Genomic DNA, 144,179 nt, shown 5'->3' with positions numbered 1-144,179 from the left:
GACCAAGTCCCACACACTGCTAGAAGCCCAAATATTTTTTCAGAGCTAGATGCAGAAAAAAATTATTTTTAATTTGCAACCTGATGGAGGTCAGTATAGATGGACTAATAGACCAAGTCCCACACACCGCTAGAAGCCCAACTATTTTTTCAGAGCTAGATGCAGAAAAAAATTATATTCAATTTGCAACCTCCTGGAGGTCAGTATAGAAGGACTAATAGAACAAGTCCCACACACTGCTAGAAGCCCAAATATTTTTTCAGAGCTAAATGAAGAAAAAATTTATTTTTAATTTGCAACCTGATGGAGGTCAGTATAGATGGACTAATAGACCAAGTCCCACACACTGCTAGAAGCCCAAATATTTTTTCAGAGCTAGATGCAGAAAAAAATTATATTCAGTTTGCAACCTGATGGAGGTCAGTATAGATGGACTAATAGAATGATGCTATGCCCAAAAGATTTTACTTCACTAGGTGCAGTAAAAAATTGGTATTCTATACACAGGTGTTATATCTTGCAACACAGATAGGCTACTCCACTGACTAACACACTCTGCAATAGGCCAAAAAGGATTAGCTTTGCTAGATTCAGCCAAATGCTGTGAAAAAAACTTGCACAGCACTGGCACAGACCTGCCTGGCAAAAACTGATAGGAACTCATGTAACCTAGTCCTGAAAAGGACTCCAATTACAATTAGTCTTTACTCCCACAACCTATCTATTTAAGAGCACAGACCTGCCTGATAAAAGTCGTAGGAAATGCTGTAACCTAGTCCTTAAAAGGACTGCAATCACAACTATTCCCTACTCCCAAGCTATCTGTATATTTGTGCGAAAATTGGCTTGAAATTAACAAGGTATAGCGCACACAGCAACAGCGGTGCCGTCTAACACGCAGCTGCAGCAGTGAGAAAATGGTGGCGACGGGGAAAATGGCTTGGTCTTATAGGGCAAGGACATGTGACATACACTGCCAATGACACATGCTCTTGCTTGTGTGAAAAAAAGCACTTCGCTCCGTGTGTGCGCTGCTGATAGGCTGACAGATTGCACCTCCCCACTGCAAATGCGGGAAAGAGAAAAAAAAATGGAGATCTTCATTGTTCCTGCAGAGATCCATCCCCTGCCCCTCCCCCCACCCCGCTGTACACTCAAACTGCGTATTAACATTAATTTTCATCATTACTGAGAAAAAATCCAGTTATGATTTTGGTGCACGAACAGTTATCGAACATAACCTCGAACAGCCGAATTTTTCTCAAATTGTTCGTGTTCGCTGAACGGCTCGAACACCGCCCAAAACAGCTCGAATTTGAGATTGGCGAACAGTTCGAGTAGAACAACGCTCATCTCTAATAGTAACGACAAATTCCCATTTGAAAGGAGAGAGTCTTCTATACAGTTGTAGGGTATGCAGTGAGTCCAACGGCTGACCAAATATAGGAAAAACTCTGCTTAGAATTTAAAGACACAAAGAACAGGGCCACAGTAATGACAAATTCCCATTAGAAAGGAGTGAGTCTCCTATAGTGATGGCCTATGCAGTGAATGCAAGGGCTGCCAAAAGTTTGGTGGCACTTCATTGCCCCTTGAAAGAGTTGTGGAGGAGGGCCTCATAAAAATTGTTCCCGTTAGAAAGGAGTGGGCCTCCTATACATGTAATTCCCATGCACTAAGTGTATGGGCTGACAAATATTTACCCCTGGGGGGTATACATGAACATACTGTATAAAAAAAAATTTCTTCGGGCATCATAAACACCCTTTAAAAAAGTTAAGTGGGTGTTGCATCAGGGACCATGGTCACCCTGGTGATATGGTGGTGGAAGAGAAGGAGAAGGACAAGAGCAAATAGCCAAAATCAGGAAGCGTATACCCATGTGTGGGTGTGAAAGGGTGCATGGGAATACACCTCCCAAGAAAAGACACTGGATTGGAGTTTGTTGCTATCATTCGGTGGTGTTGAGAATTCTGGCCCAATCTAGCCCTTGTTCATTTTTAGAAGAGTCAGCCTGTCAGCATTTTCAGTTGACAGGCAGATGCGCTGATAAGTTATAATTCCACAAGCGGCACTAAAAACCCGGCAGGGCAGGCCAGTACCTCCAAGGCATAGTGAGCCAGTTCATTCCATGTATCCAGGTTGGATACCCAATAATTATAAGACACAGCAGAATCACAGAGGATGTTGGTATGGTCGGCAAGGTACTCTCTCAGCATCTTCCAAAACTTTGCACTCCTTGTGAGAGTACCCCGCGCCTCAGGGCCTGTGCGATGGGAGGGTCTGAGAAAACTCTCCCAGAACTTTGAAAGTGTGCCCCTGCCTCTTCTGGATGGAAGTTATGTCTCTCTCACCTGTACTCCTTGATTGTCCATCAAAGTGTGCCCTCTGCCACCAGCGTTTTCAGATGGGAATTTTTTTAATAGTTCTGCAACAAGGGCCTTCTGGTACAGCCCCATTTTTGTAGACCTGTCCGCCTCAGGAATATGAGATCTAAAGTTCTCCTTGTAGCGTAGGTCTAGAAGTGTCACCAACCAGTAATGACTGTCACCCAAAATTTTGAGAACGCGAGGATCATGGGAAAGGCAGCGTAACATAAACTCAGCCATGCGTGCCAGACTACTAACAGGCAAGACTTCCGTGTCCTCCAAGAGGATGACTGATCATGCTCTCCTCCTCCTCCTCCTCTCTGTCCTCTGGCCATCCACGCTGGAAAGACAGTATCACAGCTTTGCAGGTAGTACCGTCTATAGTGCATGAAACTAGCTCCTTTCCTTCCTCCTCCACCTCTTCCTCATTGTCACCCAATCCACGTTAGGATGAGATGAGGCGGGGTTGTGTGTAATCACCCTGTATGGTTCCTTGCTCCATCTCATCGTGCTCCGCCTGCAATGCATCCTCTTTGATTGTGAGCAGAGAGTGTTTCAGAAGACAGGAAAGCAGGATGGTGATGCTAAATATGGCGTCATCGCCGCTCACCATCTTTGTGTAAACTTCAAAGTTTTGGAGGATCTTACATATGTCTGACATCCATGTCCACACCTGAGGTCTTACGTGTGGAGTCTGAACCGACGGCCTTGTTGATGCTGGTACTCAACAACTGCCCTCTTCTGCTCACAAATCCTTCCCAACATCTGCGGTGTAGAGTTCCAAGGCGTGGGGACTTCACACACCAGTCTGTGAGCCGTAAGCTTCAAATGCTTCTGAAACACCGCAAGGGCGGCGGAAGCTGTAGATGACTTTCTAAAATGGGCACGCAGGCAGCGTACTTTAACAACAGATCCAGCAGCTCCGGGTAGGATTTGAGAAACTGCTGAACCACGAGGTTAAGCACATGGGCCAGGCATGGTACGTGTGTGAGCTTGCCTCGCCTCAGAGTCGCCACCAGGTTCCGGCCATTGTCACACACGACCATGCCTTGCTGTAAGTTCAGCGGTGTGAGCCAAAGATCTGCCTGCTCTTTCATAGCTGTCCACAACTCTTCAGCATTGTGCGGTTTATCACCTAAGCATATTAGCTTCAGCAAAGCCTGTTACTGCTTGGCCGAGGCAGTGCTGCATTGCTTCCAGCTTGTGACTGATGTGGTCATTTCGGAGATAGAGGCCGAAGAGGAGTAGGAGGCTGAGGAGGATGAGGTGCAGGAGCTGTAGACTGTGGGGGCAACCCTGACTGACCTAGGGCCCCCAATTCTTGTCGTTGGGAGGACGTGTTCCGTCCCAAGGTCCAACTGGGTCCCGGCTTCCACTATTTTAACCCAGTGTGCCATCAGCGAGATGTACCGTCCCTGCCCACAAGCACTTGTCCACGTGTCCATGGCTAGGTGGACTTTCCCGGTAACTGCGTTGTTGAGGACATGGCTAATGTTTTGGGACACGTGCTTGTTTAATGCGGGGACCGCACATCGGGAGAAATACTGTCGGCTGGGGACCGAGTACCGAGGGACGACTGCCGCCATCAGGTTGCAGAATGCTTCCGTCTCAACAAGCCTAAAACGAAACATTTCGAGCACAAGCAGTCATGAAATTTGAGGATTTAGTAATGTGGCCTGTGGGGCGTTGGCTGCATATTTGCGCTTGCCTTCCAAGGACTGGGGTATGGACAACTGAAAGCTGTGCTGGGACAAGAAAATGGACGTTCTTCCTGATGCTGCAACTTGAGAGTGTGCAACGACAGGTGCAGGGAAGGAGGCATCTTCGCATGCACCATGGACAGGAGATTGGCTTGCATGCACAACAGCGGAAGAAGCAATAGTGTAACCTGCAGACACTGTTCTTGGACCCTGGGATTCGGTACACAAAGTCGGGTGCTTTGCTGCCATGTGCCTGATCATGCTGGTGGTGGTCAGGCTGCTCATTTTGCCTCCCCTGCTGATGCTGGCCTGGCAAGTGGTGCAAATGGCCTTTTTGGGGTTATAGGCAGAGTCTTTAAAAAACAACCAGACTCGGGAAGACCTAACAGTTGTACTGGCAACTTCCTTCGTGTTGATGTTACGGGGAATGGTTGCCTGCCTTCTGTCTGCAGCCACCACACTGCTTCTTCCTGCCTGTTGGGGTGCTCTGCCTCCCTCCCCTTGTGTGCTGCTGTCCTCACTCTGCATGTCCTCCTGCCAGGTTAGTTCAGTTACTATATCATCCACCACCTCGTCTTCCACTTCCGCACCCTAATCCTCCTTCTGACTTTCTGGCAATTGTGACTCATCATTGTCCACCTCTTGTGACACTTTCCCACTGTTGCCTTCGTGTGACCGTGGCTGCTCAAATATTTGGGCATCGCTATACGCGATCTCCTCTGGCCCCGCTTCAAGTGGACCGGGCGAGAGGCCCGAATCTATGAATGGAAAAGTGAGTAGCTCTTCAGAGTGTCCAAGTGTGGGATCAGTTGTCTCTGGGTACTCGGCATGGTGGGAGGAAGGAGGATCAGGGTGAGGAATATGCGGTCCAGACTCATGGCTACTGAGACTTGACCATGTGGAAGACAGGGTGGTGGTGGTGGCTAAGTGACTGGAAGCATTATCCGCTATCCAACCAACAACCTTTTAACACTACTCTGGGTTCAATAGTGGTGTGCTGTGGTCCCCTAGGAATTGGGACAGGAAGAACAGGCGAGAAGATGTGGGTGTTTGTTGTGGCACAATTTCAGCTTGCCCTCGTCCTTGTCCTTGGCCTCTGCATGCACCATCACCATCACGTCCAGTTCCACATGCCTTGCCCATTTTAAATGGAAGACAGTATCTTCCACACTCACTACAAATGACTGAGTTTGGAGCGAACTTATAAGTGATCCGTGTGATGGAGAAAACAGAGTTTTAAATACCTGGCCTGTAGGTAAGTAGTTTGAACAGCAAACTGCTGTGAATTGCTTCACTTATGCACTAAAGGAAATTTTTAATGGAGGCCAGAAATGGCAGTATTTTCTGACAACGTATATGTGATCCATTTGACGGAGAAAACACAGTTTTAAATACTTTAGCTGGATTTCTAGCGCTGTAAAATTGAAAGGACCTGGCTGTATTCTACAGTGCCATCAAGCATATTGCACAGAAAATACAGTGTTCTCTGTAGAGATGAGCGTTGTTCTACTCAAACTGTTCGCCAATCTCAAATTCGAGCTGTTTTGGGCGGTGTTCGAGCCGGTCGGCGAACACGAACAATTTGAGAAAAATTCGGCTGTTCGAGGTTATGTTCGATAACTGTTCGTGCACCAAAATCATAACTGGATTTTTTCTCAGTAATGATGAAAATTAATGTTAATACGCAGTTTGAGTGTACAGCGGGGCGGGGGGAGGGGCAGGGGATGGATCTCTGCAGGAACAATGAAGATCTCCATTTTTTTTTCTCTTTCCCGCATTTGCAGTGGGGAGGTGCAATCTGTCAGCCTATCAGCAGCGCACACACGGAGCGAAGTGCTTTTTTTCACACAAGCAAGGGCATGTGTGATTGGCAGTGTATGTCACATGTCCTTGCCCTATAAGACCAAGCCATTTTCCCCGTCGCCACCATTTTCTCACTGCTGCAGCTGCGTGTTAGACGGCACCGCTGTTGCTGTGTGCGCTATACCTTGTTAATTTCAAGCCAATTTTCGCACAAATATACAGATAGCTTGGGAGTAGGGAATAGTTGTGATTGCAGTCCTTTTAAGGACTAGGTTACAGCATTTCCTACGACTTTTATCAGGCAGGTCTGTGCTCTTAAATAGATAGATTGTGGGAGTAAAGACTAATTGTAATTGGAGTCCTTTTCAGGACTAGGTTACATCAGTTCCTATCAGTTTTTGCCAGGCAGGTCTGTGCCAGTGCTGTGCAAGTTTTTTTCACAGCATTTGGCTGAATCTAGCAAAGCTAATCCTTTTTGGCCTATTGCAGAGTGTGTTAGTCAGTGGAGTAGCCTATCTGTGTTGCAAGATATACCACCTGTGTATAGAATACCAATTTTTTTACTGCACCTAGTGAAGTAAAATCTTTTGGGCATAGCATCATTCTATTAGTCCATCTATACTGACCTCCATCAGGTTGCAAACTGAATATAATTTTTTTCTGCATCTAGCTCTGAAAAAATATTTGGGCTTCTAGCAGTGTGTGGGACTTGGTCTATTAGTCCATCTATACTGACCTCCATCAGGTTGCAAATTAAAAATAATTTTTTTCTTCATTTAGCTCTGAAAAAATATTTGGGCTTCTAGCAGTGTGTGGGACTTGTTCTATTAGTCCTTCTATACTGACCTCCAGCAGGTTGCAAATTGAATATAATTTTTTTCTGCATCTAGCTCTGAAAAAATATTTGGGCTTCTAGCGGTGTGTGGGACTTGGTCTATTAGTCCATCTATACTGACCTCCATCAGGTTGCAAATTAAAAATAATTTTTTTCTGCATCTAGCTCTGAAAAAATATTTGGGCTTCTAGCAGTGTGTGGGACTTGGTCTATTAGTCCATCTATACTGACCTCCATCAGGTTGCAAATTAAAAATAATTTTTTTCTTCATTTATCTCTGAAAAAATATTTGGGCTTCTAGCAGCGTGTGGGACTTGTTCTATTAGTCCATCTATACTGACCTCCATCAGGTTGCAAATTAAAAATAATTTTTTTCTGCATCTAGCTCTGAAAAAATATTTGGGCTTCTAGCAGTGTGTGGGACTTGGTCTATTAGTCCATCTATACTGACCTCCATCAGGTTGCAAATTAAAAATAATTTTTTTCTTCATTTATCTCTGAAAAAATATTTGGGCTTCTAGCAGCGTGTGGGACTTGTTCTATTAGTCCATCTATACTGACCTCCATCAGGTTGCAAATTAAAAATAATTTTTTTCTGCATCTAGCTCTGAAAAAATATTTGGGCTTCTAGCAGTGTGTGGGACTTGGTCTATTAGTCCATCTATACTGACCTCCATCAGGTTGCAAATTAAAAATAATTTTTTTCTGCATCTAGCTCTGAAAAAATATTTGGGCTTCTAGCGGTGTGTGGGACTTGGTCTATTAGTCCATCTATACTGACCTCCATCAGGTTGCAAATTAAAAATAATTTTTTTCTGCATCTAGCTCTGAAAAAATATTTGGGCTTCTAGCAGTGTGTGGGACTTGGTCTATTAGTCCATCTATACTGACCTCCATCAGGTTGCAAATTGAATAAAAAAATTTTCTGCATCTAGCTCTGAAAAAATATTTGGGCTTCTAGCGGTGTGTGGGACTTGGTCTATTAGTCCATCTATACTGACCTCCATCAGGTTGCAAATTAAAAATAATTTTTTTCTGCATCTAACCCAGCCAATAGTTTTGGCCTAATACCACAGTTTGGCCACTCAGCTCTGCTCGGTTACCATCCATTGTTTTTTTGTGCAAACAACTCCAGAGTTGTGAATTAGTTAACCACCAAAATGAGTGGAAAAAGGCCTGCTGCTGGTGGAAAGGGGAATAGGCGTGTTGGGAAGGGGAAAAAAGGTTGTGTCCGTGGGGTAGGTGCAGAAGAAAGACCATCTTCCAGCCAAACTAAAATGTCTACTTCTTTTAGCGGACAATGTGATAAGATCCCTTTCTTACGGCCACGCCAATCGCTACAAATTACAGATGAGGCACAAAAACAGCAGGTGCTTCAACGGATATCAAGTGCTCCTTTAAGTGGGCTCTCCTCCACATCAACTTCAACATCACAAATACCCCAGTCCTCAAAGGTGTCACCCAAATCGCACTTGCTTCCTCACAGCTCCCAAATCTCCAGCTGCCCGTCTGAGTATGAGGTAGAACAGATGGTTGAGTCTGCAGAGCTGTTTACTCATACTATAGCCTGGGAATCAGAGGTCGACTCCAGCGCTTCTGTGAATCCAGACGAGGAAATGATCTGCACTGATGCCCAGAATCTTTATGAGTCGGATCCAGGACCAGACGCAGAAGGTTCTGACCATAATGTAGACCCTCATTCCCAAACTGTAACTCCTGTTGGTGGAGACAATGAGGAAGACGATGATAAGACTCAAATACCTGATTGGAGCGACAACTTTAGTTTTTTGTCAGGGCAGGAACAGGTTGGCTCTGAGGACGACGGGTGTGATAACGCACAGGGTGATGATGATGAGGTCGGAGATCCCACTTACTGTCAACCCACAGTCAGCCAAGAGATGAGGTCAGCAGAGGAGGTGGAGGAAGATGCTAGTGACGACGAGGTCAGGTTGCGCCTTCCTGGACAGAGACGTAGTACTGGAAGCACGTCAACAACTGCATCCTCAAACACAACTCTGCCTCTCACCACAAGTCGTGGTGGCTCTTCAGGTCGCATGGGTGCTAAGCCTTGCATAGCCTGGGCATTTTTTCAGATCGATAAAGATGACCCAACTCATGTTATCTGTAACATTTGTCAGCAAAAGCTAAGTAGAGGCCAAAAAATACATAGTTTGAGTACTTCATGCATGAACCGGCACATGGACATGAAGCATAAGTTGCAGTGGGAAGCTCAGTGTGCTACAATGCGGTCTAGCCGGCCGGGCCAACCACCGTCTGCCATATCTTGTGCATCCGCGGCCTCTTCATCCTCTGTGACTGGGGGGACAGCAGTCACACCTGTTTTGGGGCGCAGACCTGCCACCTCTTTACCCGCAACAGCCAGCGTGATTGGCAGGTCATCATTTTCTTTGGAGGTGGTAACACCAGCTGGTCTTGAGCGCTGTCCGACATCGATAGCACCACCTTTGGATCAAGGCAACCTAACATGTCCGCCTGCATCTTCCTCACAGACCGGCAGTTTGCCGGGGACACCCTTATCAACCCCGTCTAAGCACAATAGCCAGCCCTCGGTCCCTCAGATGTGGACAAGTAAAAGACCATTTCCTCCTAGCCATGAGAAAGCTAAGAGGTTGAATTTCACCATCTGCAAGCTCTTGGCTACAGAAATGCTGCCTTTCCGCCTGGTGGACACAGAGGATTTTCGAGACCTTATGTCTGTCGCAGTGCCCCAGTACCAGATGCCCAGTCGGCACTACTTCTCAAAGAAAGGTGTGCCTGCGTTCCACCAGCATGTCGCACACAACATCACCGCTTCTTTGAGAAACTCTGTGTGTGACAAGGTGCATTTCACCACAGACACTTGGACGAGTAGGCATGGACAGGGGCGTTACATGTCGCTGACTGGGCACTGGGTAACTATGGTGACAGCAGGACAAGGGGCTGCTGTCCAAGTCTTGCCGTCCCCACGAGTTGTGCGTCAATCCTCTTTATGTCATTTTTCCTCCACTGCTTCTGCCTCCTCAACCTCCTCTCGGTCTTCCACCTGCACCCAAAGCCTGTCTGGTCATGCCACAAGCTTTCTAACTGCGCAGAAGGGATCCTGCACACCTCCTTACTATGCTGGCAGTAGGGCTCAACGTCATCAGGCGGTTTTTACATTGAAATGTCTGGGAAATGTGAGTCACACAGCTGAGGAGTTGTGGTCAGCTCTGGAGAACCAATTTCATGAATGGTTGTCTCCATTGGACCTGAAACCAGGGAAGGCCGTGTGCGACAATGCTTCAAACCTGGGTGCGGCCCTTCACCGGGGCAATGTCACACACGTGCCTTGTATGGCTCACGTGTTGAACCTGGTTGTCCAGCAATTTTTAGCCCACTATCCCAGACTAGATGGCCTTCTGCAGAGGGCACGGTCGCTGTGTGCTCACTTCCGCCGTTCGCATCCCGCAGCTCAGCGACTTACATCTCTACAGAAGTCGTTGGGCCTGCCACTTCACCGGCTAAAATGCGATGTGCCTACCCGGTGGAATTCAACTCTGCACATGTTGCAGCGACTGTGGCAGCACCGACAAGCCCTGGTGCAATACGTTCTGACGTATAGCCTGGGCCAACGAGATTCAGAGGTGGGGCAAATCACGCTGGAGGAGTGGTCTCAGATCAGGGACCTATGCACCCTTCTGCACAGTTTTGAAATGGCGACGAAGATGTTTAGTGCTGACGATGCCATTATCAGCATGACTATTCCGGTGATTTACATGCTGGAGCACATGTTAAACAGAATTCGGAGTCAGGTGGTGGCACAAGAGGAGGTGGAGGAAGTAGAGGAGGAGGAGTTGTATGTGGAAGGGCTAACATCTGCAAGGTCCAGACGGTCGGCAGCACCAAGGCGGCAGGCATGTGAGGGTGGGGGAGATGATTTTACCAGGGCGCATGGTAGCAGCCAAACTAGTGAGGAAGGTGCAGGAGCCCAGGAAGAAGTGGAGGACGAACTGATGGAAGACTCATCAGATGAGGGAGACCTTGATCACATTTCTGTTGTGCGAGGTTGGGGGGAGAGGACAGAGGAAGGAAGCATGATTGCTACCTCGCCACCAACACAACAGGGACTTGGTGCTCCTGGATGCGCAACACACATGAGTGCCTTCTTGCTGCACTACCTGCAACATGACCCTCGAATTGTGAGAATTAGAAATAATCCTGACTACTGGGTTGCCACACTGTTAGATCCCCGGTACAAAAGTAAATTTGCAGAAATTATTCCTGCCATAGAAAGGGATGCACGCATGCAGGAGTATCAGCAGAGACTGTTGCAGAATCTTACATGTGCTTTTCCACAAAATACCAGTGGTGCGCGTAGTGAATCTCACAGTTCCAACTTGCCAACCGTGGGACCGTCAAGTGTTCAGCACTCAAACCGTAACAGAACCACAGTATCTGCTGGTAACATCAATTTTGCGGAATCATTTCACCACTTTTTTAGCCCATCCTTTGCAAGGCCACAGGAGACAAGAAGTCTGACACATAGTCAACGCCTAGAGACGATGGTACAGGAGTATCTACAAGTAAACATTGAAGCCACGACTGTGTCACTGGACCCTTGCTCTTTTTGGGCTTCCAATCTGGATAAATGGCTGGAGCTAGCCACTTACGCCTTGGAGAGCTTGTCATGCCCCGCAGCCAGCGTTCTGTCTGAACGTGTGTTCAGCGCTGCTGGTGGTGTGCTGACAGATAAGCGCACGCGGCTCTCCACTGATAATGTAGACAGACTCACGTTCATAAAGATGAACAAATCATGGATCCGAAACGACTTTTCTACCCCTGTGTCATCCTGGGGAGAGTAAAAGCTTGATGATTGGTTAAAATCACCCTACCAACCGTTTTAAGCTTTCAAATTACTAATCATGTTTATCTGTATCTTGACTGGAAAATAATTTGGGCTTTGTAGCAGTGTGCAGCACTGATCCTATTAGGCCATCTATAATAAGCTTCACCAGATTTAAAATTAAAAATAATTTTTAGCTGCATCTAGCCCGGAAAATAATTTTGGGGCTCCGAGATGCGCAAGACACATAAGTGCCTTCTTGCTGCACTACCTGCAGCATGACCCTCATATTGTCAGAATTCGAAGTAATCATGACTACTGGGTTGCCACACTCTTACATCCCCCAAACTTTTCGATCAACCTTTTCATTTTAATAAAGACCAAAAAAATGGTCATTTTTGAAATTATAAGCATTAGCAGGTTGTTAGAAACTGAAATCAAACAGTTTTCAACTCAAAACTTTATTCTAGGTGATGTTACATTTTCACATAGGACCCCTTGTTCGAAAGGAGCTTCTGAACTCTCTCGTCCATTGAATTTGTCAGGTTTTGGATGGTTTCTGCTTCAATTGTTTTGCATGAGGACAGAATACCCTCCCAGAGCTGTTGCTTAGATGTGAACTGCCTCCCGCCATCATAGACACTCCTTTTAATGATGCTCCAAAGGTTCTGAATGGGGTAGAGGTCAGGGGAGCATGGGGGTCACACCATAAGTTTGTCCCCTTTTATGCCCATATCAGCCAGAGATGCAGATGTTTTATGTGCAGCATGAGATGGTGCATTATCATGCAGAAAAATGATCTTGCTGTGAAATACACGGTTCTTCTTCTTGAACCATGGCAGGAAGTGCTGTTTGAGAAAATCCACATACATTATGGAGTTCATCTTTAGCGCCTTCAGGGATCCTAAAGGGGCCGACAATCTCTCTCCCCATGATTCCAGCCCAAAACATTACTCCACCTCCTCCTTGTTGGCGCTGTAGCCGTGTTTGCGTGGGGAGTCCATCAACCAGCCATCCTCCACTCCATTCATCTGGACCATCGAGCGCTGCACGGCACTCATCCGTGAACAAAACAGTTTTGAAATCAGTCTTCATGTAATGTTTGGCCCACTGGAGCCATTTCTGCTTGTGTGAAGTGGATAGAGGAGGTCGACAGGATGGCATATGCACAGCTGCAAACCTCTGAAGGACCCTGCATCTTGTTGTTCGGGGGACGTTGGAGGCACAAGCAGCTTCAAAAACTTGTCTGCTGCTATGACAAGGCTTTTTTGCCGCTGCTGTTTCAACCTGACGTAATTGCCTGTAGGAAAGAGTCCTCAATTTGCCCTTATCAGCACGCACACGTGTGTACTGTGAATCAGCTACATACTTCTTGATTGCCAAGACACTTCATCCTGATCATCGCACAATGTTGATTGTAGTCATGCCTTGACCTAAACACTCCACAATTTGTTGCTTCTCAGCAGCCGACACATCCTTTTTCTTTCCCATTTTGGCAGAAAATGTAGGCTGCTTAATAATGTGAGAGAGCCTTCTTAAGTAGTCTTGCCTTTCATTGGACACACCTGCCAAACTAATTAGCACAGGTGTTTGCAATTGCTTACAGTGATATAAAGAGCCCTGACACACATCACCATCAATGAGTTTAACTGACAAACAAACAAATTCTTCCCTTATCACTCCTAAACACTTTTTGCATAATAATTTGGAACGCGGTGTACATGTGCTTTTCCACAAAACACCAGTGGTTCACGTAGTGAATCTTACAGTTCTAACTTGCCAACCGTGGTCTGTATGGAATTGTTCAATAAAGGGCCCAAAATTAAGATAACATAGATGGGAGAGGTCTCTATGAATAGGAATTCCTAAGTATTTGATACCCTGTGAGGGCCAGGCAAAGGGAAAGTTGGACTGGATGGAATCCTATATGGATTTTGGGAGGGAGACATCGAGGGCCTCAGACTTCGCTGCATTGATTTTAAAATTTTACCATGTAACAAAGTGATCTATTTCAGCCATAACAGCAGGGATGGATATATGTGATTGAGTGATATATACTAGGACATCATCAGCAAATAGAGAGCACTTGTACTCGGTGCCTCCCACCTCAATCCACCTAATATTGGGGTTATGGCGAATTGATGAGAGCAGGTGCTCCGTCACTAGGATGTATAAGAGAGGGGACAGAGGACATCCCTGCCTTGTCCCATTGGTGATTGTGAAAGGTGATGAAAATGTTCTGACGCACCCCCTGGGCCTTGGGACACCCGGAGCCGGACCCTTTTTGGTGGATGCTGGTGGTTGTAGTCTTCGTGGCGGCGATCCGGTTCCGTGGCTCAGGGCGGTCAAACCAGTGGCGGAACTATTTATGTGGTTTTGATGTTTAAATGTCCGACTACGCCACCCGTGGATTGCGGTCAGAGTGAACCGCCGCTACAGGGCAGACCGCTAAGGCTGGTGTTGTGGGTGCAGCAGAGCGTAGCATAACTCCCCACGGGAGGAGTATAGCCTCAGGGCAGTGTATGCGGAGGATGGGGGTGATGGTGCAGGGCAGCAGCAGTAACGACACGGAGTCAGTGATGCAGTTCAGGGCCTTTACTCACAGTTCTTATTATCCAGACCACGTCTGCAGGTAACGGCTGCCCACGTCGTACTGTGCTCACCAGGTGAGGGGCTCAGACAACTCCCAGATAACTTTGGAGCGCTTCACAGGACCCCCTTTGTGTGTCCTTTGTCTGGCCTTTCTTACCAACACTTCTGTCCGGCTGCCTCGGGCCTCCTCTTGGTAAACTTGGCGCCAGTTTCCCTGACCCTATGTGGTGCCTTCCTAGCGGGTGGAGCAAGGGGCTGCGCCACATAAAATGTCAGAGCCTCCGGTTTCTAGCTGAGGGTCGTTTCCTGCCTCCACTAGTTCGGGGACCGGTCTCCCCCTTTGCCTGACCCCTCCACGCAGGTGGATTCGGGCGTGCGGTGGCGACTCGCCCGTCCGCACCCCTGGGATCCCTTCATTCCTCGTTCCTGGAGCCTTCTCCGCTCCTCTTCCTTCCTTCTCCCTCTTGCAGGCCTGGGCCTCTGTTACTAGGCCCGCCTCCGGAGCAGAGCTCATGCAGAGCCCCTGCTCCCTGCCACTTCTGCTCAGACTTCTCTGCACTGAACTAAGATGGTGCCCACCTTTTATACTCCCTTCTCAATGCACCCAGGAACTGCTTCCTCCCTGCTCCTGCACTGCAGGGTTCCCCTTCCTCAGTGTTCCCTCCCCCCACTCCAGCCAGGGACAGGGACTGTCGTGCCCATCTCAGGGGCATATTGGTCGCCCTGCCCCACGGCAATGTGGTGTAATGCATGCAGGTGTCGGGTCCTGATCCACACTCCATCCTTATCTGAGAGTGAGATATCACACCTCTGGGTGAGGTGCAATACGTCCGTAGCAACCGAGCCCTCGGTGCTACAGTTCCATTTATCTTCAGCCTAGGTGACGTATTGTGATACAGGGCCGTGATTTTGGCTATAAAAGGGTCCCCTAGACCCCTACCCCAAGCTTTTTAAGAGAATCATATATGGCGTGCCAGGAGACTCTATGGAATGCTTTCTCAGCATCCAACGAGAGTATCTACTTACAAATTTTTAACTGCATCTAGCCCAGGAAATACTTTGTGCCTAGTAGCAGTGTCTGCTAGTCAGCGGATTATCCCAGCTGTTAAGCAAGCTACACCACCTGTAGTTTGGACACTTAATTTTTTCAAAGGAAATGCTTCGGGACCACGGGATACTTAGTGAAGAGCATCAGGAGGCACCCCAAGGCATAGGGGCTGGGACTGGCACTAGGATGCCTTGCGGTGGACAGCCGAGCTCGATCCTTATAAAAGCTTTTTAACTGCAGCAGCTTTAGTGGACGCTACTGGAGCTGGAATTACCGCGGCTGCTGGCATGAGACTTGCCCTCCAATAGATCCTTGTAAATGGATTTAAAGTGTATTCATTCAAATTAGAGGGACAATTTAAATTAAAAAGCTTAGAGCTGCCTCCACCACAGGGGGGCTCTCTCGACCCACCAGCGGACAGGCACCAGTATTGGGAGAGGGGGGCTGGCCGTCAGGGTTCACCGCGGCTCTGGCACAAACCCGGCGACACGGAGGTGGCACGGGCAGGAGCAGACTGGCCGTCTCGGCTTCTCACTTTTTGGATTTTAGAAGGGCATGACATGCCTATATCTGTGTCTCCCCCTCCTTTTACTCCTCCACCTCTTTTCTTTTCGCATGACTATATGTACTTGTCACTTTTCCATGTGTTAGTTGTGTCTTCTGAGCAGTTTGTCAGCTTTTGGACACCTTTGAAGGTGTTTTCTATGTGTTTCTATGTGTTTTTGTTTGCCTGCCATTGGTTTTAACGGTGTTCGAAGGTGTTCGACGAACAGTTCGACGAACAGTTCGGCGAACACACGGGTGTTCGACGAACCGAACCGAACTCGAACACTACGGGGGTGGCTCAACACTAGTTCTCTGGATTCCTTTTTAAGCAAATAATGAGGATTAAGATCCAAAAAAAAGTATTCCTGGCCCCTGAGACCTGGGCCTTTGTATAGAAATATCTAACAGCAGCAGATGGCAGAATTGGAATGGAGCCTGTTGTGATATATGCACTGCAGTCTGCTGTATACCCTGCCTGCCTGCCTGTATACACTGCCTGCCTGATATCTCTGCAGATGGATTAGTTAGTCCTCAAAATGACTGTTTGTTAAGATGAATATGTGTAATGTATGGTTTTTCTCCCTACACTACCTACTATACAATCAAATCTCTCCCTGACGCAGCAGCACCTCTCCCTACTCTGCCTGATTCCGGAGCGACTGTGACGAGCATGGCGGCACCAGGTCTGTTATAGACCTGATGACGCTGTGCAGCCAGCCAATCACTGTAATGCCACAACCACCATGGCTGCCGCATTACAGTGAGTGGCAGGTAATCCCTGCATGTTGATTGACGCTCTAAAGAGCGCCACGCATTCAAGGAGGGGACCCGAGCTCCCGCTGAGCAACCCCAGAAATACTCGGCAAGCGCCAAGCATCTCTAGCAGTGAGATGCTTGGGTGCGCACCGAGCAGTAGCGAGCATGCTCGCTCATCACTAATAAAAATGCCAGATTAATGTTTGCAAATGCACACAGGAGCAAAAACCTTAAGTTTTGGAGACCTGTCCTGTGGTCTGATGAAACTAAAATTTCTCTTTCTCTCTTTCTTTCTTTCTCTTTCTCTTTATTTCTCTCTCTTTCTCTCTCTCTCTCTTACTTTCTCTCTTTCTTTCTCTCTTTCTCTCTCTCTCTCTCTCTTTCTCTCTCTCGTTTTATTCTGATTTCATGTCAGATATTAAGAAAAACATGCATATGTGCCTTTTTATGTAGTGTATGTAAACTTCTGGCTTCAACTGTATCTCCAAAATGAATTAGTTGCAAAGCTAATACAAATGAATGTAGAGGGGTTTGATTCATTATTATGGGGTTCATAAGAATTCCAGTATGTGTAAGTTTTTAGAACACAAGAAAAAGCGCAATACTGCAAACTTTCTGTTTTTACATTCAAAACACTGACACATGACAGAACACAGATGAGCCACAAAATAATCATCGGAGCTATTTGCGTCTGTTTGCATTAGTTATACAACTGATCTGTTTTGAACATGAATTCATTTTCGTCGGGTACTATAAACAGAACGGACAAACCTAAAGCTTGAACACAGCCTATGTGCTTTTGAAGTCAGCATAGGTTCCTCTACATTGCAAAACACAGTAGAAATGAGAAGATATTATCTGCTTTTCGCACACACCCTCTAAGAATAATAGATTCCTTTGAAATTTCTTTTTTACATTTGGATGTGTAAAACTTTTCTTGCAGCTTTTCTTGACCATATTGAGTTTCTCTACTTGGCTTCTTTTGTAATAAAAATAGACATATTAAAAAAATGATTAAAATGTATTTTTTAACTCACCAAAACTCACTTTGCAATTCAAGGAGTCCAGGCTTGGGATGAAAGTCTGCAGGCCTTCTGTCACTACAAAATTCTAATATTCTGACAACATGCAGGATGAGCGGGCAGTCACATAATTGCATGTATGTGATTTTCATACTTCCGCTCACATTACGACTCGATGTGCTTTTCCTTTCTCAGTGCATTTATATTGAGAGAGGACGAGCATGACTAGGCGGCTCATGGCTGTGATTATGCAAATCTCATACTTATGGTCACATGACTGCCCAATGTCAGCAGAATCACACTGACAGAGTGACTGCAGACTTTCATACTAAGCCTGGATGACCCCTTTAAGGCAATGGCCCCAGTATCAGTATTTGGTCAGTATTCGGTCAGTATTTTTTCCCAGGAGTGGGAGCCAAAACCAGGAGTGGGTGATAAATGCAGAATTGGTGACTTCTTTCTATTATACCTTTTCTTTGATTGTTCCTCACCTCGTTTTAGCTCCCACTCTTGAGAAAAAGTACTGACCAAATACTGACCAGCTACTGATAGTTGGCCCATGGCCTAAAGCTGGTCTACACTGTGGGGTATGTTCACACAATGAAATTAATATATATTTTTTGGGGAAATTTTCTGAGCTAGCTTTATAAATGCATTGTTTTTGCAGTAATTTTTTAAAAAGCATGGCAATAAATTTGTCATTTTACTGTAGTTTCAGGAAATTGTGTCAAAAATTCACAGTGTGATTACATTTTGCGAGCATAGCCTAAATTCCCCTATAATAGGAAAAATTGGGCTGATGAAAATAAATTGGTCAATTAGTAGATATGAGTGAATCCATGCAATGATTATTTGAGTCAAATTAAAAAAAAAATTACAGGTCATGGTGGAATCGAACAATTTGATATTTTCACAAATTGCCCTACAAATATGCCCAGCATCATGTTACAGATTGCCAAAAATTGCATCAGCCAAAGAGATTTCATATGACATCAGATGAGGCTGCGCTGGCTTCCACATAATGAATTACAGTTATCACAACACATAGTCAATGATGGAGGACAGTTAGAGCCCATATAAAAGCTGAAGCTGGGAAAGCTACAGACATTTTAGGGTTTTATAGCCTAGATAGAAGACCTAAAATAGCACAGCTAAGTATTAGAGAAAGGCTTGAAATAGATTGTACCATTACTGCAACTCTGTGAAAATAGAAAATGGGACTTATAGTAGCAGTCTGTGAATAATATGTACACTCTATAAACAATTGTTAGAGAGTAGTTTGATCATATCATCATTTTTATTCATATTATCCAACTCCCAGCTATACAATCGTGAATGCATATTGGATGAAGCAGATCAGGTGATTTGTATTTGTGTAATGAGTGAGAATCTGGCCTTTAAGGATATAAAAGTGTGCAGAATTATTGTGCGACTTGTTTCCCTCATGCAAAATGGGCCAAAAAAAACAATTTAGCTGACATTGAAAACACAAGTTTTTTTAGAAGTCTTACAGCGGGATGCTGCATTCTTAAAAGTGCTAACATATTGGGTGTGTTGACAGAATTTATAAAAGTTTTGCTGCAAATAGTCAACAGAGTTGCAAAAACAAATTGAGCAAACAAAGCTGCACATTAACTGCCAAAGATTTGAGAAGAATCAAACATGAAGCAGCCGGGAACCCATTTTCCTCCAGTGCTGTCATATTCCAGAACTGCAACCTCCCTGTAGCGCCTAGAAGTACAAGGTGTTCAGTGATCCGAGCCACGGCCAATGTAAGGGAGGTTGAACCCGACCACCACTGAAATAGGCACATACAGTAAATTGAAACATCAAGACTGAGCCAAGAAATCTGCAGGTAGATTTTTCAAAAATTTTATTTACTGATGAGATAAGAGGGCTTCTAGACAGACCAGATGGATTGCCCAATGTAACAGTCATGTAACATGATCAGTAACAGGCACAGACCTCCACTTCTACTCAGATGCAAGTAAGATGGAGGTATGGCATTGCTATAGACTGTTAATATTAAGGGGGTGGTCGGAAATACAAATTAATTTTCATCCTAAATCCCTATTTAGTGCCATAAGCTAAACAATTTTCTAATATACATGAATTAAAAGTTCCATCTTCTTCCCTAACTACACTTTCTAACTGCTTTTCTTTTTTTTCCTATCTCCTATTAGGTGACTCTTGTTTGAGTATGCTGGGATACTCAAGCGAAGAATTATCAGAGGGCAAAGACTGCGGTCATTGCTACAACCACTGCCCTCTCTATGGAATGAAGCATCATCAGTGACCTTCATTGCAGGGGCTGAGCTAGTCCCTGCGTGTTGTGCACTGTGCGATGTGCACAATGACAGCGCACTCAGATCGCACTGTCAGTGTGCATTGTCAGAATACCTAGCGTGCAGAGACCAACACCACCCCTACAAGTGACTTTCATTAAGGATGAAAAATACTTTGTATTTCAGACCACCCGTTTAAAAATGAGCTGGTTCGACCTTGTGGGCAATTCTTAAATGGGAGATTTATGGTGATGAAAAACAGTACATGTCTTTGAACACTAAGATTAACAAGGGATATCAAAAGACAAGGTATACACACATATGTACCTAAATGCAGAAATTATTTTACAGTGAACCTGGATAATTACATATATATTATAGGAACATATGTACAAATATGTGTTGGTCCAAAAATATCAAAAAAGACCCTCGGTGAATATTTTCAATAGAAAACACAAAGAGAACAAACAGAGATATGGTCATATTAATACGAAAAAGTTGCATTTTATTGGACAATAAGTAATAACAACAATGGACATGCAAAGGAATTGCAAAAGGTGCATATCTTGAAAAGCAATATATAAAAACTCTTTGAACAGTGTCTTGGAGGCTGTGGTTGATGCTGCCCAAAAAGTTGATTGTCAACAAATTATGAAACTGCCATACTCGATGGATGGAAGGTTTATGAATGTTATTGTCACTGTTGTTTTTTCTAAATATGTTTTTGTAAATTTTGAGGTTTTGGTTATTATTCTCACTTTAACAGATGAAAATAAACAATTAAGATTGGATAATATACATCTTTGATTTAGTTATACAATAGTTCTGCACACATAGATATTATCCTAAGATGGAGAAATCCTCGCTTTTACTTCAATCAATATTTAGGTTTAAGGTTTATTGTCCTTTTATATTGACCAATAGCTTGGTAGCTCTGAACATCAAAATTAAAATATTTTTACAGTAAAAATTGTTCAACAGGATTATTCAAACCAATAAGGATGTTGAAAGAAGTATAGTAGAAAAAATGGAGGAAGGAGTGGAGAGGGAAAGATGAGGTAGGGATTAGAGATGAGCGTTGTTCTACTCGAACTGTTCGCCAATCTCAAATTCGAGCTGTTTTGGGCGGTGTTCGAGCCGTTCGGCGAACACGAACAATTTGAGAAAAATTCGGCTGTTCGAGGTTATGTTCGATAACTGTTCGTGCACCAAAATCATAACTGGATTTTTTCTCAGTAATGATGAAAATTAATGTTAATACGCAGTTTGAGTGTACAGCGGGGTGGGGGGAGGGGCAGGGGATGGATCTCTGCAGGAACAATGAAGATCTCCATTTTTTTTTCTCTTTCCCGCATTTGCAGTGGGGAGGTGCAATCTGTCAGCCTATCAGCAGCGCACACACGGAGCGAAGTGCTTTTTTTCACACAAGCAAGGGCATGTGTCATTGGCAGTGTATGTCACATGTCCTTGCCCTATAAGACCAAGCCATTTTCCCCGTCGCCACCATTTTCTCACTGCTGCAGCTGCGTGTTAGACGGCACCGCTGTTGCTGTGTGCGCTATACCTTGTTAATTTCAAGCCAATTTTCGCACAAATATACAGATAGCTTGGGAGTAGGGAATAGTTGTGATTGCAGTCCTTTTAAGGACTAGGTTATAGCATTTCCTACGACTTTTATCAGGGAGGTCTGTGCTCTTAAATAGATAGGTTGTGGGAGTAAAGACTAATTGTAATTGGAGTCCTTTTCAGGAGTAGGTTACATGAGTTCCTATCAGTTTTTGCCAGGCAGGTCTGTGCCAGTGCTGTGCAAGTTTTTTTCACAGCATTTGGCTGAATCTAGCAAAGCTAATCCTTTTTGGCCTATTGCAGAGTGTGTTAGTCAGTGGAGTAGCCTATCTGTGTTGCAAGATATAACACCTGTGTATAGAATACCAATTTTTTTACTGCACCTAGTGAAGTAAAATCTTTTGGGCATAGCATCATTCTATTAGTCCATCTATACTGACCTCCATCAGGTTGCAAACTGAATATAATTTTTTTCTGCATCTAGCTCTGAAAAAATATTTGGGCTTCTAGCAGTGTGTGGGACTTGGTCTATTAGTCCATCTATACTGACCTCCATCAGGTTGCAAATTAAAAATAATTTTTTTCTTCATTTAGCTCTGAAAAAATATTTGGGCTTCTAGCAGTGTGTGGGACTTGTTCTATTAGTCCTTCTATACTGACCTCCAGCAGGTTGCAAATTGAATATAATTTTTTTCTGCATCTAGCTCTGAAAAAATAGTTGGGCTTCTAGCGGTGTGTGGGACTTGGTCTATTAGTCCATCTATACTGACCTCCATCAGGTTGCAAATTAAAAATAATTTTTTTCTGCATCTAGCTCTGAAAAAATATTTGGGCTTCTAGCAGTGTGTGGGACTTGGTCTATTAGTTCATCTATACTGACCTCCATCAGGTTGCAAATTAAAAATATTTTTTTTCTGCATCTAGCTCTGAAAAAATATTTGGGCTTCTAGCAGTGTGTGGGACTTGGTCTATTAGTCCATCTATACTGACCTCCATCAGGTTGCAAATTAAAAATAATTTTTTTCTGCATCTAGCTCTGAAAAAATATTTGGGCTTCTAGCAGTGTGTGGGACTTGTTCTATTAGTCCTTCTATACTGACCTCCAGCAGGTTGCAAATTGAATATAATTTTTTTCTGCATCTAGCTCTGAAAAAATAGTTGGGCTTCTAGCGGTGTGTGGGACTTGGTCTATTAGTCCATCTATATTGACCTCCATCAGGTTGCAAATTAAAAATAATTTTTTTCTGCATCTAGCTCTGAAAAAATATTTGGGCTTCTAGCAGTGTGTGGGACTTGGTCTATTAGTCCATCTATACTGACCTCCATCAGGTTGCAAATTAAAAATAATTTTTATCTGCATCTACAGTACCTCTGAAAAAATATTTGGAATTCTAGCAGTGTGTGGGACTATTTGTATTAGTCCATCTATACTGACCTCCATCAGGTTGCAAATTCAAAATAATTTTTTTCTGCATCTAACCCAGCCAATAGTTTTGGCCTAATACCACAGTTTGGCCACTCAGCTCTGCTCGGTTACCATCCATTGTTTTTTTGTGCAAACAACTCCAGAGTTGTGAATTAGTTAACCACCAAAATGAGTGGAAAAAGGCCTGCTGCTGGTGGAAAGGGGAATAGGCGTGTTGGGAAGGGGAAAAAAGGTTGTGTCCGTGGGGTAGGTGTTAAAGCAACAGTAACATCTGCAGAAGAAAGACCATCTTCCAGCCAAACTAAAATGTCTACTTCTTTTAGCGGACATTGTGATAAGATCCCTTTCTTACGGCCACGCCAATCGCTACAAATTACAGATGAGGCACAAAAACAGCAGGTGCTTCAACGGATATCAAGTGCTCCTTTAAGTGGGCTCTCCTCCACATCAACTTCAACATCACAAATACTCCAGTCCTCAAAGGTGTCACCCAAATCGCACTTGCTTCCTCACAGCTCCCAAATCTCCAGCTGCCCGTCTGAGTATGAGGTAGAACAGATGGTTGAGTCTGCAGAGCTGTTTACTCATACTATAGCCTGGGAATCAGAGGTCGACTCCAGCGCTTCTGTGAATCCAGACGAGGAAATGATCTGCACTGATGCCCAGAATCTTTATGAGTCGGATCCAGGACCAGACGCAGAAGGTTCTGACCATAATGTAGACCCTCATTCCCAAACTGTAACTCCTGTTGGTGGAGACAATGAGGAAGACGATGATAAGACTCAAATACCTGATTGGAGCGACAACTTTAGTTTTTTGTCAGGGCAGGAACAGGTTGGCTCTGAGGACGACGGGTGTGATAACGCACAGGGTGATGATGATGAGGTCGGAGATCCCACTTACTGTCAACCCACAGTCAGCCAAGAGATGAGGTCAGCAGAGGAGGTGGAGGAAGATGCTAGTGACGACGAGGTCAGGTTGCGCCTTCCTGGACAGAGACGTAGTACTGGAAGCACGTCAACAACTGCATCCTCAAACACAACTCTGCCTCTCACCACAAGTCGTGGTGGCTCTTCAGGTCGCATGGGTGCTAAGCCTTGCATAGCCTGGGCATTTTTTCAGATCGATAAAGATGACCCAACTCGTGTTATCTGTAACATTTGTCAGCAAAAGCTAAGTAGAGGCCAAAAAATACATAGTTTGAGTACTTCATGCATGAACCGGCACATGGACATGAAGCATAAGTTGCAGTGGGAAGCTCAGTGTGCTACAATGCGGCCTAGCCGGCCGGGCCAATCACCTTCTGCCATATCTTGTGCATCCGCGGCCTCTTCATCCTCTGTGACTCGGGGGACAGCAGTCACACCTGTTTTGGGGCGCAGACCTGCCACCTCTTTACCCGCAACAGCCAGCGTGATTGGCAGGTCATCATTTTCTTTGGAGGTGTTAACACCAGCTGGTGTTGAGCGCTGTCCGACATCGATAGCACCACCTTTGGATCAAGGCAACCTAACATGTCCGCCTGCATCTTCCTCACAGACCGGCAGTTTGCCAGGGACACCCTTATCAACCCTGTCTAAGCACAATAGCCAGCCCTCGGTCCCTCAGATGTGGACAAGTAAAAGACCATTTCCTCCTAGCCATGAGAAAGCTAAGAGGTTGAATTTCACCATCTGCAAGCTCTTGGCTACAGAAATGCTGCTTTTCCGCCTGGTGGACACAGAGGATTTTCGAGACCTTATGTCCGTCGCAGTGCCCCAGTACCAGATGCCCAGTCGGCACTACTTCTCAAAGAAAGGTGTGCCTGCGCTCCACCAGCATGTCGCACACAACATCACCGCTTCTTTGAGAAACTCTGTGTGTGACAGGGTGCATTTCACCACAGACACTTGGACGAGTAGGCATGGACAGGGGCGTTACATGTCGCTGACTGGGCACTGGGTAACTATGGTGACAGCAGGACAAGGGGCTGCTGTCCAAGTCTTGCCGTCCCCACGAGTTGTGCGTCAATCCTCTTTATGTCAAAGTTCCTCCACTGCTTCTGCCTCCTCAACCTCCTCTCGGTCTTCCACCTGCACCCAAAGCCTGTCTGGTCATGCCACAAGCTTTCTAACTGCGCAGAAGGGATCCTGCACACCTCATCAGGCGGTTTTTACATTGAAATGTCTGGGAAATGTGAGTCACACAGCTGAGGAGTTGTGGTCAGCTCTGGAGAACCAATTTCATGAATGGTTGTCTCCACTGGACCTGAAACCAGGGAAGGCCGTGTGCGACAATGCTGCAAACCTGGGTGCGGCCCTTCGCCGGGGCAATGTCACACACGTGCCTTGTATGGCTCACGTGTTGAACCTGGTTGTCCAGCAATTTTTAGCCCACTATCCCAGACTAGATGGCCTTCTGCAGAGGGCACGGTCGCTGTGTGCTCACTTCCGCCGTTCGCATCCCGCAGCTCAGCGACTTACATCTCTACAGAAGTCGTTGGGCCTGCCACTTCACCGGCTAAAATGCGATGTGCCTACCCGGTGGAATTCAACTCTGCACATGTTGCAGCGACTGTGGCAGCACCGACAAGCCCTGGTGCAATACGTTCTGACGTATAGCCTGGGCCAACGAGATTCAGAGGTGGGGCAAATCACGCTGGAGGAGTGGTCTCAGATCAGGGACCTATGCACCCTTCTGCACAGTTTTGAAATGGCGACGAAGATGTTTAGTGCTGACGATGCCATTATCAGCATGACTATTCCGGTGATTTACATGCTGGAGCACATGTTAAACAGAATTCGGAGTCAGGTGGTGGCACAAGAGGAGGTGGAGGAAGTAGAGGAGGAGGAGTTGTATGCGGAAGGGCTAACATCTGCAAGGTCCAGACGGTCGGCAGCACCAAGGCGGCAGGCATGTGAGGGTGGGGGAGATGGTTTTACCAGGGCGCATGGTAGCAGCCAAACTAGTGAGGAAGGTGCAGGAGCCCAGGAAGAAGTGGAGGACGAACTGATGGAAGACTCATCAGATGAGGGAGACCTTGATCACATTTCTGTTGTGCGAGGTTGGGGGGAGAGGACAGAGGAAGGAAGCATGATTGTTACCTCGCCACCAACACAACAGGGACTTGGTGCTCCTGGATGCGCAACACACATGAGTGCCTTCTTGCTGCACTACCTGCAACATGACCCTCGAATTGTGAGAATTAGAAATAATCCTGACTACTGGGTTGCCACACTGTTAGATCCCCGGTACAAAAGTAAATTTGCAGAAGTTATTCCTGCCATAGAAAGGGATGCACGCATGCAGGAGTATCAGCAGAGACTGTTGCAGAATCTTACATGTGCTTTTCCACAAAATACCAGTGGTGCACGTAGCGAATCTCACAGTTCCAACTTGCCAACCGTGGGACCGTCAAGTGTTCAGCACTCAAACCGTAACAGAACCACAGTATCTGCTAGTAACATCAATTTTGCGGAATCATTTCACCACTTTTTTAGCCCATCCTTTGCAAGGCCACAGGAGACAAGAAGTCTGACACATAGTCAACGCCTAGAGACGATGGTACAGGAGTATCTCCAAGTAAACATTGAAGCCACGACTGTGTCACTGGACCCTTGCTCTTTTTGGGCTTCCAATCTGGATAAATGGCCGGAGCTAGCCACTTACGCCTTGGAGATCTTGTCATGCCCCGCAGCCAGCGTTCTGTCTGAACGTGTGTTCAGCGCTGCTGGTGGTGTGCTGACAGATAAGCGCACGCGGCTCTCCACTGATAATGTAGACAGACTCACGTTCATAAAGATGAACAAATCATGGATCCGAAACGACTTTTCTACCCCTGTGTCATCCTGGGGAGAGTAAAAGCTTGATGATTGGTTAAAATCACCCTACCAACCGTTTTAAGCTTTCAAATTACTAATCATGTTTATCTGTATCTTGACTGGAAAATAATTTGGGCTTTGTAGCAGTGTGCAGCACTGATCCTATTAGGCCATCTATACTAAAGCTTCACCAGATTTAAAATTAAAAATAATTTTTAGCTGCATCTAGCCCGGAAAATAATTTTGGGGCTCCGAGATGCGCAAGGCACATAAGTGCCTTCTTGCTGCACTACCTGCAGCATGACCCTCATATTGTCAGAATTCGAAGTAATCATGACTACTGGGTTGCCACACTCTTAGATCCCCCAAACTTTTCGATCAACCTTTTCATTTTAATAAAGACCAAAAAAATGGTCATTTTTGAAATTATAAGCATTAGCAGGTTGTTAGAAACTGAAATCAAACAGTTTTCAACTCAAAACTTTATTCTAGGTGATGTTACATTTTCACATAGGACCCCTTGTTCGAAAGGAGCTTCTGAACTCTCTCGTCCATTGAATTTGTCAGGTTTTGGATGGTTTCTGCTTCAATTGTTTTGCATGAGGACAGAATACCCTCCCAGAGCTGTTGCTTAGATGTGAACTGCCTCCCGCCATCATAGACACTCCTTTTAATGATGCTCCAAAGGTTCTGAATGGGGTAGAGGTCAGGGGAGCATGGGGGTCACACCATAAGTTTGTCCCCTTTTATGCCCATATCAGCCAGAGATGCAGATGTTTTATGTGCAGCATGAGATGGTGCATTATCATGCAGAAAAATGATCTTGCTGTGAAATACACGGTTCTTCTTCTTGAACCATGGCAGGAAGTGCTGTTTGAGAAAATCCACATACATTATGGAGTTCATCTTTAGCGCCTTCAGGGATCCTAAAGGGGCTGACAATCTCTCTCCCCATGATTCCAGCCCAAAACATTACTCCACCTCCTCCTTGTTGGCGCTGTAGCCGTGTTTGCGTGGGGTGTCCATCAACCAGCCATCCTCCACTCCATCCATCTGGACCATCGAGCGCTGCACGGCACTCATCCGTGAACAAAACAGTTTTGAAATCAGTCTTCATGTAATGTTTGGCCCACTGGAGCCGTTTCTGCTTGTGTGAAGTGGATAGAGGAGGTCGACAGGATGGCGCATGCACAGCTGCAAACCTCTGAAGGACCCTGCATCTTGTTGTTCGGGGGACGTTGGAGGCACAAGCAGCTTCAAAAACTTGTCTGCTGCTATGACAAGGCTTTTTTGCCGCTGCTCTTTCAACCTGACGTAATTGCCTGTAGGAAAGAGTCCTCAATTTGCCCTTATCAGCACGCACACGTGTGTACTGTGAATCAGCTACATACTTCTTGATTGCCAAGACACTTCATCCTGATCATCGCACAATGTTGATTGTAGTCATGCCTTGACCTAAACACTCCACAATTTGTTGCTTCTCAGCAGCCGACACATCCTTTTTCTTTCCCATTTTGGCAGAAAATGTAGGCTGCTTAATAATGTGAGAGAGCCTTCTTAAGTAGTCTTGCCTTTCATTGGACACACCTGCCAAACTAATTAGCACAGGTGTCTGCAATTGCTTACAGTGATATAAAGAGCCCTGACACACATCACCATCAATGAGTTTAACTGACAAACAAACAAATTCTTCCCTTATCACTCCTAAACACTTTTTGTATAATAATTTGGAACGCAGTGTACATGTGCTTTTCCACAAAACACCAGTGGTTCACGTAGTGAATCTTACAGTTCTAACTTGCCAACCGTGGTCTGTATGGAGTTGTTCAATAAAGGGCCCAAAATTAAGATAACATAGATGGGAGAGGTCTCTATGAATAGGAATTCCTAAGTATTTGATACCCTGTGAGGGCCAGGCAAAGGGAAAGTTGGACTGGATGGAATCCTATATGGATTTGGGGAGGGAGACATCGAGGGCCTCAGACTTCGCTGCATTGATTTTAAAATTTTACCATGTAACAAAGTGATCTATTTCAGCCATAACAGCATGGATGGATATATGTGATTGAGTGATATATACTAGGACATCATCAGCAAATAGAGAGCACTTGTACTCGGTGCCTCCCACCTCAATCCACCTAATATTGGGGTTATGGCGAATTCATGAGAGCAGGTGCTCCGTCACTAGGATGTATAAGAGAGGGGACAGAGGACATCACTGCCTTGTCCCATTGGTGATTGTGAAAGGTGATGAAAATGTTCTGACGCACCCCCTGGGCCTTGGGACACCCGGAGCCGGACCCTTTTTGGTGGATGCTGGTGGTTGTAATCTTCGTGGCGGCGACCCAGTTCCGTGGCTCAGGGCGGTCAAACCAGTGGCGGAACTATTTATGTGGTTTTCATGTTTAAATGTCCGACTACGCCACCCGTGGATTGCGGTCAGAGTGAACCGCCGCTACAGGGCAGACCACTGAGGCTGGTGTTGTGGGTGCAGCAGAGCGTAGCATAACTCCCCACGGGAGGAGTATAGCCTCAGGGCAGTGTATGCGGAGGATGGGGGTGATGGTGCAGGGCAGCAGCAGTAACGACACGGAGTCAGTGATGCAGTTCAGGGCCTTTACTCACAGTTCTTATTATCCAGACCACGTCTGCAGGTAACGGCTGCCCACGTCGTACTGTGCTCACCACGTGAGGGGCTCAGACAACTCCCAGATAACTTTGGAGCACTTCACAGGACCCCCTTTGTGTGTCCTTTGTCTGGCCTTTCTTACCAACACTTCTGTCCGGCTGCCTCGGGCCTCCTCTTGGTAAACTTGGCGCCAGTTTACCTGACCCTATGTGGTGCCTTCCTAGCGGGTGTAGCGAGGGGCTGCGCCACATAAAATGTCAGAGCCTCCGGTTTCTAGCTGAGGGTCGTTTCCTGCCTCCACTAGTTCGGGGACCGGTCTCCCCCTTTGGCCTGACCCCTCCACGCAAGTGGATTCGGGCGTGCGGTGGCGACTCGCCCGTCCGCACCCCTGGGATCCCTTCATTCCTCGTTCCTGGAGCCTTCTCCGCTCCTCTTCCTTCCTTCTCCCTCTTCCAGGCCTGGGCCTCTGTTACTAGGCCCGCCTCCGGAGCAGAGCTCATGCAGAGCCCCTGCTCCCTGCCACTTCTGCTCAGACTTCTCTGCACTGAACTAAGATGGTGCCCACCTTTTATACTCCCTTCTCAATGCACCCAGGAACTGCTTCCTCCCTGCTCCTGCACTACAGGGTTCCCCTTCCTCAGTGTTCCCTCCCCCCACTCCAGCCAGGGACAGGGACTGTCGTGCCCATCTCAGGGGCATATTGGTCACCCTGCCCCACGGCAATGTGGTGTAATGCATGCAGGTGTCGGGTCCTGATCCACACTCCATCCTTACCTGAGAGTGAGATATCACACCTCTGGGTGAGGTGCAATACGTCTGTAGCAACCGAGCCCTCAGGGTGCTACAGTTCCATTTATCTTCAGCCTAGGTGACGTATTGCGATACAGGGCCGTGATTTTGGCTATAAAAGGGTCCCCTAGACCCCTACCCCAAGCTTTTTAAGAGAATCATATATGGCGTGCCAGGAGACTCTATGGAATGCTTTCTCAGCATCCAACGAGAGTATCTAATTACAAATTTTTAACTGCATCTAGCCCAGGAAATACTTTGTGCCTAGTAGCAGTGTCTGCTAGTGAGCGGATTATCCCGGCTGTTAAGCAAGCTGCACCACCTGTAGTTTAGACACTTAATTTTTTCAAAGGAAATGCTTCGGGACCATGGGATACTTAGTGAAGAGCATCAGGAGGCACCCCAAGGCATAGGGGCTGGGACTGGCAGTAGGATGCCTTGCGGTGGACAGCCGAGCTCGATCCTTATAAAAGCTTTTTAACTGCAGCAGCTTTAGTGGACGCTACTGGAGCTGGAATTACCGCGGCTGCTGGCATGAGACTTGCCCTCCAATAGATCCTTGTAAATGGATTTAAAGTGTATTCATTCAAATTAGAGAGACAATTTAAATTAAAAAGCTTAGAGCTGCCTCCACCACAGGGGGGCTCGCTCGACCCACCAGCGGACAGGCACCAGTATTGGGAGAGGGGGGCTGGCCGTCAGGGTTCACCGCGGCTCTGGCACAAACCCGGCGACACGGAGGTGGCACGGGCAGGAGCGGACTGGCCGTGTCGGCTTCTCACTTTTTGGATTTTAGAAGGGCATGACATGCCTATATCTGTGTCTCCCCCTCCTTTTACTCCTCCACCTCTTTTATTTTCGCATGACTATATGTACTTGTCACTTTTCCATGTGTTAGTTATGTCTTCTGAGCAGTTTGTCAGCTTTTGGACACCTTTGAAGGTGTTTTCTATGTGTTTCTATGTGTTTTTGTTTGCCTGCCATTGGTTTTAACGGTGTTCGAAGGTGTTCGACGAACAGTTCGACGAACAGTTCGGCGAACACACGGGTGTTCAACGAACCGAACCGAACTCGAACACTACGGGGGTGGCTCAACACTAGTAGGGATCTGTGTGGGGTATATGAAATGCGTTAAGTGAGAGGGATAGTTTGGTAAAGTCTACAATGGGAAACGTTAGAGGATAGTGGCAAATATGATGTGGAAGTACGTGGCTGAATGTGTAAGTACAAGAAGAAGGACAAAACAAAAGGTGAAAAGGAAGGAGGGAGGGAGGGGTAAAAAGTGGGGTTAGTGTACTGAGTTAGATAGAGAGGATGAATGAATGAGTAGTAAAGAAAGTGTAGTTTGTCTGTAGATATGTGTGTTCAACTGACCGATTGTGAGTAGATAATGGAGCAGGTTAATGGGAACGTTATGTATTAAGTATACCAGCAGAATATGATCAAAAGTAGAATGAGAGAAAAGGAGGAAATGATAAGCGGGCACAAATAATATTGTCATACAAAATGGACTGAGAACAGTTTGGTAGGGATATAGGTCCAAATGGGTAGAGAGGGAAAGCAAGTTGCAAAGGGTATGTGACAGAGAGATAACTATCCACTGTGTTATCCAGGAGATGTAAGAAGGTTTAGGACAGTAACTGTCAGTGTGCTGGCCGGGTAGGTGCAAGTAAATGGCATCGGTATGCAGCCGGGTGTGAGTATCATCCTGTGTTGACTAGTTAAATGTGGTGAGGATACGCATCGCTGGTTGTGACCAAAGATATTATGGTGATGCACAGCGTGGATGTGTGCATTTCCATGGAGAGTGCTGAGGTGCATTATGGTGGAGGAAGTGATGTGCACTTAGCGTCAGCACAGCTTTGTCTTTTTTACCACACAATGACGGATGTAGAAAAACAAAACAAAAAAAAATGCTTTTTTTTCCCACAACTTCACCACCCACTGAATATTTTCCTTGTTGCTCAGTACATGGTAAATTGAGTGAGATTAATGAAAAACTACAATTCGTTCGGCATAAAAAAAGACCCTCGAATGACTGACAAAAAGAAAAAAGTTATGTCTCATGGAAGACAAGGAGGAAAAAAACAAAAGTGCAAAAATGAATACAGTCTGTGTCCTTTAGGGGTTGAATACACATTGGTATAAAAAAATAAAGCTAACAAAATATTATTTACTCTAAAAAGCTTCATACGTTTTTGCCTTTTGGAATTTTAAGACTCCCAGGCATAGAGAAAAAATAGTGAAATATTCTTCAAGGTACTACTGTATGATAAGCCAAAACACCTTTTCCTGGTTATTTTTAAGGTCTAGTACATACAATTCTATTAAACTGAATCCTGTAAATTTACTCAGTGTGTAGTAGTAACTTTCGTTTTAATAAAAATGTCTCGAAGGTTGTCTTGGAACTGAAAGGCCACCTTCTTGACATTTAGCAATAAGATAGACTGACAAGTACGGTTTCAGTATATCAGTGCGGTAGTGTGTATATTATGAAACTTTACAGAATAGACATTTTTAAAATGACTCGGAAGGAAGACAAGTTTCCATTGCTCACTTCTTTTCTATTATGCGTTCAACTGGACTTTTCCTTTTATGAGTCAATTGAATGAAAAATGAAACATTTTTGTTTTTTTGCTCTATATGTCTTGCAGAATGTCCTGTAACTTTTAAAAAGAACTATATGATATATTACTAAAGCCAAAAAAATACAGTATGTCCTTCCTTTTAATATCTGAAAAAAAATACACATACTCTAAAAAAATCAAAAGATATTAATAGCTGCACCATTAACCTGCTTAGACCTTATTTTCATTAGCCTGGAAAAGATGGCTAGAAGGAGCAAGACGTGATCTAGCTATGTATGATGCTTTTGCCTTAGCAAATGTCAAATGGAGAGTAAAAAAATATATATATTAATAATTATCTGCATTCATTGTGCTAAAGGCTGCTCTTTAGAAGAGAAAGTTGTGTAAAATTTATGCAGCACAGTGTAAAGTTTTACCTATTCCTCAAAATAATATATTAGAAAAATGGAGATACAAAAGGAAAAGCAATATAAAGTAAATAAAATAATAAACAACTCTAAGAAGTAAACTATTTCTGAACTTCTGGGATAAATAAAAACACAGGTATTCTCTGAAAACACAAGAGGCAGTTTGGCCGAGAAGTTATTTCATGTTAATCACTTTGTATTTACTGCATCTTGAGAAAAGCACATTTGTTATGCAGACTGTGTTCGTGCTTGTAGCTTGATCATTAATGCAGTGCTGCCAGGAGCCGAATGAATTAGCTTGCTGAATACTAAACTAGGAAGCCTATATGAAGCAGTGTGGCAGGATGATACCGGCTAGATTAAAAATTCTTGGAGGCTATACGATTATGTATTATGACCTGTAATAACAGTTGGCTATTTTTAGTAGTTTAGTTTCATTAAGAGTAGATGGCAGATGATGGAGTTTGAAAAGCTGTAATTACTTAATAGCACATCCTATCTTGAAAATCAATACCCTTCATCACATTGCCTATGATGTACCTGACATGTACAAAATAACAGCTATATATCTCTCTACATATGGTCCATCCATGTTATTTTGCTTTTTAATATACATATTTACACTCCAGAATAAATAAAATAACCTTTATATCCAGCATCATGTTGCTTAAGGCAAAGATTAAATACATACAGAAGAATTGATCAATGTGCAATACAGCTGTGCGGTACTGATATGTAACTTTCTATATTATAGAGTGGGGGCATTTTAGATTAAAGTTATTATGTCTCATCCAAAAACACTATTTACCAGCAGGTATATGGTTTATCGGGAGGTAACTAGTGTTAAAATGCATTCTGGATGTCTTACTGCAAGCACAGCTACTGGGGAAAACTAACTTATATCCTCCAGGTAGCCAACTGATGTCAGTCATAGAAGAGTACCCAGAGCAGTTACAGTCACTGCTTACTAAAAGAGTGGCAGCTGTAGACACCCCGGGACACAGTGATTGACAGCCTGTTGTTCAGTGCAACTGATCAGAGCAAGCTGTCAATCAAACTACCGAGGAGTGATTTCAGCCGCTGTCCACAGTATTGTGAGCTGTGACTGTAACCGCTCCATGAATGCCCCTATAGCTAAAAGCAAGCAGACCCCTGGAGAATATTACTTCATTTTCTACCAGTAGCCATGCTTTCAATAAGGAAATCTGGCAGCATTTCTTTATTTTTTTTTTTAGTTTTACTTCACTTGGATTTTTTTTTCCCCTTTTTCCAGCAAACCTTGTGATAAAATGGATGGTTTTATTAAAAAGTGCAACTAATCCTTCAATTAAAGCCCTCATTAGGCTTTGTCAGCCAAAAAATAAAAAAGTTACTGCTCTTTGAAGAAAGGAAGGGAAAATTAAAGCTCAAATGCAAAGGGATGGTCAGAAATGCAAATAAATTTTCATCCTAAATCCATATCTATTTAATGCCATTCTATTCTAAAACTTTTTCTAGTATTCTTGAATGAAAAAATCCCTATCCTTCCTTAACTACTCTATCTAACTATTTTTCTTTTTTTTCCTACTTCCAGTGCATGATGAGATACTGAAAAAAAGGCATCATCGATGACCTTCGTTGGTCTCTGCAGGCCAGTTATTCTGACAACATGCGCTGGCAGTGCGCTCTGTTGTTGGTTCATTATGCTGATCTTTGCTGGCGAGAGAGCGTGCTGTATTTGTAAGCATCGCACAGTGAACAGGGACTAGCCCAGTCCCTGAAATGAGCGTCACTGATGATACTTCATTTCAGTGAGTATCCCAGCATGCACTGAGACTCTCAAACAAAGTGTCATCAAAAAGGAAGTAGGGAAAAAAGCAGATAGATAATGTAGTTAGTTAAGTATAGGTAAATTTTAATTAGAATACAGTGGGTGCGGAAAGTATTCAGATCCCTTTAAATTTTCCACTCTTTGTTTCATTGCAGCCATTTGGTAAATTCTAAAAAGTTCTTTTTTTCTCATTAAAGTAAACTCTGCACCTCATCTTGCCTGAAAAAAACAAATGTAGAATTTTTTGCAAATTTATTGAAAATGAAAAACTGAAATATATTAACAGCTTAGATTATGGGATTAAATAGATAGGGATTTAGGATGAAAATTAATTTGTATGTAGGACCACCCCTTTAAAGGGTTAAAGACAGGATTATATTATTCTAACTGAAGCCAAATACAAATCTGCAAGGTAAATTGAACATAATTATTCACATAGATTTATTTTAGTTGTCATTTTGACTTTGAAAATGGATTCTCTTCATACAGCAATATGGTCTGAGACAGACGAGCTGGATCTACAGGATCGGCCATTTATATGGATACAACTAAATTTAATGGGAATAGTTGGTGATATCAACTTTCTGTTTGTGGCACATTAGTATATGGGAGGGGGGAAACTTTTCCAGATGGGTGGTGACCATGGCGGCCATTTTGAAGTTGGCCATTTTGGATCCAACTTTATTTTTTTCAATGGGAAGACGGTCATGTGACACATCAAACTTATTGAGAATTTCATAAGAAAAACAATGGTGTGCTTGGTTTTAAAGTAACTTTATTCTTTCATGAGATTTTTACATGTTTATGACCACTTATTAAATGTGTTCAAAATGCTGCCCATTGTGTTGGATTGTCAATGCAACCCTCTTCTCCCACTATTGACACACTGATAGCAACGCTGCAGAAGAAATGCTAGCACAGGATTCCAGTATCCATTGTTTCAGATGCTGCACATCTCGTAACTTGATGGTATGGTGAGGTATATGGAGTACAAAGATAGTGGGGCCATTCTTCATCAATGGAAACCTCAATGCCACTGGATACCTGAAATTGCTACATGATGATGTGTTGTCCTCTTTATGCACTGAAAATGGCACTTTCCATAAGTTTTTCCAACAGGATGGTGCACCACCACATTATGGGTGTCACGTCCGAGCATTCCTACATGAACAGTTTCCTGGAAAGTGGATTAGTCATCGTGGGCCAGTTGAATGGCCACAAAGGTTTCCTGATCTGACCCCCTTAGACTTTTATCTTTTGGGTCATCTGAAGGCAATTGTCTATGCTGTGAAGAAAAGAGATGTGCAGCATCTGAAACAACGGATACTGGAAGCCTGTGCTAGCATTTCTTCTGCAGTGTTGCAATCAGTGTATCAAGAGTGGGAGAAGAGGGTTGCATTGACAATCCAACACAAAGGGTAGCACTTTGAACACATTTTATAAGTGGTCATAAACTTGTAAAAACTCATGAAAGAATTAAGTTACGTTAAAACCAAGCACACCATTGTTTTTCATATGAAATTCTCAATAAGTTTGATGTGTCACATGATCCTCTTCCCATTGCAGGGGCATTGCTTGCAGCGTAGGCCAAGCTAGCAATGTACTTTGAGGTATAAAGTTGAGTGATTTTTATTTGGGTGTCATCACACAAATAATATGCTTTATTAATCAGATAGAGACTGTGGTAAGGTACTGCCTGAGATCACCTAACATTGACTAGTGATTGGTAGATACCAGTTCTACACACTCTGCAGAAAAAATGAGCGATTACAATACAGTTAAATGTACTGACTCCCAGACAACCACATTTGTCTGATGATTAAAAGTTCATTTTTCTTTTCATTTCCATCAGGTTTAGACTGACTGATATCACGACAGCACAGTTCCAGTTGAGACTTTTTTAGCTTCTCATTTCTGCAGCCTCTACAGCCACACAAATACATTTAGCATTCAGACCAAGCCAGACCCCTTAATTAATTCAGAACTTAGGCCAGACCACCTTAAATCATTTAATTAATAGCATACTCCAAACCAAGTTAATACAAGTAAATACTAGACTGAAGACCTAATTTATTTTAAATAACTTTATGACCAGTAAGAGATGCAGCATGGGTAGCTTGGAACAGAATGTAGATGCAGGACACAGAGAAGAGCATTCCAGAGTGAAGGTTTACAGGTGGGGGTCACAGGGGCTAATTGTGCACAGTTCAGTGGTCGCTAAGGTGTAGAAGGTGTAGCTCCTTCTTTATATTGCAATTGCCATTCCTGGATTAATAAAGTTACATATTTACTGTATTTAATCCGCGATTACATTGTACCATTGGTGTCATTGGGAGTGTAATTGGTGGCAGTCAGATCAGACATGGTGAATGAGAGGGTTCGACAAGATTGTTCCACTAATAATTCTAACTGACATGGAGCCATATACTGGACTTACATTAGCAGACCCAGCATTTGATATCTAGCACGTAATGCAAACGTCGCATATTCATACAGTATGTGGGCCACAATTTCTGGACCTGCTTTGGGTCCCCTGAACAGAATGAACCACCCTCAGAGGCATACATGAGGCTGTTTAGTTCGGAGCAGAAGACTTGATATGGAACTCATGGTCTGTGCATTGTCCGTCAGACCACACAATTTGGACGTGTATAGCAAGCCTAATAGTAAAAGGGTGGGGGAATTTGTAAGATTTTCAGTTGAGTTTTCCAATTAAAGAATGGCAACTGTGTGTTTCTTTCTTTGCCATAATCAATATCTAGTACATATTGAATCTTCACAGATCCATTGTACAGCATTGTCTTTGTCTTCCGGGCTGGAAATGTACCTCTAGATTTTAGCTGCTATGGCATATTGTGACCTGAATCATATGACGACAATGACAGTATCACCAATTATGTTTTCATGGAGATCTCCATGACAACTGGCCTGTTATTACATGGACAGTTATTTATCTGAATTTATGGCATGTAATACTTAGTTTGGTTTTGCCCTCAGAAATCAGCTGTGTAATTGCTGATGGCCTCTTTTGAATGGTTGTTTCTGATTAAACAACCTCTTTAAATCAAATTCCATAGAAAATATTTAACATGAGAGCATAGGAGTGACAGATGGCTGATGGATAACATACATCAGAAGCAATCCAGTAAATAAATATATATGCTAACATATATATTTTTCTTAACATGGAAGCCTATGGTGACAAATGGCAAAAGTGGGACATAGATTTTTATTTTTGACCATACATATTGGGAAACAATATGTCAGTTTAAGAGACATGCTAACAAAGGACATAACTGTATCTGTTAAACATATTTTATATGTATGTTTATCGGGGAGTTTTGTTTGCTGTAAACTGTGTGGTATAAGTGACAGATAGAGATGAAAGAATCTCTCCAAATGTGTTTCAAACAGACCCAATTGGTGAGCTTGCACATCATAAGGTGACAGGAAAGGTCCAAGGACAATTTAGTATAATGTGTTTTTTGTTTTTTTTTAACCCCTTCCAAATTTTGAAAAGGATCCGAGATAATGGCCACTGACTGTCCTTCATTTTGTTGAATATATACTGTCAAATTCTAAAAATTTCTTAACACATTTGACTTGTTTCAAATCAATTTGCTCATATTTAGTAACAATTAACTCTATATGTATGTATGCTACTTTGACTCTTAAAATTCATTTTTTCCATCCATTGATAGAGATGTATGAGGACTTGTTTTTGTGAGATGAATTGACATTTTCATTGAGTTCACTCGTATAACTGTATATATATAGTGGGGAAGATAAGTATTTGATACACTGCCAATTATGCAAGTTTTCCCACCTACAAAGAATTGAGAGTTCTGTAAGTTTTATCGTAGGTACACTTCGACTGTGAAAGACAGAATCTACCATAAAAATCCAGAAAATCACATTGTATGATTTTTACATAATTAATTTGCATTTTATTACATGAAATAAGTATTTGATACAATAGAAAAACAGAACTTAATATTTGGCACAGAAACCTTTGTTTGCAATTACAGAGGTCAGACATTTCCTGTAGTTTTTGACCAAGTTTGCACACATTGCAGCAGTGAATTTGCCCTACTCCTCTACTATTGGTTTCTGGTCTGGAGGCTGCCTAGGCCACTCCAGGACCTTGAAATTCTTCTTATGGAGCCACTCCTTAGTTGCATTGGCTCTGTGTTTCGGTCACTGTTATGTTGGAAGACCCAGCCACAACCCATTTTCAATGCTCTTACTGAGGGGAGGAGGTTGTTGGCCAAAATCTTGTGATACTTGACCCTTTCCATCCTCCCTTCAATACAATGCAGTCGTCCTGTCCCCTTTGCAGAAAATCACCCCAAAGTATGATCTTTCTCCCCCCATACTTCACGGTTGGGATAGTGTTCTTGGGTTTTTACTCATCCTTCTTCATCCTACAAACACAGTGAGTGGAGTTGATACCAAAAAGTTATATTTTGGTCTTATCTGGCTCCCATGCCTCATTTGGATCATCCAGATGGTCATTGGCGAACTTCAAATGGGCCTGGACATGTTCCGGGAGTGAGCAAGGGGACCTTGCGGGCCCTGCAGGATTTTAATTCATGACGGCGTAGTGTGTTACTGATGGTAATGTTTGACACTGTAGTACAAGCTTTCTTCAGGTCATTGACCAGGTCCTCCCATGTAGCTATGGGCTGATTCCTGACCTTTCTCAGAATCATCCTTACCCCACAAGGTGAGATATTGTATAGAGCCTCAGACAGAGGAAGATTGACAGTCATCTTGTGTTTCTTCCATTTTCTAATAATTGCACCAATAATTGTTGCCTTCTCAACAAGCTGCTTGCCTATTGACTTGTAGCTCATCCCAGCCTTTTGCGGGTCTAAAATTTTGTCCCTGGTGTCCTTAGATAGCTCTTTGGTCTTAGCCATAGTGGAGAGGTTGGAGTGTGATTGATTGTGTATACAGGTAACGAGTTCAAACAGGTGCAATTGATATACAGTACAGACTAAATGAGAAGGTGTGTCCAAACTTTTGAAGATTTTTCTGTATTTTCATAACTATGAAAATTGAGCATTCACACTGAAGGCATCAAAACTATGAATTAACACATGTTGAATTATATACTTAACAAAAAAGTGTGAAAAACTGAAAATATGTCTTATATTCTAGGTTCTTCAAAGTTGCCACCTTTTGCTTTTATGACTGCTTTGCACACTCTTGGCACTCTCTTGATGAGCTTCAAGAGGTAGTCACCGGAAATGGTCTTCCAACAATCTTGAAGGAGTTCCCAGAGATACTCAGCACTTGTTGGCCCTTTTGCCTTCCCTCTGCGGTCCAGCTCACCCCAAACCATCTCGATTGGGTTCAGGTCTGGTGACTGTGGAGGCTAGGTTTTCTGGAGTAGCACCCCATCAATCTGCTTCTTGGTCAAATTGCCCTTACACAGCCTGGAGGTGTGTTTGGGGTCAATGTCCTGTTGAAAAATAAATGATGGTCCAACTAAACGCAAACAGGATGGAATAGCATGCCGCTGCAAGATGCTGTGGTAGCCATGCTGGTTCAGTATGCCTTCAATTTGAATAAATCCCCAACAGTGTCACCAGCAAAGCACCCCCACACAATCACACCTCCTGCTCCATGCTTCACGGTGGGAACCAGGCATGCAGAGTCCATCCGTTCACCTTTTCTGCGTCGCACAAAGACACGATGGTTGGAACCAAAGATCTCAAATTTGAACTCATCAGACCAAAGCACAGATTTCCACTGGTCTAATTTCCATTACTTGTGTTCTTTAGCCCAAACTTGTCTCTTCTGCTTGTTGCCTGTCCTTAACAGTGGTTTCCTAGCAGCTATTTTACCATGAAGGCCTGCTGCACAAAGTCTCCTCTTAACAGTTGATGTAGAGATGTGTCTGCTGTTAGAACTCTGTGTGGCATTGACCTGGTCTCTAATCTGAGCTGCTGTTAACCTGCGATTTCTGAGGCTGGTGACTCGGATAAACTTATCCTCAGAAGCAGAGGTGACTCTTGGTCTTCCTTTCCTGGGGCGGTCCTCATGTGAGCCAGTTTCTTTGTAGCGCTTGATGGTTTTTGCAACTGCACTTGGGGACACTTTCAAAGTTTTCCCAATTTTTCACACTGACTGACCATCATTTCTTAAAGTAATGATGGTCACTCGTTTTTCTTTACTTAGCTGCTTTTTTCTTGCCATAATACAAATTCTAACAGTCTATTCAGTAGGACTATCAGCTGTGTATCCACCTGACTTTTGCACAACACAACTGATGGTCCCAACCCCATTTATACGGCAAGAAATCCCACTTATTAAACCTGACAGGGCAAACCTGTGAAGTGAAAATCATTTCCGGTGACTACCTCTGGAAGCTCATCAAGAGAATGCCAAGAGTGTGCAAAGCAGTCATCAAAGCAAAAGGTGGCTACTTTGAAGAACCTAGAATTTCAGACATATTTTCAGTTTTTTCACACTTTTTGCTAAGTATATAATTCCACATGTGCTAATTCATAGTTTTGATGCCTTCAGTGTGAACATACACTTTTCAAAGTCATGAAAATACAGAAAAATCTTTAAATGAGAAAGTATGTCCAAACTTTTGGTCTGTACTGTAGGTAATAAGTGCAGAGCAGGAGGTCTTTTTAAAGAAAAACTAAAAGGTCTGTGAGAGCCAGAATTCTTGCTGGTTGGTCGGTGATCAAATACTTATTTCATGTAATAAAATGCAAAATTCCATTATTTAAAAATCATAGAATGTGATTTTCTGGATTTTTTTAGATTCAGTCTCTCACAGTTGAAGTGTACATACATTAAAAATTACAGACCTCTCCATTCTTTATAGGTGGGGAAACTTGCAAAATCGTCAGTATATCAAATGCTTATTTTACCCACTGTGTATATATATACATATATAAAAATCTTTGTGTTGTCAATTTCTGAGACCCATAGTTTTATTTTTCTAGTTATAGGGCAGCATGAGAGATTTTTTTTAATTTTTATAGGGCATGATGTAGTGTTTATTGGCATCATTGTGTGATACATATAACTTTAGGATTTTTTTTATTTTTTTATTATATATTATTTATATGTTTTTTTTTTCTAGGGTGGACTAGATGACTAAAAAAACTCCAATCCTGGCATTTTGATTTTTTTCTGTAATGCTTACAATATCAGTTAAATTATTTTATTGCTTGATGAATCAGAATTTTACATAAACATCAATGTCAAATATGTGTATTTTTTCAGAATAAAAATTGGAGGACTTCTATTTAATTTTTTTACTTTTTTTTACAGAATTTTAAGTCTTCCCAGATGACTTGAACCTGTGAGTTCCAAATCACTGGCACATTGCACTGCAATTCCCTAATATTGCACTATATTGAACATTTACTGATCTTGCGCGAAATCCAGATACAGACTTAATGAGCAAAGGTAGTGGAAACAGGAGCCTTCAGCCGGAAACGAAAATTTAACTGTCCCCACAGATTTAACTATATGAATGTGGCTGTAAGAGATGAACTATGAAATCTACATAGATCTATATCAGTGATAGTATAGGAGTAAGCTCTGAATGGTGCTGTAAAAGGCAGGTCTAAGCCAGCATCCAAAATGGAATAAAATCAATGATGTTTATTTAAATCTTCTTATAACAGTAGTAAGACATATCGCTTAAGGACGGCAAAAAGATAATCTTCCGATTACACATTTAGAGACATTTTGTGGCCCTTAGTCGTTTCATGGGTGGTTGGGCATACCAAAGGCTCTTATGATCAGTGGGGTTCTCTCTCTCTTTTTCACTTCTGTAGAGTGTAAGATCTTATGGATAGCAGGGACCTCTTTCTCTCGCCTATAAATGTAAGCCCTTATGGTCAGCAAGGTTCCTTTCCTCTCCTCTCTACAAGTGTATTTTCTGAGAAATTACAAGGCTTTCAGTATTGAAATCCGAGCAATTTTTTTTACAGCAAATAGAATTTTGGGGGAAAATTTGCCGAAGTTGTCAAATTTGAATTTCTGTAGATCCGTCCATATGCAGTATTAAGGAGTATACAGGCTATCTTAAAGTGATCCATGAAATATAACACAAATTATGGCTTGCTACAGTTTATAATAATACTAAAATATATTAGCATCACACGTTAACTCTTGCAGTGTAGCATTTTTTGCACAAAATGCTCTGTATTTGAATCGCATTTGATTTAATAATATATTAAAAAAATTACTCCTAGAGCTAATGCAAATGTAAGAATTTCTTTAATAACATATGAAATTTTGTTTACTAAGCAGCAAAAGTCAGAGCCATCTTATGTTTTAATAATGTGCATGTGATTCTTTCCATAAATCTAAAGTTAACATGCCTAATGGGTATGTACAAGTGTATTCCTAAAACTTTTTTCTCTTCTGTTTAATTTTGCTCAGGAGAGATAGTTTCCGTTCATCATTTCTGCATCAGATACAGTTGAAAAGTGCATCTTAAATTTTTCAAGGTGGTACAACAAATGTACCAAAGGAAAATTAATGCACTAATGCTTAGTGCCTGTGATAAATGATGGTTTATAAAGGAAGTCTTTCACAAAATTGAAAAGAATTCACTGCTCAGTCAGGAAACTCTTTGAGCCAGATGCCATCTGGTGACAGAGTTTTCCCAGAAATCATGAAAAAAGAAACAGTTTTTCAGTTAAGGTTGAATGATGTTTCTAAATTAGGGACATAGCAAATTTATTTTTTTTCATTTGTTTTTCATTAGACTGAAAATATGCAAAAATTAGAATACTGTCCAAAAGTTTTAGGCAGTTGTAGAAAAAATGCTGCAAAGTAAGAATGATTATAAAATTAGTATTTCCTTTTGTTACTTGATACAAATAAATGATTGCTCAAATGAGAAATCTAAATCAAATCAATATTTGGAGTGACCAGGCTTCACCTTCAAAACATATCTTCCACCGCTTACTTATGATGAAGACTGATAATAATTTACATTGGCTGTATGTCTGGTGTCATTGCCCTGCTGCACAATAATTTTGGAGCCAATTACATGCCTCCCTCATGGTACTGAAAGATACATAAAAGTGTCTGCTTATATTTCTCAGTGTTGAAGACTCAAACAAAAAGGGTAATATTGAGGACTGTAGACAAAGTGGTTTGCCAAGGAAACCTAAGGCAGCAGATGAAAGACACATCATGCTTCCTTCATTTTTAAATAAAAAGATGTCCTGCAGTGCCATCAGCTCAGAACTTGCAGCAGAAAGTGAGATCCAGTTACACCCATCTACTGAAGTGGTCTTCATGGGGGAATTGTGGCTATATCCATACTTTCAACATGGAAATAAGGCCAAGTGACTCGACTATGCACAAAAACAAAAACATAGCAGATATGGCAGTTGTTGCTCTGAACTGAAGAGTAGGGGAAACAGACAGTGGTGTCAAGACAATGAGATCATAAGAAAAGGAAGTTTCTGGCATCAGTGATAAACAGCACAGACAACATGTAACAAACATCCTTTGTGGCCAAATTAACCTTTCCTATGGTCAGTTCTGAAGCAGGTAATTAGAGATGAGTGAACATGTTCAGAAAATATTTTTTTTTTCAAATTCGGCATGAACATTTCACATTCGGATTCGTGATCGGACACCGAAGCATTTTTATTTAAACTCGGCCCAATTTGGCAAAAATTTGGGAAATGTTAGCATTTCCACTACCATAATTATTAGGACTTTGGCTAGGGTAGTGGTTCTGTATGATGAGCGGGGGGGATGAGTTTTGATGAGGTGATAGGGTGGGAGAGTTCAGAGTAGCAGTAACCTTTTTTTTTCTTAATTTAGTGTGTGCAGATTCCGGCAAGCCAATAAGGGTGAAAGAATCATCCACAACGTCCAGACACAAGGGCTTCTGTCATTGGCTGCTGAAGTCACATGTCCCTCTAACATATAAAGAGCGGACATATTGTTTTAGTGCCACCATTTTGTCAGAGTAACAGTGCAGAGAGGCTACTCCTAACGCTGCTCCTGGATACTGAGATATTTGAGATAGTTAGCTACGTGGTTGCTTCTAAGTCAGATAGTTTAGATAGATACAATACTTTGTGGCTGGGAAATTGACCTTCCAGAAGATCAATTGTTTTTGATATTAGTGTGGTCCAGACCGAGACAGCAGGCCACATTTCAGCATAGAACTCTGTTGTGCACTGCTGATATTGTGCTGCATACAGGAGTACACCTTTAAACCTCTAAGTTTTCTTGTTACTACCATGCTACATACAGCAGGCCACATATCAGCTTTTAATTTTTTGTCGGTAAAATTTAGCTGCATCCAGAGCTCGTGCACAGTAAAAAAAAAATCTATTTTTTTCTTGCTAACGTACTACATACAGCAGGCCACATCTCAGGTTGTAATTTTTTGGCGCATATATAATGCTGTATGCAAAACTCGTCCACAGTACAAAAATCTAATTTTTTCTGTTACTAACAAATGAGAGGAGATAAGAAGCCGGGCTGATCCTCCGCGCTGGTCCAGAGACACACAAGGATTAATGTTGAACCAAAACTTTCTTTATTCCTTGGCCTACGCGTTTCGTGGCTACACTGCCACTTCCTCAGGGCTACCAAGTCAATCACAATCCACATATATCTATAATATAACCGGGGATGCGTGTTTCTGTCCGAAGCCTCGATAGACTGCGCATGCGTGACGCGCAGTCTGGCTCCAGAGAGAAGTACGCATCCAGCCGTTACAGGTAAGAGGAGATGTATGGCACCGGAGATCGCGCGGTATGCGTAGACACTGAATGCATACTGCAATCTCCGGCGCCATACTTACATACTTACCTGACAGGGAGGAGCGTTGCCGCGGCGCCTCTCTTCGCTGGAGACCGGGGGCGGAGTGAAGGAGTCGGATCGGCGCGTGCACATAGAGCTATCCGGCGCCATTTTACTGAAGACACATTTACAGTGTGACTTCAGCAAAATGGCGCCGGACAGCGCGGTGCTCCAGCGCCGCACTCCTCCCCCGGCCTCCGGCAGAAGAGGACACAGCAGCGCTGGAGCACAGAGAAGAAAGGTGAGTATAACTGTTTCTTTTTTTCGTATGTGTGTACAGTGTGAAAGGGTGAGTGGACCATGCATATATCAGGATTGGGGGGTGAGGGGTACCACACATACCAGGATTGGGGGGTGAGGGGTACCACACATACCAGGATTGGGGGTGAGGGGTACCACACACACCAGTATTGGGGTGAGGGGTACCATGCATACCAGGATTGGGGGGTGAGGGGTACCATGCATACCAGGATTTGTGGGTGAGGGGTGCCACGCATACCGGGATTGGGGGTGAGGGGTGCCAGGCATACTGGGATTGGGGATGAGGGGTGCCATGCATACCGGGATTGGGGATGAGGGGTGCCACGCATACCGGGATTGGGAATGAGGGATGAGGGGTGCCATGCATACCAGGATGAGGGATACCATACACACCAGGATAGGGATGGGGTACCATGCATACCAGGATGAGGGATACTATACACACCAGGAAAGGATGAGGGGTGCCATGCATACCGGGATTGGGGGTGAGGGGTGCCACGCATATCGGGAGTGGGGGTGAGGGGTGCCACGCATACCGGGATTGGGGGTGAGGGGAGCCACGCATACCGGGATAAGGGGTGCCACGCATACCGGGATTGGGGGTGAGGGGAGCCATGCATACCAGGATGAGGGGTGCCACGCATACCGGGATTAGGGGTGAGGGGTGCCACGCATACCGGGATTGGGAGTGAGGGAGAGGGTGCCATGCATACCAGGATGAGGGATACCATACACACCAGGATAGGAATGAGGGGTGCCAGGTATACCAGGATTGGGGGTGAGGGGTGCCACGCATACCAGGATTGGGGGGTGAGGGGTTCCACGCATACCAGGATTGGGGGGTGAGGGGTGCCACGCATACCAGGATTGGGGGGTGAGGGGTACCATGCATGCCAGGATTGGTGGGTGAGGGGTGCCATGCATACTGGGATTGGGGGTGAGGGGTGCCAGGCATACTGGGATTGGGGATGAGGGGTGCCATGAATACTGGGATTGAGAATGAGGGGTGCCACGTATACCAGGATTGGGAATGAGGGATGGGGTGCCATGCATACCAGGATGATGGATACCATACACACCAGGATAGGGATGGGGTACCATGCATACCAGGATGAGGGATACCATACACACCAGGATAAGGATGAGGGGTGCCATGCATACCAGGATTGGGGGTGAGGGTTGCCATGCCTACCGGGATTGGGGGTGAGGGGAGCCACGCATACCGGGATAAGGGGTGCCACGCATACCAGGATTGGGAGTGAGGGATAGGGTGCCATGCATACCAGGATGAGTGATACCATACAAACCAGGACAGGAATGAGGGGTGCCACGCATACCAGGATTGGGGGGTGAGGGGTGCCACGCATACCAGGATTGGGGGTGAGGGGTGCCACGCATACCAGGATTGGGGGGTGAGGGGTACCACGCATACCAGGATTGGGGGGTGAGGGGTGCCACGCATACCGGGATTGGGGGTGAGAGGTGCCAGGCATACTGGGATTGGGGATGATGGGTGCCATGAATACCGGGATTGGGGATGAGGGGTGCCACGCATACTAGGATTGGGAATGAGGGATGGGGTGCCATGCATACTAGGATGAGGGATACCATACACACCAGGATAAGGATGAGGGGTGCAACGCATACCGGGATTGGGGTTGAGGGGTGCCACGCATACCGGGATTGGGGTTGAGGGGAGCAACACATACTGAGATGAGGGGTGCCACACATACCGGGATTGGGGGTTAGGGGTGCCGCGCATACCGGGATTTGGAGAGAGGGATAGGGTACCACACACACCAGGATAGGGGTGAGGGGTGCCACGCATACCAGGATTGGGGGTGAGGGGTGCCACGCATACCAGGATTGGGGGTGAGGGGTGCCATGCATACCAGGATTGGGGGTGAGGGGTGCCACGCATACCAGGATTGGGGGTGAGGGGTGCCACGCATACCAGGATTGGGGGTGAGGGGTGCCACACATACCAGATTTGGGGGTGAGGGGTGCCACGCATACCAGGATTGGATGATGGGGACAGAATGGGGGCAGAACAAATACAAGGAGGGGGGCAGCACATACCAGCATGGAGGACCATATACCCATAAAAATGCTCGCCACCCGGGTTCAATAGCTAGTATAACATATAATTACACGTGTCACACATGATGTAATTTCCTGTGAAAACGCCCACATTGTACACAGCAAACTCTAAAAACTAAAAGCACTCATAAAAGCTCGCACATTGAACAATTAATAATAAAAGCATGACATTTTTCGCAATGAGATGAATCTCTAGTAAACCACAAGAAAATTTTATAGTATCTTTCAAAAATTAAAATTCTGACATTCACTGGGATCGATCCCATGAGGCAACATTACTCCAAAAATATGTAAGTCATATCATAGCATCAGACCACTAAGCCATATAGCTATCTGAAGTCATCAGATGTAGCCCCGTGTAAAACCACTATAGGGAGTACAAATAAATAAAGAAAAAAAAAAGGGGGGGAATATTAGCTAAAAAATTGTTGTTAGAATTTATATTAGCAGGAATAATACCAGAATCGTATTCTCTGCAACACACTTCATCTTCTGTGTTGCAGAGAATATGATTCTGCTTTTTTTTTTTATTTATTTGTCATGTGTGACACGTGTAATTATATGTTATATATATGTGGATTGTGATTGACTTGGTAGCCTTGAGGAAGTGGCAGTGTAGCCACGAAATGCATAGGCCAAGGAATAAAGAAAGTTTTGGTTCATCATTAATCCTTGTGAGTCTCTGGACCAGCGCGGAGGATCAGCCCGGCTTCTTATCTCCTCTCATTTGTTTACTGATCAGCGGGGTCTCCTGCAGCAGCCATCTGACAGGTGCTTCACAGTTGGTTGTGACTCACACAACCTCAGAAGGTGAGTCAGACTGATTGTGGGACCTGGTATTTACTTTTATACGGATAAAGCCCTATGTGCGCTGTCTTTCCTATCTTCTGTTACTAACATGATACAGCAGGCCATATCTCAGCTTGTAATGTTCTGGCAGTGAAATTCAGCTGTATCCAGAGCTCGTCCACAATAAAAAAAAAAACATTTTTTTTCTGTAATAAACGTGCTACATACAGCAGGCCACATCTCAGCTCGTAATTTTTTAGCACATATATTCTGCTATATACAGGCCTCATCCACAATACAAAAATCTAATTTTTTTCTAGTACTAATGTGATACATCAGGCGACATCTCAGCTTGCAATTTTCTGGCAGTGAAATTCAGCTGTATCCAGAGTTCGTCCACAGTAAAAATAAATCTAATTTTTCCTGTTACTAACGTGATGCAGCAGGCCACACCTCAGCTTGTAAATTTCTGTCGTTGAAATTCAGCTGTATGCAGCGCTTGTTCCTTGGCTCCTGTACCTTTACTAACAGTTTGTCTTGTACCATGAGCCCTCCATGATCAATGAATTCCACCCTGAATTCCTTCACTGTGCGATGTCAGTCAGGAACATAGAGATATTGTTATCCTTCCGCATCCTCCTATGCTTTCCCCTCTTCCTCCTCTTCCCCTGGGAACACCACCTAATCTCGCAGACTATTTAAAGTGTGCTCCAGAATGTAGATGACCGGAATAGTGATGCTGATGATGGCATCGTCAGCGCTAACCATCTTAGTAGCTATTTTGAAAATGTGCAGAAGGGTGCAGAGATCCTTCATCTGTGTCCACACCGCAAGTGTGATTTGCACCACGTCCAGACTACATTGGCCCTGGCTACGCAAAATTACATACTGCACCAGGGCTTGTCACTGCTGCCACAGTCACTGCAACATGTGCATAGTTGAATTACACCATGTCAGCACATCGCATATCAACAGGTCGGCTGGTAGGCCAAAAAATGTCTATAGCAATGCAAGTCATTGACCCGTGTGTTGCGAATGGCGGAAGTGAGCACACAGCGACTGTAGTTTTTGCAGCAGCACATCCAGGCCACGATAGGGCTGAGATATTGCTTTACCACAGAGTTAGTGATGTAAAGTATGCAAAGCACATGTGTGAGGTTGCCCTGGCGTAGAGCCATCACCAGGTTTGCACCGTAATTGCACATGGTCTTCCCTGGCTCCAGGTTCAGTGGAGACAGCCATTGCTCAAACTCGGCATGAATAGTTGTCGACACCTCTTAAGTTGTATAACTGCGATCTCCAAGGCATATTAATTTAAACACTGCCTGATTATGGTAAGCCCTGGTTGCGAAGTACAGAGGTAGGGGAGATTCTCTCTGCACTGTTGGAATGCGTGTCTCATTAAGGCAGAGGCTGAGGATGCAGGTAGAGGCCCTAGAGGAGGTGGAGGAGGCAGAAGCAGTAGAGGAAGTGTTAGATATACAGGTTTGTCTCGCAAGCCTTGGGGATTCCAAGACTTGGTGTCTAGTGGTTTAGTTCTCCATCCCCTGGTGTGTAGTGGTTTAGTTCTCCAACCCTAGGTGTTTAGTAGTTTAGTTCTCCAACCCCTGTTGTTTAGTAGTTTAGTTCTCAATCTTCTGGTGGGTAGTCTTTTAGTTCTCCATCCCTAAGTTCCCTGCAAGCATTAGGGATACCAAGACTTGTGGAGAAGCCCATTTCCCGCCTGCCCCCACAGCCACGAAAGTCACCCAGTGCCCAGTCAGCGAGATGTAATGCCCTTGGCCAGGCTTGCTTATTCAGGTGTAAGTGGTGAAATGCACCTTGTCAGACATAGGTTTTTTCAAGGCATAGGTGAAATTGTCTGTAACATGCTGGTGTAGCACAGGCACATCTTTCTTAGAGAAGTAATGGTGACTGGGCAACTGGTACTGGGGGACTGCAAAGGTCTTCAGCTTTTGGAAACCATCTGTATGCACCAGGCAGAAAGGCAGCATTTCCGTGGCCAACAGATTGGAGATGGTGAAGTTCAAGCTCTTTACTTTGGCATGTGTAGGAGGAAACAATCTTTTACGTGTCCACAACTGCAGGACCGAGGGCTGTATGCTGTGCTAAGAGAAGGTGTAGTAGGGTGAACATGACAAACTGCTGGATTGTGAGAGAGGTGCAGGCGGAGAAATTATGGTGGATTGAGAAAGATGTGCTATGCTCGGTATCTGAGATCGGGCACAAACAGCAGGCATGTCCACTTCCATAACAGATAACAGGCTCTCACTCACCCCCACTGTAGCAGATATACAAATGGAGGTTCTGCGGCTTGAGACCTGTGTGAGAACAGTTGCCACAGTGACGGAGGAGGAAGCAGCAATTGCAGTTAATGGGACGGCCGGTGGTTGTCGCAATCCGCTATTCTGCATTTTAGCAGTGAGATTCCCAGACTAACACATGTTGATTGCGCATGTGCCAGTTCATGCATGTAGTAGTCGAATTATTGCAATTATTGCCTCCACTCAGTCGTTTTTAACAAAGTTTGCAGATAATGTGAGTTGTGTCATTCTTTGCGGTCTCCAAAAAGACCCAGGCTAGGCAAACCTTGCCCCCCTGTGAACTCCAGACCCGTGACCACTGCTGGCCACAGCCAGAGTTGTGGCTGTGGATGCAGTGCTTGTCGTGATTGCATCATTCACTGTCTATGAGGGAAGCTGCAACGTAACCTCCTCGTCTTCTTCCTCCCCCACTTCCTCTGCTGAGCTACTGAACTGTGTGCCCCTGGGTTCACACCAAGTGGGATCTACAATCTCATCATCATCCTATCTGTTTTCCGAATCCTCGCCCTAATATCACCCTCCTCCTCTTCCTGCCCTGATGGCACAGTGCAGTCCACGTGCACCTCAGGTATCTGAGTCTCATCAGTATCACCGAATACATCATCTTTCCACCATCTCATTCAAGCCCCCAACTAACCTATCCATCAAAGTCAATGGCTGCCCGCTCTCCCAGTCCTGCAAGCTTGACTCAGATCTCTCCTTCAAACCTGAGATCTAAGCCCTTTCCTCTTCCTGTCAACTCAAAATCCAAAATATCTCCCAGATCCTCACATTCCTCAACCATGAATCGGCAAAAACACTAGTGCATGCCCCCATCATCTCCCGCCTCAACTATTGCAACCTTCTGCACTGTAGTCTCCCTTCTAACACTCTCGCACCCTCCAATCTATCCTAAACTCTGCTGGCTGACTAATCCACCTGTTACCCCACTATTCCCTGGCTTCTCCCCTTTGGGCAACAGGGAGCCAGTGCTGAATTTGACAGAGACTCCAGATCAAAACCTTAATTTTAGCATACAAAGCCATCCAAAACCTGTCTCCTCCATACATCTGTGACCTAGTTTTCTGGTATTTACCTGCACGCAACCTCCGATCCTCAAAAGATCTCCTTCTCTACTTCCCTCTTATCTCCTCTTCCCAAAATCGCATACAATATTTGTCCCATGCATCTTCCATACTCTGGAACGTTCTACCCCAACAACTCAGACTATCGCCTACCGTGGAAACCGTAAATGGGAACCTGAAGACCCACCTCTTCTGACAAGCATACAACCTGTAGTAACCCTCGCTACACCATACCGCTGTATGATCAGCTCTACCCTCACCTATGGTATCCTCACTCATCCCTTCTAGATTGTCTGTGAGCCCTTGCGGGAAAAGTCCTCTCTCCTCTTGTACCAGTCGGTGACCCCTTTTTGCATGTAAAGTGCCATTGAATAAATGCCACTATAATAATAAATACTAATAATACTATTTGTACTGTGGGTCAATTAATGCCACTTTTCCTGATGTTTGCTCTCAATTTTGCGCTGTTTTGGCCGCTTTTGGGCCCCTTTGAAGGTGTTGTTTGCGTTTGGTTCTGCCTTCCATTGAATGCCATAGGATTTGGATATGTTCGATGAACTGTTCGACGAATTGTTCGGAGAACATTGGGAAGTTCGTCGATCTGAAATGAATCGAAGATTTAAAGGTTCGCTCATCAGGCAATGCCTCAAGTGCTGTTTGTGGAGGAGGCTATGCAGCACCTGAAAGATCAGTTCATGGTGGTGGCGAGTCATACATGAGGACTTCTCATGTGGGAATTCTTTTCCATGTTTCCGGGACATCCTGGCACATGTTGAATCAGGACTGCATCCCTTTGTCAGGACATGAAACAGTATCAACTGCATAATTGAACAAAGCAAAGTAATCAGCAAGATGAGCAAGGGTCAAGCTGCCAATCTCTGCTGCTGTCAATCTCTGACTTTGGCATTTAACATGAGCACTTCGGAAGCACATCACAGACCACGCCCATATGCGCCCCTGTCACATGATTGAGGGGCACCAATTGTTGGCATGACAAGGGAGGTCTGCAGGAGATGCCATGATTGTCATTTCAGATCTGCGATGAGTGGCATCTTGTGTCTGGCGTTCATAGCAGATGATGATTTTTGCTACACATAACAGGGTTGAAGCCCTGCTATGTGTTGCACAAGCGATGAGAAGATCACAGCTTCAAGTTTCCTAAGTAGTAGTGTTGAGCGAGCACTAAAATACTCGGGTGCTCGAAGCTCGGGCCGAGCTCACCATGATACTCGGGTGCTCGACCCGAGCAACAAGCCAAATGTTAGTGTATGGGAGACCCGAGCATTTTTGCGGCGGCACCCCCATCATTCTGTAGAAAGCCTAAAAAGAGCCCAAAATGATAGTGACAGTGCTCAAATGACATGGGGACTGCATGGAGATCGCCCCAGGAAGCATTTCTGACCCCCAGGTCACTGCTGTCAACAATGTGGTCAGAGTTTTTAAGCCACTTTTATGGGCTCACAATAAAACGTTCAAAAACAAAACAGATACAGTTTTCCTGTGACGGGTATTTGTACAGTCTGACTGAGAAAAAAAAAGAGGATTTTGATGAAAAAAAAAAAAAAAGAGGATTTTGATGAAAAAAAAAAGGATTTTTCCTGGCCCCTGAGACCTGGGGCTAAGTCTAGCAATTTGAGCAGCAGCAGCACACAGTACTGTAATGCAGTGTTTGTTGGTATAACCACTGCATCTCCTATACAGCCTGCCTGATATCTGGGATGGATATTAGTCATCAGAAGGACTGTTTGTTTGATTTTTCAGGCTTTAGAGACCCTACACTACCTATTTTGCTGTATAAATCTCTCCCTAGCTCAGCACCACTCTCCCTACACTGTCTGATCCGGAGTGACTGTGTCCAAGATGGCGGTGCCCGGTTTGAAATACTCGAGGTGACGCTGTGCGGCCAGCCAATCACTGTAATGCCCACAACCAACATGGCTGCGGCATTACAGTGACTGGCTGGCAATCCCTGCATGCTCATTGGCTCTGTAATGAGCGCCAAACATGCAGGGCGGAGACCCGAAACCCCGAAAATGCTCGGTGCTCGCCGAACATCCCGAGTAGTGAGATGCTCAGGCGAGTACCGAGCAGTGTCGAGCATGCCCGCTCAACACTACTAAGTAGACTGTTGAAGCAAGTAAAAATGTAAAAAAAAGTTTTAAAAAACATAAAAAAACGTTCAATTAACCACTCCTTTGACCCATTCAAGATAAAAAAAAAAAATACACATTTTTCGTATTGCTGCATTTAGAAGCGCCAGATCTATCAAAATATAAAAATAATTAATCCAATTGGTAATCGGCATAGTGAGAAAAGAAATCAAAACGTCAGAACTAGGTTTCTTTTGGTCGTCGCCGCAAGGTTGCAATAAAATGCAGTAAGAGGCGATCAAAACATTGTATCTACCCCAAATAGGTATCAATACAATCTAGCCCCAGACACAGAAAAATGTAACTGGGAAACAACTTGATTCATTAGAATTTAGAGATACTTATCTTCTGTGACTGTTCCATCAAAAAATATTGGTCCTAAAACAGCAGAAACAATTATAATATGTAATATATGACATGAAGGATCAGATGGTTTACAGGTATCTGCGATGTGAAAACTGATGCACCTCAACAAAGTTGAACAGCCAAGGTTATACGTATATAAGTGTGGAAATCATAACATTTGTGAAAATGAAAAAGGCATGGATCAATGTAGACTTTGATGCACTGACAACTGAGGTCGATGATCAGGCCATATCAGCCATACCATTTGTCTGACCTGACTGTCTGTTGACTTTCATCTACACCATTCAGCTGCTGCCAATGCCCATTGACCACACTTTGTCAAGTATCTGCTAACTGTTCATCATGTCATCTATACTGTAGTACTGCTGATTTTAGGGCCACTGTTGTTGGCTGTAAACCCGTCCTAACTCTCTCCTGTGCTGCTCCTGCCACAGTCATTGGGCGGCCACATGAGTCAAACATCTCATGGTTGCCTATTATGTTTAATAGTGCTAGAAAGTACTACAACTTATGGGAAAACACACTGTCATGTTCATGTATCCTCAAGAAACATCTCTCCAAATTGGACTAATTTTGGAAAAGGCTTGGTGTTGTCTCTAGAAAAAATGATAATTTGTTGACAGTAAAAAGGCTTTACCATTGCCTAATCATTTTGTGATAATCAAAACAGTTTTGAACCCAAGAAAAGGAATATTTTTTTTTATTTCTAGTTGTGAGGCCATTAATTCTCCACATTTAAAACAGTATACTTGGTTTGACTCCTAATCAAAGAATTAATTTTGGATGACTTATGAAAAAGCTGTTGCTTCTTCATTTAGCCAAGTGCAAAACTCTTTTTATTCCACAAACAGGAAAACTGTGTAAAAATGTCTCTACTATGTCCGTTTCTACAGCCTGTCTGTGAATGATAGCAATGCATGCCTTTGCCTCCCCAAAAGTCATAGTTTTTAGACCTGTTATGCAATTTAGGTAGCCTAGAAAGTCTGATGCTACAGCGAATTTTTAAATATCTCTTTGTTTACATCTAGTTACTATCTGCATTTTGACATTAAAAAGGCTGTTTTTGTGTTACAGAGCTCAAAACCTTACAGTCTTATTGGCTCCAATGAGAACTTACAGTGCTCTACACATATTTTCAAGGCAATTAGGGGCTTTTTAAATATGCAATTTTCACAAATTTATTTAACATAAATTCAAATTTGGGGTAAAATTTGGTGAAGCAGGCAAAATTGAATTTCAATTGATCTGCTCATCTCTTGCTCTTACTAAATAAAGTGAATGACATTTTTCCATACAGTTTAGAATGTGTTAAACCAACATATTTACGCAGGCTAAATATACTATATATTTTTTTTTGCTGACTGAGATATGACCTATTTTGATTTCATTTGTGATTAGAATGACCAATTCAATTTAATGAGTCTGTGAAAATACAGTTTCAACATGCAGAGAGTGCAGCTGAGGAGGAAATGAACCAAGCTAATGGTGCTTCCACTTGATGAAGGTTATACAGCCGAAACACGTTGTGTTTCTCATAGTCTTTATAGAACTTTGATATGTTTTTTATGTGTCAGAGTGACATACTCTATGCCAGATTTCTTACAATAAAATAGTTTCATCAAGTGGAAGCGCCCCTTGACTTGGTTCTTCTCCTCCTCTGCTCCAAATTCACATCTATGAATATTCACATACAGTGCCTTATAATGTTGCAATGTATTCACGTAAAGTGTTAACATATGTTGCATATCAAATATTTTCACTCTGTCACTAAGAATGCAAATTAACTCCCACTTTATTGATGGGCATAAAGGGATAGTGCTTGTAAAATCAAGCAACCTTGCAATATATTGATTATTATATTTCTTTCACACTCCACTGATAGCTTCTAGTTTTATTTATTTTTGTTTATCTAGGTTACCAACCACCATTTTGTGTTAAGAGTGGTGGCCAAACATGTAGAGTGCTTATTGGCTGTTTCCAATAGAGCTTTATGTACTGCTTTTTAATATTAGACTTATATTTCTTGTTCTCTAAATATAATTTCTGAGTAGTCATCTCATCATTACAGCCAGGATAACAACAGATGATGTTTCTATATACAGTAGATAATAAAGCAGCACACTATTCACAATAGATGATCATGGCTCTTCTTTAACCCTTAAAATCACAGCTTGTCAGGAATACTCTTCTGTAGAAGTCAATGACTCATGTAAAACTGTAAAACAGATCTCTGCTTTACAGAAGTTCTGCAAAGATGGTGGCACACATGAACATGAGTCTACAGTAGAAAAAAAAACAATTAGAAGTAAATTATGTATCAGTATCTTATTTTAGGTATGAACAAAAATATTTTAGGTGTTACGCTCTATTTAAAACCTACAATACCACCAATTGTATATAAGCCATAAAAACATCTTTCTTTCAAAGAATTTCATTTTATAGTGGTGATCAGACCGTAGAATTAGGATGCGTTTATCTACCACTTGAATTCTTAACAGATATACATACTGAACAGCCTCTCATGTTTTCAGTAAGAAATTCTAAAATATCATGTAACCAATTTCCCATCAAATTGTTTGTTCATGAAATAATATACATGTGTCTATCAAGACAGTGAGGTGTTATACTGAACATTTATTAACAATAACTGCGAGTAGCAGGGGTCAAAAAGGAGTCATGGTACCTAGGGCACAATTCCATAGTAGCAAGTCTCATGAAATCACTATACATGTCTGTCATTTTAGATACTATAAGAGTAAAAGGGTTAATGTCACAAGGCCAAATAAAAAATCACAGTATTTTACTGACACACAGAACATATGCTACTATATAGAACACCTAAGATAAGACAACGACAAATAGACTATCGCATCGTCTTTGGCACAAAACATAATTTTTACACTAACCATTTGTTCTTTAAGCCTTTATAATAATGTCAAACATCATTCTGTACAACAGGCAACTGTATATAGGTTTACACAAGGCCAATAGGCCAACTAGAAAGAAAATATACGCAGAAGAATAAATTCTTGAGTGCATCCGGGATCATCAGTGGTTGGACATACATGAAATATGCCAGCAATTTCAAGACATAATGTCTATTGAAAAATATTCTTTGCATTAACCGCTATCTCATTAAAAAGTGACAAGAAGAAATGAAAATTGAATGCAATAATGATGTTTAGAAGGATGGATTATCATGCAAATTCCTGGTTTCTGGATTTACTTTTTGCGAATTCTCGTATATATCATATAATGAGCATGTATGGCATGACACTATATTATATGTAACTTTGTATTTTCTTTTTTACAGCTTATACTATATTTTTATATTTTTGACTCCATGGACTAAAGAGGTCCATTTAAAATGAAAATTTTTATTGAGAGAATAAATGCTTACAGAAACCACATTCGTTATAATTCTTAGAATCTTTGTTATTTTCCAAGTTCTTATGATATAATAAAATGTTATTGAGAGACCATAATTACTGTTTGAAAATGATTACTTCCAGACTTAACACGGCATAGAAATTTTATAAAATCAGAATGAGTGCTCCCACAACAGAGCAAACCACATTGGCCTCATTAAAAAACTAGCTACAATTCCATCATAAGCTTGTCAACCATAGTACCTCAAAAACATGGTTGAACAATTGACTGCATAAGGTTTTTGCATATGATGTCTTTTTCAGGCAGATTCTGCTTGAAATCTGCCTGAAAAGGAAGTTAAAAAATGCTAAAAAGAATCAACACTTACACTGCAATCTCAAAACAATTTGCTGGACCAATGTTCAGTATTTTTGAGCTTCTTTCAGCCAATTCAGGCTTTGAAGGCCATGAAACAGCTAAAAGAAGTTCAGGTGGCATCAAAGCAGAAGCTGCTTACTAGTTTATACTGTATATCAGGCCTGCTCAACATATGGCTGGCGAGCCACAAAAGATTAGCTGTGGCCCACGGAGAAGTCCAGAAGTCGTTGCTCCCTCATTCCTATATTCAAATGTATTCGCATCTTTCAGACGCTAATACATTTGAACACTTGAGCGCAGGGACTGGAGCAAAGGAGAGCTCGTCTGCCCTGACCCCAACATGTCGCAACTTTATAAGGGCAGCTGCTGATATCATCACACTATTGCCCATGCCACAGAGGCAGCGGAGATGTCGGACCCCGGTAAGCCTTCCATGGAGGAGCTAAATATTAAATGTATAATCATTTTAAATGAGGGGGCAGGGGTAGGGGAGAATTGCAGTTATTGCCAAGACACATTATTGGGGGAGGTTATGATAGGGGGCAGAGTATAGTGAGGGAACTGTATGCAGAGGGGCAGTATGAGTGGAATATTATGGAAAGGAGCAGTTCCAGAGGATATTTTGGAGGGAAATGTGTGAACAGACTGATATTATATAGAGGAGCAGTGTGGGTGGATATTTTGGAGAGGCAAATTGTGGATGAGAAATTATGGAGAGGGGCAGTGTGGAGGGAGAGAGTATGGAGAGGGGTAGTGTGGGGGGAATATTATGGGAAGGGTAGTGTGGGCGGACATTATGGAAAGTGTTATTTTATGGAGAGAGGCAGATGAGCAATGTGGGCGGGATATTTTGTGCAAGAAGTACTGAAAGGGGCAATTATTTATTCAGGGGTACAGCATGGGAAATATTTTTATTTATGGAGCAGTATAATTCCCATGTCAGGAATTGCTACTGAAGAAGGAGTAGAGAGAATTCTGGAGAGATGAGCTCTAGGCATGAAATCTCATCATGGTGTTTATACTACATGAAGGCAAAAGGGATGGAAATGACTCCAATCTAAGAAAATTACATCTATAAGGTAGCTGGATGTAAATGTTTATTTTCAATTCTCACTGCGTCTCATCAGCACTGTGATTCCTGTTTGGTCCACAGACTGATGATGGCAGGTAACAACAATTTCCAGCGTCTCCTTGAAATTGTTAAAGATGTACTTGGAGTTGTAAGTTCAAGCAATACGATTATATATGGGGCTGACCTGACATTATATTTTATCGCTGCACTATGCTTGGTGCTGTATTCATGTACTGATGGTAGTTCTGGTGTTGAATTCAGGTACCTGTGGTGGTTCTGGGCTACATCACTGTACTGACAATGGTACTGGCACTGCATTCATTTACTGATGGTGGTTCTGGGGCTGCATTCTATTACTGACGGTGGTTCTGGTGCTGCATTCACGTACTGACAGTGATTCTGGAGCTGCATTCATGTACTAATGGTTGTTCTGGCACTGCATTCTAGTAGTGATGGTGGTTCTGGTGCTCCACTAATGTACTGACAGTGGTTCTGGCATTGCACTAACATACTGATGGTGGTTCTGGCACCACAGTCATGTCCTGACAGTGGTTCTGATTTTCTACACATGTAGCAATTAATCCAAAAAATGATTCATGGCTAAGTTAAAAGTGTTAATGAAGATTTGGCGAGCTTCTGCTCCAAAAACTCAGTTTAAAATAGTGTGGGTTTACACTGATTTTTTTGGCGTAGAAGCTGAGCCTAAATTCTACAAATCCTTCTCAAATACTTTAAGGTTGGTACTGATGCTGTGCTAATGTACTGATAGTGGTTCTAGTGAAGTGTTTATGAAAGTACCTCTCTTAATTTTTTTGCGGCCCTTGGGATTGGTTCAGTATGGCAATGTGGCTCTTGGGCCAAAAATTGATGTGCACCCCAGCTATATATAGAGTGAAAAAAAGATCCCAAAGAAGTTTCAGGAAAGAACATAGCCAGCATTTTCCAGAAGTGTCTTCTGTTTAAAAAAATCAACTGATGTGCTAAAAGACATTGTGTGCGCACACCCTTATAATTTCAGGCATAACACATTCATATTTCCATATTGATTGTAAGGATTCCTGGCACAAGGATGTTACTTTTTTGAAAAATCTGTAAAGTTTCTTGGCAGCTTTGCTTAATATTTTCTTTCTACTGAACTCATCTCTTCTTATAACAACCAATAATGTTTTTCTTGGGTAAAATATTGTAACAATATCTGAATGCTTTTTCTGTATGTACCTTGATGCTGCAGATGTGATTTGCTCAGACACTCTATGGGATATTTTATTTATTCTACCTAAATGCATGTATTTTAGCTAAAATAAAAAAAATACAATTTGGATTTTTAAATATTTTTGCTCCAGTTGCCTTCTATAGCTTCAGTATGGCACTGTCTATTGCTGGCGGGATATTAAGTTAATTGAATATCTGTCAATTAGCATGTTCTGACAGAAAAGTTCATAAGTATTATGTTTCTACTTATGCACAAATTTTAGCTGATTTCAAATCAAAAAGTTCAGCTCAACTTTCATGTAAATCTGAACTACTACATGATTAGATCACATGCTAGTTACTATTGCTATAAATGAACTTATTTGACATTACCCTTTATTTTTCAGTACATTTATATTAAATTAAATGGTGTATTTACAAACTACTGTACATCCCTTTCTCTAAAACAATCTTTTATACTATTATGTTGATAAAAAATAAACAGTTATGACACTTGGAAACAGGAGAATGCAAAGAAATTATGGGGCCTCCCCTCAAAAAAATATATATTTGGCAGGGTGACAGAAGAGCATATCTCACAACTTTGCAGCCCTTATAAAGTAAATTTCCTACTATTGAAGACCTTAAATTCCCCCTTCATTTCCCTGTTAAAGTATGATCCCAACAAAAGTGCCCCTCTAGCACAGTATGATACCCCCACAGTGAATTCCTCCATAGTACCCTCCGCATGCACAATAATCCTACTGTACCCCTCCAGAAAAGTGTGGTGACCCCACCACAGTATGTTGCCCCAAATGTAACTCCAAGGCATCCCTTCATACAGTATAATAGCCCCAACACAACCCTCCACCCAGTATGATGGCACCAACACAACCCACCACAGAGTATGATCGCCCTTACTAGCCCTCCAAACAGTATAATGGCCTCCACACAGTGCTCCAAACAGTATAATGGTCCCACACAGCCTTTCAAACAGCAGAATGGCCCCCACACAGTCCCCCAAACAATATAATAGCCCTCATACAGCCCTCCACAATGTATGAAAGACCCCACACAACCTTTCACACTGTATAATTGCTCACATACAGTATAATTGCCTCTATCATAGCCCTCTAAACAGTATAATGGCACACACATAACCCTGAAAACAGTATAATGGACCCCCACATAGCCATGTAAACAGTATAATGGACTCCAACATCATCCCCCAAACAGTATAATGGCCCCTACGTAGCCATGAAACAGTATAATTGCTTCCCACATAGCCGTGGAAACTGTATTGTGCCCCCCACATAGTCCTGCAAACCGTATAATGGCACACCACTTAGCCCTTTATAAAGTATAAAGACTCCCAAATAGTGCTTTAAATATTATAATGACCCCACACATAGCTCTATAAATAGTATGATGGCCCCAATATAGCCATCTAAATAGTATAATGGTACCAGATAGCCCTTCAAATATAATAATGGCTCTCACATAGTATAATGGGCCCCATGTAACCCTACAAATAGTATACTGGCCCCTACATAGCCTTACATATAGTATAATGGGCCTAACATAGCCATCCATAGAGTATAATGAGACCCACATAGCTCTCCAAATGCACTCATGAGCAACAAGATAGCAAGATTTTGAACTTTTGACTTTCAGGCTCCAAGTCTCACCATCCACTACTGCTTCGAATGTGAGACTATATTTTTTTTTATAGATAATCATATTGGCTATCTCATACATAAATGTGACTTGCAACTATTTAGCATATGAATAGTTATGCAGATTCTTGTTATTTCACTGCATTGTTACTGTTTTGCGCCTGGTGGTGGAAAAATATTTTTCTTCCTGTATACTACAAATTACAACTTGTTCTCAGCTTCCCTAACATCTCAGAGTGTTATTAGGTTGATTAGATTGAAGCAAAAGATCACTGGTTTGAATTGAGGAGCAGAAATGCATAAGATTTCCCAAGAAAAGAGAAACTGCATCATCCAGATCATTGATAATGGTCTCTTTGCCCACAAAAGTGCCAAACTGCATCATGTGAGTGCCTTGACATTTGGAAGAATATGAAATAAACATATCCATTTATTCAAAAGCCAAGAGGTGGATGTCCAGACAAAATATCAGAGTCAATAAGTCGACTCATCACAAGGTCTATGAATTCTGGCCCAACAAACACGGCAGTGGAGATGGCTTGTATGCTTCGTAATAATGAGATCACAGACATGCAAGCTCTGTGTGATGCAGGTTACACAAGTCTGGAATGGTGGCCCGAAAAAAGGTGAAGAAGCCTTAACTTCAATATTGTCATAAGATACGCTGGCTAGTCAATAGACTAAGCTCTGATGGGTACAAATGGGTCTGGAATTAACAAAGGAAAAAGGGGCTAACGGATTGAGAAATTGAAGGAATTGTCAGGTTCGGTGGAGCAAGCCTAATGATATGCGGTTGTGTCACATCCAAAGGCATTGAATTCTTGACCCGGATTGATGGTGGTCTTAATGCTGTGCTATATTTGAGTATCCTACAAGACAAGCTGCTTTTTGCACTAAAGTGCTATGGGTATGAAAAGGACCCGAAGCATTTGTCATGATTGGCAAAGAAATAGTTCAATGACAGTGAAGTAGAGGTACTGGATTGGCCTCCACAGTCCCCAGTCCTCAGCCCAAGTGTGAAGACTTGTAGATTGAGTAGAATAAAAATCTGTATACAGTACGTACCCAAGTGAGTAAACCAGTTTGCATCAACTTTGGGAACGTGTAAAAGAGACCTGGGATCAGATTTCGGTCAAGACATGCTTGAATCTGACACATCTGGGAGAGCATGCAAAGAAGGAGAGGGAATCTGGGAGAGCATGCCCAGAAGGATTCAGACAGTGTTGAAAGCTAAAGGTGGATTGGCGAATGGCTCCCTCTTTGATTATTGCTATTAACTGTATCAGCCTCTAGGATGCCGATAAAGTTGAACTTGCCATGACAGGTGGATGCCCAGTGCCAGTACTGGCATCAGGCCTCCTCAACTCATGGACTCCAAAGATGCCCCATGGTCTGCAGCCATTGGCAATACAGCACTGCTTAGAAACCACAGATGAAAACTTTAAAGCATAAAATGATTTGGTCCTTAAGTAGTTAATTTGATAAATGATATTCCCTACAGTTCTGATTTTGACTCTTTTTCTCTCTTAAGATTTGGTTAATCCCTAAGCATTACAGAATTGTCATTAATTATTTCATTTTTGTTGCTAGGACACTATTGGCAAGAAATCTGAAGATTCCAAACTCTCCTTCATTAATGGTAGTAAATGGCAAACTGTAACAAATGCATACATCCCATAATCACCTATTATACCATTTTTAAATATATGCTTTCTTGAACTGTATACCATTGAATGTTTTCATCCCAAATCAGTTGTTCTGTACAAAATGGTATGGTTTCTTTTTTCAATTTAAACTACTTGCAGATGTAAAACAGGAAAAGTTTTTATACTAGTCTTTGCAAATATTTCCATAATTGGATGTTTCCAAGAGAGATAGAAATAATGTATGTAATCTAATACACATTTTTATAATGTATATAATTTATTCCTTGAAACTTTAGTCCTTATTCTATGTAATGTACATAATTCTAATCACATTTTTGCATAGATGCTAACAAAAAGTTCAACTTCCTATTTTAGTGCGATCAAGATTTTAAAATATAACATAACTTTGCATTCTTTCTTCATTGAAACATTTTTATCTTTTGCACTGTAAAAATGACTAAATATTATTTTTAAAAAATCTGTAAAAAATACCCTTGTTTGTATTACCTTAATATTCAAATGCTCTTATTATAGAATTGTGTTTCCGATACATACACTAGGTTTTGCTCACCTGCTCTGGCTCAGGCACTAAGCCTTTTTCCTTCCCCTATATCTGGATCTCTTCATATTAGTACAAAGTTACTGGGTTACTCTGGTAACCCAGCAGCAAAAACCTCATCATTCAAGGCCTTTTAAAGTCCACTTAGGCATCGATGTACTGTCTGACTGTTGAGATAGCACTGCTCTCTGCAAACTTGTGGTTGTTAGAAGTTGTTTCTCCTTTCCCTTCGCTCAAACTCCAGCCAAATGCCTAATTATCTCCTGGCTTACATTCAACTACCAGTATTTATTTCCAAGCACAGTTCAGCTTACCTAGGTGTAATCTGTACCTACATCTACAATAAAATTTTCAGATAACTAATTTCTTGGCACTTTTCACACCTCAGTCTTTGCAATCAAAGTATTTCATCACTGCCAAAAAAATAACCAGTTTGCTTATTCATCACTGCTATCCTGCTATCATCCATTTGTCTGCATCAAGCACTATTATTTTCCATTAACCATCTGTCTGCAGCAGATCCCTTATTGCATACATCTCTGCTTTAACCATTTGCTGCAAGCTCCAGATAGTCTATACTTCTTTTGTACCTGTGTTTTAGCTAAACAACTGGCTTTGCTTCATTTGGTGTTTCGTGTTCCACTTGTCTGCCTGCCTTCTTGGATATCTTGCTGTCCTATTCCTTACTGATCCATATGCTTACCACTGCGACCTGCCCTGCTTACATCATCGTCTCAAGTCCGTACTGCTCACTACTTGACTGCTCACTATGAGACCTACTTCTTAGAGGGTTCACCTCACCAGATAAGCCTATATCAAAAGGGCAAAAGTGGGCTGAAGTGATAATTTTGCCACAAATGTGTTAGATTTGGAATACAAAGTTCTGTAATGACTGGTGAAGAGTTTTTCTACTGATTCACTGTCTAAAGTATTTAGTTGGTTAAAATATGGTTCTCAGTTGAAATACTCTGGTATTCTTAGAACATAACCAGTATTATGGGGCATTATGAGGCATCAACTAAAGTCATCAGGTGTCTGCAAGTCATAGAACTATATTCTCTATCTTTTACTTACGGTACTTACTAGTCATGCTCTGTGTATGTTCAGATACATTGGTACTTAAGTAAAAGGTTTACTATTATCTCAGTAGTTTGGTCAAATAAATTCCAGTAATGTAATTATCTAAAATGTTAAACAACTCTGTATTAATGTCTGGCTCCAAATTCTGTTCTTTATCTTTTAAATTTAAGTATAGCACATATAGAAATAAGCCAGCTGGTATCTACTCTTTTTCTTTGATTTATTCTTAGTCACAGTTTGGCACCACAATGTCCCTTATTGTTGACTAAAAGCCACTTGTGAACAGATGTACTTGGCACATTTTAACTAAATACATGCTACATTTATAAGGCATCTGTTACATGGTGAGAAGAAAGAATAAAAAGAGTGTCCTATTGTGTGATGCCTAAATTTGTCTTGGTAGAGTAGAACTTAAAAAAAAACTTAGCTCATCCAAAAAAAGTAACGATGATACTTCATATAGATTTGCTACTGTTTAGACAGTAGTCTCCTTTGTAGCAGTTTCATCCCTGAAGTAACAATATTAGAAGATCTGTGACTTTTACTTATTAATTTTATATGAGTAATGTTAGCTATTGGACAGTTTTTGCTTATTAGCTGTAGAAAATTCTGATAATGCATTTCATATCAAGTTCTGAGCATTTGCTGTATAATTCATAACAGCTGGAAAATCTGCTCAAATTCTGACATTGTCTTATTTCAAATGACTTTCTATTGTTTAACACCATGATATTTTCAAATAAAAAACTATAAGCTGACTAATTTCCTAATCTGTCTCTGATACAAAATTCCAAATGCACTGCATAGATCTAAAGTTAATAAAATAATGACAGTCACAGCTGCCCCTTGATGGAGCTTAGAAACTTTATATTATTGATTTCAATATATAAGGAGAATGCAGTTAGCTATTATATTCCCACTCGTGCTAACTGCTAATAGCCAGAAGTAAATCTTTTAAATATATAACAATGCATACTTTATGAAGCTTTGTATTACAATAAAAAAATAAAAAAAATGTTATTTTATTAGCCTATTGGAGATAATGCTTTTCTTTGCTTTTTTTTCAGTTTTGTTTTTCTTCCTTGCATGCCTTTTTTTAATTTCAACACATCAATATGAGGATCAATATGAGAATCATTTTCATTACACTGTTCATTTTATTTTATAATGAACAAAGGAGAAAAAAATACATGTGGAGTAGAATAAAAAAATTCTAACAAAAATCAGCAATTCTACCATCATTTTTTTTAGGTTTTGTTTTCAAGATACAAAATAATAAGCATCCAGCGCCACTTTGGACGAATGGTCATTCTTCAAAAAAGGCACTGGATGCTTATTGTTTTGTGTATGTCGACTTTCACCCATTGGATCTGTGCAGCCTGGAGGACGTGGTAACCGAAGGAGGAGGTGAGCTGGCAATCTCATCTTATATGTATAGTTTTTTTTCAAGGTGTTGCAGTGAAAAACAGTCTTTAAACTTTGTTCATGAAAAGTTTGGTGAAAGATCCTCTTTTAGGCAAATATTAGATTAACTATTAGACAGAAGACCATCTATATTGTAAAGCTAATAGTGATGAGCGAGCACTAAAATGCTCAGGTGCTCGTTGCTAGGGTCGAGCAAATCATAATGCTTGGGTGCCCGACTCAAGCAACGAACCCAATGTAAGTCTATGGGAATTCAATCATTTTTCAGGTGCCCCCCCCACCCGGATGTCAGGAGGGGGCCTAAAAATTGGCAAAATCAAAGAAAACAGTGCTAAAATGATATGGGAACAGCATGGGGAAGACTCCTGGAAGCATCTCTGACTCCCAGGTTACTGCTGTGAACAATGTTGTCAGAGTATTACGACACTTCTACGGATCCACAATAAAACATACAAAAACAAGGCCAAAATGGATTTTCCTGGAAAAAATGTTCAGGAACATTCTTTCCAAGGTAATGACTTGCATATAAGGTAAAATAAATAGCCAAAAACAAAAATTCTCCTCCACGCCTTGGGCTATGTTCGCACGTAGCGTTTTTGCACTTTTGCATTGTTTTCAATAATGAAAAATACATTCACCAGTAAATGTAATTTTAACATTTTACTACCTTATCTGGCCATGTGGTGTGAGAGACATGATCAGACACATCCTGTTTCATTTATGAAGGAGGGACTGTGAAAGTCACAAAGCCTATTTTTACAAAAATATCAGAAGGCCCTTACTATTGTTGGAGGGCGAGCAGTTGTTCCTCACTATTGTTAGAGGGCCATTAGCCGGCTATGCTTTGTTGTTCCCATTATTATGATGCATAATTAGGATGCACTCCAATACCCCTTTGAAGAGACGTAGAGGAGGTCCTCATTAAAAAAATTGTTCCAATTATTAAGGAGTGGGTCTCTTATAGTGGTAATAACCACGCAGTGACTGCAAGGGCTGCCAAAAAATTGGACAAACTCCAATACCCCTTTGAAGAGACGTAGAGGAGGGCCTCATTAAATTTTTTTTTTTTTAACATTATTAAGGAGTGGGTCTCTTATAGTGGTAATGCCCATGCATTGACTGCAAGGGCTGCAAAAAAATTGGATGCACTCCAGCACCATTTTGAAAAGACGTAGAGTAGGGCCTCATTAAAAAAAATTGTTCCCATTGTTAAGGAGTGGGCCTACTATAGTGGTAATGACCCTGCATTGACTGCAAGGGCTGCCAAAAAAATGGAAGCACTCCATTACCCCTTTGAAGAGACATAGAACAGGGCCTCATTAAAAAAAAAAATTGTTCCCATTGTTCTAAACTGATATTGCTTATCCAGTGTCGGCAAAGGCTGCCAAAAAGTTGGACACACTCCAATACCCCTTTGAAGAGACATGGAGGAGGTCCTCATTAAAAAAATGCTACCATTGTTAAGGAGTGGGTCTCTTATACTGTTAATGCCCATGCACTAAGTACTTGGGCTGAAAAACATTTACCCCTGGGCGGTATACATGAACATACTGTACAACATACAGAATGTTAGAGGTAGGCCTCTAAAAAAATTTCCGACGAGCATCATAAACACCCTTAAGGAAAATTATGTGGGTGTTGCTTCACGGTCACCCTGGTGATATGGTTGTGGAGGATGAGAAGAAGGAAAAGGAGAAGGACAACAGAAAATAGACAAAATCAGGAAGCATATACCCATATCTGGGTGTAAAGAGGTGCATGGGAATCACCCCCTAAAAAAACACTGGATTTGACTTTATGTTCCGCTGCTATCATCTGGTGGTGTTGAGACGTCTGGCCCAATCCAGCCCTTGTTCATTTTGAAAAGGGTCAGTCTGTCAGCATTTTCAGTTGACAAGTGGATGCGCCTATCAGTTATAATGCCCCCAGCGGCTCTAAAATTTCACTCTGACAAAACGCTAGTGGCAGGGCAGACCAGGACCTCCAAGGCGTAGATAGAGCCAGTTCATGCCATGTGTCCAGCTTGCATACCCAATAGTTATAAGGCACAGATGAATCGTGGAGGACATTGGTATGGTCAGCAAGGTACTCCTTCAGCATCTTCCAAAACTTTTTCCTCATTGTCAGAGTTCCCAGCACATCAGGGCCTGAGCACTGGGAGGGTCTCAGAAAACAGCCACACACCTGTGACAGTGTTCCCCTGCCTCTGCTGCATCATATTTGTGTCTCCCTCGCCTGTACTTCTTGGTTGTCAAAGAAACTGTGACCACTGCCGCCAGCATTTTCAGATGGGAATTTTTTTAATAATTCCTCAACAAGGGCCTTCTGGCACTGCAACATTTTTTTAGACCTCTCCACCAGCGGAAAAGAGAGATAGAAAGTTCTCCTTGTAGCATGGATCTAGAAGTGTGACCAACCAGTAATTACTGTTGGCCAAAATGTGTACAACGCAAGGGTCACGGGAAAGGCAGCAGACCATAAAGTCAGCCATGTGTGCCAGACTGCCAACAGCCAAGTATTCCCTCTCCTGACCAAGAGGACAACTGTCCATGCTCCCCTCCTCCTGGTCCTCCTCCTCATTCTCCCTCTCCTCATGCCATCCATGCTAAACAGACGGTATGACTGTTGTGTGGGCAGTACCTTCTGTAAACAGCTCCTGTTCCTCCTTTTCATCTTCCTCCTCCTCATTATCATCCAATCTGCTTTGAGATGAGATGAGGCTTGGCTTTTTGGCATCAACTGTATGGTTCCTTGTTCCATCTCATTGTGCTCCACCTGCAATGCCTCCTCTTTAATTGTAAGCAGCGAGCATTTCAGTAGACAGAGAAGCAGGATGGTGATGCTAATTATGGCGTTATCACCGTTCACAATATTAGTGGAGTCCTCGTAGATTTGGAGGACGGCACAGATGTCAGACATCCATATCCACTCATAAGCTCTTACGTGCGGAGGCTGACCTGAATACCGACGGACGTGTTGAAGCTGGCACTCAACAACTGCCCTCTGCTGATCACAAATCCTTCCCAACATATGCAATGTGAGTTCCAATGCGTGGTGACTTCGCACAACCAGTCAGTGAGCTGGAAGCTGCAGATACTGCTGAAGTACGGCGAGAGCGGTGGAAGCTGTGACTTTCGGAAATGGGCACACACGTGGCATACATTCATAAGCAAATCAGTCAAATCTAGGTAGGTTTTGAGAAGCCACTGAACAACTAGGTTGAACACCTGAGGCAGGCATGGTACGCTTGTGAGCTTTCCTAGCTTCAGACCCGCCACCAGGTTCCGGCCATTGTTACAAACAACCATGCCTGGCTGTAGGTTCAGAGGTGACAGCCACAGATCTTCCTGTCTGTTACAGCTGTCAACAACCCTGCAGGGGTGTGCGGTTTTTGTCCCCTAAGCATAATAGCTTTAGCACAGCCTGTTGCCGTTTGGCCGAGGCAGTGTTGCAGTGCTTTCAGCTTGTGGCCATTTTGGAGATGGAGGCTGAAGAGGAGGAGGAGGAGGTGCAGGAGCTGTCGAATGTGGGGACGAACCTCATGGACCCAGAGCCCGCAATCCTTGGCATCGGGAGGACGTATTCCATCCCAGGGTCCAACTGGGTCCCAGCTTCCACTAAATTGTGGACAGTGTGCTGTCAGCGAGATGTACCGTCCCTGGCCACAAGCACTTGTCCATGTGTTCATGGTTAGGTGGACCTTCCCAGTAACTGCGTTGTTGAGGGCACGGGTAATGTTCTGGGACATGTGCTTGTGTAAGGCAGGGACAGCATAGCGGTAGAAAAAGTGGCAGTTGGGGACTGAGTACCGAGAGATGGCCCCTCATGATGGAAAGATTCTGTCTCCATGAGCCTAAAAGGCAAAAATAATAATAATCTTTTTATTTATATAGCGCCAACATATTCCGCAGCGCTTTACAATTCAATCTTTATCAGCACTGTCCCCTGTTGGGGCTCACAATCTACAGTCCCTATCTGTATGTCTTTGGAATGTGGGAGGAAACCGGAGAACACGGAGGAAACACACACAAACACAGGGAGAACATATAAACTCCTTGCAGATGTCCTTGGAACCCAGCACCCCAGCACTGCAAGGCTGCAGTTCTAACCACTGAGCCACCGTGCTGCCCATGTGCAAGCATTCTAGAAATTTGGAAGATTAGTGTTGTGGCCTGTGGGTGGTTGGCTGTGTGTATGCGCTAGAAATCAAAGGACTGGGGTAGGGACAACTGAACGCTATGCTGGGACAAAGACTTAGACGTGGTTGCTGATGGTGGTGGTTGCAAGTGTGTAATGACAGGTGCTGGGCAGGAGGCATCTTTGCCTATACCAACAGTGGGAAGAGGTAGTGGCGTCACCCGCAGACACTGTTTCTGGATCCTGGCATTCGGCCTAACTAGTTGGTGTTTTGCTGTCATGTGCATGAGCATGCTGGTGGTGGTCAGGCAGGTAGTTTTTCTTTCTCTGCTGATGCTGGCATGGCAGAGGTTGCAAATGGTCTTTTTGGGGTTATCTGGACAGTCTTTAAAAAAGAGCCAGACTCTGGAAGACCTAACAGTTGGACTGACATCTTCCATTGTGTTGGTGTTCCAGGGAATAGTTGCCTGCCTTGTGTCTGTGGCCACCCCAGTGCTTCTTCCTGCCTGTTGTGGTGCTACGCCTCCCTCACCCTCTGTGCTGCTGTCCTCACTAGGCATGTCACCTTGCCAGGTTGGGTCAGTGACTTCATCGTTCACCACCTTGTCTTCCACATACGCACCCTGGGCCTCCAACTGACTTGCTGGCAATTGTGTCTCATCATCAACATCCACCTCTTGCGACAGTAATTGCAGATTCCCACGTCACTTTCATGTGACTGTGGCTTCTCAAATATTTGGGCACTGCTAATGTGATCTCCTCTTGCCCCGCTTGAAGTGGGCTGGGCGAGAGGCCCGAATCTACAAATGGAAAAGTGAACAGCTCTTCGGAGTGTCCAAGTGTGGTATCGCTTGTCTCCAGGCGCTCGGCATGGTGGGAGGAATGAGGATCAGGGCGAGGAATATGTGTTCCAGACTCGCGGCTACTGAGACTAGACCGAGAGAAAACAGGGTGGTGGTGGTGGCAAACTGACAGGAAGCATTATCTGCTATCCAACTTACAACCTTTTCACACTGCTCTGGCTTCAAGGGGGGTATTCCGCGGCATCCTAGAAATTGGGAGAGGAAGGAAGTTCAACATGATGTGGGTATTTGTTGTGCTCCCTCAGCAGGCACAGTTTCATCTTGCCCATGGCCTTGACCTCTGCGTGCACCATCAGCATCACGTCCACTTCCCTTGCCTTGCAACTTGCCCATTTTAAATGGAGTGTAATATTTGGCACGCTCTAAAAAATGTGACGCTTATTACGGAAGTAATATCAGATCATGTCTGATGACCGCATTTTAGCCAGTGACTTTATAGATGTGGTATTGGTCAGCGACCCAGTGTGAATAGGTTGAACAATGCACAACTGGCAGACTTTTACTGGAGTGTAATATTTAGCACGCTCCAAAAAAATGTGACGAATAATTTTGCAGTAATATCGGATCACGTCTGATGACCATGGTTTTAAGCAGTGGCCTTTTAGATGTGGTATTGGTAAGGTTTAAAACAGAGTTAGGACTGTCCCATAAGGGTTTCTGTGAAGAGGTGGGATGGCTTTTGCATTATTTTGATCAAAATTATGTTAACTAAGTACCCTTTATTATTTTCAAGTAGCAATGAAAAAACAAGGGAAAAGGGAAAGGGAAAACGTATGTCAGCTCACCATGTAATAGCCAGACTCATCCAGTCCCAACGAAGTCTTGCAGCGGAGACACCCAGGTCACGGGCTACCAAGGTTCAAGTAATGAGAAAGCAAGCAAAGATGTCTCCAGCAGGACCAGGGTTGTATATATCTTGTTAAAACTTCACTTTTAATTTCAAATTGTAAAAGCCAAGGATGAGTTACAGAATGAGCAATATAGCGGCTCTTAGGTACAGCACATTCCAAATGTGCTGTACCTAAGAGCCGCTATATTGCTCATTCTGTAACTCATCCTTGGCTTTTACAATTTGAAATTAAAAGTGAAGTTTTAACAAGATATATACAACCCTGGTCCTGCTGGAGACATCTTTGCTTGCTTTCTCATTACTTGAACATTTATTATTTTCATCCACTATTGCGGTTCATTTATTTATTGCAGGGTATTTGTGTATTGTGTTTCTGTCTTTGTTTTTTTCTGTTTAATGGTCATGTGTGAACATGATCTTACATGCTGCATGCACACCAAGTTACATTCCAGTACAATTATTTAGGTTTTTTCAGTCTAATGTGCACAAGTGCATATAAGGGTGTGGCCGCTCTTTCCTTGAGCTGGAAAGTTTATTCATCTTGCTTCCCAGGTCTCTGTTTCCATTAGTTGGGTGCAGTTTCTCGGCCCTTATCCACATGCATGTTACTTGACAATTGGTAAGGTTTTAAATATTAGAGTTAGGACTGTCCCATAAGGATCACCATGACGAGGTGGGATGGCTTTTGCATTATCATTGATGAAAATTATGTTAACTAAGTACCCTTTATTATTTTCATCCACTATTGCGGTTCATTTATTTATTGCAGTGTATTTGTGTATTGTGTTTCTGTCTTTGTTTTTTTTTATGCTACAAAAAATGTGACGATTATTAAAGCAGTAATATTGGATCACGTCTGATGACCACGGTTTTAGTAAGTGGCCTTATAGATGTGGTAATGGTCAGCATCCAACTGTGAATAGGTTGAACAACACACAACTGGCAGACTTTAGCTGGAGTGTAATATTTGGCACGCTCCAAAAAATGTGACAATTATTACCGCAGTAATATCGGATCACATCTTATGAACTCGGTTTTAGACAGTGGTGTTGGAGATATGGTATTGATCAGTGACCAAGTGTGAATAGGTTGAACAACTCAGAACTGGCAGACTTTAACTGGAGTATAATCCTTGCCATGCTACAAAAAATGTGACGATTATTACCGCAGTAATATTGGATCAGGTCTGATGTCCACGATTTTAGGCAGTGGCGTTATAGATATAAATAATCAGGATTAAGAGCAAAAACAACAATTAGCCCTGATATTTAAGGCTATAGATATCTGTAACAGCAGCAGACAGAATGTGCAATGGACTCTATTCTGCTGTATACAGTGTCCACAAACTCTGCCTACCTACCTCATGCTATCACCAGTAATAAATGCAGCTGGATTAGTCCTTAGAAGGACTGTTTGTTCAGATGTGTATATATACGTAGCTGTGGCATACCTAACACCTCACTAATAAACCACCAAGTCTCTACCTAGCTCAGCAGCACCTCTCCCTACTCTGCCTGTCTGAAGGGTTGACTGTGATGAGCATAGAATCACTGGGTCAGATATAGACCTGATGACGCTATGGGGCCAGACAATCTCTGTAATGCCAAAACCAACAAGGCTGTGGCATTATATTGAGTGGTAGGTGTAACGGGTCTGGGAGGAGGAACCTCTGAGCTACTATACAAGGGGGCGGTCCTTGTAAGGGAGCGGGTGGCGACCAGGCAGGCAGTCACAGCAGGTGACCGGGACAGTCTCTAGAAGAACAGGCAGGAGGTCACGGCAAGTGACCGGGGCAGTCTCTGGATGAACGGGCAGATGGTCACGGCAAGTGACCGGGGCAGTCTCTGGGTGAACGGGCAGATGGTCACGGCAAGTGACCGGGGCAGTCTCTGGGTGAACGGGCAGATGGTCACGGCAAGTGACCGGGGCAGTCTCTGGGTAAAGGGTTGGTACGACCTGTGGCGGCTGATGGTAGACGTGAGCTCCCAGGTGAGCAGGCTAGAGTCTCTGGATAAACGGGTGGTCACAGCATGTGACGGCGGAGCCTCCAGGAAGACCAACAGACAGGCGGCAGATGAGCGCTCCAAGGTGAGCGGGCAGAAGTCTCTGGACAGGCGGGTGGTCACAGCACGTGATGGCAGAGCCTCCAGGTAGGCTAGCAGACAGGCAGCAGATGAGCGCTCCCAGGTGAGCGGGCAGGAGTCACTGGACAGGCAGGTGGTCACAGCACGTGACGGCAGAGCCTCCAGGTAGGCTAGCAGGCAGGTAGCAGATGTGCGCTCCCAGGTGAGCGGGCAAGCTGGTCCATAGACAGACTGACAAGAGTTGGAAGGCAGACCGTCGGACCTCAGGCAAGCAGGCAGGTAGTTGATGTGTGCTCCCAGGTGAGCGGGCAAGCTGGTCCTTAGACAGACTGACAGGAGTAGTAAGGCAGACCGTCGGACCTCAGGCTAGCAGGCAGGTAACAGAATATCAGGCAGGAATAAGACAGCAAGCTGGCAGGAATCTGGCAGGTATCTGGCAGGTAACTGGCAATGGGACCTGAGGGCTGAAGCAGAGTAGTGAACAGTGCAACAACATTGCTCGGGCACCTCCATTTTGGAGGAGGTGCCTTATATATGGTGAAGTCCTCCGGCCATTGGCCGGGGACTCCTTAGGACGGCACGCGCGGCCCCTTTAAGAGGGAGGGAGAGCGCGCGCGCCCTAAGCACAGTGGCCGGGAAGGAGCGTGCGCTGCCAGCAGAGCGGGAGGAGGACGCCGGGCACAGAGCAGAGAGGTGAGGGGAACAGCGTCCCTGCCTAGCAGAGGGCAGGGACGCCGGCGCTACAGTACCCCCCCCTTTAGGCCCCCCCCTTTTTAGGCCAGACAGAAATTTAGCAAGGATGAGAGGGGCATGGATGTTCTCCCGGGGCTCCCACGTTCTCTCCTCAGGACCAAACCCCTTCCAATCTACTAGAAAAAAGGTCTTTCCTCTTACCCTTTTGGTGGCAAGAATGTTCTCTACCTCAAACTCGCCCTCAGCAGAAACCGGAGCAGGAGGCGTACCTGTAGACTTGGAAAAATTGTTAAGTACCACAAGTTAGAGGAGAGATACATGGAAGGAGTTAGGGATCCGTAAGTTGGCCGGGAGTTTCAATTTATAGGCCACCGGGTTGATCTGACTGATGACCTCCAGAGGACCGATGAACCGAGGCCCTAACTTGTAAGAAGGTATCTTGAGTCGGACATATTTAGATGAGAGCCAGACTTTATCTCCAGGACGAAATTGTGGAGGATCCAGGCGTTTTTTGTCAGCGTGTCTTTTCATCCGTTCGGACGACTGAAGGAGTGCGGATCGGGTACTCTCCCAAATGGAGGAAAATTTGCTAACGAGAGATTCCGCAGCCGGGTTGTCCACAGAGGTGGAGACAGGAAAAGGAATCCGAGGATGCTGACCGAAGACTACAAAAAACGGGGATTTGGAGGAGGATTCGCTCTCGTGATTGTTATAAGAGAACTCGGCCCATGGTAGGAGATCCACCCAGTCTGAATGATGGGCATTAACGAAGTGCCGGAGGTAACTGGTCAGGTTCTGATTGATCCGCTCCACTTGACCATTGGACTGTGGGTGGTAAGCGGAAGAGAAGTCCAGGGTGACGTCTAGCAGTTTACAAGTGGCACTCCAGAAGCGGTAGGTGAACTGTACCCCACGATCTGACACGATGTGGAGGGGCAGGCCATGAAGACGAAAGATGTGACGAATAAAGTCTTTAGCTAGCTCGGGTGCAGACGGGAGGCCTGGCAGGGGAATGAAATGAGCCATCTTGGAGAAGCGGTCAGCGACCACCCAAATGACCGTACAACCGGCAGAGACTGGGAGGTCAGTTAAAAAGTCCATTGCTATATGCTGCCAGGGGGCAGCAGGTACAGAAAGCGGAAGGAGGCGACCGGCTGGCAGATGTCTCGGAACCTTGTTGCGGGCGCAGGACACACAGGCAGAAACAAAGTCTATTACGTCCTTGTGCAGGGTAGGCCACCAGTAGTGCCGGGTAATAAGCTGGAGGGTCTTTTTCTGACCGGCATGGCCAGCCAGTTTAGACGAGTGACCCCAGTGAAGGATCTTCTCCCGATCAGGTACTGATACGAACGTCTTTCCGGGAGGGAGACGATTTAGACTCACGGAAGCCACCTACATTACTCTGGCGGGATCGATGATGTGTTTCGGATCTTCCTCGAGATCAGACACCAGAAAGGATCGAGACAAGGCGTCCGCCTTGACGTTTTTGTCAGCCGGGCGAAAATGAAGAACAAAATCAAAGCGAGCAAAAAACAAGGACCACCGGGCTTGGCGCGGGTTAAGTCTCTGGCCATGCTGGAGGTAAGACAAGTTCTTGTGGTCAGTGTAAATTATTACCGGGTGAAGAGCCCCCTCGAGCAGGTAACGCCACTCCTCCAATGCCAGTTTGATGGCCAATAACTCTCGGTCTCCTATGGAATAATTGCGCTCTGAGGAGGAGAAGAGTTTAGAGAAGAAGCCGCAAGTTACCATCCTCCCGGAAGATGATTTTTGAGTAAGTACCGCTCCGGCTCCAGAGGAGGAGGCGTCAACTTCCAGGAAGAACTGCTTGTTGCCGTCCGGGCGATGCAGCACCGGGGCGGAAGAGAAGGCCTGTTTTAAGGAAAGAAAGGCTTCCTCTGCTTCGGGCGGCCACTCTTTGGGATTAGTACCCTTACGGGTGAGCGCGGAAATTGGGGCAGTCCGGGAAGAGAAGTGTGGTATGAAGAGGCGGTAGTAGTTGGCGAAGCCCAGGAACCGCTGAATGGCCTTCAACCCCTCCGGTCGAGGCCATTTCTCGATGGCAGACAGTTTCTCTGGATCCATTCGTAGGCCGGTCTGAGAAATAATGTAGCCCAAAAACGGAAGCGAGGTCTGCTCAAAGAGGCACTTCTCGTATTTAGCGAAGAGGTGATTCTGCCTGAGCCTGAGCAGGACCTGACGAACGTCCCTCCGGTGAGTCTGGAGATCCGGAGAGAAGACCAAGATGTCGTCCAGGTACACCACTACGCAGGAGTAGAGAAGGTCCCGGAAGATGTCATTGACCAACTCTTGAAAGACGGCAGGAGCGTTACAGAGACCAAAGGGCATTACCAGATATTCATAGTGGCCGTCCCGGGTGTTGAATGCCGTCTTCCATTCATCCCCCTGACGGATACGAACCAGGTTGTACGCCCCACGGAGGTCCAGTTTGGTGAAGATTCTAGCCCCCCTCAGACGATCAAATAACTCCGGAATGAGCGGAAGGGGGTACTTATTCTTCACCGTGATCTGGTTAAGGCCTCTATAGTCTATACAGGGACGGAGAGAGCCGTCCTTCTTTTTGACGAAAAAGAAGCCTGCTCCCGCCGGGGAGGTAGATTTCCGGATGAATCCCCTGGCCAGATTCTCCTCAATATATTCGGACATCGACCGGGTCTCAGCAGCGTATAATGGATAAATACGCCCACGGGGAGGAGTAGTACCGGGTAACAGGTCGATAGGGCAGTCGTATGGTCTATGAGGGGGTAGTGTCTCTGCCTCCTTTTTATTAAAGACATCAGCATAAGACCAATAAGGAATCAGAAGTCCAGGTAGATTAGCTGGGGTAGGAGAAGGACGGACGGGATGGACGGGAACCAGACAGGTCTTATGGCAGTCCTGTCCCCAGCGAAGGACCTCTCCGGTCTACCAGTCAAGCACGGGTTCATGTCTCTGGAGCCAAGGTAGACCTAGCAAGAGGGCGTGAGAGAGTCCAGGCAGAACATGAAAGGAGATACTCTCAGAATGCAGCATTCCCACCTGCAGAGTAATGGATTCGGTGATGAGTTGGATGGGGCATGGTAAGAGACCCCCATCCACGGCAGCAACAGACAAGGGTACAGCCAGAGGTTTGGTGGGGATGCGGTATTTCTCTACCAGGGACTGTGAAATAAGATTCCTGGCTGCTCCAGAGTCAAGTTGGGCTAGTTCGAAATAACGGTTCTCCCCGCAGACGATTGAGACTGACAGCAGCAGAGATGGAGAGGATTTATTCTTGTCTAGGTCGACATCTCTGAGCGAACCTAGACACAGGCGTTTCTCGACCTCTCCGGGCAGGAACGGATCCGGTGCTCCTTACTGCCACAGTAGAAGCAGCTCCCCTCGGCACAGCGTAAGTCCTGACGGGTTTTGACCATCTTGGTCTGGTCGACCTGCATAGGCACAGGAGAGTGTACCTGGGGAGAGACGGAGGGAGTGACGGGTTTCTGAAAAGTAGGAGCTAGACGTGGAAACCTCCTCTCACGGGTGACCTCTTTGGCACGCTCCTGGAACCGTAGGTCAATCCGGGTGGCAAGAGTTATTAGGTCATCGAGAGTGGTAGGAATGTCCCGACCGGCAAGTTCATCTTTAATACGGCCGGACAGACCCTCCCAGAAGACGGATACCAGAGCATCGTTATCCCAGGCCAGCTCCGAGGCAAGGGTACGGAACCGTATGGCATATTGGCCCACGGTGAGACTTCCCTGATGGAGGCGTAGCAGAGATAATGCGGATGAGGTCTTCCGTCCGGGTTCGTCGAAGACTTTCCGGAAAGCCGTGAGAAAGGCAGGCAAGTCGGACACCAGGGGGTCTCCTCTCTCCCATAGAGGATTTAGCCAGGCCAGGGCCTCCCCGGTGAGATGGGACATGATGAAGGCAATTTTGGCCCGGTCGGAGTTAAACTGGTGGGACAATAGTTCAAAGTGCAGGGTGCACTGATTTATGAAGCCCCGAGCCTGGGCGGAGTCGCCTCCGAAGCGAGGAGGTGCAGAAAGCCGGGGTCCGGGGTAGGATACCATGGTATTAGTGGGCAGCGGAGCTGCCGGATTGCGAGTCATGGCACTGGGGGAGGTTGCTGGCGGAGCAGTCAGAGTGTCCAGGCGAGAATTGACATTCCGCAGGTGACCCAGGATGGACTCCTGTTGGGACCTCTGACGGGACAGTTCATGACACAGGTCCGAGAGCGAGGGAGCTTGGGTGCCACCGGGTTCCATGGCCCGAGCAAACTGTAACGGGTCTGGGAGGCGGAACCTCTGAGCTACTATACAAGGGGGCGGTCCTTGTAAGGGAGCAGGTGGCGACCAGGCAGGCAGTCACAGCAGGTGACCGGGACAGTCTCTAGAAGAACAGGCAGGAGGTCACGGCAAGTGACCGGGGCAGTCTCTGGATGAACGGGCAGATGGTCATGGCAAGTGACCGGGGCAGTCTCTGGGTGAATGGGCAGATGGTCACGGCAAGTGACCGGGGCAGTCTCTGGGTGAACGGGCAGATGGTCACGGCAAGTGACCGGGGCAGTCTCTGGGTGAACGGGTAGATGGTCACGGCAAGTGACCGGGGCAGTCTCTGGGTGAACGGGCAGATGGTCACGGCAAGTGACCGGGGCAGTCTCTGGGTAAAGGGTTGGTACGACCTGTGGCGGCTGATGGTAGACGTGAGCTCCCAGGTGAGCAGGCGAGAGTCTCTGGATAAACGGGTGGTCACAGCATGTGACGGCGGAGCCTCCAGGAAGACCAACAGACAGTCGGCAGATGAGCGCTCCCAGGTGAGCGGGCAGAAGTCTCTGGACAGGCGGGTGGTCACAGCACGTGACGGCAGAGCCTCCAGTTAGGCTAGCAGACAGGCAGCAGATGAGCGCTCCCAGGTGAGCGGGCAGGAGTCACTGGACAGGCAGGTGGTCACAGCACGTGACGGCAGAGCCTCCAGGTAGGCTAGCAGGCAGGTAGCAGATGTGCGCTCCCAGGTGAGCGGGCAAGCTGGTCCATAGACAGACTGACAAGAGTTGGAAGGCAGACCGTCGGACCTCAGGCAAGCAGGCAGGTAGTTGATGTGCGCTCCCAGGTGAGCGGGCAAGCTGGTCCTTAGACAGACTGACAGGAGTAGTAAGGCAGACCGTCGGACCTCAGGCTAGCAGGCAGGAAACAGAATATCAGGCAGGAATAAGACAGCAAGCTGGCAGGAATCTGGCAGGTATCTGGCAGGTAACTGGCAACGGGACCTGAGGGCTGAAGCAGAGTAGTGAACAGTGCAACAACATTGCTCGGGCATCTCCATTTTGGAGGAGGTGCCTTATATATGGTGAAGTCCTCCGGCCATTGGCCGGGGACTCCTTAGGACGGCGCACGCGGCCCCTTTAAGAGGGAGGGAGAGCGCGCGCGCGCGCCCTAAGCACAGTGGCCGGGAAGGAGCGCGCGCTGCCAGCAGAGCGGGAGGAGGACGCCGGGCACGGAGCAGAGAGGTGAGGGGAACAGCGTCCCTGCCTAGCAGAGGGCAGGGACGCCGGCGCTACAGTAGGCAATTCCAGCATGTTTATTCGCTGTTAAAACAGCACCAAACATGTGTTGGGGACTCGAGCTTCCACCCGAACATCCCGGAAGTACTCGCCGAGCATCTCGAGCAGTGAGATGCTCTGGCGAGTACAGAGCAGGAGCGAACACACTCGCTCATCAATAAAGGCTATGTATTTATTGTATAACTTTTGTAGAATTGTTTTCATTACAAAAAAGAAACAAAATCAGAGAATTTAATGGATTAGTTTGGACTAGTGGCATGATGGAACTGCTCATTCAACTAAACAAATTTCAATGCTGTTAGCAAAGAAAGTGTTGGCTATTCAACATTTGATAAGTGAAAGGGGCTAAATCTGGTTGCCAGCCTCAGAGTGGTGCTTGCAGGCTCTAAAGCATAGTGCATATAAGTGGTACATACTCCTTGCCTATGTAATCTGGTTACTCTGAGAATGCAGGGTGGCCAGTAGCCTAGGCAATGGGCTGTAAACTATACAATTAAATTTCCCTCTGTTCTTCAGAAAGGAGAAGATTTTTACTAAAAGTTAAATTGAAAAGTTCCTTGCTTATATAAACACTTTGTAATTAAAACATTTAAGAACTTTAGACAGGCCGTTTAAGTGATGGCACATTCTAAGTTCTTACTAATATGGTAGAATACACTTTATAATAAAAAAAAATCCTTAATGACTTGATTTTAGAGAGTGCATGAATTTATTAATAATATTAATAATAATAATTACTGTATTTGAAGATTATAAAATGCACCAGATTATATACCGCACCCCAAATTTTGAGAAGAAAATCCACATTTTTAATAAAATGGTGGCAAGTTTTATAATCCGCTTTTACGGCAGCTTACCTGAGGGGCAGCGGTGGTGGAGCGGGATCCCAGTTGGCAAGGTTGTGGCGGCAGAGGCATGAGATGCTGCAGGCCCCAGGCTTGTAGGAGGTGATTTTCGGTGGTGCGGGGGCTCTGCTGACATTTTGTGAAAGCTCAGAGCCCCTGAACTTTCCATCCATTTCAATGTGGCGGACAATGGAAAAATGGGCAATGAAGAAAGCGCATGCGCAATTGAGATCTTTCACAAGATGCCGGGCTTTCACAAAATGTCAACGGAGCCCCAGAACCGCTGAACACTCCCTCCTACCAGCCTGGGACCTGCAGCATTGCCCCACTCCTGCCTCTGCCAGATGCTTCTTGAAGCAGCAAACCTGGGACCCTGCTCCACCGCAGCCGGTAAGCTACATTTGGATTATAAGACGCACTCCGATTTTCCCCCTAAATTTGGGGCAAAAAAGTGAGCCTTATAATTTGAAAAATAGTTTAATTGTCTTTAACTTTACTATGCCAAAATAACAGAAATGATGTACATTGCTACCATTACGACAAATTGTTTATGGCTTTAAGCTGTCCCACCTTGCCAAAGGCAATGGGAAAACTTCTAGTCATTTAAATGAACCCATAGTGTCCCATTTATCCAACAGTTGACAGTTTTCTTTGGCTTTCAATGGGCTAGAATATATCAAGGATACAAAATTTTAGCTGTTTAGCAAGTATAGCACATTTAGAATGGTAACTTATGACTTATGGATGAAGATCCCAAGGTTATAAAATATGCATTTATAATTCAAATTGTGAATATAATCTTATTTCTCAGTAAAATATAAAGTGCATTAAATTGTAAAATGATGGCACTATTCCATTTTTTTTTATAATTTTAAAATATGTCAACATGAATAAAATAAACCAAACCATATGTAGCGATTATTATTTTTGGCTATAATAAATACAGTTATTATTTCAATAATGCCTAAACTAGTGCAATAGCTAATAGAATAGCTGGCATCTCTTTAGGCAATTTAGACATTACAGCTATAATAGTGTAGTGCCTATCTTTCTCAGTTCTATTTCTGCTCTTTATGTTACTTAAATAAGAAGTTCCCACTATTCTTAGTCATCAAAGATTATTCATTTCACAAAATCTATTCCTGCCAGAGTAGCTATGCATGACAAATTGCTTTATATTTTCTGCATGTGATACAAATTTAGATTTTAGATAAATCTAGTTAGCTAATGAAATTCCTCAACCTGATGTCCATGTTATGTAATAATACACGCGTTGGGTATTTACAAATTTCAACTTAGCTAGTTAGGACAACAGATGATTGTGAAAACCCCTGTATTTTAACCAAAGGAATGCCGTAGTCATTCACACAAATATACTCAAATATACGACTTTTGGACATCTTACATATGGGTAAAATGTTGATATTAATAAGGTATTAACCAAATGTTACTTTTCTATTCATTGTCCTGCTAGCAATCACAAAAAATCCAAAGGAAAACCATTTCAATAGAAACAAGAAAATATGAATTATATTGATTATATTGAGCGATGATTAAACTTTTTTCACCAATCTTTCTATTCCTTTGGCTGTAAGGTCCTATTCGCTCACATATAAAGACCCCTAATTAAAAAACAAACCTTTATTAGCCAATTATAAAAGGACTAAAAACATACAAAACACACGCTTAAAATGTTGAATTTCAAAACAATTAATAGATAATCCTTGACTGCCCCAGTTTAATAACTTTTAATCCGGAATCATCGGCATGTCTTGAAGTAACCATAGACATGGGCACTGGTTACTGGAAGTATTGTGCCTTCCAGACTGACACACACACTTCCAGTTAAGCGCAGTGAAGCACAAAAACCACATGCACTCGCCGATGATTTCGAATTCGGTGTGCATTCCATGGTGGGACACACGGGGTTCTGGTAATGCGCAGAAATTCGCCTATGTCACGGTATTTCAGCGCATTCATATCAATACCATATATTTCAATTAAGGGTATTTAGATGTGAGCTAATACTTTGAGACCTCGTTCTCTCTTCACCAAAATTATTTTCGCTATAAAGTCTTATTCCAAAAATAATTTTATGCCGCAATACATTGTACAAAGCTATAAAAAAGCACCAACAAACAGAATACATCTAATTCACTAACACATGCCACTTTTTGAAAGACAATTTAGCCAGTGTTTGAATGAAGAAAGATTTGGTTAGATGTTTATGCTTTAACAATATGCTACTGTTAGTGATGAGCGAATGTGCTCGGTACTCGCCCGAGCATCACTGTGCTCGACAAGCTCGGCGAGTATTTCCGGGTTGCTCGGGCGGGAACTCGGTTCCCCACCCTGCATGTTTGGTGCTCTTTAGAGAGCCAATGAACATGCAGGGATTGCCTGCCATGCACTGTCATTCTGTAGACATGTTAGTTGTGGCCATTACAGTGATTGGCTAGCCGCACAGCATCATAAGGTCTATATAAGACCTGGCACTGCTATGCTCGTCACAGTCTACCCCAGAACCAGGCAGAGTAGGGAGAGCTTCTGCTGATTCAGGGAGAGATTTGCTTGTTTATAGGTAGTATAGGTATTCCACAACATATATGTATATATATATATATATATCCAACTGAACTAACAGTCCTTCTGAGGAATAATCCAGCTGCATATATTCAGTGGCGATAGCAGGAGTTAGGGAGGCAGGGTATGTGGCAGACTGCAGTGAATGATACAGCACAAGAGGGTCCATTGAACATCCTGTTAGCATAGGTATTCCACAACATATATACACACGTGGTCAAAATTGTTGGTACCTCTCGTTTAATGAGAGAAAAACCCACAATGGTCACAGAAATAACTTGAATATGACAAAAGTAATAATAAATTTAAAATATATGCAAATGAACAAATGAAAGTCAGTGATTGCTTTTCAACCCTGCTTTGACAGAATTAAAAAAAAAAATTAAACTTATGAAATAGGTCTGGACAGAAATTATGGTACCACTGAAAATAATGTGACAAAAACGACATGTTAAATCAAGCTGTGTCCACTAATTAGCTTCACAGGTGTCTACAATCTTGTAATCAGTCAGTAGGCCTGTATATAGGGCTACAGATACTCACTGTGCTGTTTGGTGACATGGTGTGTATCACACTCGACATGGACCAGAGGAAGCAAAGGAAAGAGTTGTCTCAAGTAGTGTTGAACATTCCGATACTGAAATATCGGGTATCGGACGATATTCACGGTTTCGGAATTCCGATACTTAATTCCGATACTTTTACAATATCGAATACCGGAATCGGAAGTTCCCATAATGCCTGCGCTCTGCCGTTTCTCTGAAGGGTGACAAGCTGGATGGCAGCACTCAGCTGCGATCCAGCCTGTCATCAGAATGCCATCCCAGCGTGGGAGAATTCTCCTGATTGTTTAAAAGCCGGCGAGCGGTAAAAAGCCGCCGGCTTTTAAAAAATCACACAACCCCATACTGCTTCCCCGCAGCCTCCCATCCCGATCCTCCGCTCCCCTCGCCACCTCCCATCCCGATCGTAAGTTAGGACCGGGCGGGGAGCGCAGCACCAAGGAGCGGGGAGCGAAGGACCCGGGCGGGGAAGCCGGCAGTGAAAAGACTTCACCGCCGGCTTTCCCGTTCTGTGCTGCGCTTTCCCGCCGGTTATTTCAAATGAACAGCTGCGGTATCAGGTGATGCCGATCAGCTGTTCATTTGAAGTCGCCGCGGTGCCCTCAGAGGGTTCATGTGAGTTCATGCTTGACTGCATTGCATGAACTCACATGAACTTTCCCACGGTCGCACAGTTCAGCCTCACCTCCCAGACCCGTCATGATTGGTGTGTGTGGGTGTCTGTGCGGGTGTGCGTGGTGTCTGGGGTGTCTGTGTGGTGTCTGCGGGTATGCGCGGTGTCTGTGCGAGTGTGTGCGGTGTCTGTGCGGGTGTGCGCGGTGTCTGTGCGATGTCTGCGGGTGTGTGCGGTGTCTGTGTGATGTGTGCGGGTGTGTGCGTGCAGGCAGACATAGGCCGATGTGACACTACTACTCCCATCGGCCTATGTCTGTCCCCCGTCCACTCGTGCCAGCAGGATCAGCTTGATGGGAGCAGTAGTTCCCATCGGCCTGATCCTGCTATTTAAATTGCCCTACTGTGTCCCCAATAAATGTTAAATACATGTCATTGGTGGCCAGTGGTTACCTACAATAAATTAGTTCATACATTACCTGTCCCCGCCGATCGCCACCTAAAATAAAGTAAAAAATAATAAACTACACCTATACTCACCTAGACACCTAATTCCCCAAAGCCATCGATCTCCTGTAATAACATATAAAATAATAAACCATAACCTTATCCTTACCCCTCCGTAGTAGTCCACGAGTGTCCCACGAAGATCTCCAGTTCAGAGCAGCCACATAGAATGTGACCGCTCTGAACCGCTGCCGCCGCTAGAATGACGGGGCCGTAAAGCAGCCCCATCATTGCATAAGCGGGTTCACCGGAGTTCAGGCAGCGCTGCTCCGGTTAGCTGCTTTACGGCCCTGCTGTATCGTGAGAAATTCCCACGGTACAGCAGTGCCGTAAAGGAGGTCTCCGGAGCTGCGCTGCCTGAATGCACTCCGGTGACCTCAGTCAGTGGCTCCCGCTGCCTGGAGCGGATGTGTTCCCGGCAGCGTGAGCTTACAGCAGCCATGCACAGCTGTCACCATCTCCAGATGTGACAGCTGTGCATGGGAGATCAGCGCAGGAACGTGGACAGGTAACTATTTTTTTTTAGTAAACTAAGAATTTAATAAAATTGTGTGTTTTATTTCAAATAAATTATTTTTTTCTGGGTGTAGTGTGTTTTTCTTTTTAACACTTTGTAGGTTAGTAATGGGGGTGTCTTATAGACGCCCATCATTACTAACCTGGGCTTCATGGCAGCTGGCGCTGACATGAACCCCAGCCCTATTACCCCCTGCCACTGCACCAGGGCAGCGTGGAAGAGCGAGGCTAAGTGCCAGAATTGGCGCATCCTATGGATGCGCCATTTCTGGGGCGGCTGACGGCTGATGTTTCTAGCCTGGGAGGGGGCCAATATTTATGGCACCCTTCCTGGGCTATTAATATCAGCCCCCAGCTGTCTGCCTAGCCTTTGCTAGCTATTAAAATAGGGGGGACCCCACGTCACTTTTTTGGGGGGGTTCCCCATTTTAATAGCTAGTAAAGGCTAGGTATTCAGCTGGGGGCTGATATTAGCAGTCTGGGAAGCTCCGTGGGTATTACCCCCTTCCCAGGCTTCAAACATCTGCCCCAGCTGTCTGCTTAACCTCTGCAAGAGACTAAAATTATGGGGGATCCCACGCCAATTTTTTTTTTAAATAAATCCTTTATTTTAACACTAAATGACATTTGAGGAGTTAATAAAGATGCAGTACCTAAATTATTATTTATTTTTTAATAAATTTTTCCCAAAAATTTTGACGTGGGCTTTGCTATATTTTTGTATGCCAGACAGGTACAGCATCCAGCTTCTATGAACGCGCCATTTTCCGGGGTGGCTGCGGACTGCAATTTGCAGTGGGGGGGGGCCCAGAAAGCTTGGGTCTCCCTGCGCTGCAGATTCCAGCCCCCAGCTGCCTAGTTGTACCTGGCTGGACATAAAAATAGGGCGAAGCTCCACGTATTTTTTTTTTCAATTATTTCATGAAATTCATGAAATAATAAAGAAAAAAAGGGCTTCCCTATATTGTTGTGTCCGGCCAGGTACAAATAGGCAGCTGGTGGTTGGGGGCAGCCCGTTCCTGCCTGCTGTACCTGGCTGGACACAAATATAGTGCAAAGCCCCACGTCAATTTTTTTTTAAATTATTTGAGGAAATTCATGAAATAATTAAAAAAAAATTGATGTGGGGCTGCGTCCTATATTTGTGTCCAGCCAGGTACAGCAGGCAGGAACGGGCTGCCCCCAACCACCAGCTGCCTATTTGTACCTGGCCGGACACAACAATATAGGGAAGCCCTTTTTTTAAAAAATTATTTCATGAAATAATTAAAAAAAAATTGACTTGGCGCTTCGCACTATATTTGGGTCCAGCCAGGTACAGCAGGCAGGAACGGGCTGCACCCAACCACGAGCTGCCTATTTGTACCTGGCCGGACACAACAATATAGGGAAGCCCTTTTTTTCTTAATTATTTCATGAATTTCATGAAATAATTAAAAAAAAAAAATACGTGGGGCTTCGCCCTATTTTTGTGTCCAGCCAGGTACACTAGGCAGCTGGGGGCTGGAATCTGCAGCGCAGGGAGGCCCAAGCTTTCTGGGCCCCACCCGCTGCAAATTGCAGTCCGCAGCCACCCCGGAAAATGGCGCGTTCATAGAAGCGCCATCTTCTGGCGCTGTACCCAACTCATCCAGGGCCCTGGTGCGGTGGCTCACTGGGTAATAAAGGGGTTAAGGCCAGCTTGGCATTATCAGCTGGCCCTAAGCCCGAAATTCATGGGGTCACGCCAATATTAGACATGACCACCATGAATTTCTAGTAAAGTATTTAAAAAAAACACAACACCCAGAATAAAGTCCTTTAATTGAAATAAAGACACAATTCTTTATTGTTCTAAATTAAACTATACTTACCATCACGCCCATTCCAGCTGAAGCCAACGATCTCCTGCAATAAAAGAAAAATAATAAACCAACCTCATCCTTACCTTCCCATGGATCCCACGACAGCTTCAGCTCTGCTACATCGAGATGACAGGTTGGACCGCAGCAGAACGCTGCCATCCAGCCTGTCATCCCGCAGACACTGAGAAGCGCAGGCATGCTTGCGCTCCTCAGTGTCTCTCTGTGACGGCATAAAGATGAGCTATCACTGTACTTCATATATATGTGACTGACATGTTTCTATCTATCTAATCTATGTATGATTCTCTATTCCTTCTATTCTAAATTGTCGGGTACAGATGCTGAATTGCCGGCCGGCTTTCTTAAAGAGACGGTGCATGAAAACACTATTATTTTTTTAAATAAATCCTTTACACTAAATGACAAGTACAGTAAGCAACACTGTCACTGTACTTCATATATATGTGACTGACATGTTTCTATCTATCTAATCTATGTGTGAAGCTCTATTCTTTCTGTTATAAATTGTCGGGTACCGGTGTATGCCGCTGATGAATTGCTGGCTTTTCGCATACATTCTACATTATTCTTAGTTGTTTTACTTCATGTAGAATTAACCTACAAGGAAAGAAAGGGTTTATATTCATTCCGATATTAGTGTCCCATTGACTTGCATTGGTTTCCGGTATCGGAATCGGCGATATCCGATACTTTTTGAGTATCGGTCCGATCCAATCCGATACGATATTTCCTGATATCGGAAGGTATCGCTCAACACTAGTCTCAAGAGATTAGAAAGAAAATTATTGGCAAGCATGTTAAAGGCAAAGGTTATAAGACCATCTACAAGCAGCTTGATGATCCTGTGACTACAGTTGCACATATTATTCAGAAATTTAAGATGCATATGACTATAGCCAACCTCCCTGGATGTGGCCGCAGGAGGAAAATTGATGACAAATGAAAGAGACAGATTATACAAATGGTAACAAAAGAGCCAAGGATAACTTTTAAAGAGATTAAAGGTGAACTTCAAGCTCAAGGAACATCAGTTTCAGATCGCACCATCCGTCGTTTCTTGATCCGAAGTGGACTTCATGGGAGACGACCAAGGAGAACACCATTGTTGAAAAAAAATCATAAAAAAGCCAGACTTTAATTTGCCAAACTATAGGTTGGCAAGCCACAAAGCTTCTGGGAAAATGTTCTTTGGATAGATGAGACAAAAATGGAAGTTTTTGGCAAGGCACATCAGCTCTATATTCACAGATGGAAAAATGAAGCTTATCAAGAAAATAACACTGTCCCTACTGTGAAACATGGAGGAGGCTCTATTATGTTCTGGTGCTGATTTGCTTTTTCTGGCACAGGGTGTCTTGAATCTGTGCAGGGTACAATGAAATCTCAAGACTATCAAGGGATTCTAGAGAGAAATGTGCTGCCCAATGTCAGAATGCTTGGTCTCAGTCACAGGTCATGGGTCTTGCAACAGGATAATGACCCAAAACACACAGCTAAAACACCCAAGAATATATGAGGAAAACATTGGACTATTCTGAAGTGGTCTTCTATGAGCCCTGACCTAAATCCTATTGAGAATCTTTGGAAAGAGCTGCAACATGCCGTCTGGAAAAGGCAACCTTCAAACATGAGATAACTAGAGCAGTTTGCTCATGAGGAGTGGGCCAAAATACCTGTCGAGAGGTGCAGAAGTCTTATTGACAGTTAGAGGAATTGTTTGATTGCAGTGATTGCCTCAAAAGGTTGTTCAACAAAATATTAAGTTAAGAGTACCATCATTTCTGTCCATGCCTATTTCATGTGTTAATTTTTTTTAAAAATTCTGTGGAAGCAGGGTTCAAAAGCAATATCTGACTTTCATTTTTTCATTTTCATAGATTTTTAATTTATTTTTACATTTGTCAGATTCATATTATTTCTGTGACCATTGTGGGCTTCTCTTTCATTAAACGAGGGGTACCAACAATTTTGAATGTGTGTATAGATACAGGTGCATCTCACTAAATTAGAATATCATCGAAAATGTAATTTATTTAAGTTCTTCAATACAAAAAGTGAAACTTGTATATTATATACAGTCATTACAAACAGAGTGACCTTTTTCAAGTGTTTATTTCTGTTAATGTTGATGACTATGGCTTACAGCCAATAAAAACACAAAAGTCATTATCTCAGTAAATTAGAATACTTTTTAACAAAAGCTTGAAAAATGTTTTTAAAAACCAAAATGTTGGCCTACTGAAATGTATGCTCAGTAAATTCACTCAATACTTGGTCGGGGGTCCTTTTGCACCAATTACTGCATCAATGCAGCGCGGCATGGAGGCAATCAGCCTGTGGCACTGCTGAGGTGTTATGGAAGCCCAGGTTGCTTTGATAGCAGCCTTCAGCTTCAGGGTCTGGTGTCTCTCATCTTCCTCTTTACAATACCCCATAGATTCTCTATGGGGTTAAGGTCAGGCCAGTTTGCTGGCCAATCAAGAACAGTGATACTGTTATTTTTAAACCAGATATTGGTACTTTTGGCAGTGTGGACAGGTGCCAAGTCCTGCTGGAGAATGAAATTTACATCTCCAAAAAGCTTGTCGGCAGAGGGAACCATGAAGTGCTCTAAAATTTCAGGTAGACGGCTGTGCTGACTTTGGTCTTGATAAAACACAGTGGACCTATACCAGCAGATAACATGGCTCCCCAAACCATCACTGATTGTGGAAACTTAACAATAGACCTCAAGCAGCTTGGATTGTGTGCCTCTCCACTCTTCCTCCAGACTTTGGGACCTTGATTTCCAAATGAAATGCAAAATTTACTTTGCGTTTACTTAGTGTCAATGACTGCCTTCTGGACATTTGTCAAGTCAGCAGTCTTCCCCTTGATTGTGGAGCCTACTGAATCAGACTAAGGGACCTTTTTAAATGCTTATGAAGCCTTTGAGGGTGTTTTTATTAATTATTCCAGTTTACTGAAATAATGACTCTTGTTTTTTCATTGGCTGTAAGCCATAATCATCATCATTAACTGAAATAAACACTTGAAATAGATCACTCTGTTTGTAATGACTCTATTTGTAATGAAGAACTGAAATAAATTAACTTTCAGATGATATTCTAATTTAGTGAGATGCACCTGTATATCCATCTGAACTAACAGACCTTCTGAGGTGTAATCCAGCTGCATATAATCAGTGCTAGGCAGGCAGTGTATGTGGCAGACTGCAGTGTATGATACAGCACAAGAGGGTCCAATGAATGTCCTGTCACCTGCTGCTGTAATAATTACAGATATTTGTAGACATAGCCCCAGATACAAGGGGCCAGGGCAAATTTTTTTTTGGTCTTAATCCTGGTTATTTGCTTAAAAAGCAATCCAGAGTACACCATTTTTTCTGCTCCATTTGCTTGTTCTCACTGCAGAATAAAGCCAGATCTGTTCCATATTTCAGCAATAAAAATCCAGAAATTTGAACTGAACGTGGAAAATATTGGCCTCCTTTTCTATTCTGTTGCAGTGTGTCAGTCAAGCTATTCACACTAGGTGTCTGTGAATAACAGTATTACTAAATTACAGACATGCTATTTAAAACCGTGGTTCTCTGTCAGACATATCACCTATAAGACTGTTCCAAAATCAGACATTTCTTCCATTTCCATTCTGTTGCAGTGGGTCAGTCAAGCTATTCACACTCGGTCTCTGTGTAGAGTGATATTAGTAAATTACAGGCCTGCTATTTAAAAGCATGGTTCTCTGTCAGACATATATATATATACATAATCGTCTAATTCTGTCTGTTTGTCTGTAATGGAAATCCCGCGTCGCTGATTGGTCGCGCCAGCCGGTCGCGACCAATCAGCGATATTGGCGCGGCTACTATAAATTAACCCCCCAATGTATCCCCCCTGGGGCCCCTAATGACCCCCGGCTGCAGCCGACTATTGCTTCCGCTTACGTCACAACTATTTGCGGCAGCAGCCAGGGGTCTCCTGTTCCACGTTCCACGGTGAGTGACAGGTTGTGGGCGGGGTTATCCCCCATCGCGTCACACCCAGCATCCACCGCGCACCCATTCTCTGAGAGAGTGGACAACCCCTTTAATCCCCGTTTTGCTGATTGGTCGCGCCTGGCCGGCCGCGACCAATCAGCAATATTGGTGCGCAATTTAAATCCCACTTCGCGAATTGGTTGCGCCCGGCCGGCCGCGACCAATGAGAGATATTGGCATGGATTTTATCCCCCAGTCACAGCGCGATGTAGTTTAGTCACGTTTACTGAACAAGTTCAGTCAGTCACAGTGCCTCGTAGTTTAGTCACGTTTACTGAACAAGTTCTGTCAGTCACAATGCCACGTAGTTCAGTCACGTTTACTGAACACGTTCTGTCAGTCACAGTGCGACATAGTTCACTCACGTTTACTGAACACGTTCTGTCAGTCACAGCGCGCTGAACAGATACTTCTTTACTGTACATTATCATGATTTACGCTTCCTGTCTTCCAATGGGTCATAAGCGAAAATTCGCCAATGAGGATGACAGAAAAGCAGCAGCAAGGCAACGACAACATCGAGAGCAAGAGACACTTCAACAAACTCCCACCAGACAAGTCCAGGATGCGGAATCTCACAAACAATGTCACCAACAGGAAACACCACAACAAACTTCCACAAGACAGGTACAAGTAGCTGATTCACAGAGACAACGTCGGGAACAGGAGACACCACAACATACTGTCGCTAGGCAGGAACATGATGCGGAATCCCACCGACAACGTCGGGTGAATAAATCTCCACAATCCAGGGCAAACAGACAACAACACAATTGCCAAATTCATAAAAAACGAATACTCTACCAACTAAGGCAAGCCCAGCAGAATATTCAACAACTTGCACGTTACGTAACAGACAATGAAACTACAATTATTGAACACTATTGTGGGAATATGAATGCAGTTTGATCTAAATGCGACTCTCTGAATTTTATTAATGAAAAACCATCTGACAATCAGTTTACTCAATGCTGCCATAAAGGAAAAGTTATGTTACCGAGACCTCACTACTCAGATCTGTTTGAGCAGTTGATGAAAGGAACGCATCAACACAGTAGAAATTTTATGGAAAATATCAGAAGCATCAACAGTTCTCATGCGTTTGCTTCATTTGGTGCCAACATTGCACCGCCCCCTGGATTCGGACCGTATTGTTTTAAAATTCACGGCCAGATCTACCACCGCACTGGAACACTTCACCCAGAAATAGGACAACCACCAAAATTTGCACAATTATACATTCTTGATTCAAATGAGGCAACAGAACAAAGGATGAACCTGAAAGAAAACGAAAAGTGTGATGCTGAACTGATAAACCAAATTGCTGTACATTTACAAAAAATCAGCCCATTTGCTGCCACATATCACATTCTTTTAGGTGTCGAAGCTGAGGAGGAACAGAGGGCTATAAAAAATGGAACTGAAATGCCTTCTATTGTCATGGCCATTAAACAAGAACGTAAACAGGATCCCTGACTTTACAACAAACCATGTGTAAGTGAGGTCGCAGTTGTTTTTCAAAATGATGATGCAGAGCCTCCGTTTCAAAGGGATATATTAGTCCATCTTAAGCCAGACCAAAACAACCCTTTGGTTCCTAAGACACAACGAATTAGCATTTTGCACAGCAACATTGATTCTCTTCTGTATCCGCTATTCTTTCCAAGAGGTGATCAAGGGTGGCATGAAAAACTACACCAGCAAGGAACTTCTAGAAGAATTACACAACTGTAGTACTAGTTTTCTTCTGTCTGTCCGAAATTACTTCAATCCTATTTTAAACGTTGGGAAACTGACACAACAGTACTTAGTCGACGCATACGTTAAAATTGAAGCTAATCATCTAAATTTCATACGAATGAACCAAAGACAACTTAAAGTTGAAGATTACTGCGTTCTTCAAGAACATTTGCAAAAACAATCAATTCAAAAGGGAATTCCAATTGGAAAAACAATAATTCTCCCGTCAAATTTTGAAGGTAGCTCCCGCAACATGCAACAGCGTTATCAAGATGCAATGGCAATAGTAACAAAGTATGGAACACCTGACTTTTTTGTGACACTGACCTGTAATCATAAATGGCTGAAAATTACCAAAAATCTAGAACCCTGCCAATAAGTTGAACACAGGCCGGACTTAGTCGCACGCGTATTTTCACTGAAACTCAGCAGCCTTTTGAAAGACATCAAAAAAGGGCTTTTTGGAACCTTCATAGCAATGGTACACTTCATAGAGTTTCAGAAACGAGGTCTCCCACATGCGCATATACTAATTATCTTAGACACGGATTCCAAGTTTCGCACGGAGGAAGAAATCGACAACATAGTGTGGGCTGAAATTCCTAACCATGAAAAGTATGCTGAACTGCATAATATTGTTGTCTCTCATATGGTTCATGGCCCATGTAGTGTAGCAAATCCAAAAAGTCCGTGCATGGAAAACGGAAAGTGTACAAAAGGGTTTCCAAAGGAGTTCAAACATCACACTGTGAAAGACTTGGATGGTTACCCATCCTACCGGTGACAACACATTGATATCATTGTTCGCAACATAAAAATTATAAATAACTCATGGATAGTTCCATACAACCCGTACTTATCAAAACGCTACAACTGTCACATCAATGTAGAAATCGGTGCTTCAATAAAAAGTGTAAAATATCTTTTCAAGTACATCTACAAGGGGCATGACAAAGCTAACGTCGAAATACAACAGAAAACAGTTAATCATGATGAATCATCAACTTTTGTTGATTGAAGATATGTGAGTGCTCCAGAAGCTGCTTGGAGGATATTTGTGTTTCCAATGCATTCACAGTCCCATGCCATTATACGTTTAGATACTCATTTACTAAATCAAAGCAGTTTTATTTCTTTGATGATGCTCAAGTCAAAGATGTCTCAAAAACTTTAAGCATGTCGTCAACATTAATGGAATGTTTTTTGTTGAACCAACGTGACGAAAACGCAAGGCAGTATTTGTATCAAGAGATTCCAGAGCATTATATTTGGAATAAAACTTGGAATCCAAGACAACGAGGATTTTGCAGAATTATTGGATGCATGTATACTGCAAGTGTCAAGGATCAAGAAAGATATTGCCTTCGGCTGTTACTAATGCATGTGAAAGGAGCTACAAGTTATGATGATTTGAAAACAGTTAATGGAGTATTGCACGATACATTTAAAACTGCAGCTTTGGCTTTAGGACTTCTATTGGATGATACTGTGTGGAGACTTACTTTAGAAGACACCGTTACTCTACATATGCCTAAGCAACTTCGTGAATTGTTTGCCTACATCTGCGTATTGGGACCGCCTACAAATCCAGCTCAACTTTGGACAAATTTCAAAGAACATACAATCGAGGATTACTGCTTACGTCTTCACAACAGAAGTGGAAATTTTCAAAATTGTGAATCTTATGCTATGCAAGATGTCCAAAATGTCTTACTACTGCATGGAAAAATGTTTTCAGACTTTAATTTGCCACAGCCTGCAATTCAAGTTCCACAAGTTCCAGAGTATGACGAAGCTTACGAATTATTGTTGGCAACAGAGAAGAGACACTCCTTAAATGAAGAACAACAGATTGCATATAACACTATTGTGAGTGCTATAGAAAACCAAGCAGATGCAAGGCCAAAATGTTTCTAGAGGGAGCATTAAAACATACCTCTATTAAGTTTTAATGCATCACGTTAGAGGGTTGGGAAAAGTCGTATTGCCATTGGCTACAACAGGTATTGCAGCAAACCTTTTACGAGGAGGTTGCACTATCCATTCACTCTTTAGGATTCCAGTTCCAGTCAATTAAATGTCCGTTTCCAGAATAAAACAAGACACATTTACAGGAAGACAGTTAAACAACGCAAATCTTTTGATACTTGACGAGTGCACCATGGCACCCAAATACGCTTTGAGCTTAATTGACAGACTTCTGTGTGAAGTAATGACTACAAACATTGCTGAAAAAAATGAAATTCCATTTGGAGGTAAAGTTTTTGTCATTGGCGGAGATTTTAGACAATGCCTTCCCGTCATGCCAAATGGATCACGAACCGATGTTATTGAGTCCAGCTTAAAAATGGCTGACCTTTGGAAACAGTTGAATAAACTCCAATAATTAACAACATGCAATCTTCTGACCCAGAGTACAGCAAGTGGCTTCTTAAACTTGGTAACGATGAACTTAGCAACGAATACAACCTTGGAGAAGACATTATTGAAATATCAGAAGACATGTAGTGCACTGACTGCATCGTAAGTGATGTTTTTGGACAGTGCATTGAAATTGATGTGAACGACCAAAGCAGAGTTGAGAGGGCCTCTTCCCATGCAATTCTCTGTCCCAAGAATGCTGACATGACTCTGCTAAATTCCTGTGTGATGGATAGAATGTCTGGAGAGTATAAGTTGTACAATAGTGATGATTCAGTGGATGTAGACAATGAAGATGAACGAGAGCATTATCCAGTTGAATTTTTAAATAGTTTTATGCCATCAGGAATGCCATCCCACAGACTGCAACTCAAAGTTGGAACAATCGTAACGTTGCTATGAAATCTAAATACAAAAAATGGTCTATGTAATCGAACTCATCTTATTGTTACTGGACTCCATTCCCACGTAAGAGTGATCACTGGATCAGCAAAAGGAGACAAAGTGTTCATTCCATGCATTGATTTATGTCCTTCAGACACCAGTCTTCCCTTTAGGCTTCAGCGTCGACAGTTTCCAGTAAAATCACCTTCTGTCATGACAATAAACAAGTCACAAGGTCAAACTATGTTGGCATATATCTACCAGAGCCCATTTTTGGTCATGGACAACTCTACATTGCATTTTCAAGAGTTAAAATGAGATCCAACGTCAAGGTGCAAGTTCTTCATACCCCTTTACAAGGAAAGTTGCTTATAGATAGTCAAAATGTTTTCACAAGAAATATGGTGTACAAAAATATTTGGGGTTGATATTGTTAACAAATATAATATAGTGTTGATGTACTTCTTTCGTCTGATGATTTATTTAAATACAGTTAGATATTCATGTAATGGTTTTTATATTTTAATGATCTGTGTAATAATTTTGTTCAGTTGTATTAAGTTCTATGAGCAATAAAATTTAATGATAATGTAAATATATAAATCCTGTGTATTCATTGCATTATTCTTAAATCTTCATAAATAAACTACATACATATTCTAGAATACCCGATGCATTAGAATCGGGCCACCATATAGTCACATATAACTGCAGTTCAAATAAAGCCATTTGTAGAAAACATGGAAAATATTGTCCTCCATTTATAGATTGTAGCAGTGTGTCAGTGTACACCATTTTACAGCTCCATTTGCTTGTTTGTAGAATTCAGCCACATTTTTTTTGTTTTATTCATATTACTGTATTGTGGAAGCAGAGGAACTTTTGTCAATGATCAGACGCACTTGATCCATATAACTGCCGTAATAATACAGAAATTTTGTGGAGCTTGCCAATTATTCCACTCCTTTTAAAGTCAGCCACCAGTGTTTTGTTGAAGCAATTGACACTTGGACACTGAAAAATACCATACTATTAGGCGACTGTCTGAAACCGTGGCCATCAGACGTTATCTCATATGACTGCCCTAATAATCCAGCAATTATTGTGAGCATGTCAAATATTACACTCCATTTAAAGTATTGCAGTTGAGGGTTCAAACCTATTCTCAGTTGGCCGCTGACAAATAGCATATCTGTGAACAATGTTGTCAGAGTATTACACCACTGACAAAAAAAAAAAACATACAAAAAACAAGCTAAAATGGAAAAAATATAAAGAAACATTATAAAAGAAAAGAAAGTTATGGACTACGGAAGAAATTTATGCCACCAGAATGAGCACTCATCTGTAGCTGGTGATGATACCACCTAGCAGCAGCATCTGTTCCTACTGTAAATGCATCTAACAGCGTTATTCATAGGGAATAGAATAGATTATAATTTTTTTTGGGCAGCAGCACACAGTATGAGGCAATAATACCTGGCTGGATCAGTGTAATATGCTATCCATACTGTGATACCTCACTCGTAAAAGAATTTCAGATAAGACAGTTAATATTCTAAAATATAGAATCTATTTGAATTGTCCTTCCCATTATTAAGGAGTGTGTCTCCTATACTGTTATTGCATATGCAGCAATTTCAAGTGCTGCCAAAAATGAGGACGCACTCCAATACACATTTGAAGAAACGTAAAAACAATAAAAATTAAAAACACAGTAGGATCTTTCTTTAGTATAAAAACCAGACTCAGCAATGTAACCTCAATGTAATCACATTGTTCAGCTCCTGCACTTCCTCCTCTAGTTTGGCCTACATCTCCAAAATGACCACATCAGTCACAAGCTGAAAGCACTGCAGCACTGCCTTTGCCAAGCGGCAACAGGCTGTGCTGAAGATAACATGTTTAATGCTTAGGTGAAAAACAGCCCTCTGCTGCAGAGTTGTTGAAAGCTGTAACCAGGCTGATAGGAGGCAAGCAGATTCCCACAGAAAAGTACCAGCAGTAGTGTTCTGGGGCCTGTGCTTGTAGAAGGTGGGGACGACACCGTGAGAAATAGTGGTGGCTGGGGACCGAGTATGGAGACCCGGCTGCTGTCGCCATGAGGTTGTGGAAAACTTCCACGTCCACGAGCCTAAAAGGCAACATTTCAAGTGCAAGCAGAAATGTGGCAGTTTAGTATTGCGGCCTGTGGATGGGCGCAGGGCATGTTACAGGTTTTCATGGGCCCCAGGCGAAAGAGTCTCAGTGGGCTCCTTTAACACATACCATGATTCATACAAAGACACGGCAGAGAAATATATATATATATATATATATATAAATAAATATATAGTACAGTGCCAAAGATTTCACTCACTTCTTACATTACATGAGTGATATCTATTGTAAATTCTACAATATCTCAAACTGGTGAACCCTCACAGCGCACAGTGCTGACCGGACAGTATAGTCCTCCATACAGTATTATGGGCACCATATAATGCTCCATACAGGATACTGGCCCCCATATAATGCTCTATACAGTATACTGTCCCCATATAATGCTCCATACAGTATACTGGCCCCCATATAATGCTCCATGCAGGCTGGGCCCCATATATTGCTCCATCCTACGTGGGCCCCATCCTATATGGGCCCCATATAATGCTCCATCCTGTATGGGCCCCATATAATGCTCCATCCTGAATGGGCCCCATATAATGCTCCAACCTGTATGGGCCCCATAGATTGCTCCATCCTGTATGGGCCCTATATATTGCTCCATCCTGTATGGGCCACATATATTGCTCCATCCTGTATGGGCCCCATAGATTGCTCCATCCTGTATGGGTCCCATAGATTGCTACATCCTGTATGGGCCTCATATAATGCCCCATGCCTCCATACATAAAAAAAATAAAAATATCAAATACTCACCTTACCTCCTCTGGTGCTGCTGCTCTGCTCCACTCCAGGCTCCACAGCGTTGCCAGCATCTTCCCACTCTCTGTAATGTGACTTCTCAGCAGAGGGTGCACTGAAAAGACGTCATTGCTCCCTCTAAACTTACACGTTATATTCATGAGACGGAAGAGGCCAGAGCTGCGGAGGCACGGGGAGAGGTAAGTATTGTGCCGGGGTACTGAGCAAGTGGGAGGGGCCCACTCACGGGCGATGGCAGCGCACTCCTCCACTGATGAGCCCCAAAGCACGCCGGGGTGCCCAACAGCGAGTGGGCCCCCCGTCTACTCAGGGCCTCGGAACTTGCCCGGGTGCGCCGGGTGCTGAAGCCGGGCCTGGGTGGGTGGGTTTCTGGCTGCATACTTGCGCTTGCATTTCAAGTAACAGAAAACTAAGCAGATGGTGGCCTCTATCATCATCATGACCTCATCCCAGAACTACGAACTCTCCTGAAGGAGAAGCCAGGGCCCACCGGAGGAGTTTCCGGTTCTCTGGTGGGCCCGTCTAACCCTTCCGAGAAGCAGCCCTAGCTAAGAAAAGTGTGTGGGGAGGTTTCCGGACACTCTATGGCTGCTTTTTAATGTGGAATGGCTCCAGAAACCTATAAGATTACAATCTATGATCCCTTCATTAGCCAGAGTCTTCAGTTCAAAACCTGTAACCATGACATGCAAAACTATCCACAAACTGTCTGCTTCATATATTTGTGAACTAGTCTCCCGGTACATACCTGCACGCAACCTCCAATCCTCACAAGATCTCCTTCCCTACTCCAAGCTTCTCTCCTCTTCCCACAATCGCATACAAGATTTTCCCCTTGCATCCCTTCTACTCTTGAACTCTGCACCCCAACATATCAGACTCTCGCCTACTGTTGAAACCTTTAAAAGGAAGCTGAAGACCCACCTCTTCTGACAAGCCTACAACCTGCAGTAACCCTCGCTCCACCATACAGCTGCATGATCTGCTGTACCCTCACCTACTGTGTCCTCACACATCCCTTATAGACTGTTTGTGTGCCCTCACGGGCAGGGTCCTCTCTGCTCTTGCACCAGTCAGTGACTTCTTTTCACATGTAAAGCACAATGGAATAAATGGCGCTACAATAATAAATAATAATAATTATACTACTTGTACTCTGGGTCAATTGATGGCAATTTCCTGGTGACTGCTTAAAAGATTGATGTGTTTTAGCAGCTTTTGGTCCCATTTGAAGGTGATATGTATACGTTTGGTTTTGGCACCCATTGAATCTAATGGTGTTCGGCAATGTTCAGTGAATATTCGACTATTACATTGGTGAATATTGCAAAAATAGCGATTGTAATTTGAAAGGAATATTGAAATATTCACTAGCTTCTAATCAGAAAACACCCTTAAAAATGATTTGGATGTTGCATCACGGTCTCACTGGTGATATGGTGGTGGAGGATGAGGAGAAGGGGGAGGGCAGCATAAAATAGAACAATTCCTGAAGGTTATACCCATGTCTGGGTGTGAAGGGGTTCATGGGAATTGACCCCCAAAAAAATAACCACTGGATTTGAGTTTATGTTTGATGCTATTATCTGGTGGTGTTGAGAAGTCTGCCCCAATCCAGTCCTTGTTCATTTTTATAAGATTCAACCTGTCAGCATTTTCAGTTGACAGGCGAATGTGCCTATCAGTTTTATCAGTTATAATGCCCCCGGTGGCTCTAAAAACCATCTCTGACAAAACACTAGCGGCCAGAACCTCCAAGGCTTAGAAAGGCAGTTCATGCCACGTGTCCAGCTTGCATCTTCCAAAACTTTTCCCTCCTTGTCAGAGTACCCCGTGTATCAGGACCTGTGCGCTGGGAAGGTCTGAGAAAACTGTCCCAGACCTTTGACAGTGTTCTTCTGCCTTTGTCGCATCTGGTTTGTGTCTTCCTCGCTAGTACTCCTTGGTTGTCCAATGAACTGTCTGACTGTGACCTCTGACGCCAGCGTTGTCAGATGGGAATTTTTTTTTTAACATAATTCTTCAACAAGAGCCTGAACTTAAGATCTCCAAAAATGAACTCCTTCGGTTTCCTCCCTCTACAAACCTGACTTTGCAATTTCTGTTAGGTGCTGCCACCAAAATTTCCACTTGGCACACCTGCTATCTTGGAGTCATGTTTGACACACAACTTTCTTTTATTCAACGTGGAAAATCACTCACTCGCTCATGTCACTTGCACCTTAAAAACTTCTCCAGAAGTCGACCTTTTTTCACCTTTGATACTGCAAAATCTCTTACTGTCGCTCTTATTCACTAGTGCAACTCTCTTCTAATCTGTCTCCCTCTAAGCAAACTGTCTCCTCTCCAATCCCTTCTGAATGCTGCAGGCAGGGTCGTATTTCCATCAAGCCACTTCACCGACGCCTCTACCCTGTGCCAGTCATTGCACGGGTTAGGTTAAACAATCACTACAGAATACAATACAAACTCACCTCTCACCGACCAAGCTGTCCACAGTTCTGAACCGGCCTATTTCTCTTCCCTAATTTCTGTGTATCACCCCTCCTGTGTCCTCCGTTCTGCAACTGATCTAAGACAGACATCCTCGTTAAACAGAACCTCAAACCTCAGTATCCAAGAATTCTCTCGTGCCTTGCCAGTTTTCTGTAATGTCCAAAATGCGTACAATGCGTTGGTAATGGTAAAGGCAGGGGAACATAAAGTCAGTCTTGTGTGCCAGACTGCCAACAGCCAAGACTTCCCAGTTCTCACCAAGACTACTACTGTCTATGTTCTCTTCCACCTCCATCTCCTCATTATCGCTAGTGTTGAGCCACCCCCGTAGTGCTCGAGTTCGGTTCGGTTCGTCGAACACCCGTGTGTTCGCCGAACTGTTCGTCGAACTGTTCGTCGAACACCTTCGAACACCGATAAAACCAATGGCAGGCAAACAAAAACACATAGAAACACATAGAAAACACCTTCAAAGGTGTCCAAAAGCTGACAAACTGCTCAGAAGACATAACTAACACATGGAAAAGTGACAAGTACATATAGTCATGCGAAAAGAAAAGAGGTGGAGGAGTAAAAAGAGGGGGAGACACAGATATAGGCATGTCATGCCCTTCTAAAATCCAAAAAGTGAGAAGCCGACACGGCCAGTTCGTTCCTGCCCGTGCCACCTCCATGTCGCTGGGTTTGTGCCAGAGCCGCGGTGAACCCTGACGGCCAGCCCCCCTCTCCCAATACTGGTGCCTGTCCGCTGGTGGGTTGAGCCCCCCCGCGTTGGGGGGGGGTAACATCTGCAGAAGAAAGACCATCTTCCTGCCAAACTAAGATGTCGACTTCTTTTCGTGACAATGTGATACGATCCCTTTCTTACGGACACGCCCATCGCTACAAATTCCAAATGAGGCACAAAAACAGCAGGTGCTTCAGGGGATATCAAGTGCTCCTTCAAGTGGGCTATCCTCCACCTCAACTTCAACATCACAAATACTCTAGTCCTCAGAGGTGTCACCCCAATCGCACTTGCTTCCTCACAGCTCTCAAGTCTCCAGCTGCCCGTCTGAGTATGGGGTAGAACAGATGGTTGAGTCTACAGAGCTGTTTACTCATACTATAGCCTGGGAAACGGAGGTCTGCTCCAGAGCTTCTGTTAATCCAGACGAGGAAATGATCTGCACTGATGCCCACAATCTTTATAAGTCGGATCCAGGACCAGATGAAGAAGGTTCTGAGCATAATGTAGACCCTCGTTCCCAAACTGTCACTCCTGTTGGTGGAGACAATGATGAAGACGATGATGAGACTCAAATACCTGATTGGAGCGACAACTTGACTTTTCGGTCAGGGCAGGAAGAGGTTGGCTTTGAGGACGACGGGTGTGATAACACACAGGGTGATGATGACGAGGTTGGAGATCCCACTTACTGTCAACCCACAGTCAGCCAGTCGATGAGGTCAACGGTGGAGGTGGAGGAGGATGTGACTAGCCCAGGTGATGGGGATGACTCGGTACCCGGGCCTTTGCCTGGCCTTGGGGATGTCGCGGTGGTCGGCTACCTGGCCCGTACCCTGGGGTCACTCTTTAAAAGAGTGGATAATTGTTAATTTTATAAGAGTTCGTGACGCCATCTGTGGTATCTGGTGAGAAGCACCAGTGCTGCAGCAGTCCACTGAGACCCGTGATAAGGCAGCTCGATGGTATAGCTCCCCACAGGTGGAGCTAGGTCTCAGGGCAGCGTATGCAGGGGGAATGCAGGACAAGCGAGACCCAGCTGGGTCAGAGCAAGAACAGGAACGGACACGGTAGTCACTTCAGTAACTTTTACTGGAGGAAATTCAGGCACATCCCGGAGCACTGTAGGGTGAATGGTGAATATCAGGATCCTCCCCAATGAGCGGGTGTAGGGCCTCCTGTTTCTTGCCTCTGCGTAGTAAGTTTCTGACGTGCCTGGAGCTAGGCCTAACTTTGTCTCTGTCCTGCGATGGCTGACCTTGTGGTAGGGCCTTCTCTTGGAGTTCACGCTCCCACTATGCGGGGCCTAAGCGTCTCCTGGCTCTGTTACGTATCAGCACCTTAGCGATCCTGGGACTTGTAGTTCTCCAAGGATTCCGGTTATGCCTTACTGAATCTAGCTAGCAGGAGCCTCGTGCTCCACTGCTGAACTATTAACTGAGTTCTCTAGACTAGACTGAGCTCCACTGCAGACTGACCTCTCTTAGGCTTCTCTACTGCAGGAACTCTTCAGAGGAACTGAACTGCCTAGCTCCATTTTCCCTATTTATATACCTAACGAGCTCCCTCTGCTGGTCTGAGGTGGAAGGTGGAGATGTGTGAATATTTATGGGGGCCTCTTGTGGAGGATTCCATCAATACACTCTTCTAGGATCTGTGATACCAAGCACAGCGGGGCGTCACAGATGCTATTGACGACGAGGTTAGGTTGCGCCTTCCTGGACAGAGACGGAGTGCTGGAAGCACGTCAACAACTGCATCCTCAACCACAACTCTGCCTCTGACCACAAGTCGTAGTGGCTCTTCAGGTCGCATGGGCTCTAAGCCTTGCATAGCCAGGGCATTTATTCAGAATGATAAGGATGACCCAGCTCGTGTTATCTGTAATATTTGTCACCAAAAGCTAAGTAGAGGTCAAAAAATCCATAGTTTGAGTACTTCATGCATGTACCGTCACATGCATATGAAGCATAAGTTGCAGTGGGAAGCTCACTGTGCTACAATGCGGCCTAGCAGGCTGGGCCAACCACAGTCTGCCCCATCTTGTGCATCCGCGGCCTCTTCATCCTCTGTGACTTGTGGGACAGCAGTCACACATGTTTTTGGACGCAGACCTGCCACCTCTTTACCTGCAACAGCCAGTGTGATTTCCAGGTCGTCAGTTCATTGGGAAGTGGAAACACCTGCTGGTGTTGAGCGCTCTCTGACATCAAGAGCACCACCTTTGGATCAAGGCAACCTAACATGTCCGCCTGCATCTCCCTCACAGACCGGCAGTTTGCCGGGGACACCCTACTCAACCCTGTCTAAGCACAACAGCCAGCCCTCGGTCCCTCAGATGTGGAAAAGTAAAAGACCATTTCCTCCTAGCCATGAGAAAGCTAAGAGGTTGAATTTCACCATCTGCAAGCTCTTGGCTACAGAAATGCTGCCTTTCCGCCTGGAGGACACAGTGGATTTTCAAGACCTTATGTCCGTCGCAGTGGCCCAGTACCAGATGCCCAGTCGGCACTACTTCTCAAAGAAAGGTGTGCCTGCGCTCCACAAGCATGTCGCACACAACATCACCGCTTCTTTGAGAAACTCTGTGTGAGACAGGGTGCATTTCACCACAGACACTTGGACGAGTAGGCATGGACAGGGGCGTTACATGTCGCTGACTGGGCACTGGGTAACTATGGTGACAGCAGGACAAGGGGCTGCTGTCCAAGTCTTACCGTCCCCACGAGTTGTGCGTCAATCCTCTTTATCTCGAAGTTCCTCCACTGCTTCTGCCTCCTCAACCTCCTCTCGGTCCTCCACCTGCACCCAGAGCCTGCCTGGTAATGCCACCTGCTTTCTAACTGCGCAGAAGGAATCCTGCACACCTCCTTACTATGCTGGCAGCAGGGCTCAGGGCATCAGTGTTTACTTTGAAATGTCTGGGAAATGTGAGTCACACAGCTGAGGAGTTGTGGTCAGCTCTGGAGACCCAGTTTCATGAATGGTTGTCTCCACTGGACCTGAAACCAGGGAAGGCCGTGTGCGACAATGCTGCAAACCTGGGTGCGGCCCTTCGCCGGGGCAATGTCACACACGTGCCTTGAATGGCTCACGTGTTGAACCTGGTTGTCCATAAATTATTAGCCCACTATCCCGGACTAGATGGCCTTCTGCAGAGGGCACGGTCGCTGTGTGCTCACTTCCGCCGTTCGCATCCCGCAGTTCAACGGCTTACATCTCTACACAAGTCGTTGGGCCTGCCAGTTCACCGGCTGAAATGCGATGTGCCGACACGGTGGAATTCAACTCTGACCATGTTGCAGCGACTGTGGCAGCACCGACAAGCCCTGGTGCAATACGTTCTGATGTATAGCCTGGGCCAACGAGATCCAGAGGTGGGGCAAATCACGCTGCAGGAGTGGTCTCAGATCAGGGACCTATGAAGTTGACGCGCCCCCTGGGCCGTGGGGTACCCTGAGCCGGGCCGGTAGACGCTGGGGGTTGTAGTCACTGTGGCGGTGACCCGGTCCGTGATCCAGGGCGGTCAATCTAAGGGTAATTTCCATATATGGGTTTTATAATGTCCGACTACGCCACCTCTGGAGTGGGGCAAAAGGGGCTGCCGCTGCGGAACAATCCTCTGAAGCTGGTGGTTTTGCAGCAATGGTATTATTACTCACCACAGGAAGAGTGTAGCTTCAGGGCAGTGTGGGTGGATGATGGTGGTTGTAGTGCAGGGAGTCAGTAATGAACACAGGGTCCGTGTGATGCAGTCCCAAGATCTTTAATCACAGTTGTTGCAGTCCAGATTACAGGTACCAGAGCAATCTCACCCGTCATGCTGTGCGTACTCAGTGAGGGGCTCAGTCCACCCCCAGATAGCTCCGGAGTACTTAGCAGGACCCCTCCTTCTGTGTGTCCTTTCTCTGGCCTTCTCCCTGCACCTCACACCCAGTGACACTTCTATCCGGTATCCTCAGGCCTTGGCGGGTGACTTGTGTTCCGTCCCCTGGGTCCTATGTGGCTACCTTCTTAGTGAGACTGGTGTGGACTTTTACCTGCAGTACATGAAATGCTGCAGCCTCCGGTTTCTAGTTGAGCCTTGCTGTTTCTCCGCTAGTTGAGGGACCGGTTCCCCTTATCTGGCCTGACCCCTCTACCTCCTGGTAGCAGCAGGAGTACGGGTGGCCTTCTGCACGGCCCGTAGCCCTAGGGTCCCTTCGGTTCCTTGAGCCTTCCTGCTCCCACTCCTCTCTTCTCTCCTTCAGTCCTGGGCCACCCAGGCTAGGCCCGCCTCTGGAGCAGAGCTCATGCCGAGCCTCTGCTCCTGTCACTTTTCCTCCTCTGACTGGCTTGCTCATTCTAAGATGGCTTCCTATTTATACTCTCCCTGTCATGTGCTCCGATAAGCTGCTCCACTAAACACCCACTACATAGGACCCTCCCACCAGCTAGGGACCTGGGACTGTGCTCTCCCTTAGGAGCAATCTCGCCCTACCCCCACTGCGGGTATGTGTTGGTTGCAGGTGTTAGGGTCCCGAGCCATATGCCTTCCTTACCTGAGGGTGAGATACCACACCTCTGGGTGAGATGCAGTAACTCTGTGGCGACTGAACCCTCAGGGGTGCCACACACCCTTCTGCACAGTTTTGAAATGGCGACGAAGATGTTTAGTGCTGACGACGATGCCATTATCAGCATGAATATTCCGGTGATTTACATGCTGGAGCACACATTAAACAGAATTCAGAGTCAGGTGGCGGGACAAGAGGAGGTGGAGGAAGTAGAGGAGGAGTCGTATGCGGAAGGGATAACATCTCCAAGGTCCAGACGGTTGGCAGCACCAAGGCAGCAGGCATGGGAGGGTGGGGGAGAGGGATTAACCAGGGCGCATGGTAGCAGCCAAACTGTTGAGGAAGGTGCAGGAGCCGAGGAAGAAGTGGAGGACGAACTGGCGATGGGCATGTAAGACTCATCAGATGAGGGAGACCTTGATCACATTTCTGTTGTGTGAGGTTGGGGGGGAGAGGGCAGAGGAAGGAAGCATGATTCTTACCTCGCTACCAACACAACAAGGACTTGGTGCTCCTGGATGCGAAAGACACATGAGTGCCTTCTTGCTGCACTACCTGCAACATGACCCTCAGATTGTCAGAATTCAAAGTAATCCCGACTACTGGGTTGCCACACTCTTAGATCCCGGGTAAAAAAGTAAATTTGCCGAAATAATTCCTGCCATAAAAAGGGATTGACGCATGCAGGAGTATCTGCAGACGCTGTTGCAGAATCTTACATGTACTTTTCCACAAAACATCAGTGGTGCACGTAGTGAATCTCACAGTTCTAACTTGCCAACCGTGGGACTGTCGAGTCTTCATCACTCAAACTGTAACAGTAACACAGTATCTGCTGGTAACAGCAATTTTGTGGAATCGTTTCACCACTTTTTTAGACCATCCTTTGCATGGCCACAGGAGACAAGAAGTCTGACACATAGTCAATGCCTAGAGAGGATGGTGCAGGAGTATCTCCAAGTGAACATCGAAGCCATGACTGTGTCACTGGACCCTTGCTCATTTTGGTATTCCAATCTGGAAAAATGGCCGGAGCTCGCCACTCACTCCTTGGAGATCTTGTCATGCCCTGCAGCCAGTGTTCTCTCTGAACGTGTGTTCAGTGCTGCTGGTGGTGTGCTGACAGATACGCGCAAGCGTCTGTCCACTGAGAATGTAGACAGACTCACGTTCATAAAGATGAACAAATCATGGATTCGCAAGGACTTTTCTACCCCTGTGTTATCCTTGGGAGACTAAAACCTGGAGGATTTGGTAAAAATCACCTCACCAACCGTTTTAAGCAACTGTGGGGCAATTGATGCCACTTAACCCTAAAACGCATGACCATAAAAATCTACACTTTCATATACCTGGGGCCTTTTAGGCCCATGTGCAAATAACATGGAATAACTCAAACTCAAATGACAAACAACTATATACATGAAGAATACCTAGAGTTTCAAAATTCTAACTAAAGTAATCTTGCAGAAAATAGAAAACAATTAACAGGGCGGGCCTGTGAGGCCACAGGTATGCGTTCTAGGGTTAAGTGGTGTCTGTGCCACAATTTTGGGAAAAAATGGAGACTCTTTTTGGAGTCCCCTTGCTGTGTCTTACGTGACGTTGGCATCGTCAATTCCAGGTGGGTTGGGTCGCTCCCCCCCCTTTTAACTGTAAGAAACTACATACACTATGGCTTGGGGTAACACAGATGGTTGAGTCTGAAGACCTGTTTACTCAGAGGTCTGCTCCAAATCTTCAGTGTCTGCTAGTCAGCATAGAATTTTTAACTGCATCTAGCCTAGGCAATACTTTGGGCGTAGTAGCCCAGCTGCGAAGCAAGCTGCACCGCCTGTGTATCTAATAAGAATTTTTAAATGCATCTAGCCTAGGCAGACTGTGGGGACCCCCAACCAAACCCAGACGCTCAGCCCCCCTACCGCCCCCGTTTCCTTGACAATACAATAATGTAACTCTTACAACTGGAAGGGTGAGGATCGGTCACAGCTTTATTAACTCTTTATACTCATTCCATTAGAAAGGCATTTTATTTCTAAAATAATTCAGCTTGTTGCAGCATGCCCTGGGTCTCCACTCCGGCAAGTTGGCCAACAAGTGTAACTCTCCAACATGTCCTTTCTATTTCCAGGCCACGGAGGATCCTGCGTACTCGTATGCAGGACTCTGACCCCCACCCATCACTCTTAATGCTTGTTCCACTCCGTCCTGGAGTCCTGACAGGAATATGTCCAGTACAAAATCCATTAAGTGAACAACGTCGGGCCGTATGAGGCCTGCTTTATCTCCTTCCAGTTGTCGGTGTCGTACCACTACACCGCCTCTGTCTCTTCTAAATTTTGCCATCCAAATATTTATTACCCGCCTTGTCCGTTCGATGGCCGTGATGTCTCCCGTACCTTGCCATACCGCTATCGGCACAATCTCTGACCATACTATAGCTAGTTTTGTGAAAAATTCTCTGAAGCGCTCAGTGTCTAGTTTCATTATTGCCATTAGTTATGCGCTGTTGTGATGACCTAGGTTGTTTCCCCCGGCCTGTATAACTAAGATGACCGGACATCTTGCCTCTCTCCCTACCTTGATTACCTCCATTAGTACCTATGGCCATAGCAGGCCTCTAATACCTCTCTAGTTGAAATATGTGTTATGAAACTCTAACTTCCTCCCGCCTGGGCAGACTTTTTCCCTTTTTTCTGCCCAATACATATACGAGTGGCCTCTCACCCACACTGTTGGCTTAGCGTCACCTGTAAAAGAAACAAACCACGTTAGGATAACAAGTCCGGTCTTATGTATCTTGCCAAACACGTGGAGCGCCATCTCCCTATCCTCTGAACTTCCGTTTCTGACAGTCCTGCTCTTGCTGCTTCCGTGGCCGCGCCTATGCGGAATGAGTGTGTACCGTAATCTTTGGGGTGGTTCCCTGCCGATGTTATGCATTTATTAAATATAGCTTGGAACTGGTATCTTGATAATGGCATTCCATCAATGTGAGATAGGAAGAAATTACTTTGTGATCTGATGGTTAGATATGTTTTTACTATTGTTTCCCGACTCAGTGTACCGTTTGTGGGTTGTAGAAGTATCCAAGTGCCCCTGACCGCTAGAACCGTTTTCAATTTGTGTATGCGTAGACGTATTGCATTATTGGCTATGACTACGTCCTGGTGTAATAAGCCTCCACTAGTGGTAATTTTGGATTGAGGGACTAATTTGCTTATGCATAGCGCCCCGAAGAAGGCGATCACAAATGCAGTAGACAGTAGTGTTGCTTCAAATTGTGAGTGTCATGTTAATGGTGTTAGGGATATGATGTGAGAAATCAGTTTTAGTGACACGGGACGGGACGTCTACACTCCTCACTTGGCTGACCCCTTTTCCACCCTTTTATGGATTGTCTGATGATGAACCTTTGTCACATCTCCCCAATTCAGTAGTTGGAAGTGAAATGCTACTCCGGTCAGACACCGCTGCGCTGACGCCCCTGATATGCCCCTCATAATTAGCTTTTGGAGAAATTCTATGGTGACTTGTGATCTGGCTTGTTCACATTGGTCAACCCGTCTGCCTGCTACTAGTCGTGTCCACTCTTCCCATGCCTTACCGTATGCTTGCCACGTCGACGGGGCAACTGACGCTCTGATTAATGGCATCAACTATTCGCCACTAGATCCCATAGGGAAGGTGGGCAATTGATGCCCGATGGGTGGACGTTGTGGAAGAGCTCTGTGAAAATCTGCCAATTGAATTGTTATAAAGCGTTAGCAGCAGCTTTAGACCCCTCAGCATAGTGGCTAACGCGGACCCATACATTGTATTTTAGGCACAGGAATGCTAACCTGGGTATTAGGCCTAGCACTGGGAGAGACGATGATGCCATCTTATTAATGCAGTACGCTAGGCTGGTGTTTTTTGTTATGAAGCGAATATTTTTGTAAGCCAGGCGCGCGCCCCATATTTCTATTGCTACCACTATTGGGAAGAAAAATTATTTTCAGGGCTTGATGCAGCTAAAAATTATTATTAATTTAAAAGCTGGTGGAGCTTGGTATAGATGGCCTAATACAATGAGTCCCAAACACTGCTAGAAGGCCAAATATTTTTTTAGAGCTAGATGCAGATAAAAATTATTTTTCATTTGCAACCTGATGGAGGTCAGTATAGATGGACTAATAGAGAAAGTCCCACACACTGCTAGAAGGCCAAATATTTTTTCAAAGCTAGATGCAGACAAAAAATTATTTTGAATTTGCAACCTGATGGAGGTCAGTATAGATGGTCTAATAGAGAAAGTCCCACACACTGCTAGAAGGCCAAATATTTTTTCAGAGCTAGATGCAGATAAAAATTATTTTACATTTGCAACCTGATGGAGGTCAGTATAGATGGACTAATAGAGAAAGTCCCACACACTGCTAGAAGGCCAAATATTTTTTCAGAGCTAGATGCAGACAAAAAATTATTTTGAATTTGCAACCTGATGGAGGTCAGTATAGATGGACTAATAGAGAAAGTCCCACACACTGCTAGAAGGCCAAATATTTTTTCAGAGCTAGATGCAGATAAAAATTATTTTTCATTTGCAACCAGATGGAGGTCAGTATAGATGGACTAATAGAGAAAGTCTCACACACTGCTAGAAGGCCAAATATTTTTTCAGAGCTAGATGCAGAAAAAAATTATATTCAATTTGCAACCTGATGGAGATCAGTATAGATGGACTAATAGAACAAATCCCACACACTGCTAGAAGGCCAAATATTTTTTCAAAGCAAGATGCAGATAAAAATTATTTTTCATTTGCAACCTGATGGAGGTCAGTATAGATGGACTAATAGAGAAAGTCCCACACACTGCTAGAAGGCCAAATATTTTTTCAGAGCTAGATGCAGATAAAAATTATTTTGAATTTGAAACCTGATGGAGGTCAGTATAGATGGACTAATAGAGAAAGTCCCACACACTGCTAGAAGGCCAAATATTTTTTCAGAGCTAGATGCAAGTAAAAATTAGTTTTCATTTGCAACCTGATGGAGGTCAGTATAGATGGACTAATAGAGAAAGTCCCACACACTGCTAGAAGGCCAAATATTTTTTCAGAACTAGATGCAGATAAAAATTATTTTTCATTTGCAACCTCATGGAGGTCAGTATAGATGGACTAATAGAGAAAGTCCCACACACTGCTAGAAGGCCAAATATTTTTTCAGAGCTAGATGCAGAAAAAAATTATATTCAATTTGCAACCTGATGGAGGTCAGTATAGATGGACTAATAGAACAAGTCGCACACACTGCTAGAAGGCCACATATTTTTTCAGAGCTAGATGCAGATAAAAATTATTTTTCATTTGCAACATGATGGAGGTCAGTATAGATGGACTAATAGAGAAAGTCCCACACACTGCTAGAAGGCCAAATATTTTTTCAGAGCTAGATGCAGAAAAAAATTATATTCAATTTGCAACCTGATGGAGGTCAGTATAGATGGACTAATAGAACAAGTCCCACACACTGCTAGAAGGCCAAATATTTTTTCAGAGCTAGATGCAGATAAAAATTATTTTTTATTTTCAACCAGATGGAGGTCAGTATAGATGGACTAATAGAGAAAGTCCCACACATTGCTAGAAGGCCAAATATTTTTTCAGAGCTAGATGCAGACAAAAAATTATTTTGAATTTGAAACCTGATGGAGGTCAGTATAGATGGACTAATAGAGAAAGTCCCACACACTGCTAGAAGGCCAAATATTTTTTCAGAGCTAGATGCAGATAAAAATTATTTTGAATTTGAAACCTGATGGAGGTCAGTATAGATGGACTAATAGAGAAAGTCCCACACACTGCTAGAAGGCCAAATATATTTTCAGAGCTAGATGCAGATAAAAATTATTTTTCATTTGCAACCAGATGGAGGTCAGTATAGATGGACTAATAGAGAAAGTCCCACACACTGCTAGAAGGCCAAATATTTTTTCAGAGCTAGATGCAGAAAAATATTATATTCAATCTGCAACCTGATGGAGGTCAGTATAGATGGACTAATAGAGAAAGTCCCACACACTGCTAGAAGGCCAAATATTTTTTCAGAGCTAGATGCAGATAAAAATTATATTCAATTTGCAACCTGATGGAGGTCAGTATAGATGGACTAATAGAAGAAGTCCCACACACTGCTAGAAGGCCAAATATTTTTTCAGAGCTATATGCAGGTAAAAATTATTTTTAATTTGCAACCAGATGGAGGTCAGTATAGATGGACTAATAGAGAAAGTCCCACACACTGCTAGAAGGCAAAATATTTTTTCAGAGCTAGATGCAGATAAAAATTAGTTTTCATTTGCAACCTGATGGAGGTCAGTATAGATGGACTAATAGAGAAAGTCCCACACACTGCTAGAATTCCAAATATTTTTTCAGAGCAAGATGCAGACAAAAAATTATTTTGAATTTGCAACCTGATGGAGGTCAGTATAGATGGACTAATAGAGAAAGTCCCACACACTGTTAGAAGGCCAAACATTTTTTCAGAGCCTAATGCAGATAAAAATTATTTTTCATTTGCAACCTGATGGAGGTCAGTATAGATGGACTAATAGAGAAAGTCGCACACACTGCTAGAAGGCCAAATATTTTTTCAAAGCTAGATGCAGAAAAAAATTATATTCAATTTGCAACCTGATGGAGGTCAGTATAGATGGACTAATAGGACAAGTCGCACACACTGCTAGAAGGCCAAATATTTTTTCAGAGCTAGATGCAGTTAAAAATTATTTTTCATTTGCAACCTGATGGAGGTCAGTATAGATGTACTAATAGAGAAAGTCCCACACACTGCTAGAAGGCCAAATATTTTTTCAGAGCTAGATGCAGAAAAAAATTATATTCAATTTGCAACCTGATGGAGGTCAGTATAGATGGACTAATAGAACAAGTCCCACACAGTGCTAGAAAGCCAAATATTTTTTCAGAGCTAGATGCAGATAAAAATTATTTTTAATTTTCAACCTGATGGAGGTCAGTATAGATGGACTAATAGAGAAAGTCCCACACACTGCTAGAAGGCCAAATATTTTTTCAGAGCTAGATGCAGATAAAAATTATTTTTAATTTGCAACCTGATGGAGGTCAGTATAGATGGACTAATAGAGAAAGTCCCACACACTGCTAGAAGGCCAAATATTTTTTCAGAGCTAGATGCAGAAAAAAATTATATTCAATTTGCAACCTGATGGAGGTCAGTATAGATGGACTAATAGAACAAGTCCCACACACTGCTAGAAGGCCAAATATTTTTTCAGAGCTAGATGCAGATAAAAATTATATTTAATTTGCAACCTGATGGAGGTCAGTATAGATGGACTAATAGAGAAAGTCCCACACACTGCTAGAATGCCAAATATTTTTTCAGAGCAAGATGCAGATAAAAAATATTTTTCATTTGCAACCTGATGGAGGTCAGTATAGATGGACTAATAGAGAAAGTCCCACACACTGCTAGAAGGCGAAATATTTTTTCAGAGCTAGATGCAGACAAAAAATTATTTTGAATTTGAAACCTGATGGAGGTCAGTATAGATGGACTAATAGAGAAAGTCCCACACACTGCTAGAAGGCCAAATATTTTTTTAGAGCTAGATGCAGATAAAAATTATTTTACATTTGCAACCTGATGGAGGTCAGTATAGATGGACTAATAGAGAAAGTCCCACACACTGCTAGAAGGCCAAATATTTTTTCAGAGCTAGATGCAGACAAAAAATTATTTTGAATTTGCAACCTGATGGAGGTCAGTATAGATGGACTAATAGAGAAAGTCCCACACACTGCTAGAAGGCCAAATATTTTTTTAGAGCTAGATGCAGATAAAAATTATTTTTCATTTGCAACCAGATGGAGATCAGTATAGATGGACTAATAGAGAAAGTCTCACACACTGCTAGAAGGCCAAATATTTTTTCAGAGCTAGATGCAGAAAAAAATTATATTCAATTTGCAACCTGATGGAGGTCAGTATAGATGGAGTAATAGAACAAATCCCACACACTGCTAGAAGGCCAAATATTTTTTCAGAGCTAGATGCAGATAAAAATTATTTTTAATCTGCAACCTGATGGAGGTCAGTATAGATGGACTAATAGAGAAAGTCCCACACACTACTAGAAGGCCAAATAGTTTTTCAGAGCAAGATGCAGATAAAAATTATTTTTCATTTGCAACCTGATGGAGGTCAGTATAGATGGACTAATAGAGAAAGTCCCACACACTGATAGAAGGCCAAATATTTTTTCAGAGCTAGATGCAGATAAAAATTATTTTGAATTTGAAACCTGATGGAGGTCAGTATAGATGGACTAATAGAGAAAGTCCCACACACTGCTAGAAGGCCAAATATTTTTTCAGAGCTAGATGCAAATAAAAATTATATTTCATTTGCAACCTGATGGAGGTCAGTATAGATGGACTAATAGAACAAGTCGCACACACTGCTAGAAGGCCAAATATTTTTTCAGAGCAAGATGCAGACAAAAAATTATTTTGAATTTGCAACCTGATGGAGGTCAGTATAGATGGACTAATAAAGAAAGTCCCACACACTGCTAGAAGGCCAAATATTTTTTCAGAGCTAGATGCAGAAAAAAATTATATTCAATTTGCAACCTGATGGAGGTCAGTATAGATGGACTAATAGAACAAGTCGCACACACTGCTAGAAGGCCAAATATTTTTTCAGAGCTAGATGCAGATAAAAATTATTTTTCATTTGCAACATGATGGAGGTCAGTATAGATGGACTAATAGAGAAAGTCCCACACACTGCTAGAAGGCCAAATATTTTTTCAGAGCTAGATGCAGAAAAAAATTATATTCAATTTGCAACCTGATGGAGGTCAGTATAGATGGACTAATAGAACAAGTCCCACACACTGCTAGAAGGCCAAATATTTTTTCAGAGCTAGATGCAGATAAAATTTATTTTTAATCTGCAACCTGATGGAGGTCAGTATAGATGGACTAATAGAGAAAGTCCCACACACTGCTAGAAGGCCAAATATTTTTTCAGAGCAAGATGCAGATAAAAATTATTTTTCATTTGCAACCTGATGGAGGTCAGTATAGATGGACTAATAGAGAAAGTCCCACACACTGCTAGAAGGCCAAATATTTTTTCAGAGCTAGATGCAGATAAAAATTATTTTGAATTTGAAACCTGATGGAGGTCAGTATAGATGGACTAATAGAGAAAGTCCCACACACTGCTAGAAGGCCAAATATTTTTTCAGAGCTAGATGCAAATAAAAATTATATTTCAATTGCAACCTGATGGAGGTCAGTATAGATGGACTAATAGACCAAGTCGCACACACTGCTAGAAGGCCAAATATTTTTTCAGAGCAAGATGCAGACAAAAAATTATTTTGAATTTGCAACCTGATGGAGGTCAGTATAGATGGACTAATAGAGAAAGTCCCACACACTGCTAGAAGGCCAAATATTTTTTCAGAGCTAGATGCAGATAAAAATTATTTTTCATTTGCAACCTGATGGAGGTCAGTATAGATGGACTAAGAGAGAAAGTCCCACACACTGCTAGAAGGCCAAATATTTTTTCAGAGCTAGATGCAGAAAAAAATTATATTCAATTTGCAACCTGATGGAGGTCAGTATAGATGGACTAATAGAACAAGTCGCACACACTGCTAGAAGGCCAAATATTTTTTCAGAGCTAGATGCAGATAAAAATTATTTTTCATTTGCAACATGATGGAGGTCAGTATATATGGACTAATAGAGAAAGTCCCACACACTGCTAGAAGGCCAAATATTTTTTCAGAGCTAGATGCAGAAAAAAATTATATTCAATTTGCAACCTGATGGAGGTCAGTATAGATGGACTAATAGAACAAGTCCCACACACTGCTAGAAGGCCAAATATTTTTTCAGAGCTAGATGCAGATAAAAATTATTTTTTATTTTCAACCTGATGGAGGTAAGTATAGATGGACTAATAGAGAAAGTCCCACACATTGCTAGAAGGCCAAATATTTTTTCAGAGCTAGATGCAGACAAAAAATTATTTTTCATTTGCAACCTGATGGAGGTCAGTATAGATGGACTAATAGAGAAAGTCCCACACACTGCTAGAAGGCCAAATATTTTTTCAGAGCTAGATGCAGAAAAAAATTATATTCAATTTGCAACCTGATGGAGGTCAGTATAGATGGACTAATAGAACAAGTCCCACACACTGCTAGAAGGCCAAATATTTTTTCAGAGCTAGATGCAGATAAAAATTATTTTTTATTTTCAACCTGATGGAGGTCAGTATAGATGGACTAATAGAGAAAGTCCCACACATTGCTAGAAGGCCAAATATTTTTTCAGAGCTAGATGCAGACAAAAAATTATTTTTCATTTGCAACCTGATGGAGGTCAGTATAGATGGACTAATAGAGAAAGTCCCACACACTGCTAGAAGGCCAAATATTTTTTCAGAGCTAGATGCAGAAAAAAATTATTTTTCATTTGCAACCTGATGGAGGTCAGTATAGATGGACTAATAGGACAAGTCGCACACACTGCTAGAAGGCCAAAAATTTTTTCAGAGCTAGATGCAGATAAAAATTATTTTTCATTTGCAACCTGATGGAGGTCAGTATAGATGGACTAATAGAGAAAGTCCCACACACTGCTAGAAGGCCAAATATTTTTTCAGAGCTAGATGCAGAAAAAAATTATATTCAATTTGCAACCTGATGGAGGTCAGTATAGATGGACTAATAGAACAAGTCCCACACACTGCTAGAAAGCCAAATATTTTTTCAGAGCTAGATGCAGATAAAAATTATTTTTAATTTTCAACCTGATGGAGGTCAGTATAGATGGACTAATAGAGAAAGTCCCACACACTGCTAGAAGGCCAAATAATTTTTCAGAGCTAGATGCAGATAAAAATTATTTTTAATTTGCAACCTGATGGAGGTCAGTATAGATGGACTAATAGAGAAAGTCCCACACACTGCTAGAAGGCCAAATATTTTTTCAGAGCTAGATGCAGAAAAAAATTATATTCAATTTGCAACCTGATGGAGGTCAGTATAGATGGACTAATAGAACAAGTCCCACACACTGCTAGAAGGCAAAATATTTTTTCAGAGCTAGATGCAGATAAAAATTATATTTAATTTGCAACCTGATGGAGGTCAGTATAGATGGACTAATAGAGAAATTCCCACACACTGCTAGAAGGCCAAATATTTTTTCAGAGCAAGATGCAGATAAAAAATATTTTTCATTTGCAACCAGATGGAGGTCAGTATAGATGGACTGATAGAGAAAGTCCCACACACTGCTAGAAGGCAAAATATTTTTTCAGAGCTAGATGCAGATAAAAATTAGTTTTCATTTGCAACCTGATGGAGGTCAGTATAGATGGACTAATAGAGAAAGTCCCACACACTGCTAGAAGGCCAAATATTTTTTCAGAGCAAGATGCAGACAAAAAATTATTTTGAATTTGCAACCTGATGGAGGTCAGTATAGATGGACTAATAGAGAAAGTCCCACACACTGTTAGAAGGCCAAATATTTTTTCAGAGCTAGATGCAGATAAAAATTATTTTTCATTTGCAACCTGATGGAGGTCAGTATAGATGGACTTATAGAGAAAGTCCCACACACTGCTAGAAGGCCAAATATTTTTTCAGAGCTAGATGTAGAAAAAAATTATATTCAATTTGCAACCTGATGGAGGTCAGTATAGATGGACTAATAGGACAAGTCGCACACACTGCTAGAAGGCCAAATATTTTTTCAGAGCTAGATGCAGATAAAAATTATTTTTCATTTGCAAGCTGATGGAGGTCAGTATAGATGGACTAATAGAGAAAGTCCCACACACTGCTAGAAGGCCAAATATTTTTTCAGAGCTAGATGCAGAAAAAAATTATATTCAATTTGCAACCTGATGGAGGTCAGTATAGATGGACTAATAGAACAAGTCCCACACACTGCTAGAAAGCCAAATATTTTTTCAGAGCTAGATGCAGATAAAAATTATTTTTAATTTTCAACCTGATGGAGGTCAGTATAGATGGACTAATAGAGAAAGTCCCACACACTGCTAGAAGGCCAAATATTTTTTCAGAGCTAGATGCAGAAAAAAATTATATTCAATTTGCAACCTGATGGAGGTCAGTATAGATGGACTAATAGAACAAGTCCCACACACTGCTAGAAGGCCAAATATTTTTTCAGAGCTAGATGCAGATAAAAATTATATTTAATTTGCAACCTGATGGAGGTCAGTATAGATGGACTAATAGAGAAAGTCCCACACACTGCTAGAAGGCCAAATATTTTTTCAGAGCAAGATACAGATAAAAAATATTTTTCATTTGCAACCTGATGGAGGTCAGTATAGATGGACTAATAGAGAAAGTCCCACACACTGCTAGAAGGCGAAATATTTTTTCAGAGCTAGATGCAGACAAAAAATTATTTTGAATTTGAAACCTGATGGAGGTCAGTATAGATGGACTAATAGAGAAAGTCCCACACACTGCTAGAAGGCCAAATATTTTTTTAGAGCTAGATGCAGATAAAAATTATTTTTAATTTGCAACCTGATGGAGGTCAGTATAGATGGACTAATAGAGAAAGTCCCACACACTGCTAGAAGGCCAAATATTTTTTCAGAGGTAGATGCAGAAAAAAATTATATTCAGTTTGCAACCTGATGGAGGTCAGTATGGATGGACTAATAGATCAAGTCCCACACACAGCTAGAAGGCCAAATTTTTTTTAGAGCTACATGCAGAAAAAAATTATATTCAATTTGCAACGTGATGGAGGTCAGTATAGATGGACTAATAGAACAAGTCCCACACACAGCTAGAAGCCCAAATATTTTTTCAGAGGTAGATGCAGATAAAAATTATATTCAGTTTGCAACCTGATGGAGGTCAGTATAGATGGACTAATAGAACAAGTCCCACACACAGCTCGAAGGCCAAATATTTTTTCAGAGCTAGATGCAGAAAAAAATTATATTCAATTTGCAACCTTATGGAGGTCAGTATAGATGGACTAATAGAATGATGCTATGCCCAAAAGGTTTTACTTCACTAGGTGCAGTAAAAAAAATGGTATTCTATACACAGGTGGTGTAGCTTGCAACACAGATAGGCTACTCCACTGACTAACACACTCTGCAATAGGCCAAAAAGGATTAGCTTTGCTAGATTCAGCCAAATGCTGTGAAAAAAACTTGCACAGCACTGGCACAGACCTGCCTGGCAAAAAGTGAGAGGAACTGATGTAACCTAGCCCTGAAAAGGACTGCAATTAAAATTAGTCTTTACTCCCAACCTATCTATTTAAGTGCACAGACCTGCCTGATAAAAGTCGTATGAAATGATGTAACGTAGTCCTTAAAAGGACTGCAATCACAACTCTTCCCTACTCCCAAGCTATTTGTAGATTTGTGCGAAAATTGGCTTGAAATTAACAATTTATAGCGCACACAGCAACAGCGGTGCCGTCTAACATGCAGCTGCAGCAGTGAGAAAATGGTGGCGACGGGGAAAATGGCTGTCTTATAGTGCAAGGACATGTGACATACACTGCCAATGACACATGCCCTTGCTTGTGTGAAAAAAAGCACTTCGCTCCGTGTGTGCGCTGCTGAAAGGCTGACAGATTGCACCTCCCCTCTGTAAATGCGGGAAAGAGAAAAAAAAATGGAGATCTTCATTATTCCTGCAAAGATCCATCCCCTGCCCCTTCCCCTGCCCCGCTGTACACTCAAACTGCGTATTAACATTAATTTTCATCATTACTGAGAAAAAATCCAGTTATGATTTTGGTGCACGAACAGTTATCGAACATAACCTCGAACAGCCGAATTTTTCTCAAATCGTTCGTGTTCGCCGAATGGCTCGAACACCGCCCAAAACAGCTCGAAATTGGGATTGGCGAGCAGTTCGAGTCGAACAACGCTCATCTCTAATTATCACTCAATCCGCGTTGAGATGAGATGAGGTTGGGCTGGGTAGCATAACCCTGTATATTTCCTTGCTCCGCTTGTAATGCCTCCTCTTTAATTGTGAGCAGCGAGCGTTTCTGTAGACAGAGAAGTGGGATGGTGACACTAAATATGGCATCATCGCTGCTCACCATCTTGCTGGAGTCCACAAAGTTTTGGAGGAGTGCACAGATGTCGACTTCCATGCCCACTCATCAGATCTTAAGCAGAGGCTGACCTGAATGCCTACAGACTTGATGAAGCTGGTACTCAACAACTGCTGTCTGCTGCTCAAAATCATTCCAAACATCTGCAACGTTGATTTCCAATGCATAGTCACATCACACACCAGTTGGTGAGCTGTAAGCTGCAAACGCTGCTGAAGCCCTGCCAGGGCGGCGGAAGCTGTAGCTGACTTTCTGAAATGGGCACACATGCGGTGTACTTTCACAAGCAGCTCTGGGAGATCCGTGTAGATTTTGAGAAACTGCAGAACCACTAAATTGAGCACATTGGCCAGGCATGGTACATGTGCGAGCTTGCCTAGCTTCAGAGCCGCCACCAGGTTCTCTGATACAGCTTTCAACAACTCTGCAACGGTGTGCGGTTTGTCACCTAAGCATACAGTCCTGCTTATTGTTATTGGTACATACAAGTTTAAGTAAATAATCTGGAATATGTCCTGAAAAAATGAATCAAGTGATGGAGATGGAGGCTGAAGAGGAGGCGGAGGAGGTGGTGCAGGATTTATAGAATGTAGCGACAACTCTGATTGACCCAGGGCCTGCAATCCTCTGCGTTGGGAGGAAGTGTTCCGTCCCAGGGTCCCACTGGGTCCCGGCTTACACAATATTAACCCAGTGGAATGCGTCAGTGAGATGAACCATCCCTGGTAATCATTCACTTGTCCACGTGTATGTGGTTAGGCGGTCTTTCTAACTTAAGTACACTGGTGAGGGCTCGGGTAATGTTCTGGGACCCGCGCTTGTGGAAGGCGGAGATGATACCGAGAGAAATAGGGGACCGAGTATGGACAGCTGGCCGCTGCCATGAGGTTGTGAAAAGCTTCTGCTTCCACTAGTCTAAAAGGCAACATTTCAAGTGTAAGCAAGCAGTCCAGAAATGTGGCAGTTTAGTATTGCGGCCTGTGGGTGGGTGGTTGGCTGCATACTTGCGCTTGCATTCCAAGTAACACAAAGCTAAGGAGATGGATGATCCGACCATCATGAATAATTTGGTCATTGTCTAGGAGACCGAGCACAATATTAACCCAGTGATATGCGTCAGTGTAATGTACCGTCCCTGGCCACATTCACTTTCCACGTGTTTGTGGTTAGGTGTTTCTTCCCACTTCAGTGCACTGGGGAGGGCATGGGTAATGTTATGGGACCCACGCTTGTGGAAGGCGGAGACGATACCGGGAGAAATAGTGGCAAAGCGGGGACCGAGTATGGACACCTGGCCACCGCCAACATGAGGTTTTGGAAACCTTCCGCCTCCACGAGCCTAAAAGGCAACATTTTAAGTGCAAGCAGCTGTCCAGATATGTGGCAGTTTAGTATTGCAGCCTGTGGGTGGCTGGCTGGCTGCAAACTTGCGCTTGCATTCCAAGTAACAGAAAACTAAAGAGATGTTGGCCTCTATCATCATCACGACCTCACCTCGGCACTATGAACTCCCCTGATGGAGAAGCCAGGGCCCACTGGAGGATTCTCCGGTTCTCTAGTGAGCCTGTCCAACCATGCCGAGAAGCAGCCCTAGCAAAGAAAAGTGTGTAGGAAGGTTCCCGGAAACTCTATGGCTGTTTGTGTGGGACACTCAGTATCTTCAGCTCCTTTTTGAGAAACTAATGTATTTGGGCAGAAGAGAAGAAAAATGTGGATGGCTTCACTACTGGTACTGGGGGCCCTGCTAATACTATGGCGTCGTGCCTTAATTGATTGGAAATATTTCAGGCTGGTTGGAGCCAAGCTGATTTCCATAGAAAAATAATAGCAGCAAGCTAAGGAGATGGTGGCCTCTATCATCAACATGACCACTATCTTTATCACGACCTCGGCACTATGAATCTACCGAAGGAAAAGCCAGGGCCTACAGGAGGATTCTCCGGTTCTCTGGTGGGCCCATCAAACCCTGCCGAGAAGCAGCCCTGGCTAAGAAAAGTGTGTGGGAAGGTTCCTTGACATTTTATGGTTGCTTTTTCACTGTGGACTTGGCTCTAGTGAGTTGTACCGTCCCTGGCCACATTCACCTGTCCACGTGTTTGTGGTTAGGCGGTCCTTCCCACTTAAGTCCACTGAGGAGGGCACGGGTAATGTTGTGTTGTGGGTCCCATTCTTGTGGAAGGCGGAGACGACACCAGGAGAAATAGAGGCATCTGGGGACCGAGTATGGACACCCGGTCGCCGCCACCATGAGGTTGTGGACAGCTTCCTCCTTTACGAGCCTAAAAGGCAACATTTCAAGTGCAAGCAAGCAAGCAGTACAGAAATGTGGCAGTTTAGTATTGTGGACTGTGGGTGAGTGGGTTTCTGGCTGCATACTTGCGCTTGCATTCCAAGTAACAGAAAACTAGCAGATGGTGGCCTCTATCATCATAATGACCTCTATCATCCTCACGACATCAGCACTATGAATTTTCCTGAAGGAGAAGCCAATGCCCACCAGAGGATTCTCCAGTTCTCTGGTTGGCCCGTCCAACACTGCCAAGAAGCAGCCCTGGCTTATAAAAGAGTGTGGGGTGGTTCCCGGACACTTTATGGCTGCTTTTTTACTGTGGACTTGGCTCTAGTGAGATGTACCGTTCCAGGCCACATTCATTGTTCACGTGTTTGTGGTTAGGTGGTCCTAGCCTCTTAAGTCCACTGGGGAGGGCACGGGTAATGTTGTGGGACCCATGCTTGTGGAAGGCAGAGACAACACGGGGAGAAATAGTGGCGGCTGGGGATCAAGTATGGACACCCAGCCGCCACCATGAGATTGTGGACAGCTTCCGCCTCCACGAGCCTAAAAGGCCACATTTCAAGTGCAAGCAGCTGCCCAGAAATCTGGCAGTTTGCTATTGTGGCCTGTTTGGCTGCATATTTGCACTTGCATTCCAAGGAATCGGGTAGGGAAAACTGAAGGCTGTGCTGGGAGAAGGACGTGGACGGTGATTGTTGCAAGTCTGGAATGACAGGTGCATGGCGGGAGGCATCTTTGCATGCTCCAAGGATCACTTATGATGGGCACACTTTTAGGCAGTGACCTTGGAGTCAGAGATGCTTCCAGGGGTCTTCCCTATGCTGTTCCCATGTCTTTTCAGCACTGTATGCATGTGTATGATGATGTGTCACACACCACATGGCAAGATAAGGTTGTAAAATGTTAAAATGCCATTTCCCAGTGAATGCATTTCTCTTGGTTGAAAGCAATGCAAAGGTGCAAAAGCGCATCAAAAACGCTTCGTGTGAACATAGCCCAAGGTGTGAAGGAGCATTTTTTTTTGTATATTTATTTTGCCTTATATACAAGTCATTACTATGGAAAGGATTTTCAATGACGTAATTCCCCAAGAAAATCCATTTTGGTTTTGTTTTTGCATGTTTTATTGTGAGTCCGTAAAAGTGGCGTAATACCTCTGACAACATTGTTGACAGCAGTGACCTGTGAGTCATAAATGCTTCTAGGGGTCTTCCCCATGCTGTTCCCATGACATTTGAGCACTGTTCCCATCGATTTGGGCAATTTTTTGGCCCTCTGCAGACCGTGGGAGGGGGGGCCGCCAGAAAATTGCTCGAGTTTCCCATAGACTTATATTGGGCTCGTTACCCAATTTGCTCGAATCGAACAATGAGTACCTGAGCATTTTAGTGCTCACTCATCACTAGCTACTGTTCTTAAATTTAGGCATATGTGGAAAAAATGTTGCAAAGTAACAATGCGATCACACATGCTGTAGAAGTGTTCATAGTTTATTTTTATCAATTAGCAACATTCTAAGTGAAAGAACAAAAGAGAAATCTAAATCAAATCAATATCAATCAAATGAGTATTTTGTGATACTATCCTTTAACTTCAAAACAGCATTGAAACATCTATTCTTCTACAAAAACTTGCACATATTTTTAAAGGAAATCAGCAGTGAGGTTGTTCTACAAAATATCTGTGGTTAATTCTCAAAAATGTTTGGATGTAGGCTCGTGAAAATCCTTCTGACTTTTGATTTAGTCCCCGACAGACTTGATGATATTGAGGTCAGGAATCTCTGTAGACCATATTATCGCTTTGAGGACTCTGACTTTCTTTATGTTGCAGATAGTTTATAATAGCATTGGCTATATTTTAGGAGTCGCTGTACTGCTGCAAAATAAATTTGGGGTCAGTTGTCTATCTGATGGTATCGCATGATGGATAAGGTAACGCCAAATATTTATTTGATTTAGATTTCTGATTTGTTCTCTCACTTTGTATTTTGACTATTGATTAAAAACAAATTACTAACTTTGCAAAGTTTATATCTACGGTAAAGTTAGGTCCAAAAATGTTTCTAGAGTGACAGAATCTTTGTGATTTGGGCTCTGCATGCCACTAATTTGGGTTTAGAATTAAACAAAAATATTCTATGAAACATTTAGGGATAGCAACTATTTTTCCACAAAGCCTCATTTCAGGGGCTCAAAAATAATTGAACAAATTAACTTTCCCGTGAATAAAATGCTAATTTTTAATACTTTATAGAAAATCCTTTACAGACAATGTCTTCCTTAATTCCGGAAGCCATGGACATCATCAAACTCTTGGCTTCCTCCTTTGTGATGATTTGGCAGGCCTTTACTGCAGGCCTTTCTGCCTTTAGTTTTGTCCTAAGCAGGTGAAATGCATGCTCGATGAGGATGAGATCTAGTGATTGACTCAGCCATTGCAGAATATTTCACTTTTTTACCTTAAGAAACTCCTGAGTAGCTTTTGAGGTACGTTTTGCATCATTATCCATCTGTACTGTGAAGCACCGTCCATCAACTTTGCTGCATTTGGTTTAATTTGACCTGAAAATATAGCACATTACACTTAAGAATGTATCCATCTGGCTGCATCTGTCTTCAGTCACATCATCATTAAACACTAGTGACCCAGTGCCATTGGAAGCTATGCATGCCCATGCCATCACACTACCTCCACCATGTTTTACAGAGGATGTGGTGTGATTTGAATCATGAGCCGTTCCATGCCTTCTCCATACTTTCTTCTTCCCATTATTCTGATATAGGTTGATCTTAGTTTCATCTGTCCAAAGGATACTTTTCTAGAACTGGGCTTACTTCTTTAGATTTTTTTTGACAAATTCTTATCTGGCCTTTCTATTTTTAACGTGGATTAATGGTTTGCACCTTGTGGTAAACCCTCTATAATTTCTCTCATGAATTTTTTTTATGGCAGACTTAGATACAGAAACACGTTTTTCCTCGAGAGGGTTCTTCACTTGGGTTGAGGTTGTGATGGGGTTTTTCTTCACCTTGGAAATGATTCTGCAATCATCCACCACTGTTGTCCTCCATGGACGACCAGGCCTTTTTGAGTTCCCAAGATCACCACTGCACTCTATTTTTTGCACAATGTACCAAACTGTTGATTTGGCAACTCCCAAAATTTCTTCTGTCTCTCTGATGGATTGCTTCATTTTTGCAGCCTAATGATGATCTGTTTCTCTTCCATTGAAAGCTCCTTTGACCGCATATTGTTTGTTTACAGCAACAGCTTCCAAATGCAAATGCCACACTTGGTATCAGCTTCAGTCCTTTTACCTGCTTAAATAATGATGAATGAAAGAGGGATTATCCAACACAGCCCATTCAATAGCTTTTGAGATAACTGTCCAATTACTTTTGGTCTGTTTAAAAAGAGGCAGCTATATATTAAAGAGCTGTAATTCCTAAAGCCTTACTCCAATTAAGATGTGAATTGTACACATACAGTACAGACCAAAAGTTTGGACACACCATCTCATTTAAAGATTTTTCTGTATTTTCCTGACTATCAAAAATTGTACATTCACACTGAAGGCATCTAAACTATGAATTAACATATGTGGAATTATATACTTAACAAAAAAGTGTGAAACAACTGAAAATATATCTTATGTTCTAGGTTCTTGAAAGTAGCCACCTTTAGCTTTGATAACTCCTTTGTACACTCTTGGCATTCTCTTGATGAGCTTCAAGAGGTAGTCACCAGAAATGGTTTTCACTTGACAGGTGTGCCCGGTCAGGTTTAATAAGTGGGATTTCTTGCCTTATCAATGGGGTTGGGACCATCAGGTGTGTTGTGCAGAAGTCAGGTGGATACACAGCTGATAGTCCTACTGAATAGACTGTTAGAATTTGTATTATGGCAAGAAAAAGCAGCTAAATAAAGAAAAACGAGTGGCCATCGTTACTTTAAGAAATGAAGGTCAGTCAGTCTGAATAATTGGGCAAACTTTGAAATTGTCCCCAAGTGCAGTTGCAAAAACCATCAAGCGCTGCAAAGAAACTGGCTCACATGAGGACTGCCCCAGGAAAGGAAGACCAAGAGTCACCTCTGCTTCTGAGGATAAGTTTATCCGAGTCACCAGCCTCAGAAATCACAGGTTAACAGCAGCTCAGATTAGAAACCAGGTCAATGCCACACAGAGTTCAAGCAGCAGACACATCTCTACAACAACTGTTAAGAGGAAACTTTGTGCAGCACACCTTCATGGTAAAATAGCTGCTAGGAAACCTCTGCTAAGGACAGGCAACAAGCAGAAGAGACTTGTTTGGGCTAAAGAACACAAGGAATGGACATTAGACCAGTGGAAATCTGTGCTTTGGTCTGATGAGTCCAAATTTGAGATCTTTGGTTCCAACCACCGTGTCTTTGTGCGACGCAGAAAAGGTGAACGGATGGACTCTACATGCCTGGTTCCCACCGTGAAGCATGGAGGAGGAGGTGTGATGGTGTGGGGGTGCTTTGCTGGTGACACTGTTGGGGATTTATTCAAAATTGAAGGCATACTGAACCAGCATGGCTACCACAGCATCTTGCAGCGGCATGCAATTCCATCTGGTTTGCGTTTAGTTGGACCATCATTTATTTTTCAACAGGACAATGACCCCAAACACACCTCCAGGCTGTGTAAAGACTATTTGACCAAGAAGGAGAGTGATGGGGTGCTATGCCAGATGACCTGGCTTCCACCGTCACAAGACCTGAACCCAATCGAGATGGTTTGGGGTGAGCTGGACTGCAGAGTGAAGACAAAAGGGCCAACAAGTGCTAAGCATCTCTGGGAACTCCTTCAAGATTGTTGGAAGACCATTTCCGGTGACTACCTCTTGAAGCTCATCAAGAGAATGCCAAGAGTGTGCAAAGCAGTCATTAAAGCAAAAGGTGGCTACTTTGAAGAACCTAGAATATAAGCCATATTTTCAGTTGTTTCACACTTTTTTGTTAAGTATATAATTCCACATGTGTTAACTCATAGTTTTGATGCCTTCAGTGTGAATGTACAATTTTCAAAGTCATGAAAATACATAAAAATCTTTAAATGAGAAGATGTGCCCAAACTTTTGGTCTGTACTGTAGAATATATTAATACAGATAAGTATAAATGACATAGTACATGATTCTCAAAGATAATCAATCTTGTATATGATAAGGCATATGCAGAGGTACTGTATAAACAACTGATAAACCTGAAATGGCTTCACTAATCTGAGCAAGGTGCCTTAGTGCAATCAATAAATAGTTAAAGTGCTGTGCATAATTGTAAACACTAGGCCTAACAGTCCCAGCAAAAAATGCCAAAGGTGTATTATTCATATACAATGTGCTACAATGTGCTACATAATCATACCAATATGGTCAAAGACAACTGTGTGGCGCCTACCCCGACGCGCGTTTCAGCGTAAAGCCTTCGTTAGGGGGTCAAGTGTAAAATAGTATTATATATCCTGCTACAATTTAGGAAATTCTTTGAATTGGACGCATTCGTTTTTACACTTAATTTGCTTAAAATGTGTCCAAATCACAGCATTTCGTAAGGGCAGCATACATGTGGATGTATCTATATATAGATAAGTGTATAATATGTGTATCTACATATATGTGTATATATACAGTGCAGACAAAAAGTTTCGACACACCTTCTCATTTAAAGATTTTTCTGTATTTTCATGAGTTTGAAAATTGTACATTCACACTGAAGGCATCAAAACTATGAATTAACACGTGGAATTATATACTTAACAAAAAAGTGTGAAACAACTGAAAATATGTACTATATTCTAGGTTCTTCAAAGGAGCCATCTTTTGCTTTGATGACTGCTTTGCATACTCTTGGCATTCTCTTGATGAGCTTCAAGAGGTAGTCACCAGAAATGGTTTTCACTTCACGGGTGTGCCCTGTCAGGTTTAATAAGTGGGATTTCTTGCCTTATAAATTGGGTTGGGACCATCAGGTGTGTTGTGCAGAAGTCAGGTGGATACACAGCTGATAGTCCTACTGATTAGACTGTTAGAATTTGTATTATGGCAAGAAAAAAGCAGCTAAGAATAGACTGTTAGCTGCTTTTTTCTTGCTAAAATACAAACTCTAAGTAAAGAAAAACGAATTGCCATCATTACTTTAAGAAATGAAGGTCAGTCAGTCCGAAAAATTGGGAAAACTTTGAAAGTGTCCCCAAGTGCAGTTGCAAAAACCATCAAGCGCTACAAAGAAACTGGCTCACTTGAGGACCGCCCCAGGAAAGGAAGACCATGAGTCACTTCTGCTTCTGAGGATAAGTTTGTCCGAGTCACCAGCCTCAGAAATCGCAGGTTAACAGCAGCTCAGATTAGAGACCAGGTCAATGCCACACAGAGTTCTAGCAGCAGACACATCTCTACAACAACTGTTAAGAGGAGACTTTGTGCAGCAGGCCTTAATGGTAACATAGCTGCTAGGAAATCACTGCTAAGGACAGGCAACAAGCAGAAGAGACTTGTTTGGGCTAAAGAACACAATGAATAGACATTAGACCAGTGGAAATCTGTGCTTTGGTCTGATGAGTCCAAATTTGAGATCTTTAGTTCCAAATTTGAGATCTTTGTGCGACGCAGAAAAGGTGAACGGTTGGACTCTACATGCCTGGTTCCCACCGTGAAGCATGGAGGAGGAGGTGTGATGGAGCATGGAGGTGGGGGTGCTTTGCTGGTGACACTGTTGGGGATTTATTCAAAATTGAAGGCATACTGAACCAGCATGACTACCACAGCATCTTGCAGCGGCATGATATTCCATCCGGTTTGCGTTAAGTTGGACTATCATTTATTTTTCAACAGCAAAATGACCCCAAACACACCTCCAGGCTGTGTAAGGGCTATTTGACCAAGCAGGAGAGTGATGGGGTGCTACGCCAGATGACCTGGCCTCCTCAGTCACCAGACCTGAACCCAATCGAGATGGTTTGGGGTGAGCTGGACCGCAGAGTGAAGGCAAAAGGGCCAACAAGTGCTAAGCATCTCTGGGAACTCCTTCAAGATTGTTGGAAGACCATTTCCGGTGACTACCTCTTGAAGCTCATCAAGAGAATGCCAAGAGTGTGCAAGGCAGTCATCAAAGCAAAAGGTGGCTACTTTGAAGAACCTAGAATATAAGACATATTTTCAGTTGTTTCACACTTTTTTGTTAAGTATATAATTCCACATGTGTAAATTCTTAGTTTTGATGCCTTCAGTGTGAATGTATAATTTTCATATTTATGAAAATACAGAAAAATCATTAAATGAGAAGGTGTGTCCAAACTTTTGGTCTGTGCTGTGTATATATATGTATATATATATATAATCTGTATACTGTATGTGTGTGTATTTATAAATATAGAAATCAGCAACAATAGATTAGATACACATACTATTGCCGTACATGTTTTTTTCATGATAATAATAATTATACAGAACATGGCCTACTTTACCAAATATACTCATTAGGAGTTTAGTAATCAAGGATAGCTCTCCAATTTTTTTTACAGTTCTATTATTAGACTTATTGTTAACAAGCAAGAAAATAAAATAGAGTGCTCAAGATTTTTAACACTATGAAAGATAAAGAAAAAATAACTAATTTAATTGTTAATAATTAATGGCACTGATCTTGCAGGTTGAAATACATAAGATGATTTCCTTAAAGCATAACCATTGTTTTAATTTTTATTTCATAAATCAATAGGACATATGAAAATACGTAACTTTGTAATATATCTTCTCAGAAAATTCTGCTTCTTGCTCTTACAGAATTGATCAGTCACTATCAAAATTATCTATTCTGAGGTAAAATCTGTGTTCAGTGAAGACAGACTTTCCCATTACTTAGATAGGAGATGAAAGCTGCTACTGATAAGATTCTATGTATATAGAAGGGGGATGAGGAGGGAGGAGCTCTGTCTCTAGCTCCTCCCTCCTCCTATCTACATAGAATCTTATCAGTAGCAGCTTTCATCTCCTATCTAAGTAATGGGAAAGCCTGACTTCACTGAACACAGATTTTACCTCAGAATTGAGTATTTTGAAAGTGAATGATCAATGTAAATACTTTTATGTCCAAAAAGGACAAAAATGTTTGGTTAGCTAATAAAGGTATCACTCCGAGAACACTTTTGTCATTTTTGGGCATAAAAGTATTTAAATCGATTTTCTGGCTAACACGGTACCATAATATAACTTTGTATTGTACATCATGATAGTGAATGATCAATTCTGGCACAGAAAGAAGCACATTTCTCTGATAAGATATATTACAAAGTTTCTTATTTTTATCTGAGCTATTGATTTATGAAATAAATATAAAAATGACGGTAACGCTTTAAGTCAAAAGGGATATTGTTTATTGATAGATGGTTATACATTTATGAATAACCTAAAAATACCCTAAAAAGACCATAACATTAAATCTGGGTACACATGTACCATAGTGTGCCATGCGACCAATTGCTGTGATGCAAAATAGTACATTATTTTTGTTTTTTCACTTTTTTTAACTGCACAGTTGTATAACATGTTTCACATGTGAAAACAATGCAGCCAGAAACTGAGTCACAAAACCACTGCAGTTCACAATAAAACGCATGCATGTTTACATTTACTGTGCTACTGCTACATATGAACCCACCTTTAGTGTTCTTTCCACCTTTTCGTATATGCTGCTGTTAACATTTTCAGTTGTGTCCAAATGAAACAAATTGAAAAAAAAAAGTTATTTTCATGCTATGCTTTCATGAAATTCAACCTTTGTTATCTATAAAATGTTACATTTTCATGATGACGGAAACGTTTTCAAGTTTTATTAAAATTATCATTGCAATTGATAGTTTACTTGGAAAAATGTCGTTTTCATTTTGCGATGAAATGACCTCAAGCTTTGGCCTAGGACTTCTTGGACAATTTTACCACCTCTACTGCCAATAGACCACTGATTTACTGTGACTTATAATAATCCATTCTATTTAATATATTTATTAAAGATCTAGTGGAAGGGTTGCATAGTAAAATAGCAATATTTGCAGATGATACTAAACTTTGTAAAGTAGTTAATACAGATGAGGATAGGGCACAGCTACAGGAGGATTTGGATAAATTGGGGAGTTGGGCCAAAAAATGGCAAATGGGGTTCAATGCCGATAAATGTAAGGTCATGCACATGGGAAAGAAAAACAGCAGTCACCCATACATATTAAATGGGAAACCGTTGGGGAAATCTGACATGGAGAAGGACCTGGGTGTCTTGGTTAATAGCAAATTAAATTGGAGTGCCCAGTGTCAGGCAGCAGCTGCGAAGGCAAATAGAGTCATGGCATGCATCAGAAGAGGAATAGGGGCATATGATGAGAACATTGTTCTTCCTCTGTATAAAGCGCTGGTAAGGCCGCACTTAGAATATTGTGTACAGTTCTGGGCTCCGGTGCTCAGGAAAGACATATTGGAGCTAGAGAGGGTATAAAGGAGGGCGACTAAGGTAATAAAGGGAATAGAGGGACTAGAATACCCAGAGAGGTTGTCAAAATTAGGCCTATTTACGTTGGAAAAGAGAAGGCTTAGGGGAGACCTCATAAACATGTATAAATACATCAGGGGGCAGTACAGAGATCTCTCCCATGACCTGTTTATACCAAGGATGGTGACAAAGACGAGGGGGCACACTATGCGTCTGGAGGAAAGGAGGTTCCTGCACCAGCATAGAAGGGGATTCTTTATGGTCAGAGCCGTGAGACTCTGGAACTCTCTGGGAGAGGAAGTGGTGATGTCCAACTCACTTAAAGAGTTCAAGAGAGGCCTGGACGCCTTTCTTGAGAACAATAAAATTACATCTTATGCTTAGTTAATTAATCCAGGGATTTAATCTGACTGCCAGATTGGTGTCGGGAAGTGAATTTTTCCTCAATGATGTAAATTGGCCTATATGATGCCTTCCCCTGGATCAACGCTGCGGAATAGCTGCAGTGCACAAGAAATAGGCTGAACTGGATGGACGCTTGTCTTTTTTCAGCCTTATAAACTATGTAACTATGTAACTATGCTTTTCTTTGTTGCTATTATAACTATCATATGCTTCATATGCATTAATTTTCTCCAAAACTTCCTGGTGGACTGAGGTCTTGAAGAGAAAACATTTCCTTGAACGTCCCAAATATGGAAAACTATTTGTATCATGCATTAAAAATAATATATTTTTCAGTGGGGTTTTGTCCTGTCACAAAAGGAAAAAACTTTGTTTATGCACTTTTTCTATCTTATATTACAACAACGTGCATATGGTACTTAGCATGTGAACATCCCCTAAGAATAAGTAACTGATACCATCAGCTCACCAGTTATGGTATTAGCTTTAGATTGTTTGACAATGTTTTTTACTGTGTCAAATGTAAAATAAAACACTTTAACACTTCTAAAGGAATAGAATACTACAGAAATATTAAGGTTTACAGTAAGATTCACCCTTGACACAGTGCTACATGTACAGATAATGAAGCTAGCACTATAAAAAGATAGACAATGCTTATACTACAATATACAGTATATTATCACTTGGCTACAGAGAAGATCTTACACAAAGAACTGTCAACTTTTCAGTTTTGTGATTAGCTGCTAGTGAATCTAAATATCTTTTTGTCTTACATTCTTGTGTACAGCCTAATTTTCCAATCATTCTTGTACCTAATATTTATTTCTTTTCTTTCTTTAAATGCAAAATTATGATAAATTATAGCAAAAAAATGTTGTTTGATTCATGAAATACAGGAAAATCACTTGACTTTTCATATAAGAAAGTACAAAAATTAAATTCAACCAGCAGCAGAGATTGTGATTCTATTTAGTAATTATATCTTATGGGCTTGAATGTTCTTTTAGACATTACATTTAAAGTAAAGAGATTATTGTGAAGTATCTGGTTCTGTCCTGCTGAAGACAGCAGACATTCAGTGAACATGGAAAAAATATGTTTTAGAGTAGAAAGCAGTATTAGAATTCCTACTAAATTCATTATAAGTCTATAAAAACCATGAAAGTTTTCCCCTTAAAAAAAAATTTGCCCGTATCATATAAGCTTTTCTGCTCAATGAAAATGTATTAAAATAATAAAAGAATTGTTACTCACCTTTACAATCTCCTTCTTCCCTAGTGGTCCCCCACAAACCTATAGTGTTTTTGTGATCTCTTTTAGCAAATCACTAGCTTTGACAGTCAGGTGTCACATATGCAAATATCACTACGAGGACCAGTGATTGGCAGCAGTTCTCAGTGTGAATTACAGTATTTACTGTATGTGATTGTCTTCACTGCAGGTCTAGCTAGGACTATTGGAGTGGTGATCTAAATCTGTGAGGGATTGAATAGGCAAATAATGATGTTTCTTTATCAACAATCTAACTCTACAAAATCATCATTCTCAAAATGTGTTGACATTTACAAATTCTCCCTTGAAAGATGATGTCTGAGAAATTAATATCAGCCAATTTGAATTTATTAGTTAGATCCATTTGATTCCTTTTGAGATGTCTTGCTATGGCTGTAAACTCTCTCCCGGTTAAAAACACATGAATCCTCCGATAAGCCAAATGTTCATGCGTTTGGTGGAGTCAAAAGAGAATGCGATAGGCTGAACTAATCCTTTTTGTGTATCTAAAGTGTATGTTCACGTTTTCCCCAATTTGTAAAGATCTGGGACAATGACTTTTAATTGTTTTTTAGGCTGATGACAAAGAAGGGTTAATATTTTTCTCTTTTTACATATTTTGTTTAGTATTAACTAGTCTCATCATAATATGTTTAATATTTTTAGTAAGGTTTCATATTTGATCTTATATATTCTTATCTCATATGCATAGCTCTGAGAAACTGTGTGTTTTAGGTAGTACACAGGGAAAGGCATAGTAGCTAAAATTCTCATAACATATTTCTGAGAAGGGGGAAACTTCAATGGGAACTACATTTGTCTGTAAGTGGTCTAAAAAAACTGCTCGCAGGGGAATAAACAGAATTGTTTATGCTCACGAACATTCTTTTCTCTAAGTGCTGGTAGCTAAGAGGATCTAGACCAGTGTTTCACAAACCCCATCCTCACGGCCCCCCACAGGTCATGTTTTCAGGATCTCCTTAGAATTACACAGGTTATTGAAGTATCATCAAGGCATCAGGAATTCTCTCACCGGTGCAATACTAAGGAGATCCTGAAAACATGACCTGTGGGGGGCCGTGAGGATGGGGTTTGGGAAACACTGATCTAGACCCACAATTTGACCTCACTGGTGATCTTGTAATCTGACTTTGGGTCAGGACAGCTACAACACTGGTAATAAGTAATTTCTTACTAATACAATGACATTTTTTCATTTTTCAAACATTGGAGTCTTAAATTTAAAGGTGTTGCCCACTACCGTACAATCCTAGCTTAATAACTTCAGGACCCTCACATAAGGTAAAAGCAGATATTACAGTGCCTTGTGAAAGTATTTGGCCCCCTTGAACTTTTCTACCTTTTGCCACATTTCTGGATCAAACATAAAGATATAAAATTCGAATTTTTTTGGGAAGAATCAGCAACAAGTGGGACACAATCGTGAAGTGGAACAAAATTTATTGTAAATTTTAAACTTTTTAAAAAAATTAAAAACTGAAAAGTGGGGCGTGCAATATTATTCAGCCCCTTTACTTTCAGTGCAGTAAACTCATTCCAAAAGTTCAATGAGGATCTCTGAATGATCCAATGTTGTCCTAAATGACTGGTAATGATAAATAGAATCCACCTGTGTGTAATCTAGTCTCCGTATAAATGCATCTGCTCTGTGATAGTCTCAGGGTTCTGTTTCAAGTGCAGAGAGCATCATAAAGACCAAGGAACACACCAGGTAGGTCCGAGATACTGTTGTGGCGAAGTTTACAGCTGGATTTGGATACAAAAAGATTTCCCAAGTTTAAAATATTTCAAGGAGCACTTTGCAAGCGAACATATTAAAATGGAAGAAGTATCAGACCACTGCAAATATACCAAGACCCGGCCGTCCCTCTAAACTTTCATCTCGAACAATGAAAAGACTGATCAGAGATGCAGCCAAAAGGCCCATGATCACTCTGGATGAACTGCAGAGATCTACAGCTGAGGTGGGAGAGTCTGTCCATAGGACAACAATCAGTCGGACACTGCACAAATCTGTCCTTTATGGAAGAGTGGCAAGAAGAAAGCCATTTCTCAAAGATATCCATAAACAGTCTCATTTCAAGTTTGCCACAAGCCACCTGGGAAACACACCAAACATGTGGAATAAGGTGCTCTGGTCAGATGAAACCAAAATAGAACTTTTTGGCCACAATGCAAAACGATACAGTGGGGAAAAAAAGTATTTAGTCAGACACCAATTGTGCATGTTTTCCCACTTAAAAAGATGAGAGAGGCCTGTAATTTACATTGTAGGTAGACCTCAACTATGAGAGACAAAATGAGAAGACAAATCTTGAAAATCACATTGTCTGATTTGGAAAGAATTTCTTTTCAAATTTTGGTGGAAAATAGGTATTTGGTCACTTACAAAAGTTCATCTCAACACTTTGTTATATATCCTTTGTTGGCAATGACAGAGGTCAAACATTTCCTGTTCGTCTTCACAAGGTTGGCACACACTGTTGCTGGTATGTTAGCCAATCCCTCCATGCAGATCTCCTCTAGAGCAGTGATGTTTTGGGGCTGTTGCTGGGCAACACGGACTTTCAACTCCCTCCAAAGGTTTTCTATATAGGTTAGATCTGGAGACTGGCTAGGTCACTCCAGGACCTTGAAATTATTCTTATGAAGCCACTCCTTCATTGCCCTAGTGGTGTGCTTGGGATCATTGTCATGCTAAAAGACCCAGCCACGTTTCATCTTTAATGCCCTTGCTGATGGAAGGAGGTTTGCACTCAAAATCCCCATTCATTCTTTCATGTACATGAATCAGTTGTCCTGGTCCCTTGGCAGAGAAACAGCCCCAAAGCATGATGTTGCCACCCCTATGCTTCACAATAGGTATTGTGTTCTTTGGATGCAACTCAGCATTCTTTCTCCTCCAAACATGATGAGTTCTGTTTCTACCAAAGAGTTCTACTTTGGTTTCATCTGACCATATGACATTCTCCCAATACTCTTCTGGATCATCCAAATACTCTATAGCAAACTTCAGATGGGCCCGGACATGTAATGGCTTCAGCAGGGAGACACGACTGGCACTGCAGGATCTGAGTCCCTGGCAGCGTAGTGTATTACTAATTGTAGCCTGTGTAATGTTGGTCCCAGCTCTCTGCAGGTCATTCACTAGGTCCCCCCGTGTTGATCTGGGATTTTTGCTCACCGTTCTTGAGATAATTTTGACCCCACGGGGTGAGATCTTCTGTGGAGCCCCAGATCGAGGGAGATTATCAGTGTTTTTTTATGTCTTCTATTTTCTAATTATTGCTCCCACATTTGATTTCTTCACACCAAGATGCTTGCCTATTGCAGATTCAGTCTTCCCAGCCTTGTTCAGGTCTACAATTTTGTTTCTGGCATCCTTCGACAGCTCTTTGGTCTTCACCATAGTGGAGTTTGGAGTGTGACTGTTTGAGGCTGCGGACTGGTGTCTTTTATACTGCTAACAAGTTCAAATAGGTGCCAGTACTACATGTAATGAGGGCAGGACAGAGAAGCATCTTAAAGAAGAAGTTACAGGTCTGTGAAAGCCAGAAATCTTGCTTGCTTGTAATTGACCAAATACTTATTTTCCACCAAAATTTGAAAAAAATTTCTTTCCAAATCAGACAATGTGATTTTCAGAATTTGTTTTCTCATTTTGTCTCTCATAGTTGAGGTCTACTTATGATGTCTATTACAGGCCTCTGTCATCTTTTTAAGTTGGAGAACTTGCACAATTGGTAGCTGACTAAATACTTTTTTCCCCACGGTATGTTTGGCGTAAAAGCAGCACAACTCATCACTAGTGTTGAGCGATACCTTCCGATATCAGGAAATATCGGATCGGAGTGGATCGGGCCGATACTCAAAAAGTATCGGATATCGCCGATTCCGATACCGGAAACCAATGCAAGTCAATGGGACACAAATATCGGAATGAAAATAAACCCTTTCTTTCCTTGTAGGTTAATTCTACATGAAGGAAAAACAACTAACAATAATGTAGAATGTATTGGGGGAGGTGGTTGCCCAAATCGATGGGAACAGTGTTCACAGTGAAACATGAAAAGCCGGCAATTCAGCAGCGGCATACACCGGTACCCGACAATTTAGAACAGAAAGAATAGAGCTTCACACATAGATTAGATAGATAGAAACATGTCAGTCACATATATTTGAAGTACAGTGACAGTGTTCGTTACTTTACTTGTCATTTAGTGTAAAGGATTTATTAAAAAAAATAATAGTGTTTTCATGCACCGTCTCTTTAAAAAAGCCGGCCGGCAATTCAGCAGTGGTACCCGACAATTTAGAATAGAAAGATAGAGCATCACACATAGATTAGATAGAAACATGTCAGTCACATATATAATAAGTACAGTGACAGTGTTGGTTACTATACTTGTCATTTAGTGTTAAAATAAAGGATTTATTAATAAAAAAATTGGCGTGGGGTTCCCCGTAATTTTAGTCTCTAGAGGAGGTTAAGCAGATGGCTGGGGCAGAAGTTTGAAGCCTGGGAAAGGGGTAATACCCATGGAGCTTCCCAGGCTACTAATATCAGCCCCCAGCTGAATAACTAGCCTTTACTAGCTATTAAAATGGGGGACCCGCAAAAAAAAATTACATGGGGTCCCCCCTATTTTAATAGCTAGCAAAGGCTAGGCAGAAAGCTGGGTGCTGATATTAATAGCCCAAGAAGGGTGCCAAGAATATTGGCCCCCTCCCAGGCTAGAAACACCATCCGTCAGCCGCCCCAGAAATGGCGCATCCATAGGATGCACCAATTCTGGCACTTAGCCTCACTCTTCCCACTGCTCTGTAGCGGTGGCAGTGGGGTAATAGGGTTGGGGTTCATGTCAGCTTATAATTAGTGTTGAGCATTCCGATACTGTAATATCGGGTATCGGCCGATATTCGCAGTATCGGAATTCCGATACTTAATTCCGATACTTTTACAATATCGAATACCGGAATCGGAAGTTCCCATAATGCCTGCGCTCTGCAGTGTCTGTGAAGGATGACAAGCTGGATGGCAGCGCGATCCAGCCTGTCATCAGAATGCCATCCCAGCGGGGGAGAATTCTCCTGATTGTTTAAAAGCCGGCGCGCGGTAAAAAGCCGCCGGCTTTTAAACAATCACACAGCCCCATACTGCTTCCCCACAGCCTCCCACCCCGATCCTCCGCTCCCCTCGCCACCTCCCATCCCGATCGTAAGTTAGGACCGGGCAGGGAGCGCAGCACCAAGGAGCGAAGGACCCGGGCGGGGAAGCCGGCAGTGAAAAGACTTCACCGCCGGCTTTCCCGTTCTGTGCTGCGCTTTCCCGCCGGTTATTTCAAATGAACAGCTGAGGTATCAGGTGATGCCGATCAGCTGTTCATTTGAAGTAGCCGCGGTGCCCTCAGAGGGTTCATGTGAGTTCATGCTTGACTGCATGAACTCACATGAACTTTCCCACGACCGCACAGGTCAGCCACACCTCACAGACCATCAGACCGGTCATGATTAGTGTGTGTGCGGGGTGTCTGTGCGGGGTGTCTGTGTGCGGGGTGTCTGTGTGCGGGGTGTCTGTGTGCGGGGTGTCTGTGCGATGTTTGTGCGGGTGTCTGTGCGGGTGTCTGTGCGTGCAGGCAGACATAGGCCGATGTGACACTACTACTCCCATCGGCCTATGTCTGTCCCCCGTCCACTCGTGCCAGCAGGATCAGCTCGATGGGAGCAGTAGTTCCCATCAGTCTGATCCTGCTATTTAAATTGCCCTACTGTGCCCCAATAAATGTTAAATACATGTCATTGGTGGCCAGTGGTTACCTACAATAAATTAGTTCATACATTACCTGTCCCCGCCGATCGCCACCTAAAATAAAGTAAAAAATAAAAAACTACACCTATACTCACCTAGACACCTAATTCCCCGAAGCCATCGATCTCCTGTAATAAAATATAAAATAATAAACCACAACCTTATCCTTACCCCTCCGGAGTAGTCCACGAGTGTCCCACGAAGATCTCCAGTTCAGAGCAGCCACATAGAATGTGACCGCTCTGAACCGCTGCCGCCGCTAGAATGACGGGGCCGTACAGCAGCCCCGTCATTGCATAAGCGGGTTCACCGGAGTTCAGGCAGCGCTGCTCCGGTTAGCTGCTTTACGGCCCTGCTGTATCGTGAGAAATTCCCACGGTACAGCACTGCCGTAAAGGAGGTCTCCGGAGCTGCGCTGCCTGAATGCACTCCGGTGACCTCAGTCAGTGGCTCCCACTGCCGGGAGCGGACGTGTTCCCGGCAGTGTGAGCTTACAGCAGCCATGCACAGCTGTCACCATCTCCAGATGTGACAGCTGTGCATGGGAGATCAGCACAGGAACGTGGACAGGTAACTATTATTTTTAGTGAACTAAGAATTAAATAAAATGGTGTGTTTTATTTCAAATAAATTATTTTTATCTGGGTGTAGTGTGTTTTTTCTTTTTAACACTTTGTAGGTTAGTAATGGGGGTGTCTTATAGACGCCCATCATTACTAACCTGGGCTTCATGGCAGCTGGCGCTGACATGAACCCCACCACTATTACCCCCTGCCACCGCACCAGGGCAGCGTGGAAGAGCGAGGCTAAGTGCCAGAATTGGCGCATCCTACGGATGCGCCATTTCTGGGGCGGCTGACGGCTGGTGTTTCTAGCCTGGGAGGGGGCCATTATTCATGGCACCCTTCCTGGGCTATTAATATCAGCCCCCAGCTGTCTGCCTAGCCTTTGCTAGCTATTAAAATAGGGGGGACCCCACGTCATTTTTTTGGGGGGGGTCCCCCATTTTAATAGCTAGTAAAGGCTAGGTATTCAGCTGGGGGCTGATATTAGTAGCCTGGGAAGCTCCGTGGGTTTTACCCCCTTCCCAGGCTTCAAACATCTGCCCCAGCCGTCTGCTTAACCTCCGCTAGAGACTAAAATTATGGGGGATCCCACGCCATTTTTTTTTTAAATAAATCCTTTATTTTAACACTAAATGACATTTGAGGAGTTAATAAAGATGCAGTCCCTAAATTATTATTTATTTTTTAATTAATTTTTCCCAAAACTTTTGACGTGGGCTTCGCCATATTTTTGTATGCCAGCCAGGTACAGCATCCAGCTTCTATGAACGCGCCATTTTCCAGGGCGGCTGCGGACTGCAATTTTCAGCGGGGGGGGGAGGGGGGCAGAAAGCTTGGGCCTCCCTGCGCTGCGGATTCCAGCCCCCAGCTGCCTAGTTGTACCTGGCTGGACACAAAAATAGGGAGAAGCTCCACGTTTTTTTTTTTTTTCATTATTTCATGAAATTCATGGAATAATTAAGAAAAACAGGGCTTCCCTATATTGTTGTGTCCGGCTAGGTACAAATAGGCAGCTGGTGGTTGGGGGCAGCCCGTTCCTGCCTGCTGTACCTGGCTGGACACAAATATAGTGCAAAGCCCCACGTCAATTTTTTTTAATTATTTCAGGAAATTCATGAAATAATTAAAAAAAAATTGACGTGGGGCTTCGCTCTATATTTGTGTCCAGCCAGGTACAGCAGGCAGGAACGGGCTGCCCCCAACCACCAGCTGCCTATTTGTACCTAGCCGGACACAACAATATAGGGAAGCCCTTTTTTTCTTAATTATTCCATGAATTTCATGAAATAATTAAAAAAAAAAAATGCGTGGGGCTTCGCCCTATTTTTGTGTCCAGCCAGGTACAACAAGGCAGCTGGGGGCTGGAATCCGCAGCGCAGGGAGGCCCAAGCTTTCTGGGCCCCACCCGCTGCAAATTGCAGTCCGCAGCCGCCCCGGAAAATGGCGCGTTCATAGAAGCGCCATCTTCTGGCGCTGTACCCAACTCATCCAGGGCCCTGGTGCGGTGGCTCACTGGGTAATAAAGGGGTTAAGGCCAGCTTGGCATTATCAGCTGGCCCTAAGCCCGAAATTCATGGGGTCACGCCAATATTAGACATGACCGCCATGAATTTCTAGTAAAGTATTTAAAAAAAACACAAACACCCAGAAAAAAGTCCTTTAATTGAAATAAAGACACAATTCTTTATTGTTCTAAATTAAACCATACTTACCGTCACGCCCATTCCAGCTGAAGCCAACGATCTCCTGCAATAAAAGTAAAATAATAAAGCAACATCATCCTTACCTTTCCATGGCTCCCACGATAGCTTCAGCTCTGCTACATCGAGATGACAGCCTGGATCGCAGCAGAAAGTTGCCATCCAGCCTGTCATCCCGCAGACACTGAGAAGCGCAGGCATGCTTGCGCTCCTCAGTGTCAGGCTGTGACGGCATCCCGATAAGCCGAGTCTCTCACGCTCACCGCATGCGCAGGAGAATTTTCCCACGCTGTCAGTGACGTGCATGAGGTGAGCTGAGTTCATTGGACATGACCTCGGCTCATCTGGATGCCGTCACAGCCAGACACTGAGGAGCGCAAGCAAGCCTGC

Source organism: Phyllobates terribilis, unplaced genomic scaffold (assembly GCF_046119375.1).
Source record: "Phyllobates terribilis strain yellow unplaced genomic scaffold, ASM4611937v1 Scaffold_2__4_contigs__length_985480577, whole genome shotgun sequence".
Taxonomy (NCBI): domain Eukaryota; kingdom Metazoa; phylum Chordata; class Amphibia; order Anura; family Dendrobatidae; genus Phyllobates; species Phyllobates terribilis.
The sequence above is the reverse complement of the archived record's forward strand: the minus strand, read 5'-3'. Positions refer to the sequence as shown.